Raw genomic sequence first — 120,287 nt, 5'->3', positions numbered from 1 at the left:
GCTTTCGGCCATGAAGGTTTTTTATTTAACGCTGTATACTTATCTCTTTTTATGCTCAATAAAAAAATAAAAACAATCTATTACTCAAGCAAATGCTAAAGAACCCACATGGCCTTCAAACAAGAGGAGATGCATCAAAATAAATGAATTCATTACATTGATGCTTCATCATCTGTGCAAGCTGTGATCCAGAGCCCTCTGGCAATCTGAAGCAAGACATTCGTGTGGCATTAATATGCCTGAACAGTGGGGGATAACCGGAGCACAGAGTGCTGTGTTAAAATGTAAAAGAGGAGTTTTGTTCAGAACTCTTTCAGCAGGAAATAAGTGCTGATGTGGGCACTGAGCTTCAATTTACAACAGAGGATTACATTAAAAATACATTAAAATGGTTATAATGAAGCTTATTGTAAGCATTATTATTCCATTTTATTTAAAAGAATCGGGGCTTAATAAGAACCCCCAAGTGGGCACAGTTTCTAAAATATCCTAACCTCTCTTGCTAATACTGAAATGTCTACTGACAAATAAAAGGCTACTATGCTTAAAAGCTCCAGGACCAACAGGTCTGTTTTCCAATGAAATGGATGAAACAATCAGCTAAGGCTACCACCTCCAAAAATGTCACTGAAGTTCCTTGAACCTCTTCAATATCAGCTCTGAGTGAGACATGAGTTGTATGTGTGGGTGTGGGCACAGAGCAGGAATTTGAAGTGATTGTCTTCCTCCTTGTCACCTGGAATCAAGCTTGAGGGAAGCCGGCAAAGAAACCTTACCTAATCCTCCTTCTTTCCTGATTTCCTCACCCACTTACCCCTTCATTCCAGAACCCTTCGTTCTTAATTCCTCCAGCAGCCAACTGATGAAAGGGAATGCTTTGATTTGAAGCTAGGGGCACCCAGTAACCACAAGGTCTTTGCTTAGACTGTGGCTACAGAGCAATAAAAATAGCTATGGTTTATGCAAATTTTATTTAAAATTATTTTTATTTGGATGGGTGTCAGTGGGTGGGCTTGAAATTATGAGACTAGGGGTAGGAGGCAATGCCACTGCTTACTCTCTGAATGTGCAGATGGAGAGAAAAAAAGGGGGGTGTTTAAGTTGGGGAATAAGATCAGAAGGGGAGGTTAGAAGGAAGAGGATATAGCCTAGCTGGTGTGGCTCAGTGGTTGAGTGCTGGCCTGTGAATCAAAGGGTCACCGGTTTGATTCCCAGTCTAGGGCACATGCTTGGGTTGTAGGCCAGCTGCCCAGTAGGGGGCACATGAGAGGCAATCACACACTGAGGTTCCTCTCCCTCTCCTCTCTCACTTGCACTCTCTAAAAAATAAATAAAGTCTTTAAAAAAAAAAAAAAGAAGGAAGAGGATATAAGCCTGCTTCCCAGCAGAGCCTTCTGTTAGCAGAAATGCTATTAAGCAACAAGCAACAACTGTCATGAAATCCTTGCATGTCAGCTCTGATGCGGATATGCCTAAGAAGTCTGTGTTTATGACCTAGGCAACTTTTTAAAAAAAACTTTTTAAAAAGGTTTTATTTATTTACTTTTAGAGAAGGGAAGGGAAAGAGAAAGAGAGATAGAGAAACATCAATGTGTGGTTGCCTCTTTCATGCCCCCTACTGGGGACCTGGCCTGCAGGCATGTGCCCTGACTGGGAATCAAACTGGTGACCCTTTGATTTGCAGGACGGCACTCAATCCACTGAGCTACACCAGCCAGGGACTGACTTAGGCAACTCTTAAACTCTTGACATTGACCCAGATTTATGTGAAAGCTGCTTGGATATATGTGATCCTTTTCAGACCATTTTAATGTTGTCTGGAGCTGAAACAAGTACTCAGGCTGACATTTTATCCATTCTTCCCTCTTGTTTAGAAGTTTGGAAGACTTCTCCATCCTTCCGTCTTGCCCTCAACAGAGGGCAAGATGGAAGCACGGCAACAGATTTCTTAACAGGGATGGTGGACATTATAGACTTGCAACGTGGTATTTTGAAATTGTGACATTTGAAAGAAATATTTGAAATAAAGTATTTCTCTGGTTCAAGAACTCTGATTTCACCTGCTTTAAGTATCTATTCTGCCCACAATTGGTGTGGGAGAATCGAGCAGTCAGTTAAATTTATTTCATTAATTTTGCACTAAGTGTTGGAAAAAGAAATACCTTCGTAAATTCTCCTAATATACATAAATAAGAGATAAAATTAAAAATCTGAAATTATGAGAAATCCAACATTAGTGGTAGCTTTAAAGATAGTGCACATTCAAATATGCAATAAATTAAAAATTTTCACCAAAAAAGTGAATTAATCAGAGTTTTCTTGTCCAATTAGGCTTTATTTTATCTTTATTTTTGAGAGAGAGATAAGGGAGGCAGAGAAACATCAAAGCAAGATGTGAGAGAGAAACATCCATTGGTTGCCTCTTACACATGCCCTGACCAGGGACCAAACCGGCAACCTAGGCGTATGCACTGACAGGGAATGGAACCAGTGTCCTGTCACTGTGCGGGACAACGCCCCACCAACTGAGCCACACCAGTCAGGGTTCCAATTATGCTTTTTTGAACCTCTGAAACTTCACTTACTGTGGGAAATGTGTGGCTCTACTAATATGTGGAAGAAATAACTAATTAGTGGAATAATAGTTTAATGATGATTTCAGTACTCTAGCTGACCTAATCAGAAGAGAGAAATAACATTGTAATTGGAACAGGAAAAGTTTTAATACAGTCAACTCTTATTATTTCAAGTAGTTATGTTCTATAAAGTCACTAGGAACACTGAATCAGCAAATATTGAAGCATTACTCTTAGGGGAAATTCAGGGTTAGGTTCCTGTGAGCCTCTGGTCACAACATTTTATCAATTGATCAATACATAAGCTTGCTTTATGTTTCAATATGCTTCTGTTGAAGGATATCATTTAATATATACTATTGATTCATTAACATTGCACTCTCAGCCAACATTATAACTCGTGCCTGCACAAAGCTTACCTAACACAGGTATTTTCTCCTTAAGGCACCTCACAGCCTTCTTGCACTTAAGAACACTAGACAGCACTTTAGAACAATGCTTGAGAGTCATTGTAAACAGCAAATCACTAATAAAAAGCACAAAAATATGGGGAATGGTACTCTAAAAAGACTGTGTAGAGAACACTTGCTTACAGGATGAAAGCTGCAAAAGGAAGGCAGAGTGTTGCCTCATTCAACTGCTGTTGGGAACATGCAAGTTGGGTGTGTTAAAAAAAATTCAGCCAAGTAAATTTGAAGAGCTAATTGGCTTTATTAAGTGATACTTGCATCAGGCAGCATCCCATCTAGCAATGAAAAGGACTCTCCAAGGGGTTGTACAAAAAGAAAGGTTTTTATAGGAAGAAGGGTGGGGGCAAGGAAGCTATTTAAAAAAAAATGATTTTTAGACCAGGACATCTTGTTGGGGGGGGGGCAGGGATGGCAATTTTATCATGCAAATTGCCCCTTCTTTTTATGGGGGTGTTTTGGTGGGGTGGGGGAAGATGAAGAGGACCAACTCGACAGATTACTGGTACTTGACCAGAAAATCCCAGACTGGTTAAGATTCTGTTTCTGGGAGAAGTGGAAACAGCAATTAGGCTAGGTATTAAATCTAGGTTTTGATACCAGAAGTGATCCTGGCTGGCTCAGCTGGTTAGAGTGTCACCCTGATACGCCAAGAAACACCAAGGTTGTGGATCCATCCCCGGTCCGCACACATCCTAGAATCAATGAATGATTGCTTAAATAAGTGGAACGACAAACTATGTTTCTCTCTCTCTCTCTCTCAAATAAGTAAAAAATTTTAAAGTGACACAGAATTGCTTGATGAGTAAAATCTCACACATCGGGTGTCAAAAGGGAAGTACTGCTGTAGTAAAGTATTGAGTGTAGAGAAGACGCACAGGAGATGTGAGTTTCTCCTTATATTCAGGGGAAGTTGGGCCCTGGAAAACCACCAGCAAGAACCTATAAGCAAAACCCTTTCTCCTCCAATGGATCTCCAGCGTCCTCTGCTGACAAAATATTGTGTCAGCTGGCAAAGGAAAAACATTAAAAGACTCAGATCCACTTGTGCAGAGCAGGTGAAAAAAAATGGTTTTAGAGCCAGAAGACAAATTAATAATTAGTACAAGTACTATTTATTTAACGTTCTTCAACTTCTGGCCAAGATGGAGGCGTAGGTAGATTCGCTTTGCTTCCTTGTACAACCAAAAGAAGGACAACAAATTTAAAAACAAAAAACAACCAGAACTGACAGAAAATCTAACTGTATGGATGTCTGACACCAAGCAGTTAAAGAAAAAACATTCATCCAGACTAGTAGGAGGGGTGGAGATGGGAAGCCAGGGCACAGAGGATGCCTGGTAAGGTGGTAGCTGGCAGACTAGGCGGTCCCACATTTGCATGCAGATAAACTGGGAGGAACAACTGGGGAGCAAGAAAGACTGCACAACCCAGGCTTCCAGTGTGGGAAACTAAAGCCTCAAAAACCTCTGGCTGTAAAAACCTGTGGCAGTTGCAGCAGCAGGAGAAACTCCCAGTCTCACAGGAGAGTCTGTTGGAGTGTCTCACAGGATCCTAGAACATATGTAAGCCCACCTGAAAGGGCACAATCTGCTTGTGTGTAGCAGGGGAAGCAACTGAACGCAGGTTCAGAGCTGAGCAAGTGGTACTGTTCCCTCTCTGACCCCTCCCCCACATTCAGCACCGCAACTCAGCAAGGTGGGTTGCCCCATCCTAGCACACCTAAGACTCTGCCCCTTAGAACATAGCAGGTGCACAGAGAGAAAAAAAAATATGGCCCAAATGAAAGAACAGACCAAAACTCCAGAAAAAATACAACTAAGTGACAAGGAGACAGGTAACCTATCAGATGCAGAGTTCAAAACTCTGGTAATCAGAATGCTCACAGAAATGACTGAGTATGGTTGCAAAATAAAGGAAGAAGTGAAGTCTATACAAAGTGAAATTTTAAAAAAATACAGAGAACCAACAGTGAAGGGAAGGAAACTGGGACTCAAATCAATGATATGGAACAGAAGGAAGAGATAAACATTCAACCAGAACAGAATGAAGAAACAAGAATTCAAAAAAATGAGGAGAGGCTTAGGAACCTCCAGGACATTTTTACATTCCAATATCCAAATCATAGGGGTGTCAGAATGTTAAGAGAAAGAGCAAGAAATTGAAAACTTATTTGAACAAATAATGAAGGAGAACTTCCCCAATCTGGCAAAGGAAATAGACTTCCAGGAAGTCCAGGAAGCTCAGAGAGCCCCAAAGAAGTTGGACCCAAGGAAGCACACACCAAGGCACATCATAATTACATTACCCAAGATGAAAGATAAGGAGAGAATCTTAAAAGCAGCAAGAGAAAAGGAGACAGATACCTACAAAGGAGTTCCCATAAGACTATCAGCTGACTTCTCAAAAGAAACCTGCAGGCAAGAAAGGGCTGAAAAGAAGTATTCCAAGTCATGAAAGGCAAGGACCTACATCCAAGATGACTCTATCTTGCAAAGCTATCATTTAGAATGGAAGGGCAGATAAAGTGCTTCTCAGATAAGGTCAAGTTAAAGGAGTTCATCATCACCAATTCCTTATTATATGAAATGTTAAAGGGACTTATCTAAGAAAAAGATCAAAACTATGAGAAGTAAAATGACAACAAACTCACAACTATCAACAACTGAACCTAAAAGGTACAGGGAATTAGAAGCATATTGGTAGGTACAAAATAGATAGAGAGAGGTTAAGAATAGCATGGGAAATGGAGAAGCAAAAGAACTTATATGTATGACCCATGGACATGAACTAAGGGGGGAATGCTGGAGGCAGGGGGTTTGCAGGGCAGAGGGGGATAAAGGGGAGAAAAAAGTGGGACAAATGTAATAGCATAATCAATAAAATATACTTTAAAAAATGATTCTACAACAAGTATGAAAAACATAAAATAGTAGAATTAAGAAAATTAACGTTTTACCAGTTAACCAGTTTCCATTTTGGATTAATTTTTAATAGCCTTTTCCATGTCTTCATATAAGTTTTCTTTTAAAAAATTAGGCTATATTATACATAGTATTTTGTACCTACATTTTTGAGTTAACAATATATCATCTATCCATGTCAATAAGTAGGTATTACATCACTATTTTTAAAGGTTTCTTAACCAATTTTGCCATATTTTAACCACTTTCTTGTTATATTGTTGGATACATAGTTTTAAATTTTTAATCATTATAAACACTGCTGTTATAATAGACATTCTTATAGTTAAATCTTTAATTTAATATTAAATTTCTGGAAGCAGAATTTTTTGCAAAAAAGGACATGTATATTTTAAGGTTTTTTGTTGTTACTGAATGCCAAAATACATCAATTGAATGTAATTGAAACCTATAAAAAGTGTTGTAACAATTTGAAGTCATACCAGTAATGCAAGAGAGTATTCTCTTCTACTTCAATTAACGGTGGATATTACTATTAAAAACAAAGAACTTTGTTAATTCGATGGGCAAAAATACCATCTTGCTTGATTTTTGCATATTTTGATCCCTAGAAATATTGACCTTTTTGTTTATTGACCATTTGCATATTTTTCTTTTTTTATATTGTCTTTTTTAAAATTTAACTTTAGAGAGGGAGGGGGAGAGGGAGAGAACCGTTGATTTGTTGTTCCATTTATTTATGTATTCATTGGTTGATTCTTGTTTCTGCCCTGACTGGGGAGGGAACCTTCAACCTTAGTGTATTGGAGACAATGCTCTAACCAACTGAGCTCCCCGGCCAGGGACTCATACTGTCTTTTAATGTCTTCATTCATTTTCCTTTGGAGGCACAGTTTTAGAGAAGGCTGAAATCTTTCATAAAATAAATAAATCTGAAACAAAGGTAGAATTCACATTTTTTAAAAGTATACAATGTGATTTTTTTTATTGCTGTTCAAGCACAGTTGTCTCCATTTTCTCACCACCACTCCCCCCCACCCTACCCGTCTCCACCTCCCACCCCCAATCCTACCCCCTTTTGACTTTGTCCATGTGTCCTTTATCTTTGATGACCCTAAGAATTCACATTTTGATACTATTTCACCTTTTTACAATGTCCCGTAAGATATTCAATATCCTCTAAAATTTTACTTAAGGGAAGAATGATCTTAAACATAAATTGTAGTTTAAAATGTTAGAAAAATTTCGTTTTTATATGACTGTAACAATCTTAACATATCTGCTCCAGCTTTTCCAGGACTGCTCCACTCTGCTCCCATGATAATTAAAGATAGTAAGGTCTGTGAATTACCAGAACTGCTCAAACATCAAAGAAAGTTCTTATGAGTATGAGAAAAAAAGCCAGCAGGAACCCTTTCCTCAAGGTCTTACTATAATAAATCATTGACGATAGTGATTGGTTTAGCTTAATTTTCTTCTACTTTTAGCTAATTATCACTTAACAAATATTTTCAATATTTTAGGACAGAGATTTCATATTTTTACCCTGAGGGATGGATTCATTCAGAATTTACCGTCTATTCTTTTATCCTGCTCTATTTTCCTTATGGTACTTACAACTAATTAATATTATGTAATATAACTATTGTTATGTATCCATTCCAATAGTATGGTAAGATCCACAAATGCAGATACTTAATCTCTTTTTTAAAATTTGTCAACTACAGCTAACATGCAATATTATATTAGTTTTAGGTTTACAACATAGTGATTACACATTTATTACATATAACTTACCAAATGATCACCCCGATAAGTCTAGTACTTACCTAGCACCATACATAGTTATTACAATATTACTGATTATATTCCATATGCTGTACCTTACACCCTGGTGACTATTTTTGTAGCTGGCAATTTGTACATCTTAATCCCTTCACTTTTTTTACCCAGTCCCCCCACCCCCATCTGGTGACCATCAGTTTGTCAAAGACTTAATTTCTTAATCATTGTATCCCCATTTCCTTGAATACTACCTGACATGTAATGGGCTCTCCAAAAATGTGTTGAATCAATGTATTCAATAATTACTCACTGAACCCCCACTGCACCCTAGGCACTGGATAGCTAGATCTGGGAAGTAAAATTGCTTGCTACATTGTAAAAAATACCTTATATTTGTGTCTTAATTTAGAAAGAATCTATTGACTCCTTCCTATAAAAATGAGAAACTTATTGCCATTTACACCAGCTCTCTTATCCTTTCCAAATCCTGATTTTTGTTAAATTTTATTTCTTCTAGAGGTTTTCTTTATGTCTTTAAAAATAGTGTATGTAAAACTTTGAATCTTGATTTAGTTCTCTAGAGAGTATCTACCTTACTCCTTGGAATGGAGTTGAAGACATTGGTGATTCCACTTACATTCCTATTCACCTTGCCTCTTCCCTCCCACTTTTTGGTGATTTATTATTTTTACCTTGTCGTGGTGAATAATAAATGTATCTTCCTTATGTGTCACCTGGTTGGTTCTAAAAGTTAAGGACTAAAAGCCAGCATCTAGAATATTATTATGTGAATATTACTCAGGACACAACAAAAAAATCATGTAAATGGACCCAAAGGAAAAAATGACCACAAAGTTCCTTTACTTTGCTTATTGCCTGTTAATCAAGAAAGGTCTGTGTATCAGCACATGTAAGCCGAATGTCCCCACACTCAGTGGTTGTTTTTATGTTCTGGCTTCCTACAATATTTTTCTTATCTCCGTACTGGCCCATAGACTGTTGCATTATAATTTATCAGCTCACATAGCTATCTACAAGCCAAACGGTTTTAACTTCCTTTGCAGGGAGAGAGAGAGAGAGAGAGAGAGAGAGAGAGAGAGAGAGAGAGAGTGTGTGTGTGTGTGTGAGGGTGGGGGGGACTTGAGTGTAAAATCAAAGCTATGATCACTTCCCATTCAACACAGAAAATTTTGGGTATAGTTTCAGGAGTTTTATAGACCTTCCCTGGGCATTTTATGTAATAAAGCAAGTATTGTAAACACATTTTTTCTTTTCTTCTTTTTCAGAAACCACTGAGACTGCACCTGTCCGTCCCCTCTTACTCTCCCAAAGGAAGAGAAGAATGATCAAGGGCCAACGGCAGTTACAAAGCAACAACTGCCGGCTTCACACTCAGGAGAGAACGCTGCGCCCCCTCGTGGTTTCAGGTGCTCTGCACGCTCAGAGAAACTTCTCTAGCGTGCAGAGCACATGATCCCTGAAAGTAGTCTTACGTGGGGAAATGTTTATTGTAGAATCCAGGCATTGAACATATGGGTGTTCATGTACAATTCTTTCAACTTTTGTAAATGTTTGAAAATTTTCATACCACGTAGGTAAAAGTGATTTGTGTTCCGTAAGCATGGGTATACCGTATTTGATTTTTAGATCTTCCTTCTGTTTGCAGAGCTCTGGAAAACCTGAATAGTTAGTTCCCACGGTACACTTTAAACCAGCACATAAGTATCGTTTTGGTAGAAAATTTTATTAACATAACCAGAAAATTTACCAAATACAAGTTAGGTAGCTCAAAATATGTAATTACTACACTGAAAATGTGACCCAGTCATTTACACAAATTTTGGAAGAAATGCATGCAAAACAGGAGGCAGAGGAATGGTTTTGTGGTTTTAATGCCATTTGTCACCTAGCTGTGAATTGCTTTACTAACTGCACCCATGGTAGACTAGTCTATTTCAGTTTCCCTCTTTTAGAAGAATATAACGAGCAAATTTTGACCTCTCCCTTTCCTTAAAACCACATTGTATATCAAGTTTGGAGGCAGTTATCGAGGTAGTGTATGTAGCGTACAGACGCTGCAGCCAGGTGGTTGAGTCTGGATCCTGCCTAGATTGGCACTGTATCATAGAGATAATCATCTGTATAACACGGGGGGTCGTACACTACTATGAAACGGGGAAACGGCAGCTGATTTATCATTATCATCACCTGACAAGTCATAATTGGGACTTGACATGAAGGAGGAGGCTAGGCCAGTTGTCTCAAAGTCTTCTGACTAGAATTCTGCGGTAAGGTCTGAGACAAATCGGTGCGTTCTCAGAGCAGCTGTCACTTGACAATCCAAGACCTGAAACCCAAGCGTGGTTTAGGATAAACCCCCTGAAGCACCCAGGAAACTGTTGATCCTGCGCATGCGCACGGGTGCTTTCCCGCTCCGCCCTTCTGTGGTGAATGGACTCTTCTATTCCTGAGAGAAGATGGAACTTGGAAGCCTAGACCTGGAAGCACAGGTGCGTTACTAGTAGTTCCTGCACTTGGCCGCGTAAGTGGTAACTTCTTACTGTATATTTCTATTCTGACGTATGCAACAAGGCTTCTGAAAAGAGTTCGGAACGGCTCCACCGTCCATTGTCCCCCTGTCAACAGGGAACGTTAGGGCTGGCCGACGCGAAGGCCAGGTACGGAAACCCGGAGGGACCCTCCCACCTCTGGGGGCTCCAGCGCCCCACCGCGCCCCGCCTTCCGGACCCGCGGATTCTCCACCCACTGGAGACTCCGGGCAGCTGCTCCTGGTCTCCGCCCCGCCAGCAGCGGGCGCCGGGGACGTCAGCGCTGCCAGCGTGGAAACGGCGGTGGAGCAGGGGAGGCGGAAGTAGCGCCAGGGACTGCGATCGTCAACCGGGCTCCGCCTGCCGCCTCAGCCATGGATGCGTCCCTGGAGAAGGTTCGTACCTGGGGCAGGAGGCGGCTCCGCGGCCCAGTGTCTCCACCTCCGCAGCGACTGTTTCCCGGTCACGAGCTGCCATTGTGACTGGGGAGTGGGCAGGGGCTAACGGGCTCCACCTGAGGAGGCCTGGTGCCGAGGGGGTCCGGCCGGCGCTCGCGGCTGAGGCCTGGTCACCTTACGGGCGGGGAGTCTTTGGGGTCTCTGTGGACTAAGACTGAGCCGGGGTCTGGCTCGAGCCGCTAGCGCCCTGGAGCCCGATGCGGGGCCCGCCTTGGGGCCTGCTTTGAGTTCGGCTCGCCTGTTCGGATGACAGAGCTAACAACTGGTAGCCCCAGAAGCGCCTGAAAAGGAGCCCCAGTTGTCTGGGAGCTGGCTGCAAACCTGTAGGTTTTCGGTGGTCTCCAGAGTAGGAAGAAAAAACATTAAAGCAGTGGTTTTCCAGCTTCAGCGTGCCTATGAATCACCTGGGGCCCTTGGTTAAAATCCAAGTTTTCAGCTCTGGAGGCCGAGCGTGTGGGGGGCGGGACCGCGATCTGCGTGTTTAACGAGTCGCCTACGTGATTCTGATGCCGTAGCTTGTGAGCGCAGGTTACGACCTCAGCAGTCAAGGAAAGAGTGGGTTTTCTGTAGATTCTGAGTTTCGTTTTGGGACTTGCTGCTACTCCACAACTTTTGGGCGCTTCCTTTTGATGGCGAGGGGGAGACCCTCCCGTCAACCCGAAATCCGCTGGCAGCAGCAGTTTCCTCTGCTTTCTCCTTGAGGGAACAGTAGCGTGATGTACCTGGCTGACTGCGTTGGTCTGTGAAATGGATTCTGATTGTCCCGGGTTTAGGGCTTGTGCGTGAGAGCCAGGGCTTGGATCTCTTCATGGACACCTACTTTCAGAACCCGACATTTTGCACCCCCCCTTAAAGCCTTTCGCCCCGTTCAAGCTCGGGAGTCTGCTTGTCCAGACAATTTTTGACACATGTAGAATTCAGGAGCGATGCTAGTGTTTTAGGACTGAATTCTTTTCATTTTGAACTGGCAGAAATAACATATTTTGTCATCTGTCAATGCGACAGCTGCTGTGGATTTGTTCACTTGTCTCTGGAGAGTCGAAGGGAATAATCGTACAAGTTCAGCCAGATGTCTTCATGTGCCCGCAGTGGTAGAGCCCACGCCTAGGCCATTTCTCATAAGTTGGGGGGAATGCAGCCATGAAAAGAAAAGTAACATATTCATCCACTGCCTTTCTGGCGAATGTTACATGTTTTTCTGGCCAGGAATAAACTCTTTCCAGGCTTTTGATTAGCAGTGTCTACTTTGGGGTACTTTTGAGTTTTAGTCTGGATCAGTGATTCTCAACTATGAGGCAGTTTTGTTCCCCAGGGGACATTTGGAAATGTCTGGAGACGTTTTTGGTTATTGTAACTCGGGGGTAAGGAGGAGCTGCTTGCACTGTGTTGATGGCAGCCATTGGTGCTGCTAAACATCGTACAGGACAGCCCCAAACAGAGAATTATCTGCTCAGAATGTCAGTTGTGCTGAGGTTGAGAGCACCCTGGCCTAGACCGTGTGTGTAACACTGATCGTTGAATACAAAATAATGCTAAAAACGTCCCCTCAGTGTTTTCTTTCCAATTTCATGAGACGATAGTATGGGTTTTTGTCTTTTCAGTTAAAAACCTAAAGAACTGCAGTGATCTTTCCTCCAAGAATAGTTCTTTGTAGGCAAATTTACGAAACACTGGTTGGAATCTTGCTTTAGTTATTACTTTTCTGACATTTGGTTAGTAGATTAGAGCAGTTCTCTAAATGTTAATTGATGATAAAAGATCTTAAGTTCTCCAGATGAAGATCTGAAGAGGCACTGAAACTCCAAAGTTCTTAAGGCTGGATGGAGCGTTCACAAAAATTGCAGTGTACTCTGTTAGGAATTCAGATGTGTGGGTTGGAAGTTTCTGCCTTAGGCCAGTGTAGAAATTGTGAATGTCAAGTTTTTTAGAACTAAGACTGTCTTATTTTTACATTTCCTGAAGCAGTAGAGGGCCTTACATGTAATGAACAATTTCTCTTGTTGCTGAGTAGGCAGAAGAGAAAAAGCATTGCTATAATATGAATATTGAAGATTTTCTGAAAAATAGTTTAAAACATTGAGATGTTCCCATTCCTGTTTCTTTGAGGAATAGTCTATTCTGAGTTAAATTCTACATTGCTAATATAAATTTGAGCAGTTCTGAATGATCCCATTTAAGTGGATCTTTGCATAATTTATACTGGCTACAGACACCACAATGTTATTTGATACCTGTCCTCTAAAATTTCAAGTAACCTCTCTCACTCTAAGATGAACTATGCTATCATCATTTAATAGAATCACTCAGTATATTTCCTTTGGTCCAAATAAAATTATGGTCTTGCTCTTTTTTTAGGTAGTATATAGATGTGCAGACTTGCAGTGACCAAGCCATTTTCTTGTCTTTCTTCACAATAGTATCAGTGTTCTTGTTGTACCTGAAATCAGTGATGTCTCAAGAAACCAGAGCGGTTCATTGAAGGGGCCAGGAATTCAAACTAAAAGGGTAGAACTAGGACCCTCCGCCTCCTAATGCTGTATGTCCAATGTATAAGGAACGAGGACCTAGAGCAGGGATGTCAAACTCATTTTCACCGGGGGGCCACATCAGCCTCATGGTTGCCTTCAAAGGGCTGAATGTAGTTTCAACTCCTTAACAGTTAAGGAGTACCCACATTAATACAGTCCTAAAATTATTTCAGCCCTTTGAAGGCAACCGCAAGGCTGATGGGGCCCCTGGTGAAAATGAGTTCGACACCCCTGCCTAGAGCATAGTCTCACAGAGCTTACTTATGTTAATATTCAAGTTTTAAAATGCCACAGGAAATAATTACTCTGATGCTGAAGTTCTTAATAAGTTATTGAACACACCTACATATACTTTTTAGTAAAAACCTGCTACTTTAAGTTGGTAGAACAGCCCAGACCTTTTCCTATTGTTCGGAGAACAGCCCAGACCTTTTCCTCATTCTTCCTGGGTATTATGTTTAGACAAGGGGTATGGCAATTTATTTTGCATTTACTTTAATTCCAACCTTGAGTAAACTTAGAGCAGTGTTTTTCAAACTAGCACTGCTGACATTTTAGGCTGGGGAATTCTCTGGTGTCGGAAGCTATTCTGTGCATTACAGGATGTTGAGCAGCATGCCTGGCCTCTACCCACTGGATGCCCGCAGCACCCTCTCCCCACAGTGTGACAACCAGAAACCTCTCCAGATGAAGTAATTTTCTCCTGGGGGTGGGAGGAATTGCCTCTGGTAGAGAACCTAGAGCTGCACTGTGAGGTATGGTAGCCACTAACACATTTAATGTTTAAATATTTAATTAAAACTTAATAAAATTAATTCAGTTTCTCAGTCACACTAGTCACATTTCAAGTGCTTAACAGTCACAGTGTGGCTTTTGGCCAGAGTGTGGCTACTGGACAGTGCAGATATAGAATATTCCCATCACCACAGAAAGTTCTATTGGACAATACTATAGAGGGAGGCCAATTAATCTGTCACATATCTAATTCTTTTCTCTAAAAGAGGCAACTTTGACCCTGTTTCTGACCGATCTAATTACAGTACAACCCATTTTATTTCTTATGCTCATCATAAGCTAATTTTTCCCCCTTTGGAGCTGATTTTGGAAAATTTGTTATCCTGTTACTGTTTATAAGTTTACAAGGAGCAATAGGAGCATGAATGGAACATTCCTGATCATTACTGAAAAGCACTACCAGAATTTCTATTCCTGCTTTTTACTTTAAATGCTCACAAAAAGAACTCCTGATAGCTAAGTTTGAAATGATTCATTTCGGTTGGTATGCTTTTTTAGATTCTTCTCTTACATAAAATGGGAGACTTTTGGGAGGAGATGATAGCTTATAACCTTAGTGTTCATTTCAAGCTGCTTCCTGTATCTCCATAATGGGAGGGTTTTGCATACAGGTGCATGGTGGCTAAGATGGTAAATGATTATCAAATGCTGGGTGTCAGAGAAAACATGGTATGTACAAAGTTCTGATCCTAAAAATCTATGGCCTTGGTGATTCTTGATTCATTTAAGGTAGCAGAGATAATCATTAGCGGGCTACTAATGGTCCCCAGTCCCATGTGTGTTCTCCCACAACAGGCTTATGAATTGTAATTATAGATAGGAGTTGCTTGAGCTTAATGCCATCTTTTTTCACCTAAAGCAGAAGCCTGGTTTGATTTATAATTTTTATTGAAGGCCAGCTATGGTCAAAACCCAGTTCTGAGTGCCGAGAAAGACACAGGGTGAAGAAGACATGATCTCTGCAGGAGGTTACGTTCCGGTAAGGGGTATATACATGTTTAGAAAAATACTTGTATAGCAGGGAGGGGTAAAAGAAGTATCACAGAAAATAAGAAACAAATGGGGGGTACATGGAGTGAGTAAACAGGAAAGATTTTGCAGAAGAGATATTTTAGGTAGAATATTTAGTTCAGAATCATGACTTCTAGAGTTTTTCTTTTTTTAAGATTTTATTTATTTATTTTAGATAGAGGGGAAGGGAAGGAGAAAGAGAGGGAGAAAAACATCAGTGTGTGGTTGCCTCTCGTGTGCCCTCTACTGGGGACCTGCCCTGCAACCCAGGTGTGTGTCCTGACTAGGAATCGAACCAGCGACCCTTTGCTTCACAAGCCATCACCCAATCCACTGAGCCACACCAGCCAGGGCTCTAGAGTCTTTTTTTAATGTAGATTTTTTTTCATAACGTAGATTTTTTTTACTTTATAATATGATTGTGTCTCATTGTTGGTGGCAGAATGTAAATTAAGGGAGGGGAAAGCCATTTCATCTTTTGAAGTTAAATCTGATCTTAAAAAAAAAGAGAGACATCTCTAATCACTTTGAAAATGTCCAAAAATTCCTTTCATAATTTAATTTATCAAAAATAAAAACAGTCCTGACATGTCCTGTGTGGCTCAGTTGGGTTCGGTGTCCACCTGCAAATTGAAAGATTGCCGGTATGATTCTGGATTCCGGATTCTGGATTCCAGATTCCGGTCAGGGCACATGCCTGGGTTGCGGGTTCTGTCCCTGGTAGCTCCCCCAGGCACATCCAAGAAGCAACCTATCGATGTCTCTCGCCCACATCAATGTTTCCCATCCTTTCTTTCTCCCTCCCTTCTCCTCTCTCTAAAAGTAAATACATAAAATCTTTTTTTTTAATTATTTAAAAAATGAAAGTCTCTTAGGGGGTAAATAAATTTATGTAGCTTAAATTAAATCCATTCTTTCCAAGCAATATTCAAGGGCCATACAATTATTCCTAATCTATTTTTTTTGTGTATTTAGTTTCTCTTATTATTGCAGTAGTGTTTTGCTTGGTGGCAAGTGTTAAGTATTTAACAGCCATAAGGTGTGGTCTAGTCTGGGACCCTAGCGACATTTTATTTTAATAGACAATGCATTCTGAGTTAAAATTACTGAAGGAAGAGCAAACTTTCCTAATATGATTTTCTTTCTTGTATTCAGAAAAAACAGAAACAGTGAAATAAAGCCTTCACTTTGAAAGTGAAACTTGGTGACATTGAATATTTAGCTACAGTGAGCCTTTCAGGATACTATTGCGACTGAAATTACTTATTGGACTGAACATTATGTTAGGTGGAATCATATGAAATTGCTCTTTTTGTGCATTAAAAACAGGTGAATATTGACAGTTTCACACAGTTCAACCTTAAAGTTCTGAAGATTTAAAGATACCCAGAGGCTTCAAGAATTGATGGGTTCCTTTCCTCAGAATTCTTCTTTCTATATTTAAGATAAGGCTGGCAACATTAATCTTACAGAATGCTAATTCAATTTTGGAAATAATGATATTGGTAAGGATAATGGATAGCTTTATCTTTCTGAATTGGTCCCCAAACAAGTCCTAGGAAATACTCCCTTATAAGAAGCATATCTCAGTGAAAGACTTATTTTTTTCCCAGTGACTACAGTATGCTTCTTTTTAAGCAGTTTTCTTTCCGTTCCAGAATAAGTGCATGATGCCAGATAAGCTGGTAAACTTTTTGAACTAGAGCTTTCCTGATGTGTGGTATTTTTACATCTGCGTAGATACTGGGAAGCATTTACTCCTGATATAATGTCTAAGTGAACTGATTCTCCAGAAGTGGTGGTCTCTAGCAATATATTTTTTTGAAATGTATACTTGGATTCCTGGCATTTCTGGTACATATTTTAAGATGAGTGACTCAAATGCCCCCCTTTTTCCTCCACATACTTACATCTATGATGGGTTTGATCAACTTTACTAACTTTGCTGCCTCCTTACCTGACTAGAGTTGTTTGTTTGGGTTTTTTTTACTTCTGTTGTGTATTTTACCCCTTCTTTTTTTCCATGTTCTTTTCTGACTCTTTTTGAGGAATTTGTAAGGTTAAATAATAACACCTTATGCAATATTTGCATATCTTTTTCAACTAGGAATGCTATTATAATGCTCAGTAAGCCATTAATTACAGTCTTCATGTTCTCATAGATACACTCAAGTATAGATCCATGATAGTTAAATACAAGATTTTTCCAAGAGTATCCATTTCTTAGAAGACAGAGATAAAAGCACCCAGTTCTTAAGTAAATATTTTCTGTTGAAATCAGACAAAAATATTTACAAATGTAGAAACTGAGCCTCCAGGAAGGTAAGCCAGGTTTGCAAGGCAATATATCAAATTTCAGAGAATTCCTGTTGTTTTCTCCCATCTTTGACCCACAAGAAGGCGCTGTGTTCTTAGAACAGCCGCTGCTGTGTTCTCACTGCTTTTCAGAGGTGAGTAGTATTGCGGTACTAGTGCTAGATAGTAGTCATGGTTAATGTTTTCACCTGGGAGGAAAATGATAGGGTGTTTGGAGAGTTGATAGTTGCATGATTATCAGGATCCAGAATTAACTTTGTTTAGAAAGTTGTTAGAAACACAGCAATTTGTAGCTTTATTGGATCACTTTGACCAGTTGAAGAAAGATAGTGATTTTTGTCCTGGCTGGTGTGGCTCAATGAATTGAGTGCTGGCCTGTGAACCAAAAGGTCACAGGTTCAATTCCTGGTTAGGGGCCTGGGTTGTGGGCCAGGTCCCCGGTTAGGGGCATGGGGGAGGCAACTGATCAATGTTTCTATCGCACATTGATTTCTCTTTCCCTTCCTCTCTCTAAAAACACATAAGTAAAATCTTTAAAAGAAAGATGGTGATTTGTTTTATATATCTAATGTATACATAGTAAACTAGCATTTTATAACAGCAAGGTCTTCTCTCTGGGACAAGCAGCTGGAATTCTCACACTTCACATGCTTTTGTTTTTCTTCTGTCAATAGTCTTAGAATCCCACCTGCCACCATTATGAACATTGCTCCCCAGAAAAAAGTTTATTGAAACAACAGTATCATATACTCCTGTTATTGATGAATGTTGTGATAAATATATTTTAAAATTACATTTTAGACTTCCTCTTTCCTCTTTTCTGGAAGCTGCTTCTCTTTAAAGGTTTAGCTCTGTATTTCCCAAATAGCAGTTATTCATATACCATCTTTGTAAATTTTGTCATGTCTGTGTACCACTTTTACTGTTATTCGCTTAATATTTATTTTAAATTGACTTTATATATCCTTTTAAATTGAGGGACAATTTACATTCAATAAAAACACCCACTTTAATTATGCAGTTTGAGTTTTGGCAGGTGTATACAGTTGATATAACCACCAGCATAGTGAAAATAGGACACATTTTCCTCTCCCTGGAAAGTTCCCTTGTGCCCCTTTCCAGTGACTCCAGATCAGCTTTCTGTCGCTATAGTCTAGCCACCCCTCACCCCCCTTTTCTTTTTTTTAACTTAGATTTTGCTAGACAGTAATGCCTCTGAATTCAGTTTGAGTTATTATTTTTTTCCCTATTCATGTGAAAGCAAATGTGTAATTTTTGTTGTCACACTTTTGTAACTACTGCTCTACAATCACTTTTTTAGTATTTTTTAAAGATTTTATTTATTTAAGCCCTGGCTGGTGTGGCTCAGTGGACTGAGTGCCTGCCTGTGAACTAAAGATTTTATTTATTTATCTTTAGAGGGAGGGGAAGGGACAGAGAGAGGGAGAGAAACATCAGTGAGAGGGAGAGAAACATCAATGTGTGGTTGCCTCTCAAGTGCCCCACCCTGGGGACCCGGCCTGCAATCCAGGCATGTGCCCTGACTGGGAATCGAACCACTGACCCTTTGGTTCACAGGCCAGCACTCAATCCACTGAGCCATACCAGCCAGGGCTACAATCACTTTTAAAATTTTCGCAGTTTCCAAGCATGCTTAATTAAGCTCTTTATACATTGTCTGGCATGGTATTGTGGATACAAAATGTGAAAAAGTAATGGCTGCCCTCCCTTGAAGCTTATGGAGGCATGGCTTTTAGTATTAAGGAACCAACGAATAACTATACATTTTTCTTAGAGCACTTTTTGACTTAGAATCTAATATTTTCCTACGACTAGATATCATTTTACATTATGGATTATCCAGTTAACACAACAAGCACATGAGGGTCTATGGTATTAGAGACACATCATATTCACATTTAATTCACTCAAATTTAGCTATAAATGCCATTTTTCCTCCTTCCTTTCCTCTTCCCCATTTCAATTCCTAAAAGAGAGTAGGAGGAAGAACAATGTAAATGTGAGCCAGTCCACTGAATGAGTGTGTGTGCCGAAGAGAGAGACCCAGGAGGGGGAATGTGAAGCTGCAGTTCCCTCCTGTTTTTCGCAGGAACTGCAGCAGTAGGGCGCACAGTGAGGAGGTAAAGCAATGCCAAGCGTAATACAGCTTATTGCATACCTACTCCAAATAAGACGTTACTAAGCACAATAGGCAGTGTGAGGGAAAAAGCAGATAAATATACTTGAAGACTAAGAGTAGAACAAGAGAGTTTTTGTAACTGTTTATAACCCAGCTCTAATTATGTAGAGATTCAAAGCAATAAAGTTACGTAAAAATTCCTATGGAGATTAAGAAGAAAGAAAGGAAAAGGATTGTGTATATTTTAATTCTGTAAGAATTTAAATTTGGGGGGGGTTAAAAATTAATTATTTATTTATTTTTAATTATTTTATTGTTGTTCGATTACAGTTGTCTGCATTTACTCCACACCACTCCACCCCACCCCAGCCAAACCCACCTGCCTCCCTTGCTTCCACCCCGCCTCCTTGGTTTTGTCCATGTGTCCTTTATAGTTGTTCCTGTGTTTCATTTTTTTGATGGGAAATAGATGTACAGTTGGTACTAAAATCCAAAAGGACAAAGAGGGTGTGGACTGAAGACTCCCTGTGACCTCTGCCCATCCTTGCAGTTCTCTTCTCTGGAAGCTGTCACTATTACCAGCCTGTGTGAGCTTCCAGAGTTCATAGAAGCACTTGCAGATTTATGAGGGTCTTAGTTTCCTGTGGCTGCTGTAACAAATTATCACAAACCAAATGGCTTAGAGCAACAGAAATGTATTCTGTTACAGTTCTGGAGGCCAGAATTTGAAGTCCGTATCACTGGACAGAATCAAGGTGCTGACAGGGCTGCTGTGCTCCCTCAGAGGCTGTAGGAGAGAGCTCTTTCCTTTCTTGTTCCCGCTCATGTTGCCTGCCAGCACTCCTTCCTTGGTTTCTGTCCGTCACTCCAGTTTTGAGGCAAGCATCTTCAAATCTTCCTCTGCTCCATCTTCACATAACTTGTGTGTGTATGTGTTTAGTCTCCCTCTGCTTCTCTCTTATATGGATACATGTGATGCATGTAGGGCTCACCTGGATAATTCAGAGTAATCTTGCCATCTCAAGAATCTTAACCTAATCATATCTGCAAAGATTTTTGCCATGTAAGTTTACATTCACAAGTTCCAGGGATTAGGGGGTGTGTGTCTTATGGGACACACATGCCTACTACAGCAGTAAGACAAATAGCACACTGTACATGTTTCTGAACCTTGCTTCTAAGAGTGAAAAACTGGAATAACTTAAGGGGCTATTAATTCAGGACTGGTTAAACAATGGTACATCCATAGAATGGAATAAAGCGTTATCACTAAGAAATATGAAGTGAGTATACTGACATGGAACCATAGTCACTATAAAGTTAAAAAAAAAAAAAGCAAGTTGCAGAAGTGCATATAAATAAGGTGAAAATTTGGAAAGCTATTACTCAAACTTATAAGTGGCTTCCCCTGGGGAGTGGAACTGGTGGGCTTTTTTATTTTATATATTTGTACTGTTAGAATTTCTAAAAGGAGTATCTGCTTTATAATAAATCCATGTGTTTTGTATTTCTGGATCAATTATGCTATAGAAGTAATAGGGATTATCAAAATTGAACCTTTTAAAAATTTGTTTCCTAGATAGCAGACCCTACATTAGCCGAAATGGGAAAAAACTTGAAGGAAGCTATGAAGATGCTAGAAGACAGTCACAGGTGAGCCTGTGGAGCAGAAGTGACCTTATTAAACACGTTCAACCTGTTATGAAACTGGTGGCACTGGTTTTCCTGCTGTTAAAAACACCTCTGGGTTTCAGAATGTCACGCTTAGCTTCTGCTGACCTTAAAGATGGTATTTGTCTTGGGTAGAAGATGCTTTGTAATTAAAGGATTTTGAAATTGAAGGGCAGGACTTAATAATTTTCAGTTCTTCCTATTAAGAGTTTTCTTTACTAAATGTATTGATTGGAATCTATAATATTTCTTACTATATATTAAGGTCATATAGGATATCAACTAAGAAATAGGTTGAAGTATTATTTTTTTTCATGTTCTTTTCCTGAAACTCAGATTAGACTCCAAATTAGGGGCTGGGATAAGGAGGGTAGGGAGATGGAGAGAAGTGACAAATGTGTTTTAAATTCTACCATCAGTTACTAAGATAGTATAGGTAACATTGTCACATGTTTACATGCTCAAATGTTAAAAATTTGATAGATAAAATGAACATTTTTTTATAATTTCCTTTAAATAAGAGTAACAGAGGAGGAAAATGGAAAGAAGCTCCTTTCAGGGGATATTCCGGGGCCACTCCAAGGCAGGTAAGTGGAAATGAAGATAGATACCTTTAGTTAGGGTGTACATTTTCTTTAAACCAAGAATTTACTATCATTGATTTACAATTTTAGTTTTCATAAGCAAAAACTAAGTTTAGAGTTATGAGCAATGTAACAGAAACAGAAATGCCATTGGTGATAATGCTAAGCCTGCCCGCTTCTCCCCCTTTCCCATTCAGAATTTAATACAACATCATGAATCAAAAACAATCACAGATTTATAATTATAATTCAACTCTCATACTTAGTTTAAAATACAGCAAAATGAAAGGAAAGTGTCAGTTTTAACCATTTATTTGGCAAAGTGACTTATTTTGTAGCAACCAAAGCAAATTTGTCAAGTGTTTGTGGTTTGAACTAGCAGGGAAAATATTAGAAATATAATTAGCTACCTGACTAAAATTTTCACAGGATGTTAGCACTCAATTTGTAATTAAAATTTCAGTCCTTCCTCATACAAGGGCTGTGTTTTTTGTTTTATAACCAGGAAACTGCACATAAGTAAACATTACAGCTCCCTTAAATTGCCCTTTGACCTGAATGTAAATATATACAAAGTTGCAAAAGAACAGTGTGTTGATAAATGTCACATCTAACACACCCAGATAACCACTATTTTAAAATAGGCACTCCTGCTTGTAATTTGAGTGGTGCTGGCTTGAAGCCCTCTAGATGTGCAGTGTATTCTACAGGTCAGAGCAGCAACCAAGTTCTATTAACCTCCTCAGAGAAGTAAATTTCCTGAAGGGAATTAAGGAGTTCTACTGATCCCACAGAAGTTTTCCTAGAAGAGATAACCACAGAGACCATCTGTAATTCTTAGAATGGAAGGGTATTAATGCTACTGGTCAGGTATATTCCACTTAATAGTGCTCATAGCCAACATCTGAGATAGTACTGTGCCAGGCATAGTGTTAAATGCTGTACATACACTGATTGCATCCTCACAATTCCTTAATGTATGGGCTTAGGGAGTTTCAATAACTTGCTCAAGGTCATATGGCTAGGCACACAGCCTAATCTCTACACAGTGTCCAAGGACCAGAGCCCCTCTGGTGTGAAGGTCATCACCTTGGGGAGAATGGGTATTGGGCAAACAGTGCTTCTTTTTCAAAAGAGGAAACTTTTTATTAGTAATATTCTCATTAATGGAGCGATAATATGTTCACATTACATGTATTCATTTTGACATTGCTTACTACTTTAGCCATTCACATTCTTCCCAGAAGTTTTCACCACCTCACATGATGAGCACTTAGTAACATATCTTGGATAGAAGTAAATCTGTTTATACTCTAAGTAGACCTCCAGTTTCCCAGCTTGGGGAAGAGTAAATAAATGATACTTGCATTGCATGTTCAAGTCTGTTAGAACAGACAAGATGCCTACATGGAGGGAAACTAAATATACCAGTGGCATTGGAGTATTCTTGCTGCTTCTGTGACCTTCAGCATCTCATAAGGACTATTTTGGCTCTCATGACATGCGTATTCTTCAGGATTCTAATGAACAGGTAGAGAAATACTGCCTTAAGTAATACTGGTGAAATTAAAAAATTTCAATCTCAGATTAAGTAGATTTAATTAACTCCAAGTACAATTGTATTCAAAATTCCAGTTAATAACTTGAGGTTTGTTTTTAAAAGATGTATACTGTATCTCAAACACATTCTTACTCAGTTAAAAAAACTTATCAAAAAAAACCTTATCAAAGCTAGTTTGGATGAGAAGAAATAGAGAGTGGTTGGGGATGTGTGCCATTTCCACCTGTCCATCAATTCTTTTCTTTTTTTTTCCCCCTGCAGTGGACAAGATATGGTGAACATCCTTCAGTTAGTTCAGAATCTGATGCATGGAGATGAAGATGAGGAGCCTCAGGATGCCCGGTAATAGAGAACGGTTGGCAGCTTCTCTTTGACAGTATTACGTGTTACTGATTTTGAAAGTGATTGCATTCTTCCAAGTTGCTAAAATAATTAGCTATGTTTCATTCAGAGTTGCATATGATATTAAGAGGATGTTTATTCTTTTCAGAAAGACATTTATATATTTCAGGTAAAATATTTTGTAAAAGGAAGGCATTTACTAAAACTAAATCCTGTAATTTTTATGGTATCATGTCTCTGGGAGGGACTGGCAAAAGTACCAAAGAATGGATGCTGTGAGTTTTTTTGCTTTTGATTGCTTCTGCTTCTGTGCTTGTGCTTCTGCTTCAGATTGCTAAAAATTGCTGCAACTGAATTGATTGGTGGCAGGCCACGTCGTCTGTAAATCATCCATTTGTTTTATTTTCCTTTTCATCTATTTAGCTATTTACTCAGTTTCATTTTCTCTTTAGTTATTTTAAAGTTAAATTTTTTGAATAAATAATGCATTCTCCCAGTTCAGATTTCAAAGATAAAAAGAGTACACAAAGAGTTTTCCTTCTTACATCTGCTTCTCTTATTTTGTTCTCCTCCTTAGAGATAGACAATGTTGTGTATTCTCAGAAATATTTTACGTGTGTGTATACACAAACAAAATAGCTTTAGTAGGCTCCTCCAGTACACAAATACTATGCACATTGTTCTGTACCTTGCTTTTTTAATTTGTGTCTTGCAGTGCATTGCATATCAGTACACAAGTAGTTTTCTCTTTTAAGAACTGTTTGGTTTTACTTTGAATAGATGAACCACATTTTATTTGACTAGTCTCCTTGTTGTGTTTTACTGTTGCAAACATCGCTGCAGCCAAAGTCTTTGTACATGTATAATTTCTCAGAGAAGCAAATGTTTCTGGATATTAAAGTTCCAAAGTGGGATTACTGGGCCAGATAGTTTGTATATTTCTAATTTTGATAGATATTGCCAAATTTCCCTCCATGGAACCTGTGCCAGTTTACAGTCCCACCAGCACGGTATGAGAGTACCTCTTTCCCCACACCTTTGCCTGCAAGAGTGTTAGCAGACTTAAGGGTTGTTGCCAGTCTGATAGGTGAGAAATGATATTTCATCATAATTTTAATTTGCATATTCTTGTGAACCATGTTAAGTATCTTTTTGCATGTTTTAAAACCCATTTATATTTCCTTTTCTATGAACTGTCTCCCTTTCCCAGTACCCTGTTTGATTTTTTTTGGCTTTTTAAAAATTGACTTACAGTTATTTTTATAAGGAAAATTAGTCCATTCATTTTAATTATCTATAAATACCTAGTTCCCTTTAAATTTGCTATATTTTTGTTATAAATAGCTATTTAATGCAAGGAATTGATCTTCATCTAATGATTCTTTAAAAAATTGTTTTCTGCACATTTTAGCTCTCCTTTCCATAGTTCTTATGGCTGGTATTTAATTTTTAAAGAATTTTAGGAAAAAATTATTCCCAAAGTTTGTATTTTTATTACATATTTAATAAATAGAAGGATATTTATCTCCTAGCAGTTTTTTAAATGTTTTTCTTCTCCAGACTGTCAATACTTTATAGGCATTGAATTTTCCAAATTCATCTGAATTTGTGCCTTTTAGGCCATTAAGTGGATTTTCAGCCTGACGGAAATTTCTGTGAAATAATGTCTCTAAAAGTTTTACTTCTTTATTTGTGTTTTTACTAGTATATATTTTTAATCTAATAAATTTTGATTAACAGAATCCAGAGTATTGGAGAACAAGGTCATATAGCCTTGTTGGGACATAGTCTGGGAGCTTATATTTCAACTCTGGACAAAGAGAAGTTAAGAAAGCTTACAACTAGGATACTTTCAGACACTACCTTATGGCTATGCAGAATTTTCAGGTAAAGACTTTATGAGTAGTTCCTGATAAAAATATTTATGAATTGGATATGGACTGTGACAGATCTTTTCTGGTGTTATACTATCTGTGTTCAGATTTGCCTCTTCCCCTTCCTCTTGGAAGGCTTACTTAACCTCTCCATGCCTCAGTTTCCTCATCTATTAAGTGGTGGTAGCATTAATATCCATTTCATGGCATTGTTCTGGGGAAGAAATGAGCTAATGAATTCATACATGTAAACAGCTGAGCCCTGCCTGGTGTGGCTCAGTGGATTGAGCACCGTCCTGTGAATCAAAGAGTCTCCAGCTGGATTCCCAGTCAGGGCACATGCCTGGGTTTGGGCCAGGTCCCCAGTAGGGGGCGCTTGAGAGGCAACCACACTTTGATGTTTCTCTCCCTTTCTCCCTTCTTCCCCTCTCTAAAAATAAATAAATAAAATCTTTAAAAAATAAGAGCCAAGAACATATAAGCACATGCTTGTTGGATAATGCCATCAGTTCCTTACTTTTAGAGTTGCTGATTGGCACATGTCAACAGACCTTAGAGCAGTGAAACAGATTAAACTTTTTAATCAAAGTTGTAACTTATACTTTATTAGAAAGGAAATGTGATAAGGAAAATGAATAGGTGTTATGAAATTGAAATTTGCTTTATACTATGATAATGATGGCATTATTAAGGAATTATAGCAGATTGAGGATTCAGTAGAAGACATAGGACTGGTAGTATTTTTATGTTAATGCTTTTATGGAAAAGGAATGATTACCTAACATTAGAACATTTAACTTGGGAGACTCACTTTCAGATGTCAAGAAAGAGATAGGCCTGTAAGAGTGTAAGTTTGCGTAACTATATTGCAAAGGAGAAAATTCCTTTTATTTTAAGTATTTTATTTATTTACTTTTAGAGAGAGGGGAAGTGAGGGAGAGAAACATCAATGTGTGAGAAAAGATCGGTTGCCTCTCACACGCCCCCAAGTGGGGAACTGGCCCACAACCGAGGCATGTGCCCTAACTGGGAACCAAACCAGTGACCCTTCTGTTTGCAGGCCAGCACTCAATCCACTACACCAGCCAAGACAAGAAATTTTTTACTAATAAAATTCTAATACCTGTAATTGAATTTCTTTCTCCCTCCCTTCTCTAGGAGATTAAGAAGAATAAAAAGTCCCCAGCAAATAGTAGTGAAAGTGAAAGTCAGCCTGATTAGTGTTTTTGACAATTTTATGTAGTTCGGATGTTTTAGAGCTAAAACTCTGCTAAGAACCATGCCTGCATTATCCAGTGCTAGCCTTCTTATAGAATAAGCCAAAACCATGATATCCTACCTTTTTATATCTGAGGGACTCCTATTCTTTACTGATTTTCATATTTTCTGCCTTGTATGGAGTTGGGTATGGACGAAAGGTCATTGCCTCTGTTCCTTTTAACCTTCAGCTGTAAGGAGTTGAAGGTTAGCAATCTCAGATGAGGGTGATTCCTTTCTCCTTTGACTGATCTAGGTGACAGTCTCTAGGCTGAGAAAAGAATTGCTTCCATGATTACAAAATTAGGATGTAAATCAGAGTGAACCAGAAATAAGAACATATTAATCAATATATGGGTGTCTCTTAACAGGTATGAAAATGGCTGTGCTTATTTCCATGAAGAAGAAAGAGAAGGACTTGCAAAGATCTGTAGGCTTGCCATTCATTCTCATTATGAAGACTTTGTAGTAGATGGATTCAACGTGTTATATAACAAGAAACCTGTTATATATCTTAGTGCTGCTGCCAGGCCCGGCCTGGGCCAGTACCTTTGTAATCAGGTAATGTGGTGGAAGGTGGGCATTTTAAAGATCAGATGTTTCGTTCTGCCCTGGAACTTCTTAAAGTGTGTAGACCCATTTCTTTAGCTGCTGTTCTTTTCAAGTGAAAAGAAAGATGGGTTTTTCAATATGCTTGTTTTTTTTCATTATAAGAAAACACATAAATGCATATTAATGAATTTATATATGTACCTTTTTAGTTGTCCAGAGGCAACCGCAGTGGATATTTTACTTTATTTCTTTCCAGGCTTTAATCAAAGGCTACATATGTGTTTTTTACATGATTATATCTGGCTTTTTTCACTTACTATTATAACAGGTATATATCATATTTTAACAATTCTTCAAAGTAAAGTTAATTTTAATGTCTTCATAATATCCCTTCAAGTGACTGTATAGTGTTTTAACTGTTTCCCTTTTGGACACTTAGTGTTTACATTCTTTTGCTTTCTGTGACCAGTGTTAATACTCTTTGTTTAGTACTGTTATGGGCGTCTTTGTACGTAAAGCTTTTTCTATATTTAGAGTTATATTTCTCAGATTTTCAGAGTCAATATAGAATTACTATATCAAAGAGCATTATTATTTTTAAAGTTTATAGTGAATTTAGCCCAATTAGGGGGCTACCTTGAGACAAGAAATTACCGTATTTTGCCATGTATAAATGCACTACCGTGTATAATGTGCACCCCCAGTTTAAGTACTGCCCATGAATAATGCTCATCCTTATTTTTCCCTCAGAAATTTGGGCAAAAAAGTGTGCATTATACACAGCAAAATACGATAAGTCTCTTGGCCAAGAATATTTTAAGGCAATACCCTTAGGGTTGGAGAGTTTGTCTTTCTTAAGGTGGAAGAGCCCTGGGGAGATAGATGGGGGGAAGTCAGGGGCTTAAGGTGATTCTGAGCCGTGGTCACTAGTGTCAAGAAATTATGTCCTCTTCTTGAGGGTAAAAAAATGGGGAATTTTATAATATCCCAGTAGGAACACGAAACAATTTACTTATTGAGTACCCACTACAGGCCAGATTCTAATGGACCTGAGGCTGTTGTGGGACAGCAGTCCTATCTTCAAAAGATGTGTGACAGTATTCTGTTAAATGAGAAGGGCAGGGGGCAGAGGAGTATATATATGTGCAAAAGTTTTTACATACTTACATGAGTATTTTTATACCAAGAAAAATATATATAAATATATTTATGCCTAAAAAATGTCTGGAAGGTCACATTCTAACCTGTTAACACTAGTGGATTGGTGGCTTATGTGGGGGCATTTTCACTTTTAATTTATATATATATATATATATGTGTGTGTGTATATATACCGTATTTTTCAGACTATAAGACACACTTCCCCCCCAAATTTGGGAGGAAAATGGGGGTGCATCTTATAGTCCGAATGTAGCTTACATTTACATTTGTGAAATATTATGTTATTCATGTTATTAAATATTTTACCACATTTTTTGACTTCAAAATTTTTTTTCCTATTTTACTCCTCTAAAACCTAGGTGCGTCTTATGGTCCGAAAAATACAGTATATTAGATTTTGTTTATTTATTTTTAGAGGTGGGGGGAGGTAGAAAGAGGGGGAGAGAAACATCAATGTGAAAAAGAAACATCATTCAGTTGCCTCTTGTACGTGCCCCAATCTGGGACTGAACCCACTACTCAGGCATGTGCCCTGACTGGGAATTGAACTGGCGACCTTTCGCTTTGAGGGATGACGCCTAACCAATTGAGCTACACTGGTCAGGGCATCTACATGTATTTTTTTATTGTGTGCATTGTTTGGGTTTCACTTTCATAATTTAAAAGATAAATCCTTTAAGGGGGAAAGAGTGTGAATAAAGTGCTTGTTAAATTTTTGATCTTTAACTTTTACCAAGTCTTAGTTATATAAAACAATATGCTGCAACTATTTAAAAATTTCTAAAACTATCAACTCCACAAGGACTTGTGAGCTAAAAGTAAAGAACATAAAATCTGACAATTACTATCTTTATAACTCTGATTTCATTTCCTTTAAGAAATGTACATCTGCTAGGTTATATTTATTGATTTTTTAGGAGTGGAGTGGACCCATAAATAAGGTATTCTTTGAATGCCTTTAGCTGGTGTTACTAATGTTTGGAGGAAGGAGCCTAAATTATCCTCCAAAATGCTCAGGGTTCAGTTGTTTCCAGTTTGGAAAAGTTCAGTTGTTTCCAGTTTTGTTCTTTGGTATATAAAATATACCAAAGATAGTAACTCATTTAGTTGACTCATTTAGAAAATTTTACATTGTCTCTGCCCTCTTGTAAGACATCTCAGCTTCTGAAAATTCACCCTTCTCTTGGCTTAACTTTCTAGTTATGCTTTAACATCTATTTATAATATTGAGAGTTCCTAAGGAGAGAGAGTGTTTAAAAAATAATTGTGACTTGTCTCAGAGTCACATTTTTTGAGGGCATAAGTGAATGGTGACAAAGAGCTTTCTTGTAAAATTGTATGTTTCTTCTTACAGCTTGGCTTGCCGTTCCCCTGTTTGTCTCGTGTGCCCTGTAACACTATGTTTGGATCCCAGCATCAGATGGTGAGTTCTCCTTTTGGTTTGTAAAATTATACAGAATTGTGTTTTGAAACTGTCTTCCTTTTAACTGAAGTTGTGTTTGCTGGCCTCCAGATAATTATTAGCCTATTCATTTATTGCTTTGATCTTCCATTGCACACTAAAGCCAGATGCAAAAGGGATAGGCTTTGGGGTTCTGCATTTCTTTTAAATGTTTTTTTTAATTTATTTTATTTATTGATTTGAGAGAGAGAGAGAGAAACATCCGTTTGTTGTTCCATGTGTCCACACACTCATTGGTTGCTTCCTGTATGCACCCCAACCAGATATTTAACCCACAAACGAGGTGTGTCTGGACGACACTCCAACCACCTGAGCTACCCAGCCAGAGCTGCATTTCTGTTTTCAAGATAGTTTGGTTTTCTGTACATTGATTTAGTTGTATGAATGAGTAACTAATAGAGATACATTTTTGGCTGGTTTTGGGGATTGAGAGAACATTTTCTTTAAACATAAATGTTTAAAACTAGAGAATGTTGGTTCTATATATGCAGTTTTAACTTTAATCATACTTAAAATCAAGAAAAACTATTTGATTTTTCATATTTATGATTAGAGAAACTAAAAAAGTTTTCAAGAATTGATTTGAGTGATTAATTTTGAGAGTCCTGTGTATTTCTTTTGGAAGTTGTAATTTTTCATTGTATAACTTTTATTCTGGTCGCCTCATGTTTTGTCTTTTAATCCCAGGATGTTGCCCTCCTGGAAAAAATGATTAAAGATGATATAGAACGAGGAAAACTACCCCTATTACTGGTTGCAAATGCTGGTAGGTATCATGAATCTGAATCTTAAATTTTGAACATGTATGAGACAGACTAAGTACTTAGCCTAAAATAGTCCAAGTCTTAAGAAATACTTGTGTGCCACATTTTTAGGATAGCCCTGTATGAGTATTGTGGTAAGAATTATAATAGTAAAGTTGGCTCATTTGATTCCCTTTAATTGTTGTTTGTTTTAGGAGTTATTTCGTTTGTGTGTGAATGCTTTTTCATTTAGGTTGTAAGTGCCTCTCCTTCATGTGCTTCCTTTCTAAGTTGAATTTTAAAATGTCATACTTGAATGTGCACCTTGTAACAGCAGGTCAATTCCTATTTTCTGCTCTGCTTACCATATTGTGTTTAACATTATTTGAAGTTCTAGACAATGCAATGAATAAGAAAAATAATTAACATACAGATTGAAAGGAAGGATAAACTGTCTTTATTTGCAAATGGCATGATTGTACAGATAGAAAGTCCTGAATAAGTAAAGCAAAGAAAAGTCATTGGAACTCATAAACAAATTTATTAAGGTTGTATAATTTCTGTATACTAGTGACGAACAATTGAAATCGAACTTAAAATGTTATTCATAATGGCATCAAAAAAATGAAACTTGATGGCTAAGTTTAAGAAATGTATGAAAGATTTGTATACTGAAAGCTACAAAATGTTGCTGAGAGAAATTAAAAAAGACCCAAATAAATGCAACGATAAGCCATGTGCATGATTGGAAGACTTAAGTCTTATTAAGTCAGATCTCCCCAAATTGATCTATAGATTCACCTCAACCCATATGAAAATCTAGGCAAATTTTGTAGAAATTGCTAAATCTTATTGAAATTGATAAGGTGATTCTAAAATTTATATGAAAATACAAAGGATCTGTGAATAGCCAAAATAATTTTTAATAGAACAAAATTGAAAGACTTACCCTATGTGACTTTTAGACTTACTATAAAGCTACAAATAAGAGAGTATGAGATTAATTGAAGAGAATAGACAGTTCAGAAATAGACTCATGTATATATGATAACTTGATTTTTTTTTTTAACAAAGATGCCAAGATAATTCAAGGGAGAAAGGATAGTCTTTTCCACCGGTGTAGTCTTGGAACAATCAGATGTGCATGTGGGAAAAATTGAACCTTAACCCTTACCTCACTCTGATTATAAATGGTTCATAGACCTAAACATATGAGACAGAACACTAAAACTTATTGAAAAAATGTAGATCTTTGTGATCTTGGGGTAGGCAAAGATTTCTTAGGACACAAAAGGAATGAACCATAAGTTGGACTTTATCACAAATTAAAAGCTTTTGCTATTCAAAAGACTCTGTTAAGAAAATTGAAAAGGCTAGTTACAGACTGGGGGAAAGTATTTGCAAAACATTTTTCTGACAGAGGACTTTATGAAAATCCGTAAAGAAGTTTTACCATTGAGTATTAAGGAGACAAATAATATAGTTTTTTTAATGCACAAGAGATTTGAACAGGCACTTCACCAAACAAAATACCAATATATGAATGTTTAAGCACTTAAAAAGATGCTAATATCAGTTATTAGAGAAATGGAAGTTAAAACTACAGTGAGCTGCTATTAAGTATCTGCTAGAATGGAGAAAATAAAAAAATTCAATGCCAAATGCCGGTGAGAATATAGAGCAACTGGAACTCTCGTACATTGCTGGTAGGGAGCAAATAATGTTACAGCTATTCTGAAAAATAGTTTTGGCAGTTCCTAAAAAGATTAAACATAGAATTGGATACGATCCATTAGTCCCACTTGCAGGTATTTATCAAAGAGAAAAGAACACACATGTCCACATAGAGAATTGTATGCAATACTCATAACTGGAAACAACCCAGATGTCCTTTACCTTGTGAATGGATAAACAAGTTGTGGCATATCCATCTCGTGGGCTGCTAAGTAATAAGTATAAATAGTTACAGATATACTTATCCACAGGGATGAATTTCAGAAGCATGCTAACTGCAAAAACCCAGACATAGAAGAAGTTACATAGCATATGATTATATGAAATTCTAAAAAAGACAAAAGTATAGTGACAGAAAACAATCAGTATTGTCCAGAGCCAGTGGGGAGTAGAGGAAAGAGTGAAACTTTGGGGTGGGGAGGATCCTTTGGGGTGATGGAAATATTCTCTACCTTGACTGTGTTGGTGGTTACACACTGGTTACTTTAGGCAAAACTCAGTGAACCATACACTTAAATGAGTGGATTTTATTGCCTGTAAATTATACTTCAGTCAATGAAGCTAGTTACAGTTGCTCCTTGGCTATAGGGAATTGGTTCCAGAACCCTCCCCCTGCCTTGGATACCAAAATACACAGATGCTCAAGTCTCTATTATAGTGTAATATGTGCATATATCCTGCATTTACATATGGGCTACAGCAGGATGTGCCTCCACATGAATTTGTATGTATTCAGCATAGTGCTTAGTGCATAGCAGATTCAAATTTTGCTTTTTGGAACTTTCTGGGGGTTTTTTCCTGAATATTTCTAATTCAAGTTGGTTGGCTCCAGGTGTGTGGATACAGAGGGCCAACTGCATTTTAAAAATAATAATAAACAAAAAACACATACCCATCTTATTATTAGCAGGAAAACCACCACTCCCTGCCTGATTTAGCAAACTGTATGTTTAAAAAGAAACAAACCCACCCATATTCAATCATTCAATAGATAGGAGAGGCTACAATTTATATGTGACTGAGTGACTTACCAGTATGGCTTACTCTCCATGAGTACACATCGCAGGGGTTAGCCAGCAGACATTGCCAAAAAAAGTTGAAAAGAGAATCTGAATGTGGTCAAGTCACTAAAACACAGTACCATGCTTTAGTTTTGATGGGTCATATGACACAGTTCATGCATTGGCCTTTGATCTTGTTTCAACTAAAACGAATATGTCAGTTAAGTTTTTTTTGTTTTTTTTTTTTAATTTTATTTACTTGTATTTAGACAGAGGGGAAGGGTGGGAGAAAGAGAGGAAGAGAAATATCAATGTGAGGTTGCCTCTCGCATGCCCCCTACTGGGGACCTGGCCCGAAACCCAGCCATGTGCCCTGACTGGGAATCAAACCATTGACCCTTTGGTTCACAGACTGGCGCCCAATCCACTGAGCCACATCAGCCAGGGCTCAGTTAAGATTGTTTTTAAAATAGAGACAAACTTGCAAGTTGGGGAAGTTTTCAACTCTTTTCCTACCATAAATCCTGCAGAAGAATCGCTGGCATCAGTTTTATTTGTTAAGGCATTTAGTAAGGTTTTAAAATCTTACGAGGTGGGATTCTGCTAAATGGAAATTAGTTGGGATATTAGGTGGGATTCTGCTAAATGGAAATTAGATAGTTGGGATAATACGTGACTCCATACTTTGTTTATGCTTTGAGAAGAGGGATCTGCCCAGCAAAAGCTATAGTGTAAACAAATTAGCAAGGAGATAAATTAAAGTGTTTAATATGTTCAAACTGACTTCAGAATACATGTTCTATATTAAAACAAAGGACCTCCAAATTTAGTTAAAAACATCTTAAATTCATCTATGTATTTTTCATTTTTTTTTTTCCTCACCCAAAGACATTTTTTCATTGCTTTTAGAGACAGGAAGGGAGAGAGTGGGGGAGAAACATCGCTTGGTTGCCTTCTATGCGTGCCCTGACCAGGGATTGAACCTGAAACCTGGGTATGTACCCTGACCAGGAATCAAACCCATGACCTTTCCATGGGTTGATGCTTCAACCAACTGAGCCACACTGGCCAGGGCCACGTTTTTTGTTTTTTGTTTTTAATAAAAGGACACCTGTAAATAAAAATAACCCAGAAAGTAACAAAAAGTTAGAGTAGGAAAAGCTATCTTGGACAAATGCTAACAGAACAAAAGTACTTAAGCAATGTTAGTGTGAGATAAAATAGGCTTCATATTAATTACAATTCATGTAATCTAAGAGATAACAGTTATAAATGCTTATAAACATCAATTTGGGAGACTTGAATGTATTTCTCATGAAGCAACAATTCAAGTAGATAGAAAATAGTATATAGGGGATTTAAAGAACACAATTCACAAGCTTTTTTTAAACCATTAAAAAAAGTTTATTTGTTTGCTTGTTTATTTTTAGAGGGGAAGAGAGGGAGAGAAACATCAATGTGTGGGTGCCTCTTATGCACCCCCTACTGGGATCTGGCCTGCAACCCAGGCATGTACCCTGACTGGGAATCAAACCAGCAACCCCTTGCTTCTAACCAACACTGAATCCACTGAGCCACACCAGCTAGGGCTATTTATTTCCTTTTAGAGAGAGAGGAAGGAAGAGAGGGAGAGAAACATCAGTGAGAGAGAAACATTGATCTGTTGCCTCTCACACATGCCCCAACCCGGGACTGAACCTGTGACCCAGGCATGTGCCCTGAGTGGGAATCAAACCGGTGACCCTTCACTTTGTGGGATGACACCCAACCACCTGAGCCACTCTGGCCAGGGCTGCAAGCTTTTTTGTAGATACGTGTAATGGAGAATACACACTCTTGAAAACTTGAATCATCAATTTGCAAAAGTTGATTTTAAGCCAGTCCACAAAGTAAATCTTAATAAAACAGATATAATACTACTTCCATCACAGAGAGATAACGTATATTAAAGCTCTTTAATTGTTCTTTAAAGACTCAGAAAATATTTGTTCCTTTTAGTATCTTTTTTGTGTGTGTGTTTTATCCTAGGAACTGCAGCAGTAGGGCACACAGATAAGATTGGACGTTTGAAAGAACTCTGTGAGCAGTATGGCATATGGCTTCATGTGGAGGGGTGAGTGGAGGGTGGGGTTGGCTCCATGGATGGCCTGCACATAGCGCTCCTGAGGAGTGGACATCCAGGCTCTCACTTTGTTATGACATTTGTCACTAAGGGCTCTTTTGGGTTGTAGATAACAAGACAACCCAAATTGGCTTAAGTGAGAAGAGATTTTATTGGTTCACATAACCAAAAAAAATAAAACACAGCAGCGTTAGGATTGGCTTTAGGCACAACATCAATCAGGACTCAGTGTGTCACCCCCCTACTGCCCTGATCTTGCTTTAAGCTCCTCTGTGCTGGCTCTGTCTATATAGATAGATGCTCCTGTTACGGTCCAAAGTGGCTGCAGCAACTCCAGCCTTCTTTCCAGGTTTGTGTCCAGTGGGTCAGAAGTCCCTGCAAAAGTCTCATACCAAGCACTGTGGCCAAGAAAATGTTTAAGTTATTTGCCCACCTCTGGGGCAGGTGGTGGTGTCTCCTCCACCCAAAACTGAGGTCTGATAGAGGAGATTGGGATGGCTTCCCAGAAGGCCATTTGAGTGCTGCTAAGAGAAGAGAGGGAGAGGATGCAGGGCAGCCATAGTTGTCCGTCCACATCCAGCACATCATGCAAGGGAGGTTTCATTTTACCTTATCCCTCTGGGAAAAAATGGTGACTGGAAAATAATAGTTGTGAAGGGTGTAAGGCTTGTTATGCTAGGTAGGAGACATGCCCTGAAATACATTTTCAAGGATTTCCTGAAATTTGTATGTACTGCATTTTCTGTTGCTGTTATAAAAGCTAATAACACAGCTGAAAGACAGCAGAGCCTCTTTCTTTCTTTCTTTCTTTTTTGTTTTTTTTTGAAAATACATACTTAGTGAATGAGCAGCAGTACGTAATTAGTTCTTAGATTGGTGTTTTTTCTTCCAGTGTGAATCTGGCAACATTGGCTCTAGGTTATGTCTCCTCTTCAGTGCTGGTATGTTGTTGATTTACTAAATACTGTATTTTTAAGAAGGAATTTCAAATGCTTTAATCCCTGATGGCTCTTCACGGTTTTTATGAATGGAGGAGGGTGTTGGGTTTCGTGTATTCTAATAGTCTAACAAAAAGCGGTTCTCTCTTTGGTAGGCTGCAACCAAATGTGATAGCATGACATTGACTCCAGGCCCATGGCTGGGTTTGCCAGCTGTTCCTGCAGTCACCCTTTATAAACACGACGATCCCGCCTTGGTAAGCCTGCTCTCACTGGCAGGGAGTGGGGAGTGACTCGAAATCGTTGCTGGGCCTGGGGGGAAAAATACAGAAAAGCAAAGGAAAAAGCAAAAAATTTCCTTAATATCACTTCTGTGACTTTTTATTTTTCAAAAACTTTTTAACAGAAGTGAAACTGTGCCACATGTACTTTTTCTATTTATTTTCCCATACTTCCCTGTGTGTATAAAAGAACATTTATTATATTTTATGATTGCATAATCTGTCACTTTAATACCACAATTTATTTAATCATTCTCCATCTATGAACTTTTGGACGTTTTCAAATTTTTGTTCCTGAAATAATCAACATAATTTCTGTGTTTCAAATTATTTCCTTAGAATAAGTTCCCAGAAGTGACATTCCTGTCAGAGTAGTTAGAGCACACTGTCTAGAAGGTTGTAACAAAGTATAGTGATGGTTTTTGACAATGGACCACTTAGTGGCTCCTGCAAAACAAGCTTTAAGTGATTCTTGCTATAACAGTTGATTTCTTGCCCAACTGATAATGACCAAGTATTCGAAGACGATCAGAACAGCCTTGGAAGGGGCTGCTTCTTGAGTTGCTACGAGCTGTGGCTCTGAGATGTGACCCATCTATATTCTTACCCTGGTTTTGCCACATCTCAGACATGAAACCTTGAGCAAAGCAGGGTCCCTGAGTTAAGTTGCCTAGAATACTTACTTCATAGAGTTGCTGGATGATCGAATAATGCAAGCCACGTGCCTGGCATAGCATCTGACAAATACCAAGTGCCTAGTAAATGGTAACTAGATAATTCTAGCATGTGATTCCATAAGCTTTGGTTAATAAACTCATATTGGCTTCTTTTAGACTTTAGTTGCTGGTCTTACATCAAATAAACCAGCGGACAAACTCCGTGCCCTGCCACTATGGTTGTCTTTACAATACTTGGGGCTTGATGTGATTGTGGACAGGATTAAGTATGCATGCCACCTGGTGAGTAGCAATCTAAATTTTAAATGAGTCACAAATTCTTTCTGGCAAAAGCAGAGTCAGAAAAGTACTGCATTGATTTAGCCTCCATCCAGTACCTTGTTGTCTGGATTTTCTGTTTCATAAGCAAGCGTATTAATAACATGTATACGTTTCTTGTTCAAAGTTCTCGGAGAGACTGCTGGGGTTGTCCCAGCATTTGTTTCCAAATGAAATCAGATTAAAATGCATGCTGTTGTCAGCATGGGATCAGAAAAGAAGTCACAAGATGACAGCCGAGGAGTGGCGAAGGATGCCAAAGGGGCCATAAATGTTCCCACTTGACTGACTCTTGAGGATAAAGGAATGTGAGGGTGAGGGGTTGATTGTGGATGGCATGTGTACTTTTAACATCAGCTGGCTTGAGTTGCCTAATTGCAAGGCTTTGGGAGACAATTTTAATTCTGTTTCTCTTTGAGGTGTTCTAATTTTGAAAATTATATAGTTATGCTGTAGTTTAGAAAGCAGAAATGTTGTATTTATGCAGTTGGAGAACTGAGTCCTACCTAGTCTAAAAGCATGATGTCACCTCTATACCTCCCTTTTCTTATCTGTAAATAGGGATAATGACATAACAGAAGATCATTTTGAGGACTTAATGAGTTGATGCATGTAAAGCTTACAGTAGTGCCTAATCATACAGTAACTTATGCAAATAGGTTTAAAAGTAAATCTTCATTTAAATATATACTTGGAGAATTGGCACTTCCTCAAGTGTCTTTTTTTATGCTTAAGAAAAATTAGTATTTTCATATTACTGTAGCAGTAGTCCTCTAGTTCATAATGTTCAGATGGTCCATCTGTGTTGTTGCAGATGGCAAGATTTCATTCTTCTTTAGGGTTGAGTAATAGTCTATTATAGTCCACATATATATCACATTTTCTTTATTCATTCATCTAGTAGTAATAGACACTTAGGTTGTTTTCATATCTTGGCTCTTATCTATAATGCTACAATAAACATGGGAGTGTCTATATTTTTTCAATTTAGTGTTTTTGTTTTCTTCAGATAAATACTCAGAAGTGGAATTGCTGGATCCTGTGGTAGTTCTGTTTTTAATTTTTGGAGGAACCACCATACTGTTTTCTGTGGTGCTGGACCAACTTACATTTTTACCAACAGTGCACAAGAGGTCCCCTTTCTCTATGCTTGCCAACACTTGTTATTTCTTGTCTTTTTGATAATAGCCATTCTAACAGGTGTGAGGTAATATCTCTTTGTGGTTTTAATTGGCATTTCCCTGATGATTGGGGATGTTGAACATCTTTTCACATATCTGTTGGCCATCTTTATATCTTCTTTGGAAAAAGTCTGTATAGATCTTCTGCCCATTTTTTTTAATCAGAGTTGGGGGTTTTTTGCTATTGAGTTGTATGAGTTCTGTATATACTTTAGACATTAACCCCTCGTCAGATAAGTGATTTGCAAATATTTCGTCCTATTTAGTAGGTTGGCTTTTCATTTTGTTGATGGTTTACTTTGCTGTGCAGAAGCTTTTTAGTTTGATGTAGTTCCATTTGCTTATCTTCACTTTTGTTGCCTCCACTCAGTAGTTTTTGAATGAGTGAATGACTTAAATTGCTAATATAAAAAATTCACTTGCCCTGGCCCATGTGGCTCAGTTTGTTGGAGCATCATCCCATAACCAAAGGGTTGTGGGTTTGGTTCCCAGTCTGGGCACATACCTGGGTTGCAGGTTCCATCCCCTGACTGGGTGCATATGAGAGGCAACTGGTTGATGTTTCTCTCTCCCTTTCTCTCTCTCTGAAAGCAATGAAAAAACTGTCCTCAGGTGAGAATATAAATAAATTCACTTATGTCTCGTTAGAAAAAGCTCTTCTAGACCACAAAATATAACTTTAAACTGAAACAATAGGAAATATTTGCAGGTGTTGAAATGCAAAAATTGGCAACTGAACTTAGAAATCACCAAGATGCAGATGGCTTTGTCTGCCTGAGATCCTTGTTTGTAGACCTGCAGAAACCTCCTGAAAATTCTTAATATGTTGCGTCGATATAATAAAATTACATAAGCTTTTTTGTTGTTACTTGCAGAGTCAACTGTTGCAAGAAAGTTTGAAGAAAGTGAACCACATCAAAATCTTGGTATAGTATATAATTTGATGTTTTTGAAGTAAATAACTTTTAACTTTAACAACTTAGAATGCTTTTTCTTCAGACTACATTTCTGTGGGATTGTGGCAGCTGTAGTAAAAATACATTCATTTTAATTTTTTAATTAAAAATTTTCTTGTTATAGTTTACATGCAATATTATTTTGTATTAGTTTCAGGTGTACAGCATATTGGTTAGACAGTCATATGCTTTACAAAGTGTTCCCCCTGGTATTTCCAGTACCCAGCTGGCACCATACATTACAGTTATTACAGTATTATTGACTATATTTCCTATGCTGTACTTTAAAAACCACATTCTTTGCAAGAGACTCATGCACGTACTAATAACCTAAATCTGCAGTTAGCATAAAGCCTAGACATTTGCACCATACACTGTTTGAAACCCTACAGTGCTTTTCATAGAACCCAATTGTACTTTTATTGTTAAAATTAAGAATTGCACAGAATTAAATTACACCATTGACTTTACTTGCCTAACAACTGTAGAACATCTATCCTCCTGAAATGAGAAATTATTTTATCTCTCGGAATGCTTTGGTCTACTCTTTCCAAAGCCTTCTGATACCAGAGTTTTCATTTGCACAAAGGGGAATAAGGAAGAGAAAAGCAAGTGCCTTGCTCTCGTCTCCCCTGGTGTTTTCCTGAAAGATATCAATCAGTCTACCAGACTACTCCCTGGGGATAATAACTAGACAAGGAAACGAGGGTTTAGTAAGGCTGATAACCAAGTGTCAGTTCAGGTTTGAATGTTTTCATGATTTTCTTTATTGTATTTTAGAAAATATATAGGTCACATTCTAATTTAAGCACGGTCACTGTGTGTTTGTTTTACAATTTTGCAGGATACGTTTGCGTTTTAAACGAGTATTTGCTTTTATTTTGGGTTGAAGTTAGTGCAGCTTATTTCCCTTTTAGTGCATGGTTTGGTTTACATTCCTGAGAAGGGGCTGCTCTGCATGGCCTCCTGAGCTTGTAGCCTATTCTGAGTTGATCTTAGTTGACCCAAATTCCACCTCAAAAGAGCAGAGGGGCCCACTGGAGAAGCCAACAGATGAATGAATGTAAGTCAGGAGACTTGGGTTTTAATTTCAGCCATTCCACAGGGGCCTGTGACATTGAGTCATTCTCTTAACTGCCTAAGCCCATGAGCTCAGCAGTCAGTGAAGGTATGTAGGTTGTAATCAGAGAAACCCAAATTATGAATTCAAACAAGCAAGCTGGTAGGAATCAAGACAGTGGTGGGCCTGTGTACTTCCTCTGCCCCTCCCTTGCTGAGCCTGCTCAGGCTCCCCTGACATCCTCTCTGCTTCTCTCATTCTCCAAACAGGGAGGATCTGATGGTGCTAGTTAATCACCAGTTGATCTGGAGCATCTTTGTAAGGCCACATATGGCCCAGACATAAACCTTGACCATCCCTCCTTCCAAAGACTGCTTTTCTCATTTGGTGATGCAATATTTGCTGAACACTGTGACACAGTGTGGCCTGTCCGTAATCGTCATCTTTGTCACAGCTGCTCTTGTGAAATGCTTGCTGTGTACAATGTAAGGTACTAAGTACTTCACATGCATTATTTCATTTAACCCTCACAGCAGTCTCCCTTGTACATGCTGTTCCTTCCACCTGGAAACACTGTTTTCCCTAATTCTTACCATGACTGGTTTTTGTTTTTTAATTTTTTTTTCATGACTGTTTTCTTATCCTTAGATCTTAGTTCAGATCTCACCTCTTCAGAAAAATCTTTCCTGACCACTCTATCTAAAATAACCCCCACCATCCATCATTCTCTATCCTTCATTGCACTTACTATTACCTAAAATAGTATTATATATTTGTTTGTTATGTGTTTTTCCCTGTAGAAGCTTCATAAAGGCAAGGATTTTTGTCTTTTTTTTTTAATGGTTTTATGTCCTGTGCCAAACACAGTATGTGGCACAGAATAAGGCATTCAAGCATGAATAAATAAATCTAACCCATGATTTGGATGCAATGTCTATTCCCTTTTTACTGGTTAGGAAACTAAGGCACAGACAGGTTGAGTTGCCCAGGCCACACAGCTAGGAAGTGGTACAGCTGGAATTCAAACTCCAAAGCCCAGGTTGTTCACCAGTGGACCATTCTCAGGGCAATTTGCAGGAGAAATTAGTTTATTTTGCCTCAGTGGCTTGTTATGAAGGGCATATATGGGAAGGCAAATGAGGGTTGTAAGACATCATAAAACATTGGGTTGGCCAAAAAGTCTGTTTAGTTTTTTCTGTAAAATAAAGACACATTTTTCATTTTCGCAGATAACTTTAATGATATGGATACTTTGACTATGTCAGCTATCTCCCACTATTGGCTTCTAGTGGGTAGAGGCCAGGGGTGCGGCTGACCATCTTCCAATGCATGAGCCAGCCCCACAGCAAAGAATTATTTGACCAAAATGTCAATAGTACCAAGAAACTTCACAAACCACATTTGACTCGTTCAATCAGTCACAGCACCTTTTCCATACACTGCACAAATCTTTTTTTGCGCTTCAGATACATTTCACCTCTCTTGAAATGCAAAGCATAATATGCTGAAAATGTTACATATCTTCTTCCATCTTCAGTATTAAAATGGCTGCACAAAAATTCACCAATTTTGATAAGTTTTTTAAATTATATTTTATTGATTATGCTATTACAGTTGTCCCATATTTACCCCTTTGTACCCCTTACTCCCTCAGTCAATCCCCATACTGCTGTTCATGTCCATGGGTCATGCGTATAGGTTCCTGGCTACTCCATTTCCTGTACTGTACTTTACATCTCCATGGCTATTCTGTAACTACCTATTTGTACTTCTTAATTTCCTCACCTCTGCACCCATTCTCCCTCACCCCCCTCCCATCTGGCAACCATCAAAATGCTTTTTGTATCCATGATTCTGTCCTTATTCTTCTTCTTTGCTTAGTTTGTTTTTTAGATTCCATTGTTGATAGATTTGTATTTATTGCCATTTTATTGTTCATGGTTTTGATCTGCATCTTTTTCTTAAATAAATCCCTTTAACATTTCATATAATAGTGGCTTGATAATGATGAACTCCTTTAGTTTTTTCTTGTCTGGGAAGCTCTTTATCTGCCCTTTGATTCTAAATGATAGCTTTGCTGGGTAGAGCAATCTTGGCTGTAGGTTCCTGCTTTTCATGACTTTGCATATTTCTTGCCAATCACTTCTAGCCTGCAAAGTTTCTTTTGAGAAATCAGCTGTTGTTGGTCTTATGGGAACTACCCTGTAGGTAACTAACTGCTTTTCTCTTGCTGCTTTTAAGAGTCTTACTTTATCTTTAACCTTTGGCATTTTAATTACACTGTGTCTTGGAGTGGGTCTCCTTGCATCCATCTTGTTTGGGATTCTCTGTGCTTCCTGGACTTGCATGTCTATTTCATTCACCAAATTAGGGAAGTTTTCTTTCACTACTTTTTCAAATACATTTCCCATTTCTTGCTCTTTCTCTTCTCCTCTGGCACCCCTATGATGCGAATGTTGGAATGCTTAAAGTTGTCCCAGAGGCTCCTTACACTATCCTTGTTTTTTTTGGATTCTTTTTTCCTTGTTGTTCTGATTGGTTGTTTTTTGCTTACTTATTTGCCAAATCGTTGATACGATTCTCGTCTTCATCTACTGTACTTTTGTTTCCCTGTAAATTGTTCTTTATTTCAATTAGTGAATCCTTCATTTCTGACTCAATCTTTTTTATGCTGTTGAGGTCTTCACTAAGTTCCTCGAGCATCCTTATAACCAGTGTTTTGATCTCTGCATCTGATAGATTGCTTATCACCATTTCGTTTAGTTCATTTTCTGGAGTTTTGATCTGTTGTTTCATTTGGTCATATTTCTTTTTCTTACCATTTTGGCAGCCTCCCTGTGTTTGTTTCTGTGTGTTAGGTAGAGCTGTTATGACTCCCTGTCTTGGTAAGTGTGGCCTAATATGGTAGGTGTCCTATAGGATCCAGTGGCACAGCCTCTCCTATCTCCCAGGCTGGGTACTTGAGGTGTGCCCTTTGTTTGGGCTGACTACACCTTCCTCTTGTTGAGCCTTGATTGCTGTTGGCAGGTCAGTGGGAGGGATTTACCCAGGCCAGTCAACTGTAAGGACTGGCTGTGACCACTGACCACCAACCTGTGTCCTCTGTGGAGGATCAGCTGTCCGGGAGCAGGGTGGTGTTGCTCCCATGTGGTCTGTAGCTGTCCACTGGGTGCACAGGCTCTGGGGTTTCTGGTGGTGCAGGCCATGGTCAGCCTCCACCTGTGTCTGCCTGGGTTTTCCTGCCTGAGCTATGAAGCAGTCTGGTATGGTGCTACTTACGCTGGGCTTGAAGGTTCCCAGGCAGAGCCAAGCTGTAAATCTAGGCTGGCTGCTGCTAGTGCAGAGCCTGGGGTCACTTAGCAAGAGGCACAGGGGCTAGGGACTCAGTGAGGCTGGCTGGCTGTTTGTTTGATAGAATTTAGGAAGTTGTGAAGCATGAGCTAAGACCAGCTATTCATATGGAAAAGCAGATTGGATGGGCGCATAGATTGGATGGGATGGAGTCTCAGGGATCTCCAGGGCAGGGCAAACAATAGTAACCAGGTTGTTGGAGTCTCAGATATGGCACCAGCCTGATGTGGCTCTGTGGTGTCAGGGTTCAGAAAAGGGACAGTGGCCTCTGTCTGCATTTCTGTCTGGGAGAACGCTGTCCCCCAGCCTTGGCCTTGATGCCAGATACTTCATTTTCTTCCTTTATGCCACTGGTGCCTTTCAAGCTGCTACCCAGGTGCTAGAGTCTGCATAGGTAAGTCCACATGTGGGTTCTTTAAGAACTGCTTGGGACTTTAGAAGTTTCTTTCACCAACTCAATCCCCTGTTTCTCATCTCTGCCCCTCCTACCAGTGTGGATGGATGTGGTTTCTTTAATTCCATAGTTGTCAGAATTCTATTCAACTTGATTTCTGGTGACTCTGAGTGATGGTTCTATATTTTAGTTATAATTGTGATGTGGTTTTGTGAGGTGTCGATTCATGTTTATCTATGCTGCCATCTTGACTGGATGTTGATAAGGTTTTTTTTTTTAATGCACATTGAGATGACAGCTGTCACAGTACGGTTGGGGTGCATACAGGAGGCATCTGATGTTTCTTTCACATCGATGTTTCTCTCCCTTTATTCCTCCCTTCCCCTCTCTCTAAAAATAAATATAAGTAAAATCTTTTTTGAAAAAAGAATATGGAATCATTGAATCCTCACAATGTCACAGTGGTATTATTTCCATTTCTGTTGTTCAAATTAGTATGTGTCCAGAGTCCCATAACTAGTATGTGCAAAGCCAGGACTTGAACCCAGGTTACCTACAGATAGTTGTCTCCCTTCTTCAAGCTTGCATGGGTGTTCTTCCTTCCCATCTGGATGGCCCTTCAGGAGCATATCGCATCCCTGAAACATAGATCCATTCCTCCAGCTCACCAGCACCAGCACTGGCGCCTTTTCCAGGGTTCCAAGGGTGACCCTAGTGACCTGTTTTGTCAGTATACCAACTCAGGTCTTCTCTGCAGCTTTGTTATAATAAGGCTGTTATTTTACTGGACTCTCATCTAGCACATGGGTTACATTCTTAAGTCACAAGGGGATAATATTGTCACTTTACACCTGAAAAAATCTCAAAATGCCCCTATGGGTTAGTTTACCTGGTTTTATGTTTACATTTCTGCTGGCTTTTAATATTTTCTTTGTTTTTTAGTGTTCTGCTGTTTTCAGAATGATATATCTAAGTGAGGATTTTTTTTTTTTATTGAGACTTGTGCTTAGTTAAACTGAGGATTTTTTTTCTAAATATTTTATTTATTTTAGAGATAGGGGAAGGTAGGGAGAAAGAGAGGGAGAGAAACATCTATTTGTGAGAGAAACAGCAATTGGTTGCCTTTCACATGTGCCTCAACTGGGGACAAGGTCTGCAGCCCACGCATGTGCCCTGACTGGGAATTGAACTGGCGACCTTTGGCTTTATGGCATGACGTTCAACCCACTGAGCCATGCTGGCCAGGGCAGGAGGATTCTTTTTTTTTTTTTTTTTTTTTCTTTAAATCAATTATGTAGAATTCATTTTTTCAAATATGACCTTTTTTTTTTTGTAGTCCTGCCTTCTGGAACTTCAGTTAGCTGCATATCGAACCTGGTTTTTCCATCTTCCACAAGTCTCTTTGATATTCTCCATCTCTTTGCTGCCTTCCAGCACATTTCTTCAGATCATTCTTTGAGTTTAATAATTTGCTCTTGAGTTGCAGCTAATCTGTTTAACCTATCGACCACATTTTTGCTTCAGGTAACTTCTTTTTCATTTCGGGATGTTCCCTTTAGTTCTTTTCAAATCATTGTCTTTTTAAATTATCTTTTTAAAAGTATTTTCTGGTCTTTCATTTCTCTATTTAAACATAGTTATTATAGTCTGTTCCAGATTATTGTTTTACTATTTCCGTTCTTGGGGGTACAAACTGCCCTCTCAGTTGCGTCTCCTGACTCTTATTCCCTGTGTCAGTTGTAGTTTTTTATTATGAGCTAGGTTTTTTTTTCTTGTGTGGCTGGCCTAGGTCCATTTATTTATTTTGGTTTCACAGCTGTAAGAATCCTATACCACAAAGGACACTGAGCCCAGGCACAGTGCACACCTGATGCTTCGATTCCTCGTGCAAGAATTTTTTTCTCTCCCTTTATAGAACCACAGGCAGGGTTAAGCTTTCTTGCTGATCAGTGGGTGGAGTGTTTCTCTCCATCTTTTCATAAGGACTGTTGTTCAAGGGTCCTGACTTTATTCACAGTCACCACTCTCCCTCACATGGGCCTAAAGACCCATGACCCTAAACATTAAAGCCAAGTTTCAGGCCCGAAAGTGTTCCTGTTACCCCACCCTGCAGCTCAGCTTACAGTAGCCCTTCTGTTTTCTCTCTGGGTTCACCTTTTTTGTTAGCCTAGCAAGGGTTTAAACCTTATTTGGTTGTCAGTTATATTGAATCCAGCATTTCAGGTATTTAGAATTGATAGCTTCATTATTAGCTTAGTCTACCATGTTGCTAGAACCAGAATTCTGTGTATGTAGTCATCCCTTGGCACCCACTGGGGACTGGTTTCAGGACCCTCTGCAGATGCCAAAATCTGCTGTGTTCAGGTCTCTTACATATATTTGCATATAACCTATGCACACTCTCCTGTATACTTTAAATCATCTCTGCATTACTTACAATACCTAATACAGTGTAAGTGCTATGTAATTATACTGTTACACTGTATTGTTTAGGGAATAATGACAAGAAAAAGAAGTCTACATGTTTGGTACAGATGAAACCATCATTGGCCTAACGACGTAGTACATGTCAGAGCTAACATTTTAGGGATTTTTCCCCAAATATTTATGATGCCCTGTTAATTGAATCATTGGATATGGAGCCCATAGATATGAAGGGCTGACTGTATAACACTGTGCAGTATTTCTGATGCACATTGACGTATGAGACCATTGAACTCAAAGAAATAAGATACACAAGATTATATAGAAGACTTGGCACTCAAATCATTCTGCCTTATCCTGAGGGTGGGGGAATGGCTGTAGGGTTTTGTCATTCTCGTTCCTATTTCCTGTCCATTCTATTTAAATGTTAAGCCACTCTAACTTTAAAGTATCAGTGGATTTATTTTTACGAAAATTAAAGGAATAATAAATGTGAAGACACAGGAATTGGCTCAGTAAATAATTAGCAGATCTGAATATCCATTGTGTTTGATCTGAATCACATCCGTAGGGTCTTTTGGAAAATCAGTGAAAAGATCTTGAGCCAACAACTTCCAGTCATCTTCCCAAGTTAGCATTTCCTGTTGTGGCTCCACAAGTGAGCCGTCACGTCACAGAGCCTTGGAAAATAGGCTTGCTAACTAGAAGAGTAGTACTAGAATTGTTGAATGCTTAGAGATCTTTTCTCCCTGTGTTTCTCCCTCCCTTACCCTCCGAAATACCACAGTCAGTCAAGGGCATTGTTGCTCCTTCTGTATCCTGACTCCATGGTAGCACTGATGGCCAACTGTGCATTTGTTCAGCAGAGAGCATGAACTTGGCACTGGCTTATCTTAATGCAGTGGGCGTTTTCATCTGTATGAACTTCATCGGTGAAGTTGGTTGTCTGGTGCCTGTCCTGAATGTAAGCACCGCTTGAGTGATTTAGAGAATACGGAGATTTAGTTCTAGACTGTGGCTATCTATGTTGCCGGCAGGACTTGCACCCTGGTCAGGAGCTTTACAAGGTGCAAATCCTTGCTCTCCCTTTCTCTGTGACTGTAAGAAGTCCCAGTCAGTCCTGCCTGAGTTAGCGTCATTTGTGGATTCTTGAAAGCTTTGGCTCTCAGCACTGATTCTAGTTCCGTCTTTTCCTTGCCTTTTTTTATCTGTAACATTAGACTTATGTTTATCCACTATTACTAAAATGTCCTCCCATTTCACTTCCAGTGTACCAGTGTCACATATTGTCATTCAGCAATGTGTTTTCAGAACTAGCTTATAATTATTTCTAAGAATTTTACTAAACCCCTGATTTTTATTTCTCTAACAACTGAAAATCAACCTTTGAACTTTTTATATGTTTATTAAAAAAACATAACATCTTTAGCTTATTTTTCACATTCTGGCTCATTTTGTAGGTGTTAGAAATTTATGTGACTGGGTAATGTCAGATTCCATTTTTCAGGTGGAAGATGAGCTGAGTTCTCCAGTAGTAGTGTTCAGATTTCTGCAGGAACTACCAGGCTCAGGTAGGTGATTCTAAAGAGAGATTTGTGTGTGTGTGTGTGTGTATGTGTGTAAGGGCTCTGAATTTTAAACTATTTCAAGTGAATTACATAGTCCAAAATATTTTGATTGCTAAAATCGTAAGTCATCATTTCAGAAAAATTTAATAATTTTCTTAAGAAGTCCAGACCTAAATTCCTTAGCATTTTCCTGAAAATTTCGTATGTTAAACTAGTGGTTTCCAAATTTGGGTCCTTGCACGGTACTGCCCCTTACTAGATATTTTGATTTAGTAGGTTAGATCCAGGAATCTCTATTTTTTAAGACTGTCCCAAGTGCCACCAGCCTAGCCCAGTGCACTATTATATTTTTCACCTGGGTGGCCACAGTCCCCTCTGAACTGATATGTCAGCTTCCACACCTCCCACACATTGCACTCCAGACCGTTCTCTACATAGCAGTGAAGTGAGCATCATAAGTGGAAGTCACATTGTGTCACTTTCCGGGACCTTACTGTTTCAGTTGAATAAGGTCCAGGCTCTATACCAGGCCTTGTAAGGCCTGCAGCTCTAGCTTTTGCCTTTCTCTCTGGCTTCCTCTTACGCCACTTTTCTCTGCCTCTGATGCATTTCCCCTTGCTCTTCTTCTGGCTGGCTTCTTCTCACCATTCAGGTCTCCATGATGTCCACTTCTTCAGAGAGGCCTTTCCCATCTGTCCTGTCTAAGGTGACTCCCGGTTATGTCAGAGCCCCCCTCTTTCATGGCACTCACAACATTAGTGATTTCATTTCTTTCTGTATGGTCTGTTTCCTCAAGTACAATAAAGTGTAAACTCCAAGATGACAGAAACCTTACCAGCCTCGTATACCTCGGGCCTGACACAGCTCCTGGCACAAGTAGGCACCCAGACTGTTCGATGAGCACAGGGTGATTCTGTTGTGACGTACCTTGCGCAGTGCTTAGTTGATAACCTATAATGTTACAGTTCGATTTCCTTTGGAAATTCCTTGAAAAAAAATTTTTAATGAAATTAAGAATTCTATTTGTATGAATAAATTCAAGGGTTATATTTTTCATGAAAAAGTGACATTTAATTTAGTAAGACACATTTATTTTTAAATTGGGTTTAAAAAAAAACATAAAATTTGCCACCTTAACCATTATATGTACCGTTTGGTGGCATTAAATTTACATTGTTGTACAGCAGCTCTCCTGAACTTTTTCATCCTGCAAAACTGACACTCTGCACCCATTAAACAACTGCTCCCCGTTTCTTCCTCTCCCAGCCCCTGACAGCCACCATTCTCCTTTGTTTCTGTTGATTTGCCTTTCTTAGGTATTTCATAAGAGCAGAAGCACACGGTACTTGTCCTTTTGTGACTGGCTTATGTCACTTAGAATAATTTCCTCAAGGTTCATCCATTTTGAGCCTGTGACAGAATTTCCTTTTTTAGGCTAAATAATAGTCCATTTTGTGTTTATACTGCATTTTGTATATCCATTCATGTAAGGTATACATTTGATTTCTGTAATATTTGAGACTTTCGGGGGGCAGTTAATGTTGGGAGCTAAATGAAGTGGGGTTGGAGGGGTACCTGTTTTAGCTTCCTGTGTTTCTGAGAGGTAAATTCCCTTTTTCTGTTTCGGCGTCAGATCCAGTGCTTAACTCTGTCCCAGCGCCCAACATGGCACCTTCAACAGCCAGCCGGGAGAGGCACTCCTGTGATGCACTGAATCGCTGGGTGAGAATGGCAGTCCTGGGCTTTCCTCTGTGTCCCAGGTGGTTGGGATAATACATGGTCATGTCTAGGAAGGACCCACAGGAGGGAGCCCTCTGTGAAGGCGCTGGGCTTCGTTCTGGGATTTCCTAATCGGATCACCGCCTCACATACTGTGTGACTTCTGGCACATCTTCCCAGCATAGTTTCCGCACGTGACCATTCCTTTTCTGTCAAACAGCATGCATCGTGTGGACTGCAGTGCAGCCACTTTGGGGTTCTGGTCGGGGTCTGTAGTGAGAGCAGAAGCACGGAAGCCAGAGGCCGCTGAACACCCCCGGCAGCCAAGCAATATGAATCAAAGGCATTGTGCTTTGGCTGCCTTTTTGACGTGAAATTGTACCTCCAGGAGTTTTAGTCTAAAGAATGTTGTAAACAATGTAAGGATGCTTAGCAAAGCAGTATTAATTGGGGCAAAATATTGGACATGCCCAACCCAGGACATTTGGTGAATAAGTTATGGTACATCCACGCAATGACACTCAGAAAAGCCAGGTTAAGCCTTGCAGCTGGGCATTATGAAAGACAGGAAATGGTCGTAAGTTATTTGAAAAGCATGCAGGTCAGTAGGCAGGGTATAGAATATCCTGTTTTATGACAGCAACAAAGCACACACATACCACTCACACAGAAGGGCAGGGTGGGTATATACCACATGGCAACAGTGTGTGTTTCTCAGCAGTGTGTTGTGGATAATTCTTATTTTATTCTTTTGGTTAACCTTTATTTCCTAGATTTTTCTACAGAGAACTTAGATTTTTAAAATTAAGGATAGGTGCAAAGCCCTGACCAGTATGCCTCAGTTGGTTGGGCGTTATTCTGCAAAGCAAAAGGTCACCAGCTCAATTCCTGGTCAGGGCACATGCCTGAGTTGCAGGTTCAGCCCTGTTCAGTGTTTCTCTCCCTCATTGATGTTTCTCTCCCTCTCGCGCTTCCTTCCCCTCTCTCTAGAAATAAGTAAATAAAATCTTTTGTTGTTGTTGTTAAGATTTTATTTACTTATTTCTAGAGAGAGGGGAAGGGAGAAAGAAAGAGAGGAAGAGAAACATCAATGTGTGGTTGCCTCTCACATGCCCCCTACTGGGGACCTGGCCTCCAACTCAGGCATGTGCCCTGACTGGGAATCGAACTGGAAACCCTTTGGTTCACGGGCTGGTACTCAATCCAGTGAGCCACACCAGCCAGGGCAGTAAATAAAATCTTGGGGGAAAAGAAGGATATAAAATTTACTGTTTTTAAAAAAGAATTGCCATAGTATTCAGAGAAAATCAAAAGACTAAAGGAAATTAGCCTCCTAGGAGCCTCTTGGGTCTTGGCTGAATAGACCAGGGTTGGTCTGAAGACACTTGATTCTCTCCTTGCAAGAGTGTGTTCATTCTACACTTTTCTCTGCAGCTGGGAGAACAGCTGAAACAGCTGGTGCCTGCAAGTGGCCTCACCATCATGGACCTGGAAGTGGAGGGCATGTGCTTGAGGTTCAGCCCTTTGATGACAGCAGCAGGTAACTTGTCTCTGCAGATCAGCCCCACTTTTGTTCTAGGAAGCTGCAGTGACATGTCTCTGAATTCCAGGCTGTGGGGTTGATTAGCTTTCCCCTGTGGCATTGTTCTCTTTCAAGAGGCTTCTTCTTTTGGGTTAAATTTAGGTAGATTAGCCTTCCAGTGTAATTTCACAGAATTAGAGACTTCTGAAGTCACTTGAATTCCTGTGTTTTGATGTCTTATGACCCTTTTCTGTTCAGTGGTTCTCAGTCCAGGCTGGGCATCTTGTTTTTAAAAGTTCTCTTGGTGATTCAAATAGGCCAGCAAAGGTTGAGAACCACTGTTTTGGTCATTTAAGAAAGCAATGTAGCTGAAAGTACATGGACTTGGATGACAGAAAGTCCTGGGTATTTGTGACCCCCTTGACCACTTCATACCTGTGGGGACCTTGAACAAGTTTCTTACCTCCAGCCCTATTCCTTGCTACCTCATGGTAAGGGTACAAGAATTAAAATGAGATCATGCATTCAATATATAAAAAGCCTGAAATGGTGCTTAGCATGTTATAGTTGGCACTTAAAAATAAGTTTAAAGCCCTGGCTGGTGTGGCTGGATGGTTGGAGCATCATCCTGTAACCGAAGGGTTGTGGGTTTGATCCCCAATTTGGGTGCAGATGATCCCAGATCCCAGCACATATGATCCCCAGTCCAGGCACATGTGGGAGGTAACCAGTCAATCTTCTCTCACATCAATGTTTCTCTCTCTCCCTTCCTTGCTCTCTAAAAGCAATGAAAAAAAAAATGTCCTTAGGTAAGGATTCAAAAAAAAAAAAGGCTGAGAAAAGATGTATTAAAATTTTTGTGTTTTTTTAAAATGATTTAAACATTTTCAGAAAATGTTTGGTGATTTTTATGAGATATTTCCAATATTTGGGGAAAGATATTTTCTCAAAGACATCAAAAGGAGGGAAGTGTAGGCATTTGTCTGCAAAGAAAAGCTGTCATGAAGGTGGCTGGTGGCCTTAGGGTTCTCTAGGAGTCTCTGCTCTGCTCTGTGGGGTCCTCACCCCGAGCCCCAGAGGCTTAGTCTGTAAAACTGGACAAGTGAGTTGAGGACACCGAGGCAGCAAGAACTGAGGCTTCCTGAGAGCCTGTGCGGTGTTCGCATGGAGGGCAGTGAGAGAGCAGTGGTGGTGATGTGACTCCGGGCTCCCCGAAGCCTCTCAGGCTCTAATCTTCAGGCGTGACTTAATTCCGTCCTCTTCATCACCCTGCCTTTCCTGCCTCCCCACCACAAACACGCCAAAGTCCTCTTCTTTCCAGGATGTCAATGTGCAGAAAGAACTGTGTGGTTGCCTCTTTGTTCTTAACCTGCGATAAGATGTTTATAACATGACTTAAGCAGAATCTTTCTGTGGGAAGAATCCAGTTCCCACATTAGAGTTGCATTGCATATTAAATTGGAGGGGCTAATTCTGTCTTTGTAAGAAAAAAAACTGTCTACACTTGGAGGAGCTGGTTTTATAGATATATATTTTTTTAATTAAATCCACTGGAGTGACGTTGGTCCGTATGATCATATAGATTTCAGGTGTACATTTCTATGACACCTGATCTGTATGTTGCATTGTGTGCCCACCACCCAAAGTCAAATCATCTTCTGTCACCATATATTTGGCTCCCTTTTTAGTGGCTTTTTTTTTTTTTTTTTTAGCTCCTCCTGTGCAGCTAATCGGGTGTTCCTAGGGCTGTAGGCCTTTCTGGTAGAGGAAATGGGAGCCCTGTGCTCTCATTTTTAGCCATTTCTCTAACATGCTGTGAATGTTTTTAGTTTTAAGAACTCGGGGAGAGGACATCGATCAGCTTGTAGCCTGCATACAAAGCCAGCTGCCTGTCCTAACCTGTACCCTGCAGCTGCGAGAGGAGTTCAAGCAGGCAGTGGCGGGAACAGCAGGCCTCTTATACGTTGATGATCCTAACTGGCCTGGAATAGGGGTTGTCAGGTATGGTTTTGGCTTGCTCCTGATGTTAATTTCTCTTTGCTGTATAAACACCATGGCGGGTTATTTATGAACCAATTTAACAATCTCAGATGAATGTGTGTAGTCACAGTATGCATGTCTAATGAAAATTCAACTAGATGTTCTGGGCACTTACAGAAGCAGTGTATCGGGTGACGGGGCCTCCACTGCACTCAGTAGCAGTTGCTGTATGTGCTTTCTGTGCCAACCCACAAGTCACTAGGACAAGATGTATTCGGGTATACACCTGACAGGTGGTTCCTGTGTGTGGCGTGTGAGAATAAGAACCCGGTTCCCTAGCAGAGCATATGCTTGTGTCCTCTGTAGTCAGTGTGCCATCCTTCCTGTGGCTGCTTTCCACCTCCTTTCAGGATGAGGGACAGCTCCTTTTTTATGATGCGACTTCCAGACCTTGCCCTCACTCTCTAAATTTCATGGACCTACAGACTTGGCCTTTCCTTGAGATATTCTTGAAAGTTTGTGATCTTGAAACTGAGTGGCTCCTTTGCCCATTTGTCTCATTCCACATTCTTGCTAACCTCTCATAGCTTATACTCCCCCTGTAATCCTGTGTCTGAAGAGACATTTGATATTCTAGATTTAAATACTGTTGTTTGATGTTGTTTATAGGTACGAACATGCTAATGATGATAAGAACAGTTTGAAATTAGATCCAGAAGGGGAAAAAATTCATACGGGACTCCTGAAAAAGTTAAATGAACTGGAATCTGACCTTACATTTAAAATTGGTAACTACAACTTTTATAAGTCAACTGTGAACTTTGCCAGGACACATCTAATTTGCTTGAGAGAAAATGGGCTCTCTTTGAGAAAATGTTGGTTTCATTCTTCTTGGGAACTGAGATAGCTCCTTTCCCTTTCGCAGCCTCCCTGAGCTTCCTGTCTCCTCACCAGAACCACCTTCCTCACTCCATAGGGAGGCTCTTTTGTGCATGGTCCTGCTGTTATACAGAAAAGCAGGCCTGTGTCTGACCCATGACAGGTAACCAACTGGGTCTGTTGTTTGTTCCCACAGGCCCTGAGTATAAAAGTATGAAGAGCTGTATTTACATTGGCATGGCGAGTGACGACATAGATGTTTCTGAACTCGTGGAGACCATTGCAGTCACAGCCCGAGAAATTGAGGAAAACTCAAGGGTCTGTAAGACTAATGAGCATCTTGTTCCTTTTCTGGGTTTTGCCTGGGCAACTAACTAGAGTCACAGAGGAATATGCTACCCTCAGAAATGTCTGTTCATTCATTCTTTCCCAAAAAGTTTTTAAATCTTTGCCAGGCATCAGGAATGCCAAGTGGATTTGACATGGTCCGTTCCCTCAGGGAACTGGTAAGCCACTTGGAGGAAGAGATACATATAACCAAGTGAGGTGGTAAGTGCTATGGGTAGAAGTTAGAGGTAGCTGAGCATTCAGGAAGACGTACGTATTCACTGTGCCCAACAAGGTCAAGGAAGACTTCCTGGTTGTAGCTGGGTCCCAAGTCTGAATGAGACATGTTTCTGGTAATGGAACTTCCCACAGGTAGCAGACCTGCGCCTATCAGCCAGTTGGCATGCAGGAGTAGACTGTGAGGCTTAAAGTTGCTTCTCTAAACCAGAGATTAGAGGCACTAGAAATCACTCAAAAGGAGAGACAAGGGTCCAAAGCAAGACTGGTCTGAAAGGAGATGGAAATACATGGCATGTGTTTCAGTTTTGGGAGGGGTGGGCAAGAGAAGGAGGTTTGAAATGAGGCTGAGAACCAGCTTTATTCCTTCTTGGGTGAACTTCTTGAAGCTTCTTCCAAGCCTGATTGTATCACTTCTGACTCCACATCCACAAACGTGGAGCTGCATGTCTGTGTTTTCTACTGATCTGACACTCAGACCATAGGGACAGTTACTTCTCCTCTCTGTACCCTGGCTAATGAGGCTGGTCATCAAGGTGTGTCTGCCTAGGGTTCCTTGAGCATTTTATTTTATCCTCTTTTATTTGATTTTCTATTTTACTTTTACACTGATGTTTTAAAGTATAAAATTCTGTTTACTAACAGACTTTCAAAGAATGTCCTCAGCGCTGTTAATAGTTCTAGGCCCCAAGCGATAAGTTTAGACAAGTGACACTTTTCTTGGTCTTTACACAGCTTCTGGAAAACATGACAGAAGTGGTCCGGAAGGGAATTCAGGAAGCTCAGGTTCAATTGCAGAAGGCCAATGAGGAACGCCTTCTGGAAGAGGTGAGTCCACAGAGCGGCTCAGGCTGGGAGCCGGACTGGACGGGATGAGCAATGTTGTGTTTTGCAGGGGGTGTTACGCCAGATCCCTGTCGTAGGATCCGTGCTGAATTGGTTTTCTCCAGTCCAGCCTTCACAGAAGGGAAGAACTTTTAACCTAACAGCAGGTAGGACTCACAGCCTCCTCCCAGATTTCATGAGCCTTGAAAGTTTTGACCAAATACCCTGGGATCCCACACTCATACTGAAAAGCCTCATGTACGTCCTGGGTACCGTGCCAGGAATCTGTCTGTGCCTGTGACTTTCTCATCTTCCCTCTCCCGCCCCCACTGCTGAAGTGGCACGGAAGCAGATACACATTGCCCACAGCAGACTTCCTGGAATCCAACAAGAACGTGTTCACTCAGCTGTTCAGACCCTCACGACTGGGCATTTTGCTTCAGTATTAATAGTGCAGTCCTCATTAGTGTTTTGCCCAGCAAAGGGCTGCCATTGAAAGGGACAGTTGAAAGACTGGTCTAGAGCACTGGCAGTTGGATTTCAATCTAGGCAACCAGCAAGAATTACCAGTTGCTGGGGCTTGGGGAAGATAATATCCAACTATAGGACTCCTGCTTTCTTGTTCTAGCAGGAGCCCCTTCCTTTGTTCCTTCCCCAGGAAATGACGATTCTATTGTCATATGACAACTAGAGATAATCTGACTTTGAACCTACCACACCTCAGCCTTTAGCAAAGAGGCATCCATTCCTTGTTCCTAAAGTACAGTTGCTGAAGCACTCGGAGGGTGAAGCTTAAGGTCTTTCCCACTTGGTCCTGGCTCTCCAGGCATGCTTAGGCCAGCCACACTGCTGGCTGAGTGTTTTCCCATGTACACAGGATACCTGGGGAGGGAAGGATGAAACATACTAGCAGAGCTGGGACTCATAAGTACAGCCGTGAGATGGCTTTCTCCAGTTCCTGGCATGTTTCAGGGGTTCCCAAGTCTCCACCAGTCTGTGCAAGGCTACATGGCCAGAGGAAGCTCAATAGGGAACAAGGTTGAGTGGGGGCATCTCCCAGGGCAGCCTGTGCCAGGATTTCCGCCCACCCCTCTCTTTCTTTTCCTGGCAGGCTCTCTGGAGTCCACAGAACACACTTATGTCTACAAAGTACAAGGCACAGGAGTAACACCACCTCAGACCCCCTCAGGCACTCGCACTAAACAGAGACTTCCAGGTACATCTGCATGCAAATGGGTTGTATTTCTCTTGGGAAAGTAGACCTTTTTGCATCATGTAATGGTTTTCCATTTGGTAGTACCTGCGTTCCTTTGTTTTCTTGGTTCTTTAACCTAAAGTCCTATTTATCTTCAATTAAGACCAGCTGTCCCTTTAAATAACCATTCCAATAGCCTTGGGCTTTAGCCTTGGGGGACTACCTCCGTAGCATTCTGGGTGGGGGAGGTAGGGTCTCTAGAGCTGGCATCATATTTAACCTGGTGTTTATTCTCGTGAGTTTTCACTATTGAGGCGACCTTAAAAGTTCTCTGCCTTGGGAGCATGTTAGTCTCCTATCAGCTCTCTCTTCTTGCCTCATCACTTAAATGCTTCAGAGCCAGTAATTCCGGGGATTTCCGCTGAACAGTTGGAATTAATAAAGTGATCTCTTGTTGCACAGAGAGCTCTGTTGCAGAAGTGTCCTTTACTGCACTTCAGTGCTATTCCTTCCATTTTTCTCTAGGTCAGAAGCCTTTTAAAAGGTCCCTAAGAGGTTCAGATGCTCTAAGCGAGACAAGCTCAGTCAGTCACACTGAAGACTTAGAAAAAGTGGAGCATCTGTCCGGTGGGCCGGAACAACAGGCCCTGGAGGCTAACAGCCCTGAGCAACACCCAGGGGCTCCCACCCCTCAGGAAGCCAAGCAGACTGGAGCCTTCCAGAACAGAGTCCAGGGCCCAGAAGATGACCACCCACAGGTAGAAGAACCAGAAAGCTTAAGATAAAATTCAGTGTTTGGTTTGAGACTGTATTGAGTATTTTGTTAAGAAAGATGAAGTTATACTGAAAATGTGAACTGTGCCACATGCTAATACAAGAGGAATTACTGTTATTTGTGCTTAGCTGGGATTTGTGCACAAATATGTGCCTGAAAGCCAGGCTTTCTAGGAGGGTAATTTACTTGTCTAATTTTATGGGTATAGAGATCAGCTGTTGTTTCTATCCAACTGTATGTAGTAATACATTTTATCCCCAAGTTCCTATAAACACTTTTTATTCATGAAGAACACTCGGAATGTCAAGTGCCTGCCACTTGAAACACCTGCTCTTATCTTTGTAAGCATAAGTTATTAGGTTGCACATAACTTTTTGGTAAGACGGCTCTCTTTAGAACTCTGCGGGTTCTCTGTTGTACTGCTGCAGAGGACAGACAGCTTTTGCCACCTGCGTTAGTTGGTGTTTACTTTGAACAGGTTGCAGTATACACCTGAATCGTGTTGGCTTGAAGGAGAATGGGTTTCAGTGGGATTGTAAATAATAGTGTCGGAGAAGCCCTCTCCAGCCATCCCCAACTGCTGCTTTCCCTGGAGACGTAAGGACTGTGTCCACACAAGTTGTGGCAGGCTGTCAAGCAAGTTAGACTGGGCAGTGCTTCTGTCTGACCTTCCTCTGCCACAGATCCTTTTCTCCCTTTACATACTATTTGTAAACAAATTAAAGGATTCATCTATTAGTAACTGCAAAGACTCTTCTTGATCAAATATATGTATATTTTTAAATACTGGTAAAGCTTTTAAATTGGCACAAAAGGACAGACTGTGCTCATTTCTATGTTTAATATCTGAAAACCCAATAGATGCTACTCTTAAGAGCCTAATAGTAAATATGCTATGTAGCACCCAGTTAAATTTAAATTCTAAAATAAGTCTACCTGTGACTTGTTTCACATGGGAGCTTCTGTTCCACTAGCAGCTCACCCCTTTGGGCCCAGCTCAGAAACAAGAACCTGAAAAGTAACCTTTCCCAGGCTGATCAAGCCGGACTACTGCTAAAATAACTGAAGGCTAGCCCTTAATGACTGCCCATGTCTGCTTTCCAGAAGCACGGCACCCCTCCATTTACCCTAGGTGACGGCCCTGTGCCCCTAGTCCAGCAGTCAGCCTGGAGAGACCTCCAGACTGTGGGAATCCACACTGTAGTACTGGAAGCCTTAGTTATACCACAGCAGGCCTATAATTACACTGATTTAATGTGATTTCTGACATTTGGTACTTGTCAAAATGCAATTCCCCTTTCTTTTTTTGGGGGGGTGGGGGTGCAGATAATCAAAGTCTTCCCTGTTTATTTGGTGCAATGAAATATAGTGGATAAAAAAATGGGGGATGGGGAAATTACAACCTTTAACAAGATTAATTTTTAAATGTTTTTATATATATTTGGAATTGTTAAATTGGTTTTGCTGAAACAGAATTTCACCCTTGAGATACTATTTCAATATTGGTTTCAATAAAGGTTCTTCTTCAAATTGTTACCAGTGAGTTCAGCTCATAAATCTTACTATTAATGGGGCATACTGACTTCCTTTAGGATGGATAGAAACTTCAGAAAAATAAAGATTTCTTCAAGTAAAATTTGCATAAGAATCACAATTGGGGCATTTAATGACCTTGTAGAACAGATTTATCAGTGGTTTTGTGTAACACTCAGATTAAATTTAGTCTCGTGGGAAATTATTACTGCAAAACAGTAAGATCAAACCCTGTTTGTCTTTCTAAACTTTTCATCTCATTCATCTAGAAGTATATTTATATCAGTTTTAGATTTGATGCTTCTAAAATATTTTGGGGACACAAAATACCCTCTGTGAAATGTGTAAATTCTCACTGAACTTTACTGCATTTTAAATATTGGTTTTAAAGCAATTTCAGTTACAATTTTTTCTTTATTCACTAGTTTTATAGAATTAGAAGTAACTGAAATAGCTGTCATGGAATAGTGAGGCAAGTAGCTTCTCCTCTGCCCCTTATTACTAACCAAACAGGAAAAGCTGGAAGCAAAAAGTAAACTTAAACAAATGCCTTTGCCAAAATAAGATTTTATTTTGAAAGTCATCTAAAAGACACTAAGACTCAACGGATGTGGACTCCAAATTCATATTATGTCCAACCCCCACCCCCCAATAGTCTCTGTCATGCCAAAAAGTTGCTTTCTTTGGTAATTCCTATTTTTAGCTTCCTGGAGAAGAGATCTTTTCCCATAAGCCATCTTCATTTTTTTTGTAGAGCAGAGCTTTATTTCCAGGGAAGAGTATGTTTGTTGGGGATGGGTATTTTTTTAAAAACACCAAGGTAGACCTAATATGTTCAACGAAGTGGGGGGGCTCTGCCAGAGGTGACGTGGAAAGGTTCTGGAAAACAAGATTTGAGGCATGAGAAAATATACTCACTCTGTTCCGTATTTTGATAAAGATGTCGAATAAAATATGCTTGTGTTCCTTAAACATTAATTAGGATGTTCTCAGACCACTACATAAATATATATAAATTGTAAAATTACCTAAGAACTGAGGTGTACAGGGCTAGTAAGAAAAGAAGCAGTTGGTTGCTGACTGCTTTGTCCATGCAAGTGTCTATCCAGGGCATCACTCATCCCCAACTGACAGGGAAGTGAGTGGGGCCTGTCAGTGCCCTCCTAAAAATAACTACCACCCAATGAAAGAAAAGCAGCTTTTAGTCTAAACCCGTTTTTTCTTACAGATGAGGATGCCCAGGTCCAGAGAGTTAAGGTTGCCCAACCTGTAAATTCTCACCTCTAGTATTTGCTCATCATCTTGCTGCAACCAGAAATCCACATGTGGAAATGGCATCCAGGAGTACGGTCCTATACGAAGTTGTTCCGTCTTTGAGTCATAAATACTAATCATCTGAAAAAGAACATTTCAAGGGTAGAATTTAAGGAATGGCATCAGCTTCTCAAACCCTACCATCAAAGCAGGCTCCAGCATAGTCTGGCAGTTAAGGCATTTACCTGAATGATAAGCTTTACAATTTTGTCTCCTAATAACAAAAGCTGCTACTTACTACTTCCAGCTGTCTGGTACTGCACTTTGTGGATAACATATATTATTTTGTTTAGTCTTGACAACAGTCCCACAGGAAGACGGCATTCTCCCCTTTCTGACTGAAAATCTGAGGTTCAGAGACGGGGCACAGAGCCAGCCGCAGCCACACTTCCAGTAAGCAGCAGAGCTGGGCCTCAAACCCAGGTGTGTCTGACTGAAGTCCACATTCCTTGTTGCTACACACAACACTACCTTGTTATTTATGCCCAAGCAGCTAAGTTACCTTGCAACTTTAGACAATGCCTGTTGCCCCATCAAAAGGAAGGGAAAACAGTTTGTAAAAATGCTAATTTGCCAAATGATCAATTCTCTGAATTCTCAAATTTGTCAATGGTCGTTTTCAGCTTAACCAGCAATGTTCAATTTTGGTTACTGAGACTGAAGTACATTCTGAATACTATCTAAATCAACGCTATTATGCCACTTGAGGAATTCTAAAAGGAACCCTAAAAATGTTAAAGGGTTGGCAAAATGGGTCACTCTGAATCCAAACAGTATTTTCCAATGAAAATGTCGGCATTTCATGAGTGAGCAGATCTTTTTTTGGTGCTCTGAATATAATCTCTTTGTTCACACTCTATGCATTTTTAAAGGATTTTTTTCACCCATTCCTCAAATGGCATGTCAATCTTAGATTTTTAGTTTTCTTTTAAAATTAAAATGTTATTTAATTAAAAAACATGCTGAGGCAATTAGACTTTTAAGTTGATTTGATTAGTCTTTTGATCAGTCTGTTCCAGCTGGTTGCTCTTCAGTGACTTGGTCCAAAGGGGAGGGTATGATCTGAGGTGAAGAGGGGAGAAACGTCTCCTTCCCCCTTCCTGGCTCTTTCTCTGTAGGTAGTTCTTAGAAAGTAAAAGGGGTTCGTTCTGTTTGGACTGGATGCTGGGGGTTCACATTACCTCTCTCTACATCTTCAAGGCAGAGAAATAGAACTTGAACTTACATCCTAAAAGCATTCGGGGGTGGCAGGGGGGGTTATTAACCTGCAGCTTTAAAGAAGCTGACATGAAGTTTTCATTTCTAAGGTCTATAAGGGTTTGTAGTTTGCTGCCCTTTTTCCCCTTAACTCCTAACACAAAGATGATTCCAGACTCACTGGTCCTCCTGTTAAAGCGCGTGCAGCACGCAGCTCCTCCTCCGGACCGCGATCTTGGAAGGAGGCTCTGTAAATCTCCGCAGTTTTAATGTTGACAGCTGTGAGGGACAACAGGATGACTCTGAGTTGGCAAAAGACAAACATGGAAAGTTTGCACAGGCCTACAGTTCTCCCACCGTACATAACAATATGAATAAGTCTCTCTCAAAAAGAGAATGGAAATTAAACAAAATTACTCTTAGCCAGGCATCTCACTCACACGAGGCCTGAGCTAAACTAGGTTCGGTAAGGCTGTTCCAGGCCAAGAGCCAGCCCCATGGGGAAGGCACTCCATCTCTTCAGGCGGGTGTGCGGCAAGGCCTTCCTGGCCAGCCCTGTGACCAAATGTGTCTGCAAGTGGCTGGGGGTGATCATGGCCAAGTCTGGTGTTTTTGTTTGTTTTCTAGTTTTTAGACATATACAAAGTTATAATGAATAAAATAACGCACATCTGTATACCCACTACCCAGCTAAGTACATAAAATATTATAGATACGGTAGAAGCTCTCTGCAAATGACAGCCTATTTCATCCTATTATATAGCCTTAAAGGTCTTAGGGGCCATCACAAGAGGGTGGAAGTTTCTGGATTTTCCCTAATCTGATAGTTATACTTTCCTTTGTAGGATCTTTGTTCTCAACCAAAACCAAGTAAGGTTCCCTACGTGTAAGGACATTATTAGGCCACTGCAGCCCCTGAAGCCCTGGCTGCAGGAAAGCACAGCTGGCTGCCTCAGGTGAGCACAGTGCCACCCACACTCCCCTTACTGGTGGCCCTGTGCATGCCGTGTACGTGCTGCCTGGCTTTCTCCTCCCAGGCTTCGGATGTGGACCCTTCCTCCCTTCTGTAGATAATGCTTAGAGAAGGTAAGCTGCTTGCCCAGGGTTCCCCCCTCCCCGCAAACAGGAACCTAAGCCTGTGACATACTGACATCAGGGGGCTCACTAGTTCACAGAATCGGCCTCTAATTGGAGCCTGCCTCATCAGTGGGTGGCCAGCCTCCAACTCTCAAGTAAACACACTACTTACCAATGCCATAAATTATTGGAAAGTGGTTTTCGTTTTCTTCCCGGTCGTTTAATTCTAACAAATAAAAAACATTTTTTTTTAAGATCCAGTATTTAAGAAATACTGAACAATTGTTTTCATTTTATAATAGAGGCCAAGAAGGAGCCCCCACTGCAAAAGGTTTTGAGAAAACAATGAAAGGGTCGGAGGTCCCGCTTCCTTGACGAGGCCCAGAGCACTCAGGTTTCTAGGAACAAACTGCCACTTCCCGAGTTAGCGTGCCCAACCCACCTACACGCTCAGCTGTCTGCCACACAAGGCAGCAGCGCCTGCCTGGGGGTGGGTGGTCCCTTCTCCTGCCCAGGAGTACAGAGGAGGCTACCGAAAATCCCAAGGAAGGAAAGATGAGTTGCACTAAAGGGCGTCAGCATCTCAACTGAGGCTGAGCAGGATTCGGACACTGAGAAGGAGGGGAAGGCCGTTCCAGCAGATAGAAAAAGCCAGAACAAACATCAGCAAAGCATCAGCAAATTGGGTCTTCTAGGACTGAGGTTACTGATGCTAGGTCCTGCTTCAGGGTGAGGGCAAAATGTTTCTGAAATCCACAGCTTTGTTTTGGGAAAGATGGCAGAACTTACCTGTCACACATAATGTCACTAAATGAATGTCATCTTCTTGTCTGTCAAATTCACCTACAATCAGAATTTTACAACTCGATGTCAGAAAAATTCCTTTAATTAGCAGAACATATCCTAAGCAAGTCAAGAAGGGGATGGAAGGACGGAAGCCAACTGAGCCACCTCTGTTCTACTACCCCTTCGGCCCAACCTGGCCTGCATATCAGAGGCCAGGTTGGCGTGACCTGACGCCACGGATCCCTTCATGCCAAGTGACAGCCGTGCTCCCAGCCTCCAGCCCAAAGGCGACTGTGACCAAGGCTTTCCATTCCTCTCCATTCTGAGAGGTTTGGGGGGATAAACTGACTCAAGATTTTCAGTCTTATTTTCCTAAATAACGTTTTTTTTCTGATTCTCAGTCAAAAATTTGATCACTGCAAAAAGTTGGAAAATACAGATTATAAGGGATAATAGGTTTTCAGTGGTAGAAGTATATGGGTTTCTGATGCCCACAATCCCAGTTAGTATCCTGTGCATTCCATACTTTTCTACACACAGCTAAGCTCACAGCATATAGACGATTTTATATCCCAATTTTTTGTACATAGGTATGTATCTTCCCATGGAATTCAAACTTCTTCATAAGTACTATTTTTTAACAGCTACATAATTATTCTTCTACTAGTGAATGTTAGATTATTTCCTGCTATACATGTTCTACTGCCTGTCTTTGGGCACAAATTCTGTGCACATTTCAGATTATTTTGTTAGAACAGATTCCCAGAAGGGGAATTACTGGATCAAGGGATACGAACCTTTGTAAAACTTCACAGTGGTGCCAAATTGCTTTCCCAACACATTGCACCAATGTATGTTCCGGTACTGTGTGAATATGTTCCTCACTGCCTCATGGGTAATTAACATAGACACTTGCTCACTGAGTAGGGAAAAAATGGTATGATCTGTGTTTGCATTTTCTTCAGATTAACATGGCCACTCCTGCCTGGACGGAGGTTCTGTTTTTACATAATTCTTGTCCCCATCCAGTTAGCCCCTAAAAACTCAGCTCTCTGTGGCTCAGTCTTTATGGAAGAGTCCAAGCTGAGCAGTTTATGTCACTTCAGGAAAGTGTGCCCCTCTTCAACTGTGTCCTCACTGGACTTGTATTCACGCAAAAATCGGTACAAATTTTTATCAAATTTGGGGAAAAAACAGTGCACTTACTAAGAAGCTGATGAGTAAGTTTTTGTGACAACTGCCTTTCATCACTGAAGCCGCCCACGAGATGCACTTCCAGCCTGGCAAAGAGAGGGGACGGAGGTCAGAGGCCAGCACGGTGCAGCAACGGTGTGCAATGGTTCTGCTTTGAACGGTAGTGCTCAGCTTCTGTGAACCCACACTCTACAGCAGTGCCCCTGGGCCTTGTTCGTGCCGTGATGCACACTCAGGAGACCTGTGGGGCTCCCTGGGGTACATGGTGAGGCTGCTGAGGCCAGGCAAGCTTCTGGGGACCCTGTCCAGGAACCCCGATGGCTAAGTGGATTTATATCACCACAGATAAGATGCCAACTTGATGCAGCAAGTGAGGAACTTTGCTCTGGAAGAATATGGCTCTATCACACTTATTTACCCACCCAAAGCAGGATACCTCCTAAAGCCTCTTCGATGTCCTTGGCTAAGAGGAACTGGGGTGGAGGAGTGGGAAGAGAAGACAGCGTACACTGACTATGCCCGTTCTGTGCAGGGACTGAAGTGGACCTCCCACAGAGCTGTCCCCCTAATGCCCACCTCTCCTGGAGACAGCAATGACCGTCTCCACCCCTTAGAGAAGGAAACTGGGTCTCTGTCTAAGGTACAAGCTTATCCACTGTGTCCCCCTGAAAGTTAGCTGCACGAGACAGAACACAGTGTTCTCACAGTTAAGTAAGTTTGGGAAATCTTGCCTACTGTAACCCCTCCCTAGGAGTCACCCTACACACTAGCACAGAAAAGCCCTAAGAAGTCCAACAGTTGAAAAAACCAGACTAACTTTGTTTAGCCCTGTGTTTTCCACGCTAACTTATCTACTAACCATCCGTCCGCAGCCTCTAACAACCTGGGGACTAGTGCTTTTGGAAAGTGCGGCTCTATTTCACACAGCCATGAGGAAGGACTGGAATCCGTACGTAAGCAAGCACGGGGTGAAGCATCAAGTGGCCTCGTAGCAGACATGTACAGTGAGAGGAGCCGTCATCGCCATGGTTTGCTCAACGTGGGGCTACAATCATGGTTTGCCTTCTGAATCGTGGTTGCAGCAAACCTTCCCGAGTGACCACGTTAGTTCCACGAACAGACCAGGGATATCTCACAAGTGTGTTCCGAGAATCACGGAGCCGGGCCTGTGGCCAGGCCCTGCTATGTAACCAGTGGGGCCCATTGCAAAATGAAAAGGCCGTTCAGCAACTGCACAGGTCGCATGCCTGTGAAGCTGGCCCAGCCTGTGTCACCAACACAGGCAGAAGTAGAATTAAATTTAAAAATGTATTCGTGTTGTATTAGTAAAACTCTGAGAAGCTTAAAAAAAAAAAAAATCCCTGGGATTCTAAGAACTTGCACATGAATGAACTAGTTCATTAAATGACTACCTTAGATTTCAAATAAAATGAGAGCAAAGCCTACAAAGTCTGCCTAATGAGAGAAAGGAGAGGGGACAGGGGTGTGAGCACAAGGCAGACCTGTGTCATGGGCCTACCGCTCACTAGCTGTGTGAGTCCAGCTCAGCTGAGTCTCAGTGTCAGCAGCTGTGGAGTGCAGGTGGTGACGCTTCTGTAACCAGGGAGCAGGTTGGACGCTGTGATGCATGGCCACGCCAGACATCAGCTCTTGTAAGGAATCCACGACGCAACCACTGAGATGCTGACACTCAAAACTGTACCCCAGCCTGTCTGCCACCATCCCGTCTTTTCTGCCTTGTTTTTCTCCATGGCCCTGCCCGTCATTTAATATCCTGCTTTGCCTACTGAGTGGCTCCTTGCCTTACAATATGAACACCGTGGGGGCAGGTTTGCTCTACTCTGTCCACCGCCATGTCCTTGGCACCTGTCACAAGTTCTTGCTCATAGAAAGCTTTCAATAAATAACTGCTGAAGGAATGAATGAATGAAGAGATACTACATCTGGGGAGTAACAAAAGCAACATCTGACATATGAACATTAAAAATCTATCACTGAAAGTAAAACTACAGGTGCAAAGTCACACCTTTTATTTACACTCCAGCACTGTTTCCCTGCCTGTACCCAACACCCATTTATTCACTCAGCAACTAATGACAAGAGGCCATGCTGGGCCAAGCTCTGCTCCAGGGGAGCAAGACAGATGTGACAGTGACATTCTGTGTCTCTGTAACAGCTTCCACAGCTATTTCCTCTACACACAGGTGCAAAGTTCATGCTACCACAAAATGGAGGAGTGTGGAGCTCACCTTCCACATGCAGTGTGGTCGGAAAAGGATTTTATGGAGTTCATGATCAAAGGGACCTCAGCCCTGGTGTCGGTTCCATCACAATGTGTCAAGCAGGTAGCCCCATTACCTGAAGAACAAAGGGTGAAAGGACTCATGTTATTCCCAACGACCACTCAGTAGGCAGGCCAGGCCTACTCCTGTCCCTTCGGACCGCCTCATCTTTGAACATCCTGTAAGAAAAAGCAGAAACAGTGCTGCCCAGACAACCCGTTCTGACCAGGGCGACAGGGAGACACCATGCAGACCAGAAACGGTAAGCGGGGTCAGGTCTCAGAGAGGACACTGGGACACTCCAATCAAGAAATGAATGGTCCCAAATGTTGGGTCACTTTAAGTAATGATTTCCTTTCATCTCTCGCCATACCTGTGTGCCTCAGGACCACAATGTGACAAGTGGTGGCATCATCAGAACCCAGAATGGAGATGGAGCCTGTTTAAAAAAGAAATAACATAAAATATCCAATAGCCTTTTGGGATAATGCCCAATTCACTGCTTCCTAACCTACCATCCTTTGGGGAGGTCACTGCAAGCTCTCTTTGCTGAACATACAGAAGGCCCTGGGGTCCCACTTGTTGAACAGACTGACCTCTGAGAAGTCTGGCTCTTTCCTGTTTAATTAAAAAAAAAATAAAATAGTGATGGAAATTAGTGAGAATTGAGTAACTAGAGAGGTGGAGAGAGCCAAAGTGTGCCCCCAGTGGGAAACACACACTTGTAGGGCTGCGGTGTATTATTTGACAGAAAGGCTAAAATAAAAAGGTAGCGGTAACTATCGTGGAACAATTGCAAAAAAAATGAAGTTCTGTTCTTTTTTAACCTATAAAACAAGACATTAGTGCCTATGGAATGAGATGCAAAAAGTCCTTTTTCATAGTTTTTTTTTACTAAAGAATACGAGACTCCTCACAGTTTTACAACTGTAAAGAGATTCAGATTATATGTGACTCTCTAGCGGATCGGAGGCTCAGAAACCACATCCCTCCTTCACTTTCCTTACAGAGGTGGAGGCGTTAAGACCTTCCCTACCCCTAATCTCGTACTGGCATTCTGTAAATCTGCAGTGAGGAAATAACCCAAAATCCTCATATTATTTAGGACGGCAAAAAGCTGGGAGCCCCAATAGGACAGGTAAGTAAATCGTGCAGAACCGACTCACAACGACTAACTTCACTGTCAGGGAAATGGAAGATTATGGGAAACTAGTTTTGAAATGTACACTTAAAAGCAAGATATAAAAGTATAAAAAATTTAAAACTATAAATATGCTGTTAACACTACCTAGGAAAAAATACTAGAAGGAAATTCACCGATATGAGCCTAGTTATGTTAGAACAGGGCAAACACAAGTAATTTAACTGGGGTCTTTTCGCTAGTCTTTAAATCTTCTATGATGTCGCTCCATTATTATTAAAGTAAAAGACCAAAAAGGAGAAAACCTATGAAAAGGATATATAAATATTAGGTGTCAACATTTTGTTTAATTGAATATTTGTATACATTCTTAGTAAACCTGGGAAAAAATTCAGGTGGTTAAATTTTTTTTAATTTTTATTGTTATTCAATTACAGTTGTATGCCTTTTCTCCCCATCCCTCCAGGTGGTTAAATTTTTTAATGAAAACTGAATTACACATTTTCCCCCAAAACTGTCAAATTGATACAACCCTAAATATCATAATCTTCTTACTTGCAGTAAATAAACTAAATGAACAAACTCTCATCCAGATGTGTAACACAGAGCACACATGTGTTGTCTGGAGAACGGCTTTATAGTCTTGAACAGGCTTCTCGCCGTAGCTCGTGACTGGTATGCATTTATGTTACTACTTACTAAAATAGATATTAGAATAGCACAGTGATCAAACTGATGAGTTATACAGTGTTTTAATGAACCTCCACTAATTGGAAGCAAAGCAGCAATTAGAATGAGCCCATCCCTTGCTTTAAGAAAGGAAGTGAGAATTAAGTGAGCTGCAGTGAAAAACTAGACTGGCCTGCGAGCTCTGCCTGCTGTGGAAGGTCCGTGAGAAATTAATGCGGCTGGTCGCTGATAGGAGAACACTTCTCATTTTCATGCCACTTTTCACCTCGCCTCAACTCAAAATAACAGGAGAACTCAGAATCTCCTTTGTGTCATTCCTTTAATACATATCTTTGCTTTGTTCTTTTGGGAAGAGGGGCAGGGAGGGAGGGAGGGAGTAAAGGCAAATTTCTGCCACTCATTTTCACAGCTGGGCCACCACCCAGAAGCAAAGCTACTCGTGAGAAATGATTATCATTTTCATACCCAAGACCAAAAATCAGTCTTTTTTGACACAGTTTCTACTATTCCCCTCCAAAAAAGAAGAATGGATTATTAGGAGAGAATGTTACAAGGCAAAAATGGTAGGTTGCATCAGTCTTCCACTTTAAGAAATTAATAAAGTTTAGCCAAAGTTCTCTGTGGGAAAACCCACAGCCAGCCCTACCTTATAAACTCACATCCTTTCTGAAATAAAAATAGCCCCAGCTTTCTCAACTTTTGATATTCTCTGGACACTAAAATTCACTGGCAAAAAAAAATGTCTTTTCCATTGGTTTTTCTATGCTACCCCTCACCCTCATTTCCCAATTCCTATTCAATGGCACCTTTCTCAACCCAGGGGCAGCAAACCCTTTTCTGAAAAAGGCCAGACAGTAAATATTAGGGGCTTTGCAGATGGTGTTCAGCAGCATGAAAGCAGCACTGCCCACGCGTAAATACATAGCTCTGGCTGTGTCCCCAGGAACTTTGTTTATGGGAGACAACACAATCTGAATTTCATATAATTTCACATGTCACAAAATATTATTCTTTAGATTTTCTCCCACCATTTAAAAATGTAAAAACCATTCTTGGCTCCCAAGCTATCCACAAACAGGATTCGGCCTTTGGCTGGCCGTAGTTTGCTGCCCCCTGTGTGAGCCAATCACTTGGCTGTACCTTCAAGGAGGATCACAGACCCCTTACCCCTGCTGCTTGCTATGTTTTGTCGGTTCTTCATTCAAAAAAAGGAGAGCAGGTATGAAACTTTTGTGAACTGCAAAGCATGGTGCTGAGTAAGAAATTATTAACAGGTACAGCTCTCAAAACAGCCTTCTTTCCCACTTGTGCTACCTTATTTCAGTCCTTCATGATCTCATCTAAATTCCTGCCACAGAATTTACGAGCAGAAGACAGCGAGCAAGACAATGCTGGCCTTGGAGTGCCCTGCCTTTCACCAAGTGACCCTGGGCATGCTCCTGACCCTCTGTGCTTCCATCTCCTCCCCTGGGAAATGGGATGTGCTGGCCACTCCCTAGGTTGTGTGAGGATTAACTGAGAGCAGATTGGTTGGGGGCGACTGCCACCTGCCACCACTCCCCACCCATTTCTTTGACCCCCGAGGTCTCCCTTGCCCACACTATCCTCCTCGATGGCTGCCAGCATCACTGCTTCAAAACATAGATTCTGTTACATAACTTTTCCACTCCAAAAAAAAAAAAAAAAAAAAAGAAAGAAAAGAAACTCTGAGCCCAGCAACTTCACTTGTAGGAATAATTATGGGGTTTATAAATATTTGGCTCTGTGAATGTTTGTAATAGCAAAAGATTGTAAGCATTTTGCACGGTTAAAAGTAAGAACAGCTTTAACCAGTGTGGCTTGGTTGGGCATCATTTGCAAAGTGAAATCTCACCAGCATGAGTCCCTGTCATGGAACATGCCTGGGTTGCGGGGTTCTCCCCCAGTCGGGGCACAGAATAGAGGCAACAGATCACTGTTTCTCTCTCACATCAATGTTTCTCTCCCTCTCTCTCTCCCTCCCCCTCTCTCTGAAAATAAATAAACCTTTTTTAAAGAAAAGAGTAGGAACAAAGTTACTTTGCATTCACATGTGGAATTCTATGGAACCATTAAACAAGACTGCAGAACTGGTTACTGGGCATCTGGTGGCTGGTTAAGAGCAGACTTTCGATAGCACAGCCCAAAGGAACTTTCTGCAGTGATGGCGACCACCTGCATCTGTGCTGTCCCATACAGCAGCCACACGTGGCTGTTGAGCACTTGAAATGTAGTTAGCTTAACTGAGGAACTGATTTTTTAAGTTTATTTAATTTTAATGAATTTAAATGTAAACAGCCACAGGTGGCTGGTGGCGACCATCCTGAGCAGTGCAGCTGGAGACAGCCAGGGCTCCAGCACTTCCGGGATGCGGGACTGTGGGCAGCTTACTCAGCCCCTCCAGGCCTCGCAGCCAGTGCCTGTAAAATGGGAAGAGCAGTAGCACCTACTTGGCAGACAGGGGGGCCCAGCAAGGCCCACTGCGTTACTGTTATTACTGTTACTCTATGCTAAGCTTCGCCAGGCACAGGCTTGTAACTGCATACTTACAACATATTATTACATGAAAAAGACATCATAAAACATGTCATATACTCTCATTTTTAAAAGTATATCATATACAAAGAAACCTCTGTAAGGATATTTACTGAAATGTGAACAGTAGTTGTGTCATAGATTATTTTTTCTTCTTTTTGACTTTTTTTTTAAATAAAGAGGACATACTACTTATTATAGATAAATAGTTAAACCTTTCACTTCCCCCCACTGCTTATTAGCTGAAATATCCATCCAAACTCCTCTAATCCAGGTAGGACCTACCTCTCCTCTGGCTTATCTTCACTGTCCCCCTTCTTATCCTTTCAGTGCCGAGGACACTGGCTAGATCACCTGCCCTCAGGACCCTCCCCTCCAGCCCATCCCAGCAGTCTAGCTTCTCCAGCTAGAAAGCTCTTCCCTTTCTTCCCCTTTTCACATTCCTTATGCCTCCATCCTTCTTCCCTTAAATGGCTGCAAATGGAAGTGACCTTCCCTCCTCCACCTTTCTGTACTGTGAATCGGTCCCCACTACTCGGCCTTTCTAGGCCACGTCTGCCTACACTGGCCAAACCCCTTCAAGAGGGGCCAGCCGCCATGACATATCCCCACAAGCCCCTCTCTCTACACTTAGGGGGCTGCCTTAGACACTCATCTTTTTCTAAATTTCTGTCGCAGAAATCTTCAAACAGACATAAAAGTAGAGTGCCACCTAGTTTTTTCAGCAGCTCGCACTTTTTTCCCTTGGTGAGTCCTACCGCTGACTTCACTCATTAGTGGTGTGACAGTGATACAGTACAAGGAAAGTGCTTAGCACAACCCCTACTGTCTGCTAAGTACTCAGAATGTGTCGACAAGTATTACTGATATTTTCTAGAAATGCAAAGCTGAGACTCACTGGGCTGGCCCCTGTTCAGGTCAGTAACACCTCTTAGCCCTTGGGATCACTTTGTTCACCCATTTCTGGAACAAATATTTACAGAGTGCAGACTCATTTCCAGGCTCATCTTCCATTGTCCTATGGTCTGAGGATACAGAGCAAAGACTCTATCTGCCTTCAAGAAGCTTACATTCTGAGGGACAGATCAAGGGAGAACAAATAAAACTAGCATGCAGGCAAAATAATTACAATCTATGCAACTGTTAGAGGAGAAACTTCAGGAATACCTCCCCTAAGCCTACAGACCAGATCAAGTTTCTGCACTTCACATCTCAAAGAGAAAAGGGGCATTATTGCTTTATGGCACTTAAGAGTTGATGGTATTTGAATGATTCTGTTATTACCCCCCCCCCCCAATAGACTGTATTGTAGGGATAGAGGCGAACACAGGACGGTGCCCAACATATTTTAGGGGCTCAGTAAGTATCACTTAAGTCAATGAACTGATTCCCCCTTAACTGGCACTGGGGCAAGTAAACGTTTGGTCCCCTCTTTTTTCCCCTAGTAAAGAACCCCTTTCCAAACCGTTTCTGCATAAGCATGGACTGAGGGTTCTGAGATCTGAGTACAAAAGCAGGAAAACAAAACAAAACCCTGCCCTCTGGGCGTGGTCCTCAACTCGGCCCAGCTGTGGAAAAGCAGGGCCCTTTCCTCTGGCTAAAAATAACCGGAGCCCTATGCCCGGGGGAGGGAGGAAAAGAGTAGGGGACCCGCCAGGATACCCCTGCCCAACTGCTGTCCCAAGGCCAACCCGGAATAACCTCCTGCTTCCTGAGGACCCCAAAACGGTGCAGCGTTCACAGGGGGTGGAGATCCCCCCAAGTGCTTGTGAGCAAGGGCGGCTGCCCAGATTTGCCCAAAGGGGCCCCGTCCAGATTGAGGGTTGGGACTGCCCTGTTTGGGAAAAGGGGGTCCCGGAGTGTTCTCAAGCCGCGATGCTGTGTGACATTGGGCAGGTCACCTAACCTCTCTGGGCCCCGCCCTTCCTCTAGAAAAGAGGAGCCTCGGCAGATGCCCTCTAAGGTCCAAAGAAGGTAAAAGCTCCACAAATGCCTCAAGCGAAGGCAAAAAGTTGACTGCCAGCGGCCGGGGCTCCGGATGTGCCGCCAGCACCTCAGCTACGCCAAGTTTGAAGTCTGTTTCGGGAAGGAGCGGGTGGTTACGGTGGGGTGTGGAGGGCTCGGGCCGCCTCGAAGCCCCCCGCCCGGGCCCTGCTCACCTCCAGAAGCGGGTGGGCTCGGACGAGGTCCCCGGCAGACTGTGGCAGGCGCACTCGCCGCCCCTCAACCAGCAGCGGCATCGCGGAGGCGGCCACTCCGGCAGGCCCAGGGAGGCGGTGGCCTCCCCAGCCGCCGGTTGCCCGCCGGCCCTGCCCCCGGGTCGCCCCGCCACGCCCCGCCGCGAGCGCCGACGGGAAGTGGAGTCCGAGGAGACAGCGCAGCCCCTAGGTTGAGGAAACCTTGGGCGGGGCCGCAATGCCCCATGGGAAGTGTAGTCTAAACTCGACTGCGGCGAGCCTCCTCCGCAAGGGGCGCTGGGAAATATAGTCCTGAAAGCGTGGAAATGAAGGTAGGGTAGTGGCGCTTAACTCGAGACCCTTGGCTCTCAGAGCCATAGCTTAGATCCCAAATCTGCTAACTTGGCTTCACTGCGGGGTGTGGGGGCTGACTGCCTATTCACAGCACGGCTCTACCACATCTCATTGTAACCTTGAGCAAGTCCGAGCTGGGAAACTGGTGCACCACAGGATTGTATTCAGTGAATAAATGCACACCACTTTAGAGATGGGGGAAAGAGTGGGAAACATCCATCAGATGCCTCTTGCACGCCCTCAACTGGGGACCTGGCCCTCAACCCAGGCGTGTGCCCTGACTGGGAATCTAACCAGCGACCTTTTTGATTTGCAGGCCCAATCCACTGAGCCAAACCAGCCAGGGCCACATCAATCTTAAACTGGGAAAATAAGAGCCTGAACTTTACTAGCTCCACATTTAGAAATCATCAATCACACTTGGCACTTGGCATCCAGTTGGCACTCATAGGCGGGAGGAAAGATCAGCAAGATAACATAACAATCCCTACTCAGCACCCTGGTAAGAGGCTGGGGTTCTCTATTCTAAAATTGGAAATATCTCTCAAGTAAATCCAACTCCACAATATATTAACAAAAAGTAATTTAAAAGAAAAGGTGGTACAGGAACTACTATAAAGGACACATGGAGAAAATCAAGGGGGAGGGTGGAGGTGGGGGAGGGAGGGGGGTTGGGCTGGGGTGGGGTGGAGGGATGGGGAGAAAAGGCATAAAACTGTAATTGAATAACAATAAAAATTTTTTTAAAAAAGGGAAAAGGTGGTGAGGTGAAAGAGGAGCCATCTCATGCAGAGCAAAAACTATTCAAATGTAATCATCTGTATTTCACCTTAAGTTTTTTTAGGAATACTCCCTAGGACAAGTTAAGAACCACAACAGTTGGCAGTGCCTGGCAGGGGGAGCACTCTGGCCACGCCCCTTCAGTTTAGATCTCTTAAGTTGGAACCAACAAGTAACATGGGTGAAATGAAAATTATCTTTGTCTTGAAAAGATTTTTCCATGGAAGTGCTTCCTGTTTTAGACTTTCTCACAAGATAGCCAAACAGCTATTAACTGACTTTACATGCATTTTCACTGAATCTTCACAACCTACAGTAGCTATGTTATTTCCACTTTGCAGCTCAACAAAATTAAGAGCTTTGAAGAGAGTAAGTCACACACCTGGTTAAAGAGAGAAGCCACTTATTAAGGAAGACGGACACACAAGGGATGGACCCTGGTTCTCCTTTACCAATTGAAAGTCTGCTTTTCAATAAGAAAAAGAGAAAATTCCTTGTTTTCATATGAAGAAACTTCACAATTATTTTTCCTCCAAGATGTTCCTTCAAAGCACGTGACGTTTTTGAAGAAGTGTTGGTCTTCCTTGGACCAGTTCAAGCCTCACTCAGCTGGTTGTGATCAAAAGAAATCACTGACACTTCAGATGCACCGTCATTCTCATCGCCAACATCCAATTTATTTTTGAGCATTCCAAATCACACTAAATCACAATGGCAATATTTCTGCCTTTTTAATAGTAAAATCTCAGTTGCAGTTTTCCATTGTTTTAATACAGTAGATCAGAAAAAGAAGGGAAAAAAATCAATCAAAAGGATATTTGTGTCTGAAGCCTCTTCCTTTATTGACATAACAATAGTTCCAGATTAACCATGTCATTGTTTTAGTGTCACAATGGGGTTTTTTTCCTCGAGCTTCCTTGAAATTAAACAGACTTATGTCCCTCTACATTAAAGTTACTTCCCAACCCACAAAGACCCCACTTACCATTCAATTCTATGGACACATTTCATTTACTCATTTTATCCAGTATAGAAAAATCCCACCTTTTTGTCAGCATTTAAAAAAGCAGAGAACCTAAACATCCTCAAATGACTTTCCATGAAGTCACCAAAATAAAATCACCAATATTCAAAACTTTTTAAAGCAATAAAAATTCATATTTTCCAAAAACATATTTACAGACTGAAATTCAAAGTCTACGTTGCCTTCAATACAATTATACAAGAGCATACAAAGCCCTAGTTAAGTATTTCATTACAAAATATTTCCGATCAAGAAAATATTACTTGCCCTTAAATAAAATATAGGAAAAGGGGCAGAAAATAAATATGTTTAAAGATGTCCATTCTCACAAGTAACAAAAAAGTATACAAATAAATGAAGCTAAAATATGCATGAGCTTCAAAATGACTCCAGCAATGCCTGCACAAATTTGTTATAAGGCAAGGTTTAGATGCCTCTCTCTGTGTTTAGTTATAAAAATAGAAAAAGAACCTGGACAGAGGGTTTCACCGAGTTGAATCCATGATACAAATAGCCAGTGGACAAAGATTGCAGCTATAACCCTGGCTTTTGTTGCTAGCAAAACCATCCCACCAAATAACCTAAAATGTACCCCACCCCCCCCAAAGAAATTTTCAAAATGAGAACTGGTCTACTGATTCTGGTAAAAATTAAAAAAAAAAAAAAGTTAATATTCCACTACAAAGAAGTGGTTTTAGTTCTAACAGCACTCTTGGGAGTTACAGGGTAAAATGCTGTGTGCTTCTGTTTTATAAAAGTCCAACCCCACTTTCAGTCAATGGGAATTACTTTCACCTGAACTCCATTTTTCTTTTAAATCCATTTTTTACACTCACCAGCATATGATCTGTTTCCCTAAATCCTCTCTCTCTTCCCTCCAGGCCCTTAATGGTCTCTGAAGTCCCCGGAGAGCTCCAACTTTCAGCACCTGGGACCAGCTTTGCCCATCTCCCCACTTTCCTCCTGTCTTCTCTGCACCCCACTAAATCCCAGCACACAAATACAGTTACAGCACAGGGTAAACAATATACCCAAAATAAACTCATTCTAAAAACTTCAATAGTGTCCTAGAGGATTTTCACTCATCAGCAAAGTCCTATACTTGTGACTGTGACCAAAACCTATGTTAAAGAAACAATCTGTTAAAACAGGCTGTTGCCGATGTTAGAAATTTCACAATTAACGTCAAAAAGCTGTAACACATAAATAATGTATACATTAAAGCTAAGCCTTCAACATTTATCATCAACTCTATTGTAAAATATTGCACATGATATTCAGTCTTTTCCTTTTGTCTGTAGGGGAGCAAAAAGAAATAAACACGCGTCTGTTCAGACAGTAGAGTTAAGTCTACCATGAAAATAAGCTGCCTGAGTCAGGTCCTTGCTCTTGTTTGATGCGAAGCTCAAACAGTGTGCACCCTGGTACTGAAGGGCAGGATGAGGAGGAATGTTTGTCTCAATCACAAATCCTTGCCACCAGAGGCAAATGGTCTGGCAGGTCCAACACTGGCGGGGAGCCCACACTACTTGAAGGACTTCGGAACTGCGTGTCAAAGGAGCTTGGTGTGATCCCAACTTCACCTTTCAAAAAGTCATCGTCTTCATCTTCCACCACCTCCTGTCAGAAGAACAGAGATTATCAATAAGGTTACAAGTGGTCATTTGAAAAGCTTCCAAGAATTCCTTTCCTTAGGAATGCGCTACTTCTTGGAAAGTAAATATTTAAATTTTAAAAGCCTCCTCTGATGCACACTAAATTGCTCATCACACACTGTCACTATTTGTTTAAAGTGATTTTTTTAGCTCTGGCTGGTGTGGCTCAGTGGACTAAGTGCCGGCCTGCAAACCAAAGGGACACCTGTTCGATTCCCCATCAGGGCACATGCCTGGGGTTGCAGGCCAGGTCCCCAGTAGGGGGTGTTCGAGAGGCAACCACATGCTGATGTTTCTCTTCTCTTTCTCCCTCCCTTCCCCTCTGTCTAAAAAGAAACAAATAAAATATTTTAAAATAAATAAATAAAAATAAAGTCTGATTTTTAAAAAAAGATTTTAAGCTCAGTGAGGGAAGGTAACATGATATGTCATTCTTGCTCACTATTATAATCCTTGTATTAACATCTAACACAATGTGAATAAGTGAATGAATGAATGGCAGCCTCCGACACAAAATATAAAAAAAAATAATAGAATGAGCTTTCCAATTATTACTTATGAAAAAGGAGACAGGCACATAAAGCTGACTTTTAATGTGGAAAGAAATGTGACACAAAGTAATGAACAGTGACATTATTTATTACTGAATTCTAATTTTCTCCTCTGGCAATAACTGCCTCACCTCCATCCCACATGCACTGAAGTTACGCTGCAGACCTGTGTCTTCCCCACCTATTCATGAAGCTACAAAATCAGTGTTAACCTCTAAAAATTACAGTGTTACTTATAATGCCAACATAGTCAATCTGCCACTTACCTGGTGGTAATGATCAAGTAGTAAAGACCTAAATTTGTCCAGCTGATTTTTAATTAACCTTCACTTCCCAAAATCAATGTATGAAGTGTCTGGTTTAAATAATTCATCAAAATACACCAAAAACACTTTTCATAAGAACACACCCAGAACTTGGAATTTTGTAAAGACAGAATAAATAAAATGTCCTATTTTTTTAAAGATTTCATTTATTTATTTCTAGAGAAAGGGGGAGAGAGGGAGAGAAACATCAATGTGCAAGAGATACATCCATTGGTTGACTCTAGCACGCCCCCAACTAGGGACCTAGCTAGCAATCTAGGCACGTGCCCTGACTGGGAATTGAACCAGTGACCTTTCAGTTCACAGGCCGGAACTCAATCCACTGATTCACACCAGCCAGAGCTAAAATGTTCTATTTTTAGGTGCAACATTGCTACTTCCTATCTGACTATGATCTGTAACCACACACAGATTCCCCAAAAAAGTATTGAATCACAAATTTACCTTTTTAATGGGTTTCTTAAACTCCTGAAGCTCTTCTGCACTCATGTCTTCCCATATCTGATAAACAGGATCAATAAATTTCTTTGACCTGTCAACAAAGATCATATTTTAAAATCATATTAAATATTACAACGAAGGTCAGAACATACTTAGCTATGCTTTCACAAGACCTAGTACTCAAAGTGAAAACTATAGCTCAAATAATACGTGCCAAAACGTACTATACCAGAGGGGACCAAAAAACACCCAGAATTATCTTCTGGAGGGCGGGCTCCTTGTAGTACTGGTTTCTCTGGCTAAGTGAGTGTTACAGAAACCCATCTGTATCCGTGCACCAGCTGGCATTGTTGTGAGAGGCTGCATTCTGCTTCAGTGAATTTTGGGGGGGAGACTCTTTCAGTGCATTTGCCCATTTCATGATGGGCAATTTGCGAGCACATCTGCCCACACCGCACTGTGAGTTCAGCAGTTTTTGACCAAAAATGGCAGGACCCCCATGCCCTGCCCTCCCTATTCACTTGATCTCACCCCAAGTGACTTTTTTTTGTTTGTTTCCCTAATGAAAAAATTCCTTGAAGGGAAACATTTTGACAATGTGGAAGACATGAAACCAAAAATTGCAGAAATACTAAAAGGCATCAAAATCAATTGAGTTAAAAAACTGTTTTGAGCAATGAAAAAAAGTCTCAATAGGTGCACTGCATCAAATGGAGAGCACTTGAAGGTGACTGAAGTTTAAACACGTAAGAATCAACACACAATTTTTTATAAATAAATTCCTGGGGTTTTTTTGGTCCCTCTTCGTACGTAAGTATGTAACTAGCGTGGCTCCTTCTTTGTAAGAGTTCATCCACTCATATGGATGGAGTACACCTATTGTTTATCTTTTCATTTTCAACTTTGAAATACAAAGTAATATCTTAACTTTGTGTAGCATGACAACGAGTTATTACGTGTCCAAATGAAAACAAAAATTACTATCGTGGAACTTTCTTTCTTATAGTCCCATAGCAATTTACTAAAAATTTCTAAGTTTGGAAAAAAGACCAATCTGTTTTCTGTCAATCAAGACTTGGGGGAACCAGGTAATCTCAAATTGTTGTGTTGCTAGTTTGAAACTGATAAAATAAAAATTCTGCTTCCTTGTACAAAGGCAAACTGAATACTGGCTTGGTGGTTTTTTGAAATTATCCATCAAGATAAACCTCCTGGCTTTTGTTTATCCTGTGTGACAGCATGGGATGTGATCTCTAGAAGAAAAGACAGCAACCTTCCTATCCGGGCACCTTATAGGTTTAAACCAACAGATTTACAGAAAAACAAAAAAACCCAAAAAACCCTTGGCATCAACCTGGGTTCCTAATGGGGCTAAGATCTGCAAACCCTAGTGTGCCTACGACACCTCGCAGCCTCTCACAGGCATTCTCTACTCTGGGCCGGTGAGAGATGTGCAGGGCGGCCACGACTTCAGGAATGGCTAGGAATAGCTGGCCACTTATGAGGAAGAAACTCTATATCCGAATCTGGGGAAAAGCAAATACACAGTGCATTTAAACTCACCACCGGCAGCTGACTGTCTAAGAGTACCTACCTCTTAAGCACACAAGGATCAAAGGGAAAGAAGGTGTCCAGTGGGTTTGTGCAGGTTTGCACTGAGTCCCCTCCAGCTGTATTTCTAATAACTGGTAGCATCTGGCGATTATTCCTCTCAATGATAGTGTAGCAGAAGACTAGCTGGTATTTACTGTGGAACAACAGGACCAATAGAGGCATGAGCATGCTGGCACTACTCTCCACGAACATGCCTGTACATGGGTGACAACTATACTGACCACAAGTATTGCCAAACATAACAAGGGCAAGAAAAACAAACATAAAGCAGAAAGTAATGCTTTTAGGGTATAGTTCTCTGAGTCTACTATTTATGAGTTTGCCAAGAAGAAAAAAAATGTGGCTATCACTTTAAGAAAATGGGAGTGGGCTAAGATTATTAATATGCACAACTCATTAAGACTTACATGCGTTCAAGGCAAAACTATCCTAGTTTGCAAAAATAGTATGTCTTTACTCATTTATTTTTACTGTTTATAATAGAATTAGGGGGGTGGTGAAAACGGGATTCATGGTTTCCTGAGAGGAGACTGTAATTGATGACGGAGACTTGGCTGTTGAAAAATTAGGATGGTCCCAAGAGAGGGATATGGGATGACTGAGTCACAGTCTCAGAAAATGGTAAAGAAAGGAACAGACACAATGAGTAAGGAGTTACATATACTGACGAGCTCAAGATAAAAAACAATAGGACCACTATTGCCAATTCTTCCGGTGGTTGCCTCCACATGCCTTGGCCACCTGAATCATTATCCAATGGCTTCTCTGAGACAAGGATTTAGCTGATTTCTGCTACTCTCTACCTCCTACCTTCCCTCCCACAGTATTTATTCAGGTGTATCTTCTCAGGTCGCTATTGGAATTTTAAGTAACTTAATGTTTATTTCTGTTCCAGTAGCCAAGGATCCTATTTCACTCCCTACTCCTGATGGGAGGGTAAATTGGCAAAACCATGCTGGAGCAGTTTGCAGGATCTGGCCAGGCTCACAACGTGCATCTCCCACATCCAACAGCGGCACACTGGGTGACAGAAAGTGTGCACCTTTGCCCCAAGACACACATAAAACCATGTCCCAAGGCTGCTGTTCCCAATACTGAAACACTAACAACTTAAATCCCAGCAAGGAATTGATTTAAAAAATAGAAAAAAATAAATTAAAAATTAATAGAACATTACACAGCAGTTAAAATCAAAGTACAAATGTATGAATTGATAATGAATCTCAAAACCATTATGAGCAGCAGCTACAGAATTATAAACTCCATACAAAATGTTATACCTCACTCTTAACCTCTGCTGCTAGCTCCAACCCAAAATCTACAGCCTCTCTACCAGTCTGTTCACCAACGACAGCCCCTGCTCCCGCCCCAAGAATACTCGCGGGGGGCGGCTGCCTCCGTGTGCTCAGCCGTCCTCAGACTGCCTATCTTCCCACAATGCACTGCAGCATCTCACCGCTAAACGCTGTTCCTTGTTGGTCTCTCTATTCCTTTTAATTCTTTACCACTTTTGAGATCTCAGGAGAAAGAAAACCATGAAGAAGATGCCCAGCAAAGAAAAGTAAGATTGCAGAATGAGAGCAGCAAGCTGTCTAAAAGGGACTGAGGGATGAATTATTTTTATCTTAGACTCTTATCCGTTGAAAATTTCAAGCTATGACGCTGTCCTGAATATGGTGATTAAACGCCCAAGGTCTCCAATTCGCTGCTTACATGAAGCAGAATAATTTAGTAAATGCTCTGGAGCCAGACTGCCTGCATTCACACCTCAGCTCTGCCCCAGTCTAAATGACCTCACAGAAGTCATTTAATCTCTCTGTGCCTCCATCTTCCTATTTATAAACGGGGGTAGTAATTCAGTCACAGGATTGTGGGGAGTTTCAGTGAGTTCTATGTAGAGTACATAGACTTGTGCCAGGCACACAGTAAAACTATGCATTAGCTGCAGTTACAAAGCCTGAGATAATACAGTCCTCACTAAACCAATCCCCTATTGTTGGAGATTTATTTCATGTTTAGTCTGTTTTTATTACTATAATAGGAATCACTCTAATAAACATCTTTGGTTTATACCTCTCAGATTACTAGTTGCCTTACTTATTTGAAAGTGTCTAGGCTTCTGCTGAATTATCCTCTGTGGATAAAAATAAGCAATTTCCAATGTCGCCAAAGTATAAAAACAATAGCTGCATTCCAGTGTTTCCTGCAAGTGTTGAGTTACTGGTTTTTAAACGTATGTTAACTAATTTTATTAAATAGTTTCACAGAAATATAATGGAATTTTATAATACCAATATTAACATAAATTTACTTTTAAATAACTTCCACCAACAAAGTACAAATAACTTACCTTGTAATTGCAGCAAAAAAGTTAACTACCGAGGGTAGGCAAATCTTCAGAGGGTTTAGTTGACTCATCACTATACGTTCAAAATTTAGACTTTGAAGGTACCTCAAACCTTTGGGGAAAAAACAAAATAGTTTTTTTAAAAGTACAAAGATAAGTCTTTAAGAAGCACAGATTTTTTTTTCACGGATTAAAAAAATGACTTTAAAACTTAGTTGTAGAATTGCTTTGAATAAGGTCCATGTAGATAGTTACACAATGTGGAGCCCAGAAGAATATCACAAGGCTATATTGATTTATGACTAAGACAACTTTTGTAAAGAAAATTTGATTCTTTTAAAGAACCAGGAACTAAACAAAGATTCCTAATAGGCTATAAGCTTGTATGACAATCTGAAATTCATATATACGTTAGTACAGTATATGCTAAGATTAAAGACCATGTGATTTGGCTCTGGCTGGGTGGCTCAGTTGGTTAGAGCATTGTCCCAGTGTGCCAAGGTTGCAGGTTCGATCCCTGTTCAGGGCACATACAAAATCAGGCAATGAATGCATAAATGAGTAGAACAACAAACCAATGTTTCTCTCTTTCTCTCTAAAAATCAATAAATAAAATTAAAAAAAAATAAAGGCCACGTGATTTGATTTCAGCTAACAATCATGAAACAAAGTGGTCTCGAATCCCTGGAGGTAATGACTGTATAGTGTGGAAATTCTCCTTCCTGAATTCCATATATATGTATATGTATGCCAATCTGACCAGCAACCAATGACAGGAAAAAAAAAGAAGCAAGACTTGTAGGTCTTAAGTTATTAGTAAAGTTAATGTGCACATTATTTGGGGGTTTTTCCTCTTTTTTCATTGGGGTAATAGCGGTTACCAAGATTGTACAGGTTTCAGGTGCGCAACCCTGTAACACGTCATCTGTACACTGTACTGTGTGCTCAGTACCCCAAGTCAGGTCTCGTCCATCACCAGTAGTCCCCCTATACCCTCCTCTCAACAATTACCACACTGTTGTTCTTGTCCGCGAGTTTTTCTCTTTTTTTCTCGTTTGCTCTATCCCTCCACCCCCAAGTTGAGCACGGTTTTAAATGTACACTGGTTGTTTGTATTCCACATTTTTTAATGCCATATTATTCCATAGTTTTTTAAACGAAAAAACTATGGATGTAGAAGGAAAAATTACAATTTTCACTGTCCTAGAATAAATAAAACTAATTTTTAACTCTACTATCTTTTCAGAGGTGTAGGGAACGTAAGTCAATATATACTGATATAATGCGGCACATGCAAGTTTCAGTTTACAGCTGTGGTTCTCAAGTCAAGGCAACTGTGCCCCCAGAAGGACGGACATCTGTCAGTGCCCAGGGACAGTTCTGGCTGTCACGAACAGGGTGAGGAGGGGTGCTGGAGAGGGGCTGCTAACCATCCTACAAGGCAAAGGCCGCTGCCACACCAATTATCCAGCCCAAATGTCAGTGGAGCAGAGGTTAAGATACTCTGGTTTAGAGGAAACAGCTATTAGACCATTTGCATTATTCACCAGAGTAAACAAAATTTAACTTGATGTAACTGACATCCCTACTGTGGACTGTCTTCAACTAAAATACACTAACCCAATAAACAGGCTTCATCTGATAGATTTTAATTATAAACCCTTCGGAATCAGCAAAACTGAAAAACAGTGTTTACTCAAGTCTTTAGATAAAGGTGCATAATCGTTATGACCACACCTTTACAACCATCCTCACCTCGTTTCAACTTCTAATCCTGCCAGTAAATTACTTCCCTCTCTTCCTCTGAAGTGGAAATGACACCTGCCCTTCACTGCCCTTGTCCGTTACAAGGACAAGCAGGGGTGTGTGGGAAGCTCTGAGCTTGGCGCTGGCACTACAAATGCTCACTACAAATGCTCGGCCTCCCCCTAAAGAAGAGCATCTTCACATCTTACAATTACTCTAGATGCTACCACCCTCTAAAGCAGAGGTTCTCAACCTCAAACCCGTCAAATAGTACAAGGAGGCCTCAGGGGCTTTGGGGGCCTATAAGCTGCTTGAAATTATTTATAAAAGTTTGGGTGCATGTGCAGTTTTCTGACTCTAATGTTTTCATTACATTCTCAAAAAAGTAACAAATCTCCATTCTAAAGGGTGACTAGCATACAAGGAAAATCCAGTTCACGTCCATCAATCGCGTATCACTGACCTTCCTTCAGGTTTCCACTTAAAAGCTGCTTGTGTCTAAAAACAAAAGTGTAGAACACAGCTTGACAGGCTGAGTAAAATGGTCCGTGAAGAGCGACATCACAAAATGCCTTTGTTCCCGAATCCTGGTTATTAAGGTATAGGTGCAGCCAATTAACCAAAAGATCTAGGCATGACTTTACAGTACTAGAGAAAAGAAAAATTTAAGTCAACTCCACTGGCTTCATTAAAAAAAAAAAAACAAAAACCCAAAAACAAACAAACTATAGTGACTTAAAAAACACAATTGCTTCTCATTACAAACTAAGAAAAGTCAGTCCATAGAATTCTTTATATATTCCCACGGGCATAAAGGAGAAACGAAGAAAGATGTAGGATGGGTGGGTGGGTGGTTAAGACAGCCTTCCAATCACCAGGTAGAGCACACAAACCTCCTAGGAAAAACAGGCAGTAATGCCTGAAGTCCCAAAGGACAGAGAACAGTTTCTCCTTAGAAAGGAGAAAGTCAGACAGGCTTCTCCAATGGGCCCCCAGGCTTCTTAGGGGATTTGGCCGGACTGGAGTGTGTTTACCAATAGCTTATACAGAAAAGAGTCTGTTTGATTTCACTATTCCCTATGGGACTCTGATGAAGTCCTGGGTCAACAATTTAGAACAGAATGGCCAGACGGCTTTTAGTTGTTGAAGGAGGGTCTCTAACACCATCCTGGCCCAAAGCTGTTTCCATGGATCACTGGAAGAAATAGGCCCAGAGCTGGCCTCCTACATAGATCTTTCCATTACCTTTAAAAGGGTTTTTTCTCCAGCTTTGACAGATGCAATTCAGAACACAAATGAAAAATGACAAATCTATGAAAAGAATCAAACAGTATATAACACTGCACGCTATCCATGGAGAAAAATGGATTTTCTTGTTCAAGCGCAACCATACTGAACAGATGACAAAAGCTTTGCATACAAAGTTTTATTATCTAAAAAAAAGAGACATTTTATTGGGAAATTGCCTCTTGGAAGTATAAACATTTCACAGAGAGTGGGGAAAGATTTTTTCACTTTAAAGACAGATCAAAAACATAAGGCAGATATTACTCTGACTTAAGACAATGCTATAATCTTTTAAAGCATGATATTAAAAAAAAAGAAAAAACTTGGAAAATTAGGTTACTTACATAAGAGGAATATATTTAGCTCTTGCCAAAAGGCTTCCAATATAATTTCCAGCAGCTTGCCTGATGATGGCAGGGTTATTTGGATCCTGCAATTTTTTCCAGAGATGTTCCAAAAATGCTTCTGCAAAACCCTGTAACAAATGAAGGTGTTAGTCTGATCTTTCCCCCCCCAAATATATTCTATTTTTTAAAGAAAGGTGGGGAGGGAGGGAGAAAGAAAGAAGAGAAATACAGACCGTTTGCCTCTTGTATGCACCCCTACCCAGGGACTAAACCTGTAACCTTGGCACATGCCCTGACCGGGAAGCTAACCGACAACCCTTTTGCTTTGCAGGACAACGCCTAACCAACTGAGCCACACCAGCCAGGGCTAGACTGATCTTTTTAATTCTTAAAACATTCTAGCTATCAGAATCCTAAGATTTTACCTCACCAATGTGGGAACATTCTAGTATCTCAGTTATATTACTAGATAAGTAATCAATACTGTTATCATGGTTATTTTTTAAATACCTTGAGATAACATTAAAAACAAAAGGTAGAGCTGGCACGGAGTGGGGCAGGTGGGTGGCTGCCTTGCTAAAAGTACCTACACACAACACTGAGAACTCCGTGGATTCAAAGTCCATTAAAAACTCAGAAACAAAGCTCTTATATGGTAGGACTCTGGAATATCCTTGGACAATAATTACAAAAGGATTATCCTGAAGTGGGTTTGTATGTATAAGTTTCATAAAAATACTGGAATGGCATCTTGGTCTGGTACAGATGTAGATATAGCAAACTTCAGGGAAACATTCATGAACTTGAAATATGAAGTCACGAACAAAAATGATCTTACAGGCGAAGAAAGTGTGGAACTGATATGCAATGTTTCTAAAGATTACAGCAAAAGGAGCAGTTTTATTTGTGTGCTTCTATGCCAGGGTGCTGAAGGAGTAATTTGGAACAGATGGACCTGTTGACCTGAGAAAATGAACAAGTTTTTTCAGAGGGGATTACTATAGACTAACTGGAAAACTCAAACTTTGCATTGTTCGGGCCTGCCTTGGACTGTGGTATTGAAACCGACAGTGGTACTGATGACGACATGTCAAAAATCACCAGTTTTAGCAGACTTCCTATATATGTTTTCTACAGCACCTGGTTACCATTTCTAGTGAAATGTAAAGCGTGGGTCCTGGGTCATCCAATCACTATGCGCTATGCTGAAACTGTATACTCACAAGCTTGAGGTTACACACATTCTTACTCAGGTTAACTGAAAGGTAGCAAGAGAATTCGAGTCTTTTTCCTTTGACTCTAATTTTCATGCAAAGAAACAGATTCCATGTATGGTGTCTATGCTCACAAAAGAACTGTATTTTTATCACTAAAGAACTATATGATTTTTTTAGTTTGAATGTGAACTGAGCAAAATGGTATAAATGATACTGTATTTTTCCATATCATTTAAATCTAATCTGATACACCAGTTTGCTTTTTTTTATTCAAGATTTTATTTATTTTTGGACACAGGAGGAGGAAGAGAAACGTCAATGTGTGGTTGTCTCTCAAGCATCCCCTACTGGGGACCTGGCCGGCAACCCAGACATGTGCCCTGACTGGGAATCGAACCAGCAACACTTTGGTTCACAGCTGGCGCTCAAGCCACTGAACCACACCAGCCATGGCTCCAATTTGTACTTTTAAAACATGCCACCTTCACAGCAATAGAACTACTATGAAGCTACCTCAAATTCAGAATCAGGTAGTTGAAAATAAATTTAATTAGGAATAAATAAATGATAATTATGAGAGGAACTGATTGTAAGTTAATTCGTCTCATAATCAGCAAGTTTTAGTAATGATGCTATGAAATTTCAAGTAACTAGGGGAGAAATATTGAGTGAAGAATTTCAATGATATTGACATGCTCTCATTTAAGAGTATATATTCTAGCTTTTGTCAACCTACAGAAGTGATTATAGAGTAACATATGATGATGGAATAATGTGTGTAGAATTTAGGGAGCCATGTCCATGGTCAAAGGCATGAAGACCTTAATTTTAGAATTGGTACTTGGAGATAAATTAGCTGTGCTTTTAGATTATTTATCTCAGTGTATGGTTTTGTGATGTTTGTCCTAAGCATGTGTTTGTTGTAAAAAATCATGTTTAATATTGAGATATATTTTAGTTGAAAGTGTGAGCAATCCAAGTTGGCAGTTCTAAGGCTGTGAGCGTCCTCACTGGAGAGAGACAGAGTCGGAACTGTGAAGTGCTCCAAGCAGCTCATCCCCCAGCATGCGTCCTGGGTCTGTGTTTGTCCCTGTGCCGGCTGAAGAGCTGTCAAGTCAAAACATTGAACTGTTGACCAAACTGAGACCATCATGAAGGGAAGAAACTCTATCAGAACATGTTAAAATACAACTTATAAGATAAATAGTGAGACGTAAGGAAGAAATAAATCAATCAGCTGGGCACTTTGTAATTAGAAGGCAGCCTGGGCCTGAGCAGAGACACAGCACAGCCTGGGCGATGAAGGCAGGGCCACAGACCATGGCCTCAGGAAGAAGACTGCTAGTCTCTTCCTATATGCTGGTGTGCATGGACAATGTCCACAGGGCAGGGATCTCCAAGAAAGTGAACCAAATCAGAAACTTATGAAATGGAAAATTTCTGAAGATGGCGAGAGTCACAATACTATCCATTGTACCCTCCGTAGTAAAATCTGTTAACATGTTATTTTTTGCTGAAGTTCATGATCGAAGGAAAACGATATGATATATAATTACATACTGTTCTCTGAAATGAAAGGACCACACAGGATTAACACACAGGATTTTAGAAACCATACAGTCTTCCCCACTTTGGTGCCTGGGGAAACCAAAAGGCAGCGCGGGGAGCGGCAGCACAGCCTCCAGTCCGGAAGGCCGGGCTCCGAGCCTCCTCCCTCACTCGGGGACGGGGAGAGCCATCCACAGCGTCTTGTGTCCAGGTTTTCATTCCAGACATTCATGTGAGCTTCCTTTCACTCAGAGGAACAACTCTCATTTATGAATGACAGCTGTATTTTTTTGCTATGTAATTTTTTCTGAGTAAATTAAGCATATAACATGATTTTGTAAGTATTTGTCTTACGATTTTTCTTCTCAAAATATAAATTCTAACAGAATTTTTTTTAAAAGGCTCCCCCCTAGTGTTAAATAATCCAATGGATCCCAAAACAAGCTTAGCATCAAAACCAACCTTCCAGATCCAGTATGTTTGTGACAGGGCTTTGCAATCACCTATTTTAAACACTCTACAAGTGGTTCTGACATTCAGCAAGAAGTAGAAATCAGGGAAAATCCACACTCACATGGGAACAACTTCTGCGGGACCTTTCAGAGCACAAAGTAGCCATCCAGTCTTTGACTGCACATCGTGATGAACTTCACCAGTACGTGCGGCCACTTAACTAACCATGCTTCTTTTTAACAAAGGATGCATTCCCCAACTCCTTCTAAATAGCTCTTTTCAAAAAACTTTTAACACACACTTTGACACAGGCTGATTTTAACCTTCTTACCCATGACCAATACCCTCCTGATTGACCTAGAAAGCTACAAAATAAGTGCAAAGGAGAAGAGTCTTCCAATCATTTTTTCCCCCAAAATAGAAAGCCAAAGCCTAAAAATGTTGTTTTGAGCTAGGGAGAATCAACTGAGAATAGAAAAAGTAAACAGTTAAATAATCAGTATGAGCCCTGGCCTGTTAGCTCAGTTGGTTATAGCATTGTTCTGATACACCAAAGTTCTGGGTTCAATATCCGGTCAGGGTACAAACAAGAATTAACCAATGAATGCATAAGTGGAGCAACATATTGATGTTTCTCTCTCTCCCTTTTCCCCTCCCCCCCTCTGAAATCAATAAAAAATGCCCTGGCTGGTGTGGCTCAGTGGGTTGAGTGCTGGCCTTTGAACTGAGGGGTCGCTAGTTCAGTCAGGGCATGTGCCTTGGTTTTGTGGGCTGGGTCCCCAGTTGGGAGTACGCGAGAAGTAACCGATCGGTGTTTCTCTCCCCTTCTTTCTCCCACTCTTCCCCTCTCTCTAAAAAATAAATAAAATCTTTCAAAATATCAATAAAAACCTAATTTAAATGAAATATCCCATGTGAGATTTTAATAAAGGCTTGAATTAAATGAAAGCCCGCTACCTAGTGGACCAGATGCAGGATGACATTTTCAGAGCACTCGGCTAAGCAGAAAGGCGGCAATGCCCTCTGCTCTTCTGCACATTTAAGGCAGGTACTTTCCTGGTGGTACTAGTAAAGTGAACTCAAGAAAGAGAGATACTCATCTCATGATCTCCCTTCCCTACTCTCCATCCCCCAGTTTTTAAGGGAAAATTGGGGGGAAGAATAAATAAGCTATGATGTTAATGACATACTCACCAATTTAAAGCTGCAGAGGTAAAACATGAAAAACTGTACGTGGCAGGAGGCATGGGTGGGCAACAAGAGCTTGTCAAAGATGATTATGAGATCGCGATATAAATCCTTTGTTTTGTTGATGTCAATCTTGCCTACAGAGAAAATGTGGCATTTCAGCTTTAAAAATACATTATTTTCAAGCTACCAGTTTCATTTACCAAATTAAAAAAAAAAAAAGCAATACCATTAAGAAATACATCATCCACTAGGCTCTGGTTAAAACAAAATGACATTTTTATTTTGCACAAATTTTCAAGTGTAATAATCTGGCTCTGGCAGGGAAGCAGGCCCTTACCTCACACAGACTGCTCTGAGGCCGTAAATGTAAAGCCTTCTAACGGGCAATTTCACAGTGCATGTGGGCAGAAGTCCTTTGATTGAGTAATCCTACTCCTAGGAAGTTATTAAACTAAATAACTGAAGATAATGTACACGGATGTTCATTACACTATTATTTATTATCACAAAAAGGGGCAGAGGTAAAAGACCAGTTAAATCCATATGATCAATAGCAACTACTTTAAAAGAACAGTGAATGGTATGAAAAAAGGTTCACGATAGGTGAAAAGGGCGGATTATGAAATACTACATATAGTGACCCCCAAATCCACTAAAAAACATACTCATACATACATACTAATAAAAAAGACAAAACCATTTATCAAAGTGCTCATAATGGTTCTCTAAATAGTAGGAATGTGGCTATTTAAAATGCCATTTTTTAATCCTTTCCTACGGTTTCCAAATTTTCTCTAGTCATGTAACAGCAAAAAAAAAGTTAAAATAGTAACACAGTCAACTCTCAGATTCAAGTTTTATTCTGAGTGGCTGAGTTTCATTCTTAAATCTAAGCAATGTGAATAGAAAAAATTCTGTTTTCATGGCCAAGCCTCTAAACTACAAGTTCCATGACTAAAAGGCCACGAGGGCAGGAAGCCCATCGATCTGTCCACTTCAGTGCCAACGCCTGGCACTGTCACGGCACATCACGCCAAGACCCTCTGCGCTCAGCACATCGCCCCAAGCACCGCATGTCAGTGTCTACTGTGCCATCCCTAACTGTCTTCAACTACTGCGGTTCAATCTGATCTCCACCTAAAACTGACCAAGTGCCACACATAGTCTTTTAACACACTAGGCAGTGAAAGATCAAGGGCTATGAAGATATGTAACTGAGCCTGAATCCCAGTGACACCATTTTCAAGTTACGTTATACTAGCAAGTAACTTAATCTCTCTAAACTTTCTTTTCCTCATACTCAAAATAGTGATTTTCATTGGATTTCTATCAGCACCAGATAATGCATGAGAAATACCGAGCACAGAGCCAGGTGCACAGTAGGTGTTCAATAAACAGTAGCTATTGGGACTAACACAGGTCATTACCATCTACATAGCAGACATCCTTAATGTAGGACAAAAGTAAAGACAGCAGGATGTCCAGGCGTTCCGCGACAGGATGGACCATCTGATTGAGCCTTTCAGGGTCAGCCTTTGTTTCGTGTTCAGTAACTTCATCTTCATCCTTTGAAGATAATGTAAACATTGACATTAAAAATTTCAGGAAAAGTTGTTTAGTGGGAAAACTGTCAGTGGTGATTATTTCCTTTAAAAGATAAAACAAAGAAAACCTATTCCAGGCAGGAGCTCTCAACCAGAGGTGTGAATCAGAGCCACTCGTGGAATTTAAAGTAAAAGCACAGGTTCAGAGCCCGGGCCTCTGGTTCTCACCTAGAAGACCCACGTAGAGTACGGGCATGCAAACATCATGGATCTACCCAGCTCCTGGCACCCGCTGTGGTGGGCACTGTTGGTGCCAGGTCTCCTTTCCCAGGACAAGGCACTCATGCCCCAGCTGCTGCCCCTACTTCTCCAGAGAACTACCTTCAGCAGAACAGGAACGAGAACTGCCCTTTTATTCCTTTCAGCAACACCCCCCTCAGAACTAATGACTGACTGACAAGGAGTGATCAGAGACCATCTCCCGCGACTCAAGCCGGGGGCAACTCTGTGGTGCAATCATGTTTCAGAGCTCCTGGTGCAATCAGACGGCAGCTGCCTCCCAACTGAAACCGAGCTCCTGCTCATGCCCTGCCCCTGCCCTTTCCTACCCCCTCACACCCTTGTCCAAGGGAACCCGAATCCCCGTCTCAGCTCTCCTCCCAGTGAACCAACTTAAGACATTGTACCAGGTACAGAAGTACTGTGTTATGGTATACAACTTAAAAAACATAGAAATTAGGTTGATATTCTCTTCTATTTATCACTCCCTCACCAATAATAATGTGGTTACAAAAACAAACATAACAAAAAATAAAAGTGAAGCATGCTTACGAAACTTAATTCAAACCTTGAAAATAAAGCAACATGTTGCAGTAAACAACATGGAAGCAAACTACTTCATTTCAGATATCACTTTCAAAGAAAGAAAAAAATCTACTTTAAACCAAAGCCTTGAAGAAGATTAGATCCCATTAGCTGTCTCTTCCTACACTCTGGACTTAGGAACCGGGTATGCCTGCTTTCCCTAATAAACACTGACCATATTAAACAGTCCTTCTGTGGCATCTGTTCCACTACCAGTTTGAGCTGCTATTTCCTCAGCATCTTCAATATCCTGCCGGGATGCACTCACCTACATTATAACAAAGAAAAAAGACAGAAACCATTTAAAATACCACTACATCATTTGGAGAATGAAAATTCATCTGACACACCTTGCTTAAAGGTGTCCAAATTAGCACCCTAACTCATTACATATGGTAATTAAGGTGCAAACCGATAAACTGCTTTGAGTCATGAAGGAATTTACAAGATTATAAATCAAGTCCCTTTTACTACTACTCATGTGAAGTCATTATTAATTATAGTATGATAGTCTAAATTTGGAGAGCTTCAACAAACTCAACATTTATTACAATTCCTACTATATACTAATACATACATGTAGTATAAGAAGCATATTATCAATTTACTGAGCAGAAAAATGATGAAATGCAAGTAAACTTTGAATTACAAAGTATTTTGTTACATAACTGCAAATATCTTGTTTAAAATATCATTCATTTTTTACTCTTTTTTACTATCTAAACATGAACTGCTTTCTAAATGTACTCTAAAATGTCCCATAGTAGGACTTCCAGTCAAGATGGCAGCTTAGGTAAACACAGCTTGCCTGCTTGCACCAGCACATCAAAATCACAACTGAAATATAGAACAACCATCACTCAGAACCATCAGAAATCGAGTTGAATGGAAATCTGACAACTATGGAATTAAAGAAACCACATCCATCCAGACAGGTAGGACGGGTAGAGACATGGAATGGACTGGTCCCAAATCCACATGTAGTGGAAAAACATTCAGGAGGGATATCTCAGGAGTGAGGAGTCCCTGCCCCACACCAGAACCCCCAGGGCAGGGGTAAGTTCCAGCGCAAGGAAGTTAAGTCCCATAACTTCTTACTACAAAAACCAGCAGGGATTGAATCGGGGGAAGAAACTGCAGGAGTCCCTAGCAGTTCCTCTTAAAGAACCCACACATGCACTTACTCAAGACTCACTCCCTCTGAGCTCCAGCACCTGGGTACCAGCTTGAAAGGCACCAGTCACCCAGGGAGGGACTAAAGTGTCTGGCATCAAGGTGGGAGCTGCCACTGGACCCTACAGGACACCTACTACATTAGACCACGCTACCAAGACACAGAGTCAAAGCAGCTCTACCTAATACATAGAAACAAACACAGGGAGGCTGCCAAAACGAGGAGACAAAGGAACATGGCCCAAATGTAAGAACAGATCAAAACTCCAGAAAAAGAACTAAACCAAATGTAAATAAGCAATCTATCAGATGCAGAGTCCAAAACATTGGTTATAAGTATGCTCAAGGAACTTAGTGAGGACCTCAAAAGCATAAAAAAGATCCAGTCAGAGATGAAGGAGTCACTAATTGAAATAAAGAACAATTTATAGGATATCAACAGTAGAGTGGATGAAGCTGACAATCAAATCAATGATTTGGAACATAAGGAAGCAAAAAACAACCAATCAAGACAACAAGAAGAAAAAGGAATCCAAAAAAATGAGGACAGTGTAATGAGCCTCTGGGACAACTTCAAGCACTCCAACATTCGCATCATAGGGATGCCAGAAGAAGAGCAAGAAATTGGAAATCTATTTGAAAAAATAATGAAAGACAACTTTCCTAATTTGATGAAGGAAATAGACATACAAGTCCAGGAAGCACAGAGAATCCCAAACAAGATGGATGCAAAGAGGCCCACTCCAAGACACACCGTAATTAAAATGCCAATGGTTAAAGATAAAGAATCTTAAAAGCAAGAAGGGAAAAGCAGTTAGTTACCTATAGGGGAGTTCCCATAAGACTGTCAGCTGATTTCTCAAAAGAAACTTTGCAGGCTAGAAGCAACTGGCAAGAAATATGCAAAGCCATGAAAAGCAGGGACTTACAGACAAGATTACTCTATCCAGCAAAGCTACCACTTACAATTGAAGGGCAGATAAAGAGCTTCCCAGATAAGAAAAAATTAAAGGAGTTCATCATCACCAAACCCTTACTAAATGAAATGGTAAAGGGACTTATTTAAGAAAAAGGTCAAAACTATGAGCAATAAAATGGCAAAAAATACTTATCTGTCAACAACTGAATCTAAAAAAAACAAACTAAGCAAACAAGAAGTGGGACAGAATCATGGATATGGAGAGCGTTTCAATGTCTGCCAGATGGGAAGGGATTGTGAGGGAATGGGTGAAGAGGTGAGGGGATTAAGAAATACAAACAGGTAGTTACAGAATAGCCATGGGGATGTAAGTATAGGAAATGGAGTAGCCAAAGAACCTATGCATGACCCATGGATATGAACAAAGGTGTGGTGACTCCCTGAGGGACTGTAGGTGCCAGGTGGAGGGGGACAAAGGGGAAAATATTGGGTCTACTATAAGAGTATAATCAGTAAAACATAATTTAAAAAATAATTTAAAACAATTTTTCCCTAAAGTATTGACCAGAGAAAAACTTTACCAAGATTATGTATGCAGTTGGGCAGAGGTTAACTCCCAGGGAGCAATGTGTCAGCCTGCCCAACCTCCAGCTCTTCCTAGAGTTGCCTCATTATAGCCGCCTTCTCCCCACAGTATCAGTGTTCTCCTCCATCAATTCATCTCCTCAGTCCACAAACCTCAAGTCTCCCCAACCCTAGCATTTGCCTCTCTCCTCTGCCTCATCCTCTGTTCATACCACAAACCCTCACCAAGATCTCTGACAACCCCACTTCCTAGCCATGCACACTCTCTAAATGCACTGTCCCCTCCACACTGACAAACAGACTTACCTCCCAATCACCAAATCTAAGGACTTTTGCTTTTTTCATTCTCCTTAAAAATACCAGCAATACTTCATGCGAACCAAACCTTTCCTTCTTCCGGATCTTCCCCACATAGCCATGTTCTTTGGTTTACCTCCCACTTCCTATCATAATTCCTCTCTCCTGTCCTAAATTACATCATTCTAAAGGTTTGTACTCAGTCCCCTATCTGCAGCTACAGCTGCTTAGTGAGTACTCACCATCTAGCTCCCCACCTGCACACCTCAATCCATCCAAAATAGAACTCATCACCTTCCAACCTCCTCCTGGCTTTTCAAACTACTGTTAATGTCAACACAAAGATTCCCAAGGGAGCTACCTTTGAAAGACTCCTTTCCTTTACCCCCTATTCTCTCTCCACTTCCTACCCTGTCTCAAGGACCAGTTCACCTTTCTTCCACAATGTCAAGAGAATCCACCACTTTCTTTCATTCCCACTGCACCTTATTGCAGGTCTCTTTAAATGCCTTCCTGACTCCTGATTACATCAGGTTTCCTAGCTCATAACAATGCACGTGTTCCATTCATAGCATTTACCACAACTACACTTTTACACTGGTGTGACTGTCTAATGCCATGTGCCCCAACCATGAGAAACGGGACGGACTATAATCCCCAGCACATCAATGAGTTTCAAGAAATGTACAAGAACTGAAACAAAAGTGGAAATATGGATTCCTTTCTATCACTGCTACTATTTCAAATACTTTGATTATAACAAATACATTTAATAAAGGAAAATCAAGGAGAAAAATTATTAAATACTTACATCCAACTTGAGTAACTTTTCAATGACAAGCTCTAGAATTTCATGCCTCAAAGTTGGAAAATACACACTAATCCTTAGTAAGTTATGAACATAACATTCCTAAAACATAAAAAGATAAACATTTCAACAGAGAATCTTTCAGTTATGTAAGAAAAGAATCAATTACATAATCTTTAGTTCCAATTACTTAAACAGAATAAACAGACCATCCAATAACACAGAAACTATACTTTTTATGTGTACATTTTTTGCCTGCAAAATAGTAGGGTAGTCTGTTGCATGTCAATGTGTAAATTACCCCCAGTAAAATACTAAAACAGGTTTGCTGAGGTATATTTCATATACAATTCACCCACTTACAGTGTACAGTTCAAAGGTTTGTAGTATATCCAGTACTGTGCAACCATCGTTATAACCAATTTGAGAACATTTTCATCACCCTAGGAAGAAACCCTGTTATCCTGCAGTACAGTACCTCTGCCCAGCCCTTGGTAACCACTGATCTACTTTCTGTCTCCATGAATTTGCCTATTCCAGACATTTCATGTAAGTGCAATTTAAATTATTGGCTTTTCAGCATGTTTTCAAGGTTCACTCATGTTGTAGCAAGTAAACAAACCATTCCTTTTAACTGCCAAAAAATATTTCATTGTATAGACATACCACATTTGGTTTACTCATCAACCAATAAAACATCTGGTTGTTTCTATCCTTTGTCTATGATAAATAATGCTGCTAGGAACATTCATGGAAGTTTTGTGTAGACAAATGTTTTCATTTCTCCTCAGGAACCGTCAAAACTGTTTTCCAAAGCAGCTGTACCATTTCCCATTTCACATTCTCGTCAGCAATGTACAAGGGTTCTGATCTCTCCCCATCCTCATCACCAGTTGTTATCACCTTTTTCAGTATAGACATCCTAGTAGGTGCAAGTAATGTGTTATTGTGGTTTTGACTTGCATTTCCCTGATGGATAATGATATAAATAAAGTTTTCATATGCTCATTTGCTCATCTTTTTTGGAGAAATACCTATTCAGATTCTTTGCCCATTTTAAATTGGGTTATTTGCCTTTTTATTATTGAGCTAAGAGTTCTTTATATATTCTAGACACAGTCTTTATCCAATATGTGATTTGCAAATATCCTCTCCCATTGTTTAGGCTGTCTTTTTACTCTCTTGAAAGTGTCCTATGAAGCATGACTGTTTTTAATTTTTTTTTAAGATTTTATTTATTTTTAAAGAATGGGGAAAGGAGGGAGAAAGGGAGAGAAACACTAATGTGTGGTTGCCTCTTGCACGCTCCCTACTGGGGACCCGGCCTGCAACCCAGAGAATCGAACCAGGACCCTTTGGTTCACAGACCCGTGCTCAATCCACTGAGCTATGCCAGCTAGGGCTGTTTTTAATTTTGACCAAAGTCCACTTTACCTACTTTTTCTCTGATTGTTTTTTCCGTGTCATATCCATAAACTGCTGCCTAATCCAAAGTCACAAAAATTTTAACCTATGTTTTCTTCTAAGAATTTTCTTTTAGCTTTTACATTTAGGTCTTTGATCCATTTTAAGTTCATTTTTGTACGTGGTCTGAGAGGGTCCTACTTCGTCTTTGCATATAGACATCCACTTGTCCCAGAACTAGTTGTTAACAAGACTATTCTTTTCCCCATTAAACTGTCTAGTACAACTGGGTTTTGAATTATGAACTTACATCCTATGACCCTGCTGAACTCATTTATTAGCTCAAACAGTGTTTCTGTGAATTCCTTAGGATTTTTCTACATGTGAGATTATATCGTCTGCAAATAGAGATAGTTTTACTTCTTCCTTTGCAGTCTGGATGTCTTTTCATTTTCTTGCCTAACTTCTCTGGCAAGAACCTTCAGTACAATACTAAACAAAAGCAGAGAAGTAGACATCCTTGTTTTGTTCCTTATCTTATGGGAAGGAAAGCTTTCAGTCTTTCACCACTGGGTACGATGTTATCTGTGAGATTTTTTTTTAAAGATTTTATTTATTTATTTTTAGAGAGAGGGGAAGGAAGGGAGAAAGAGAGGGAGAGAAACATCAACGTGTGGTTGCTTCTCACATGCCCCCCCACTGGGGACCTGACCCACAACCCAGGCATGTGCCCTGAGCCAGGATCGAACCGGCAACCTTTCAGTTCACAGGCTGACACTCAATCCATTCAGCCACACCAGCCGGGGCATCTGTGAGATTTTCATAGGTGTCCTTTCTCAGATTAAAAAAGGTCCCATTTTTTGTCATGAAAGGGTTTTGCTGTTTGTCAAATGCTTTTCCTGCATCTACTGGGATGATCACATAGTTTCTGTCACTTAGTCTATTGACATGGTAGGTTACAGTAATTGATTATAGGGTATTAAGTCAACCTTGTATTCCTAGGATACACTTCACTTGGTGATGATGCATTATTCTTTTTATCTGTTTCCAGTATTTTGTTGAGAATTTTTGCATCTATGTTCATAAGAGACACAGGATTTATAATATTCCACTTGAAGAACACTATCACAAACAAAAATTTATCAACCCCTTATAATACTTGTAATACTTTATTTAGGAAAAACTAGTCTTCTTAGATGGGAACCACTATTATTTATTGAAAACAATGTAGATGATCTAAAACTCAGAAAGGAATAAGTAAAACTTAAAACAGAATTCATCTATATAAGACTCTGCTCTGCCTTCATGTGCAAATAAGGCATATTTACAATTGATAATATATGAACCATTACCTTCTAGTAATTTTTATCTGTATAATCATTAAGCCTATTCAGATATTTCTGAAATAAATTCTGCCTTTGACTTGCACACAGGAATCAAAGAAGGTGGCAGAAGGGTCCTCAGTCACTTGATGAGAAAGGAATCTGGGTCAAATTCTCAGACCTGACAGCATCCAAACTAAATTACAAGAAACAATTTTTCCATTATTCTTCCCATGAAAAGATTTCTTACCAATGTTCTCTCGGATTTTCGAACAAATGGAAATTTTTCCACCAGTATTGGCATGAGAAACCATGGCGTCCTTGTGGGGGAAAAAAGAAAATCAATGCACCCATGTTAACTGAACTCTCTCGTAAGGGAACATTTCCATTCTAGGAGCAAATATGGATATAGGAGGCAAATGGTAACCGCTACCTCAATTAGAACTGAAAATTAATGCATAGCTTCAGAGAAAATCTGTTAACTTTAGGGAAATAAGCTTCTATTAACTTTGATATCAACTGCAAATTAAAGGAGAAATATTTTTTCTACGAAATCAAAAAAGAACATCAGTTTAAAATGTAAACATTTTCTACTGCACACATAAATTATCAACTTGGTCTTTTTTTTTTTTGATTTTTTAAAATTTCTTTTTAGAGAAAGGGGAAGGGAGGGAGAAAGAGAGGGAGAGAAACCTCAGTGTGTGGTTGCCTCTCACACACCCTCTACTGGGGACGTGGCCTGCAACCCAGGCATGAGCCCTGACTGGAAATCTAACTGGCAACCCTTTAGTTTGCAGGCCAACATTCAATCCACTGAGCCACACCAGCCAGGGCTCAACTTGGACTTTTTTAAAGTTAGCAAATAAACTAAGAGGAAACTTAAGTCCATCCCTCCAAAATAAACCTATACACCTTAAAATTTCTTAGAATTACAATTTTTATTCAAATGGCATGACACAAACACAGGGATTTCTCACTGAAAATTTCTGAATATCCTATCTGTTGAAGATAAAAGCAAAATTCCAACCACTACCCATAACTTGGTGGAAACTTTGCATGCAATTTTTAAAAAATAAAGACAATGAATAAAAAGTTAAAATGCCATTTTTTGTAGAATGTGACATTTTGTATAGGATACAAAAAGAAAACATGCAGCACACAACTTGAGTTTTGCTTCCACAAATATTTTGTAATTTCCTACTAACTGAATGCAATTTTCTTGAGACTTATATACCAGGATTCAAAAAAGTAACAAAAGTGTACTTACGATGGGACATATCTTGCTATTATTTGCAAGGCCCTGTGACATGTGTCAAAATTTGCAGGAAGATCTAGAAGACAAAAAATGAGAATATGAGCAGCAAAATAATGCTGAAAATTGAAAAATTATGTACTTGAGATTAAAAGCATCTGCAACCAAAACTGAATCATTTATCAGAAAAATAATTTCAAGATTTTTCTCCATAGCCAACTATCCATAAGGACTAAGTGGACTAATTATATAAGCAAACATTAAGGGTAATTGATTGCATGTTAATGCCCTCTACATATATTTATATATATATATATATACATACATATATATATATATATATAAAAAAATAATTCCATCAAAGGTTGTCATTAAACTTTATCATTCAGCATGCATTCTCTAAGACACAGCAGACTTTTTTTTTTGCTTTAATCCAGTTTATACTTACTATCATCTTCGTCATCAGAATCTGAAACATCTATGTCACCTTCCTTAATGACCACTCGGGCTTTTGAATGAAAAACAAAATATATTATTCTTTTGTCATTGACCTACACAAAAAGCAATTTTTCCATTGTCTGAACCAGTACAATGATTAAGCTTACAATCTGGAGGAAAAAAGTCACACAACTTTATAGTTTTTAAACAACTGAGTTCTCAGACTTCACCAATCAAAGCAAATTACAACCAATAAAAATCACGGTGACAAGTCTGAACACTTCCAAGGTCACTACAGGGAACAGACATGTACCAGAACCGCTGCCAGCACGTATCCTGGAATCTTCGATGGTGACACTATCTCAAAGTGTACTGGAAAGGGAGTGTTTTAATAAAGATGATGAAAAAGTGAAAAATCAAAGCAAGAGGAACCACTCACGAGGTACGAAATGAGACGTGATCATGCTGAGACATGGCCTGAGGAAGACAGTCTGTGCTGACACAAGATTACCAAGAAAAGCCAAATATTCCTCCACCACCGTCTGACTCCTACTCAACCACTGCAACCTCTAGAGGCCGGAGGAAGAGAAAGACAAAAGAAACATTTTACCGATACAAAAAATACTTTTTCAAAGTACTGAATCACATACCAGTCAGTGAAATAAATGGTGAACTTACCAGGAGAATACTGATAAGCTGCTCAAAGTCTTTGGTCAAGTACATGATAGAGGAACGGAATTCTAACAGCCAGTTAATGATCTGGTCATCCTTAAGTTAAACACAGGAAAGTACTTTTAAAATCACAAATCCTCTAAAATAACAAAGAAAATGATATCTATCTTATATCAATCACCTATCAATAATATTTAAATTAGGAAAAAAGTCACAAACTTGGACTTAAACCAAAATTAGGATGAAAATGTCTTCGTTTGTAGCAAACTGGAAAAAGATGTTACAATAAACTTGCCCATTCTAGAAAAAAAATGTAGTAACTCTCACACAGGAAAAATAATTAAATGTAATACTTCCTTCTCATCATTTATTTGCCCTAAAAAATTAAAAGCCCCTCAAATGATGACACCTGGGACTTTTGAATAACCATGGAACTACAGCGGATTCAAATACTACAAAACTACAAGGACCTCAGTCAAAGAACACACATGCATGACCCATGGACATGGACAACGGTATGGGGATTGCCTGAGGAGGGGGGCCTGGGTGGGAGTGGGCAAAAGGGAAAAAAGTAGGGATAACTATAACAGTATAAACAATAAAATATAATTTTTTTAGAAGAAGAAAGACTACAAGGACCAATAGGTACCTCTATCTCCTCAATATTTATGCTAACATGGAAGCATGTTAATAACATTCAGTCTGGGCTGATTAACTAAAGTCATCAATAAATATAAATTTTTCTCAACCCAATCTGTCACTTGATTTAAATGTATTAAGGCAAATGAATGAATAAGTAAATAAATAAGTAAATGTATTAAGATGTTGCACAGCCCGGACCAATGTGGCTCAGGTGGGCATCCGCAAAGTGAAAGGTCACCAGTTCAATTCCTGGTCAGGGCACATGCCTGCGCTGTGGCCCAGTCCCCAGTTGGGATGCAACTGATCCATGTTTCTCTCACATATCGATGCTTCTCTCCCTCTCTTCATCCCTCCCTTCACCTCTCTCTTCTCTAAAAATAAATAAATAAAATCTTTAAAAAACATGTATTATATATAAATGAAGCTTCCACTACTGCATGAAATGCTTTTATGGCAATAAAATTACTGTTCACAACTTTTAGTAGCATGGAAAAAACTGCTAAATGAAAAAAGAGACCTTTAACAAGTCTGGAAATTAAGTTAAAATTTAACTCATGGGTATATTTTTTTAAAAAAAGAAAAAAGAAAACAAGGCATGAATAAAACGCAGTATCAAGTTACATAAAATATAGTTTGCATTCATGCATATATACAACATCCACAAGAAAACACTAAAAGTCCCATTTTTGAAAGAAAATGGTTAATGAGGATTAAGACTCAGTAGGAAAAGAGATCTAAAACAAAAAGAGCAATACAGTGTCGTATTTATAGTAACAGAGTATTAACAGGCAGTGCTGTAACTAGAGTGACAGGCTATTAATAGACAGCGCTGTACCTACAATTATAGACTATTTGTAAGATTTAGTGAGAACACACCAGGTGCCAGGCATGGTGCTCAATTCTGTACATAGGTATCTTTTCCTAATCCTCTCAACACTGCAAAAGGACTACTGTTGCTCCCATTTTACAGTGGGGGAAATGAAGGCTAAGAGAAATTAAAAGGCAACTTGCCCAACCAAGAAGCCAATAACCAGGTTCACACCTATCTGTCTGGGTCAAAGCCTAAGCCAGAGGTGTCAAACTCATTTTCACTGGGGGCCACATCAGCCTCACAGTTGCCTTCAAAGGGCCGAATGTAATTTTAGGACTGTATAAACGTAACTGCTCCTTAACAGTTAAACAAGAGCTCAGCGCTACTGCCGAGTAGAAACAAGGTGCGGGGCAGATAAAACAAGGTGGAGGGCCGGATTCGGCCAGCAGGCCTTGTGTTTGCCACCTGTGGCCTAAGCTCTACCTAGTTTCCCGCAAAGCCCTGCACCTCCTTTACCCTACCTTCCTTCAACCACTACATGCTTTCTATGTGCTGTGTGGCAAACTGCAATGAGATTAACTATTCTCTGATGAAACCCCACGTAAGCTGGCAGGACAATGAAGTAAATCACAACTAATTTACAATGTGGTTATCTCATAATGTCCACAATCATTAAGGGTAACATTAACGGTGGCTCACCACCACCTGAGGCAAAGGCAAGGTAAGTTACTTGAAAATAAAATGAGTTAGCTCTATCCTCTTTCCCATTAAAAGAAAAAGCGAGACAAAATTATAAGAATAACATTTAAACTGCTGCTTTTTAAAAAGTAGATCAGTCAGACTCTGGTGCTTTAGTAATTAACTATTATCGAAGTACATTCCTTGCAACTCCCCTCTAAACTAACACAGACACAAGTGATGTGACTATCCGTACGTCAAGATACTGAAGATGAGAAGTGCTGACACAGAATACAGTGGGACACAAAGAAAACGGTCCTCTGTACCTGTGGAAGAAGACAAAGCCTAGGGAAGCTTTAAACTGGAAGTGACGCTGCCGCTGTCTTTTAACCAAGTGAGTATTCTTTGGGAGCTAGATTCCTTACAAAGGGAAAAGCATGTTTTCAAAAAACCAAAAGTAGTTCAGCATGGCTAGAGTACACGGTGAGCAAACCAATAGATAAGTCTGGGGAGCACAGGGGGGCCACATAAACCACTGAAGTCCTTATAAGCCAAATTTGCAATTGGGAAGATGTGCTCAAAGTGTGGGGAACGAACTGAATGAACAGCCATGTGCTTACAGAGAACCAGGGAAAGTTCTATTACAGAAGATGACATTGCACCTGGATCTCAAAGACTAGGAGTTTTATAGATTACAGTAATAATACGGACGGTCCCGTATTTATGATGATTTGACTTACAACTTTTTGACTTTACAGTGGTGAAGATACCAGTTCAGTAGAAACTGTACTTCAAATTTTTAACTTTGATCTTTTCCCAGGTTAGTGATATGGGGCACAAAGCTCTCTCATAAAGCTGGGCAAAGGCAGTGGGATGATTTTGTCCAACTGGAGGCCAATGTAAGTGTTCTGACCACATTTAAGGTAGACTAGGCTAAGCTATGGTGTTCAGTAGGTTAGGTGTATATCAAATCCATTTCTGACTTACGGCCTTTTCAACTTACAATGGGTTTGACCACATCATAAGTGGAGGAGCACCTGTAATAATAAACACTAATATAATACTTCCTTTGTGCCAGGCACTGTAACATACAAGACTTTAACATACATTAACTCATTTAAACCTTACAACCACTCCTTGACGTAAGCATTACCATTGGTTTCCATTTTATAGAAGGGGACACTGAGGTACAGAAGTGCAGTTATTTGCCTTCAGCCACAAAGCTAGTAAAGGAAGGTGGCCATGTAGCCAGATATAAAAGACCTCTTGCAGCCAGAAAGAAAAGGCACATACAAAGGCATAAAGATGAAACTAAACGGCAAATTCCCGGAATGAAGTATCTAGTGAGACTGACCATAGGGAAAAAATGCTACAGGATTCGGAAGATGGCAGGCGAGTAGGTGGAAGCTGAGCCCATGTGCTTGTGCCCCCAGCACAGATTTTCAGCTGATCTTATGACAAGTGACCCTAACAATCAATGGACACTCAGCTGATACAAATTTTTGAAGCCAAGTAATACAGAGGATGCTTTACACCACCCATTAAGAGATTTTATAAATTGATGCAGAAATGCCCTGTGCGAGGCACCTGCAGCAGAGCAGAGGACAGAAAACGCAGCTTAGTGGCTACCCCTCCCAGAGCGGGGCCCTGGTCTCACACAGGGAAACCACCAGCCCTAATCAGGAGAGACCTGGAAGGATGTACACAGTCGGGACACTTAGGGGCACGGCGAGCAGCATGTCCACAGCTGCAGCGCCAACCTGCAGAGTTCCAGAGAGAAACTCTACCTCCTGAGACTGTCAGAGGCACTGGCAGGCTGTGGACAGCCCTGACCCAGAGAGACTTTGTGCTTTTTGGGGAGGTACAGAGCATGGAGAACTGGCCCAGAGCTCGGTGCTGTGGTGTGGGGACCACATAGAGACTCTTTGAAAAGAGGAGCTGAGGTGAGATTTGGCAGGGACCCTGTGCTTGCATGCGTGCACAAAAGCTCTGCCAACTAAGAAACCAGAGTGCAAGTGCAGTGTGGTCCCACTGAGTCCAGCTGCACAGGAAGAGCAGAAAGTGTCACGCTGAAGGGACTGTGGGACCTCACGCAGCATGGTCAACGAGCAGGGGGCTGTGCAGAGCAGAGAGTTTGGGCCTGAGTCTCCTGCAAGAGCAGCAGGCTGGAGACTAGACAGCCAGGAGCAGAATGCCTGAGATTCGCTTCAGCCAGGAAAGCCCCTCACAGGCAGGCGTACCCAACCCCCACCTGCGGAATTACAGGCTCTGCAGATCAGTGAGACCAGGCTCAGGAGCCCCCTGCTCAGTATCAGCAGGGGAAAGAAGCAGCTCTGAAAGGACCCTTTCTTAACTTCTTTCAGACACTACAAGCTATACGGGTTCCTCAGCCCTGATCCACTGAAACCAGCAGAACACAAATTAGGCACAGGTTCAACAATGTGTGTTCAGGGCCCTGCCTAGCCTCAGCTCTTATACAGAGTTCCCATCAGCACCAAGCAGGAAAGAGCTGCACAGATTGGCCCCTCACAGGAAGCAGACAACTAACACATCAGAAACTATGCATTACTGGAAATAATCTGGGACAGACCAAGATCTGTGGCGTGAGGGGGCATGGGGGAGGGTGGGGAAACACTCCCACCATCTTTCCTGAAGATGGAACAGTGACCCCCCCCTGGGGGGATGACCGAGGGATTCCCTCTCCCAATCCCACCAGAGGCCACTGTAGGGAACCGGTTTGTTTTAAGTACGGCAAATGTGACTCAGCTCTGTACAGAAAACCTACAGGAGCGAAGTGGTGGGCAGGAGCCAGACACTCAAACCGGGTTTTCCCATGGGAATCAGGCCTAGAAAATGCATACAGACTGTTATGGTTTGCTCTTGCTAAAACTCCCTCACCCTGGTCTGAAACAGTAGATGTTTATCACTCATCTTCAAGATAATTTCCAAAGCCTGTGTGAATTTTCCCAAGGACAGAGCTAATCAGCTCGCCACCTTTCCCTTCTGCATTTGTTATTTTCATTTCTTTGATTGTACCTAAAATGTAGACAACAGTATTCTATGTAGTAGATAATAAATCCTTCTTTGATGTAAGACCTGAGAAAAACAGTAAAAGCCTGTCCAGACAAGGGTCGGTGCACTCTCCCCTTGAGAGAAGTGGCTGCAGGACCCTCATCTTAAGAGAGTACCGTTCAGTCCCTTTTCCTCCACAGGACTGCCGTGGTCTGTGCATCTGTTCTCGTCTCCAGTTACAACATGCAGGCTCTGCTGGCCGGAGTCTGCCACAGGCCCCCTCTGGAGGCAGGTGGAGGTGGCACCAACAGTGCTCTTGGACATTAGATGAAACCACTCCTGGGCCTTGTGCTGATGGGAAGCCAGCAGGGCAGAAAAGTGGAGACCAGTCAAGCCTAAAGAAGACAGACTGGATCGCTTGTAGTCTCAAACAAGGCTGCCTGTGGCTTGCCTAGGACATCATCCGACATAGCAGGGGTAGATGCACAAAGAGAAGACAGTGGCAAACGCTAGACTCTGCTGAGATGAATTCCACCGTGGTCATTTTCATTATGTGTATTATTTTTTCTCCTGCATAGCTTTTTAACACTTTTTTTTCTTTTTCTTTAAGATTATTCCTATTAATTCACAATTTTTTAAATTTTAGTTTATTTCAAGTCTCATATTTTACTCTTCCCTCTCTTACTCCATTTTGCCTTCTTCCTTCCTCTTACTTTTGTTTTAAATTTTATTTTTCCCTTTCTTTGACTTGTATCTATTCCACACTCTATTTCTCCTCCCTCCAGCCTCTCAAAACCATTTTTCTTGCCATTAGTCATCTCACATTCTTTTTCCCTTTCTTCTAATATTTTTACCTCTCTCCACCTTCATTAATCTTTGCTCAGGGGCTGTTTATATGGTGATGGTTGCTGCATTTATTAAATATTATTCCTAGATGTTCACTACTTTTGTATTTCAAATCCTCAATTTTACTCTTCCCCTCTCCTACTCCATTTTGCCTTCCTCCTGCCCTTTTCTTTTTTCGTTTTAAATTTCATTTTTTCCCTCTTAGCCTGATTTTCATTCCTCTTATTATTTCTTCTCCCTCCGCCCTCCCAAAATCATTTCCTTCCTTTAGACACCTCATAATCTTTTTTTTTTACTTTCGTTTTCCCTTCGTATTCCCTTTCAACTTGTATTAATCTTTGCTCATTTGTCATTGATATTGCTATGGTGGATGCTTTTCTTCAATTTTGTTCCTATTTTTTTAAAAACCAAATATTATACTTTTCCCTCTTCTTACTCCATTTTGCCTACTTCCCTCCCTTTTTTTTAACCATCCAAATTTTATTTTCTTTCTTTCTTCACCTTGGTTCTATCCCCTACTCTGATCATTTCTCCTCCCTGCAAGGCCTACAAACAAGACTACTCTACCCAGCAAGGCTCTCATTTAAAATGGAAGGCAAAATGAGGAGCTTCCCAGACAAAAAAGGCTAAAAGAGTTCATCTGCACCAAACCAGCACTGCAAGAAATGCTAAAGAGATTGCTTTAAGAAAACGAAGAAAAAGAGAGAAACACAGGTACAATGGGAAAAAGTGGCAGTGAGTAAGTACCTATTAATAATAACCTTAAATGTAAATGGATTAAATGCTCCAATCAGAAGGCATGGGGTAGCTGAATGGATAAGAAAACAGACACGCATATATGCTGTCTACAAGAGACCCACCTCAGAACAAAAGATCTACAAAGACTGAAAGTGAAGGGATAGAAAAATATTCTAAGCAAACAGACATGAAAAAAAGCTGGGGCAGCAATACTTATACCAGACAAAATAAACTTCAAAACAAAGGCCATAACAAGACACGAAGAAAGTCACTACATGATACTTAAGGGAGTAATCCAAGAAGAGGATATAACCCTTGTAAATATATATGCACCCAACATAGGCACCCTTAAATATGTAAGAAAAATCTTGGAAGTCTTCAAGAAAGATATCGACACCAAGTAGTCACCATGGGGGATTTTAACACCCGACCATCAACAATGATCTTCCAAACAAAGAATCAACAAGGATATTGTCTCATTAAACAACACTCTAGATTAAATGGACTTATCTGATATATATAGAACCTTTCACCCCCAAAAAGCAAAATATACATTCTTTTTAAATACACATGGAACATTTTCAAAGATACACCATGGAGTATCATGGTGTATCATGGTAGGATACAAAACAAGCCTCAACAAATCCAAGAAAATTGTAATCAGTTCAAGATCTTCTCGGATTACAATGGCTTGAAACTAGAAACCAACCTCAAGGAAAATACTCAGAAAAATTCAAAACATGGAGACTGAATAACATGTAATTAAATAATGAATGGATTAACAATGAGATAAAGGAAGAAATCAAAGTATCTGGAAACAAATGAAATGAACACACAAGAGCCCAAGACCTATGGCACACAGCAAAGGTACTCCCAAGAGGGAAGTTCATAGCAATACAGGCCTACCTAAAGAAGAGAGAAAAATCTCAACTTCCGGCCAAGATGGAGCCATAGGCAGAAAGATTTTGCCTCCTCGCACAACTGTAGAAGGAATTAAAACCAAATCTCAAAACAAATAAAACCCAGAACTGTCAGAAAATCAAGCTGTGAACCAAGGATTTAAAGAAGCCACATTTCTCCAGATGCATAGAAGGAGCGGAGTCACAGGCTCGCACAGTATGCTGCAGAGAGGTGGCGGCAGCCATGGAATGGTGGGTCCTACATTCACATGTAGTAGATAAAAATCGAGAGTGATACACTGGGAGCCAGCTATCCAAGTCCCAGGCAAGACCACACAACCCCGGGTGCCAGCACTGGGAAAATAAATCCCCATTACCTCCGGCTATAAAAACCAGGGGATGTTGGAGCGTGAAAGAAACTGTCAGATTTTCACCACTTAAAAGCCCACACGGACTTAAAACATACACAAGTTAAAACAGCAGCTAAAGGGCACCAGTTGCATATGGGAAGTGTATGAAGTGACTCCAAATGGGTCGTGTGTACACCAAACCTCCAGAACCCAGGTAGTGACATGGTCCCCTCTCAAAAACCCTCCCCACACACAGAGCTAAAAGCAGTGAAGCAGGTCGCCCACCCCAGCAAATTACCTGAGACTCTGCCCCATACAACTTAACAGGTGAGCTAAGTCAAAGCAGCTCTACCTAATATACAGAAACAAACACAGGGAGGCTAACAAATTAAGGAGACAAAGAAATATGGCTCAAATGAAAGAACAGAACAAAACCCTAGAAAAAGAACTAAACAAGACGGAGATAGCCAACCTATCAGATGCACAGTTGAAAACACTGGTGATCAGGGTGCTCAGAGAACTCAGTGAGTACAGCAACAACATATGGAGGAAGTAAAGGTTACACTAAGTGAAATAAACAAAAATGCACAGGGAACCAACAGTGATGGGAAGGAAGCCAGGATTCAAATCAATGATTTAGAACATAAGGAAGAAATCATAAACATTCAACCAGAACAGAAAGAACAAACGAATTCAAAAAAACAAGGATAGGCTTAGGAACCTCTGGGACAACTTTTAACATACCAACATCCAAATCATAGGGGTGCTAGAAGGAGAGGAAGAGCAAGAAACTGAAAACTTATTTGAACAAATAATGAAGGAAAACCTCCTCAATCTGGCAAAGGAAATAGGACTTCCAGGAAGCTCAGAGAATCCCAAAGAAATTAGATTTAAGAAGAAACACACCAAGACACATCATAATTGCATTAGCCAAGATTAAAGATAAGGAGAGAATCTTAAAAGCAGAGAGTTACCTATAAAGAAGTGCCCATAAGACTATCAGCTGATTTCTCAAAAGAAACTTTGCAGGCAAGAAGGGACTGGCAAGATGCATTCAAAGTGATGAAAGGCAAGGACCTACAACCTAGATTACCCCATCCAAAGCTATCATTTAGAATGGAAGGGCAGATAAAATGCTTCCCAGAAAAGGTAATGCTAAAAGAGTTCATTCATCATCACCCAGCCATTATTACCTGAAATGTTAAGGGACTTTTTTAAGAAAAAGAAGATCAAAACCATGAACATTAAAAAGACAACAAATTCACAACTATCAACAATTGAATCTTAAAAAAAACCCCAAAAAACAAAAAACCCTAACTAAGCAAACAACCACAACAGGAACAGAATCATAGGTATGGAGTACATTTGGAGGGTTATCAGCTAGGAGGGGGAAAGGGAAAATTGGGGAAATGGAGCAGGGATTAAGAAGCCTAGTTGGTAGGAACAAAACAGAGGGATGTTAAGAATAGTATAGGAAACAGAGAAACCAAAGAACTTATACCCACAACTCATGGACAGGAACTAAGGGGGGAGGATTGCTGGAGGGAAGGTAGGTACCATGTAGAGGTGGGCAAAGGGGGAAAAACTGGGACAACTATAATAGCATAATCAATAAAATATACTTAAAAAAAAAAAAAAAAAAGCCCTGGCTGATGTGGCTCAGTGGATTGAGTGCCAGCCTGAAAAGCAAAGGGTTGATGGGAATGTGCACTGATTCCCAGTCAGGGCACAGCCCTGGGTTACCAGCCAGGTCTCCAGTAGGGGGCTCACAAGAGGCAACCACACATTGATGCTTTTCTCCCCTTTCCCCCTCCCTTCCCCTCTCCCTAAAAATAAATACATAAAATCTCTAAAGGAAAAAAAAGAGAGAGAAAAATCTCAAATAAACACCCTAAACCTACAGCTACAAGAAGTAGAGGAACATCAATCAAAGCCCGAAGCAAGTAGAAGGAAGGAAATAATCAAGATCAAAGCAGAATTAAATGGCATAGAAACTAAAGAAACAATTCAAAGGATGAATCCAGGAGATGGTTATTTGAAAAGATAAACAAAATTAACAAACCTTTAACCAGACTCATCAAGGAAAAAAAAAGAGAGAGGACCCAAATAAATAAAGTAAGAAACAAAAGAGAAGTTACAACTGATACCACAAAAATACAAAGGACTATAATAAGGTAAGAAATTGGACAACCTGGGTGAAATGTACAAATTTCTAGAAACATACAATCTTCCAAAACTGAATCAAGAATCAGAAAGTTTGAATAAACCAATAACTACTAGTGAAATTGAAGCAATAATAAAAAAGACTCCAGGTACACAAAAGCCCTGGACCAGATGTCTTCAAAGGCTAATTTTACCAAACATTTAAAGAACTAACTCCTATCCTTCTCAAACTATTCCAAAAAATTCAAGAAGAGGGAGACTCCCAAATTCTTTTTACGAGGCCAGTAGCCAGTATTATCCTAATTCCAAAAATAGGTAAAGACACAGCCAAGAAATAACACTACAGAACAATATCTCTGATGAACACAGAAGCTAAAATTCTCAACAAAATATTGGCAATCCAGATCCAGCAATACATTAAAAAATCATACACCATGATCAAATGGGATTCACCCCAGGGATGCAAGAATGGTACATTATTTGCAAATCAATAAATGTAATTTACCACATAAACAAAATGAAGGGGGGAAAATCACATGATCATATCAATAAGATGCTAAAAAAGCATTTGATAAAATCTAGCACCCATATGTGATAAAAATGCTCACTCGAGTGGGACTAGAGGGAGCACACCTCAACATAATAAAGGCCATATACAAGAAACCTACAGTGACCATCATACTCAATGGGCAAAAACTAAAAGCTTTTTCCTTAAGATCAGGAACATAATGGTGTCTGTTTTCACCACTCTTACTCAACATAGTACTGGAAGTTCTAGCCACAGTGATTAGACAAGGAAAAAAAAGGCAACCAAAATGGAAAGAAGGAAGTAAAACTGTCATTATTCACAGACAACGTGATAGTGTACATAGAATACCATACAGTCTCCATCAAAAAACTACTCAACCTAGTAAGTGAATTTGGCAAAATAGCAGGATACAAAGTCAATATTCAGAATTAACATCATTAAAATGTCCATATTACCCAAAGGATCTATTGATTCAATGCAATTCCTATTAAAATACCAATGGCATAGTTCACAGATCTACAACAAATATTTCAAAAATTCATATGAAATCAAAAAAAGGACCCCAAATAGCCTCAGCTATCTTGAGAAAGAAAAACCAAGTAGGAGGGATCACAATACCTGATAATCAAACTATACTACCAGGCCACTGTAATCAAAACAGTATGGTTCAGGAATAATAGACACATAGATCAATGGAAAGAACACCAGAAAGAAATGCATGGCTCTATGGTCAATTAATATTTGACAAATTGGGCATGAGCATACAGTAGAGTAAAAATAGCCCCTTCAAAAAATGGTGTTGGGAGAACTGAACTGGTACATGAAAGAAAGAAAAGAGAAAGGAAAGAAAGGAAAGAAAGGACGAAAGAAAGAAAGAAAAAGAAAGGAAGGAAGGAAGGAAGGAAGGAAGGAGAGAGAGAGAGAGAGAGAGAGAGAGAGAAAGAAACTAGACCACCAACTTACACCATATACCAGAATAAACTCAAAACAGATAAAAGACTAAATGTAAATTGTGATACTATAAAAATCCTAAAGGAAAACACAGCTAGGAAAATTTCTGATATCCTACTTAGCAATACTTTTGCTGATGTATCTCCTAAGGCAAAGGAAATAAAGGAAAAAATATACAAATGGGACTACATCAAATTAAAAAGCTTCTACAAAGCTAAAGAAACTGTCATCAAAATGAAAAGGGAACTGACCATGTGGGAGAACATATTTGCCAATGATACATCAGACAAGGTTTAAGCTCCAAAATATACAGAGAACTCATACGATTCAACATCAGAAAGACAAACAATCCAATTAAAAATGGACAAAGGACCTGAACAGACACTTCTCCAATGAGGTCATACAGAGGGCCCATAGACACATGAAAGGATGCTCAACATCACTAGCCATCAGAGATGCAAGTTAAAACCACAATGAGATATCACCTCACACCTGTCAGAATGTCTATCATCAATAAATCAATAAATAACGAGTGCTGGTGAGGATGCAGTGAAAAGGGGACCCTAGTGCACTCACTGTTGATGGGAACACAGACTGGTGCAGCCACTGTGGAAAACAGTATGGAATTTCCTCAAAAAACTAAAAATGGAACTGCCTTTTGACCCAACAATTCCACTACTGGGAATATACCCTAAAAATCCTGAATCACCAATTCAAAAGAACTTAGGCACCCCAATGTTCATAGCAGCACAATTTACAATAGCCAAGTGCTGGAAACAGCCTAAGTGCCCATCATCAGTAAATGAGTGGATCAAAAAACTCTGGTGCATTTACACAAAGGAATACTACACAACAGAAAAAACTTTTTAAGACAGCATGGATGGAACTGGAGAGTATTATGCTATGTGAAATAAGCCAGGCGATGAAAAACAAGTACCATTATGATCTCACCTATAAGACGAACCTAATGAACAAAAATAAACTAATAGGCAAAACAGAACCAGAGGCATGGAAACATGGGACAGACTGGCAGCAACCAGAGGGGGTGGAGAGGGAAATTTCCTAGGGAGGGAACGAGGGGGAAGGGGTTAGTCAAAGAACATGTTTGAATGACCCGTGGACATGGACAACAGTGTGAGGATTGACTGTATGGGGGGGAGGGACAAGGGAGGAGGTGGAGGAGAGCAAAGGGCAAAAAATTGGACAACCCTAATAGAATAACAAAAAAAAATTTTTTTAAAGAAAAAAGCAAGGTACAAAGCATTGTGTATTGAATGTTAGCATGTGTGAAGAATCAAAAATAATGAAAAGAATAGATATAAAAAATAATGCTACAGGCCACACAAAGAAGCTGGTCCTTTATACTTCAATAGACATGAAGTTTTTCAGTACATCAATGACATGTTTAGCATGTGCTTTGGGGATGATTTCGCCTGCACTACTGAGGATTAATTTGGGGGTGGGGGATTGATGATATAGAGGAGAACTGAATGAAACCTGGAGACCACCAAAGAGATTATTAGAAGATTCAGACAAGAGCAAACTCACAAAGACTCATAAGACTCGAAAGATTTTTTTTTCCAGAGGACTTGGTAAATCAATGGATGTAAGGGGTGAGAGCCCAGAAAGTCTCCAAGGTCCCTAGCTCAACAACCAGGTAGCTCAGTTAAGCACATGAAGAAGGCTTCAGAAGGAACAGGTTTGGAAGAGAGAAAAGACTAAGTTTGGGGTACATGTAACACTTATGGGCCAGTAAAGAAACAAATCTAGAGCCCACAACAACAATCTGAGCTATAGACATAAATTTCAGAGTTATCGAGACACATGCAGATTTCAAAGCCCTGAAGGTATAAAGAGATCACACAAGAGGAATCTATAGAATGAGAAAAGTGTCAAGTTTGAAAACCCAATCAACACCAAATTTAGTAACTTGTCAAGGGAATGATTAAGAGGTAAGTGGTAGGAAGACAGGAAGATCAGAGTAACTAAAAGAGAGGTTTCAAAAAGTGAGTGGCCAAGTGTCAACTGCTACAAAGAATTAGTTGGGGGGGAAAACCCCCCCTGGAAATCAGCATGTAAGAAATCACTGGTAATCTCTTCATAGTAAATACAGCAGTGACCTTAACAGTGGACTTGGCCATGAATGGGGAGTAAGAAAGTGTAGACCATCAGCAGGAACAACAGCTAACAATTACAAAGCCCTCATGTTGTTGCATGAGGGCCTGTTCTAAGTGTTTCTCATAGAGTAACTCACTACATGCTCTTAAAGCTTCTATGTTTGAAAATCCTCTATTATTTTTCTGGTTTTACAAAGAAGAAGCAAAGGCAGAGAAATCAAACAACTTGCCCAAGATCACGCACTGGAAAACAATGGAGTTGGAACTTAATCCCCAGCAATCTGACTACCACTGCCAAGGTAATAGACTATTCTTTCCAAAGTGGGTAATAAAAGAAAAGGGAAACAAAATGCATTGAGTTATTACTACATGACAAGTATATACTGTATCTTGAACTCTGAACCACTGAAACAGTAGCAGCTTCAAAGTCAAGTCATCTTTTGTTGTTTCTTTGATTTTGTTTTTGCATTGGAGAAACATTCGAGTATCCTGCAGCATAGAGGAAAAGTACTAGAAGGAAAAATTAAAGTATAGGGTCTCTCAACTTGGAGACTACTGACACTTTGGGCTGCACTGTGCATTGTAGAATGGTTAGTGGCATCCCTGTCATTCATTCATTAGAAGCCAGCAGCACCCTTTCCTTCCTCCTTTTCTGACAACCAAAAATGTCTCTAGTTTTTTGACCAAATAAAAGAAGGGGGTTAAACTGCCCCTGGTTGAAAACCACTTGATTAAGGTAAGATGGGATCATAGAGAGAGCAGGTTTTGAAGGATGGAATAGGAGGATCAAAGAGAAGTGCAAACTAACATCTGTCCAAAGTGGCGACTAACTTTGTTAATGATCAAACACAAAATTACCTTTATGTCTGGATCTGACAGCTGGTTCTTCAACAACTCATAGTCATTTGTTTCACCCTTGACAAGAAAGGGCAAAAATAAGACTTATTTGCTTTGCTCTCCTGTTAAAGACCAACAGCAGGACTTTTAACTATATCTTAACATCTGATGACATTACAAAACGAACCCTGCAACTCCTACTCATCAATTGTGGATTATAAAATTGCAATTATACAAGTTTTAAAATTCATGCTGGTGGAGCTAGGGGGCTTGAAAAAAAATGACAAAAAGCCACTTGAATAGGATAGAGATGCATGTTACATATAAAATAGTCATTATATGTCAATTATTCCTCAATTTAAATAAAACAAATGTCATTATTATTTTTCCCTCCGTTGTTGAGACTTAGTAGAATCATTTTTAAACACACACAAAAACAAACCAAAAAAATCCCCATTAACCAAGCTGGTTTATTGTCCCAAAGTAATGCTTGAGTAATTCCTTAAGAAATAAAATGCTATGCCCTGGCTGGCGTAGCTCAGTGGATTGAGCATGGGCTGCAAACCAAAGGGTCACCGGATCAATTCCCAGTCAGGACACATGCCTGGGTTGTGGGCCAGGTCCCCAGTGGGGGTCATGTGAGAGGCAACCACACACTGATGTTTCTCTCCCTCTCTCTCTTCAAATAAGTAAAATCTTGTTAAAAAAGAAAAATAAATAAAATGCTATGATCTAATAGTATTTTTACTGTAGCACTTGCTTAAGTTTTTAAAAGCTACTATATAAATAAAGCAGCTGAAGAAGTGAAACCTCAGCAAAAGATTATTACTTTAATTTTGAGTTGACAGCATCATACTACTATTAAATATTTGATTTCAAGATGGGTATCTAAAATTCATGTTATTATGTTAACTGGTCTTTAGTATAATAGCTGTAATTGTATTCTGACCAATAAAAACAAACCTCCATATGTCAATTATATGTCAATAAAGCTGGGGAGGGGGCAGCAGGGAACACCAAACTTGATGTGTTATCTGTTACCTTTTTGTACTTCAGCAAGACTTCTCTCACAGTTCCACCAAATCGAACAGTTTTTCTTGGGGGAGAATTGAAGAAATCATTCTCTAATTCAAGCACATCTGAAATCCTGTATAACCAAGATTATCAAGCTATTAAGTGTATGACAGAGAACCGTAAAAATTATACCAACATTTATCGAACCATCATCATTCAATGAGACAACTGCTGAAGTCTCTTAACTGGACTTCCTGTTTCCACTCTTATCCCCCAATAATCCATTCTTCACTCAAAAGATCTAATGATATTTCAAAAACTTAAATAACGCTACTCTACTCTCCTGCTTAACCTCTCCAAAGGTTTCCCGCTTCACTTAGAATTCACATCTGAACTCCATCTGAGGTCTTCAAGGTCCTCATTAATCTGACCCCTGCCTAACACTCTGACCTCATTTCCAACCACCTAGTATACTGCAGCCGGTCCTTTCCATTCTAAAAACTTGCTAAGCTGGTTCCATTTCACTTGCTGTTCCCTCTGTCTCAGCGATTTTCAACCATTTTCATCTCATGGCATACATAAACTAATTACTAAAACTCTACGGCACACCAAAAAAGATATTTTTTACCAATCTGATCAAAAAACACAGGTATAATTTTTGATACATTCACACTAGATGGCTATCATTGTGTTGGCTGTTGTGATTTTTTAATTTGACAATCTAATGAAAAAGAGGTCAGTGCCCCTGACTAAATAGTCAGGAATTGCATTTTTTTAAAAATTGATTTGACAGAGGGGGGAAGAGAGGCAGAGAGAAACAGGGACTTGTTGTTCCACTCATTTCTGCATTCACTGGTTGATTCTTGTTTGTGCGCTGACCAGGGATTGAACCCACAACCTTGGCCTGCTGGGAGGATGCTTTAACCAACCTACCTACGCAGCCAGGGGACTACTGCATGTTTTAAAATTTCTTGTGGCACACAGTTGAAAATCACGGGCCTTAAACACTCACTCCCAGATCTATAGAAGGTTGCATTCTTGTCTTCATTCGAATTGAAGCTCAAATGTCAGAAAGATCTTCCCCATCAGAAGTCTGACATGCACTGCAATTACCACTATCTCCCACTCCTCTTTACTGTCTTCCCCTCCTACACCGTACACTCTGCTGTGAGCGATGACTTTCTCTCTTTTGGATAAGACTACTCTCCCCAATGTCTAACATAGTAGGTAGGCACTTAATAAAGTTAAACCCCAAGGTGTTTTAGGGTCAAGGGACTTTAAAATCTTGAAAAAGATACAGACTGTTAAACGTGTGTTGAAGCACATCTCAAACAAAAAAAATTAAGATTCAATTTGCCACCAATGACAGTATTGCGCTGATAATCCAAATTGCCTAGGAAACTCTTTCCAAATCTAAATGAAGCAGGAGAGAGGAGTAAAGAAGCAGAATGCAATACCCAAGCCTGGAACGCTAGGAGGGAGCCCCGTGGGGAGCACAGGGGACGCTGGAACAGAGAATAGATTAATTTTTCCAGCCCCCTCGCCAACTTTAATATCCGCTTAAAGAGAATGCGGTGCCCTGGCTGGGGTGCTCAATGGATTGAGCGGCGGCCTGCCAACAGAAAGGACGCCGGCTGACTCCCAGACAGGGCACCTGCGGGGATGCGGGCCAGGTCGCGGGTAGGAGCGTGGAGAAGCAATCTATTGATGTTTCTCTCACGGGTCGATGTTTCTCTCCCTCCCTTCCCCTCTCTAAAAATAAACAAATAAAATCTTTTAAGAAAATTTTTAAAAAGGAAAAAAAAGAGCATGGGCTTACGCTTGAGAAGCGGCGATGATCACGTACCCTCTACCCTCTTCTCCCACCCCACGCCATTAGCCCTGTCCCAGGCCCTTTCAAATCCGCTCCCCTATGCCGCTGCTGGGCCTCGGCCCCTGCCGCTCGGAAGCCAGCGGGCCGTACTCTTACCCATGCCTGGACGCGCCCAGCGTCTTCACCGCACAGGCCGAAGCGGCCGCACCTCCAGGTGGCCGCGTGTGAAGCACTGGGGCCGCCATAGGGCCAGACAAATGCGACGACTGCGCCTCGCGCCGGAAGTAGTGCTCCTTCTAGTACCGCCTTTGTCCCGGAAGCGGCCTCCAGCCAATCGGGAAGCCCACGTGGGGAGAACGTAGTGACCGCGCGAGCTAGAGCGCCGCCAAAGCTCTCTCCTACATCAGGCTTCTTCTACTTGGAGGACTTTGTCCGCCCAGCGAGGTGAGCGGCTTCAAGCACGCCCTGCAAGAAGGGAGGTACATAGGGCCTACCCTATTCAGTTTTAAGGGTCCCAGAGAAAGAACGGGACATCCGGGGTGCTAAACGGTGGCTGGGTTCCTC

The 120,287-nt window shown here is 40.4% G+C and overlaps 3 protein-coding genes and 2 pseudogenes across 8 annotated transcripts; 2 read left to right on the top strand and 3 right to left on the bottom strand.

Moving 5' to 3' along the window:
- Positions 1 to 9,040: 9,040 nt before the first annotated feature.
- Positions 9,041 to 9,243, bottom strand: LOC112315066 (small nucleolar RNA U3; annotated as a pseudogene).
- A 948-nt stretch (positions 9,244 to 10,191) lies between these two features.
- PDXDC1 (pyridoxal dependent decarboxylase domain containing 1) lies at positions 10,192 to 61,807 on the top strand. Of its 4 annotated transcripts, none has more exons than XM_045204375.3 (24): positions 10,192 to 10,262; positions 21,129 to 21,202; positions 21,742 to 21,807; positions 23,627 to 23,707; positions 25,448 to 25,594; positions 27,210 to 27,399; positions 29,906 to 29,974; positions 30,701 to 30,779; positions 35,520 to 35,604; positions 36,506 to 36,554; positions 36,707 to 36,808; positions 37,666 to 37,791; positions 39,884 to 39,934; positions 48,701 to 48,764; positions 50,395 to 50,483; positions 51,915 to 52,020; positions 53,832 to 54,003; positions 54,652 to 54,770; positions 55,058 to 55,179; positions 56,161 to 56,253; positions 56,321 to 56,417; positions 57,362 to 57,466; positions 57,971 to 58,203; positions 60,982 to 61,807. In XM_045204375.3, exons 1-24 carry the CDS (start codon positions 10,230 to 10,232, stop codon positions 61,024 to 61,026), a joined length of 2,397 nt encoding a protein of 798 aa, XP_045060310.2. In that variant the 5' UTR covers positions 10,192 to 10,229; the 3' UTR covers positions 61,027 to 61,807. The 4 variants fall into 4 exon arrangements, with proteins under 4 accessions (XP_045060310.2, XP_024427475.3, XP_045060311.2 ...); XM_024571707.4 differs by lacking the exon at positions 10,192 to 10,262 and adding an exon at positions 10,358 to 10,696; XM_045204376.3 differs by lacking the exon at positions 10,192 to 10,262 and adding an exon at positions 14,907 to 15,061.
- NTAN1 (N-terminal asparagine amidase) lies at positions 60,301 to 74,350 on the bottom strand. Of its 3 annotated transcripts, XM_024571712.3 has the most exons (10): positions 74,147 to 74,350; positions 68,119 to 68,221; positions 67,977 to 68,042; positions 67,571 to 67,679; positions 65,334 to 65,407; positions 64,131 to 64,184; positions 63,514 to 63,567; positions 62,446 to 62,543; positions 61,035 to 61,148; positions 60,301 to 60,632 (listed from the first exon to the last, which is right to left on the bottom strand). In XM_024571712.3, the coding sequence occupies exons 1-10, from the start codon at positions 74,225 to 74,227 to the stop codon at positions 60,453 to 60,455; spliced, it is 933 nt and encodes a 310-aa protein (XP_024427480.2). In that variant the 5' UTR covers positions 74,228 to 74,350; the 3' UTR covers positions 60,301 to 60,452. The 3 variants fall into 3 exon arrangements, with proteins under 3 accessions (XP_024427480.2, XP_053785378.1, XP_053785383.1); XM_053929403.2 differs by lacking the exon at positions 68,119 to 68,221 and having other exon boundaries at positions 74,147 to 74,331; XM_053929408.2 differs by lacking the exons at positions 67,977 to 68,042; positions 68,119 to 68,221 and having other exon boundaries at positions 74,147 to 74,290.
- Positions 74,351 to 75,953: 1,603 nt separating this feature from the next.
- RRN3 (RRN3 homolog, RNA polymerase I transcription factor) lies at positions 75,954 to 120,035 on the bottom strand. The gene is made up of 18 exons (XM_024571455.3): positions 119,880 to 120,035; positions 117,938 to 118,043; positions 116,918 to 116,974; positions 102,330 to 102,419; positions 102,091 to 102,220; positions 101,662 to 101,721; positions 101,229 to 101,292; positions 100,212 to 100,281; positions 97,239 to 97,337; positions 93,629 to 93,721; positions 92,473 to 92,611; positions 91,049 to 91,179; positions 86,634 to 86,764; positions 85,466 to 85,650; positions 83,260 to 83,368; positions 80,890 to 81,042; positions 79,299 to 79,386; positions 75,954 to 77,942 (listed from the first exon to the last, which is right to left on the bottom strand). The coding sequence occupies exons 1-18, from the start codon at positions 119,966 to 119,968 to the stop codon at positions 77,781 to 77,783; spliced, it is 1,956 nt and encodes a 651-aa protein (XP_024427223.2). The 5' UTR covers positions 119,969 to 120,035; the 3' UTR covers positions 75,954 to 77,780.
- On the top strand, positions 87,069 to 88,063 carry LOC139440435 (caspase-3-like; annotated as a pseudogene).
- Positions 120,036 to 120,287: the final 252 nt, after the last annotated feature.

The sequence above is a fragment of the Desmodus rotundus genome, chromosome 1, assembly GCF_022682495.2.
Source record: "Desmodus rotundus isolate HL8 chromosome 1, HLdesRot8A.1, whole genome shotgun sequence".
Lineage (NCBI taxonomy): Eukaryota > Metazoa > Chordata > Mammalia > Chiroptera > Phyllostomidae > Desmodus > Desmodus rotundus.
The sequence above is the reverse complement of the archived record's forward strand: the minus strand, read 5'-3'. Positions and strand labels throughout refer to the sequence as shown.

What these genes read in the sequence shown, in the direction of transcription:
- NTAN1 (XM_024571712.3), bottom strand. Translation starts at nt 74,227, where the DNA reads ATGCCGCTGCTGGTTGAGGGGCGGCGAGTGCGCCTGCCACAGTCTGCC. An exon ending in GACCACACTGCATGTGGAAG is followed by an intron (nt 65,408 to 67,570) that starts GTGAGCTCCACA and finishes TCTCTTTGCCAG; the next exon opens with GCTGGAAGTGCATCTCGTGG. An exon ending in ATGATGAGCAAATACTAGAG is followed by an intron (nt 60,633 to 61,034) that starts GTGAGAATTTAC and finishes CTTGTTTTCCAG; the next exon opens with AACCTTTCCACGTCACCTCT.
- PDXDC1 (XM_045204375.3), top strand. Translation starts at nt 10,230, where the DNA reads ATGGAACTTGGAAGCCTAGACCTGGAAGCACAG. An exon ending in TTAAGTATGCATGCCACCTG is followed by an intron (nt 37,792 to 39,883) that starts GTGAGTAGCAAT and finishes TGTTACTTGCAG; the next exon opens with AGTCAACTGTTGCAAGAAAG. An exon ending in GCAGGAACTACCAGGCTCAG is followed by an intron (nt 48,765 to 50,394) that starts GTAGGTGATTCT and finishes TTTCGGCGTCAG; the next exon opens with ATCCAGTGCTTAACTCTGTC.
- RRN3 (XM_024571455.3), bottom strand. Translation starts at nt 119,968, where the DNA reads ATGGCGGCCCCAGTGCTTCACACGCGGCCACCTGGAGGTGCGGCCGCT. An exon ending in CACGTCTCATTTCGTACCTC is followed by an intron (nt 101,722 to 102,090) that starts GTGAGTGGTTCC and finishes TTCATTCAAAAG; the next exon opens with CCCGAGTGGTCATTAAGGAA. An exon ending in GATCCTTGTGTGCTTAAGAG is followed by an intron (nt 79,387 to 80,889) that starts GTAGGTACTCTT and finishes CTTTGTTGACAG; the next exon opens with GTCAAAGAAATTTATTGATC.